The following is a 144179-nucleotide window of genomic DNA, read 5'->3' as shown; positions in this document are numbered from 1 at the left end:
CCAGAGGACAGTTTCCTCTCCTCCGGACCGTGGGTACCATCCGCAAATGTTCTGCTTACTTTCCGCATGGTGTGCACAGCCACATGCGGGAAGTAAGCGGAACAATGCATTCCTATGGGTGCGGGATCGCCACGATTCCGCAAAATTAATGAGCATGCTGCGGTTTTTACCGCGAAGCGATTCCGCCGCGGTAAAAACCGCAGCATTAGCACAGCATTGCGGAATCCCATAGGAATGCATGGGATGCTTATTTTTCGTGTTTTCGCGGCAAAATCGCGCGGTTAAAACCGCCGCGGAAACGTGAAAAAAACGCCACGTGTGAACTCAGCCTAAGGCAATAACAGGACCAAGGATTAGTATAAAAAAATGCTAGAAGAGATATAAAAAGGTTAAAGTGGCTAAGAATAATAAATAAGGTGGTTTTCTGCATGGCCAACTCTTGGCTTTTTTAATTGTTTTTAATGCTATGGCTCTTCTGTTTTTTCAATAACAAATTTGTTATATACAATTTTTTTAGCTTATTTCATGTGGCTGATCTTAATCATCTCATATACAGTGCTGCTGATGGTGCACACAGAGGATACAATTACATTTCCTGTGGAATTTTTTTTTCACCATTGAAAGCAGCGCAAACGTGCAAAAGTGCAGCAAAAACAGTGTGTGAACTTAGCCCAAGGTGTGGAGGAGCATTTTTTGCTCTTATTTATTTTACCTGCATGAATACAATTAATTATCCTGTAAAGATTGTTTCTTAACATTTTTTCCAGTCAAATCCATTTTAAGTGCGGTTTTGTATGTTTTACTGTCACTCAGTCCATGAAAGTGGCATAATACTCTGACGAGAGTTTTCTCAGCAGCTACCTGGGATTAAGAGATGCTTCCAGGGTCTTCCCCCATGCTGTTGCCATGCCATCTCAGTGCTGTTTACATTGTTTTCAGCTATTTTTAGACCCTTTCGGACCTCTGGGGGGCCACAAGAAAAATGCTCGAGTTTCCCATTGGTTTCCATTATACGTGTTAGACCTGTTTCACATTTCCGTTTTTTCATGTCAGTCAAAATCCGCCAGAGCGATAAAAATCCGTTTCTGTCATGGCCCAAACAGATGCCACTGGATCCGTTTTTTAATACGGATCCACTGCAGCCGGCAAGTGGCTGAAATTAAAAGCAACCACGGTCTGGAAAAGGCGAGAGAGAGAGCCCGGGAGACGCTACAATTCTAACGGATCCGTCAAAAAACGGATGCGATGGATGGCCATCAGTCAAAATCTGCCGCTAATGCAAGTCTATGGAGGAAAAAAATGGATCTGCAAAAAAAGGGGCGGATCCATTTTTTTCTCAAAGTGGCGGATTTTGACTAACGTCAAAAAACGGAAATGTGAAACAGGCCTTACTCGGTTTGAGTACCCCAGCATTAAGAATTGCTATACTCAAGTAACAAGCACCAGAGCATTTTAGTGCTCACTCAACACTAGTGCAGAGTACAAACAGCGGCTTAACCCCTTAATGATCAGGCCAAATTTTTTAATTCTGACCTGTGTCAATTTATGAGGCAATAACTCTGGAACGCTTCAGTGATTCTGAGATTGTTTTTTCATGACATATTGTACTTCATGATAGTGTTAAAAATTTTTCAATAAGACTTGTGTTTATTCGTGAAAATATTGGGAATTTGGTGATTTTAGGCCCTTAAACCAGAAAGTTATGTCACACAAAATACTTAATAGATAACATTTACCACATGTCTACTTTACATCTGCATCATTTTTTAAACAGAATTTTTTTTGTCAGTAAGTTAGAAGGGTTAAAAGTTGATCAGCAATTTCTCTTATTTTTCCAGCAAAATTTACAAAACCATTTTTTAGGGACCACATCACATTTGAAGTGACTTTTGGGAGCCTATATGACATAAAATACCCAATAGTGGCAGCATTATAAAAATTGCACCCCTCAAAGTCTTCAAAACATTCAAGAAGTTTATTAACCCTTCAGGTGCTTTACAGGAAGTAAAGCAATGTGGAAGGAAAAAATGAATATTTTACTTTTTGCACAAAAATGATACCTTTTTGCAATTACTATTTAAACTCAAACACGCATTTGGAGAGCCCCTGATGTACATAAACAGTGGCAAACCCCTCACAAGTGACCCCATTTTGGAAACTGGACCCCTCAAGGAATGTATTTAGATGTGTGGTGAACACCTTGAACCTCCAAGTACTTCACAGATGTTTATAACCTAGAACCGTGAAAATAAAAAAATCACATTTTCCCCACAAAAATGTAGTTTAGCGCCAAAATTTTATTTTAACAATTACCCGAAAGTTTGTTCTGCAATTTCTCCTGAGTACACCAATTCCCCAAAAGGGGAGGAAAACTATTGTATGGGCTCATGGTATGGCTCAGAAGGGAATGAGCACCATTTGAATTTTTGAACACAAAAATGGCTGGAATCGAGAGCAGACACCAGTTCGCGTTTGGATATTTCGCTGATGAATCTACATGTGAGGTGAACACATTGAACACCAAGGTGCTTCGCAAAAGTTTACAATGTAGAGCCATGAAAATAAAAAATCTAATTTTTTCCACAAAAATGTACTTTTTGCCCCCATTTTTTAATTTTCACAAGGGTAACAGCAGGGGATACGGACTGATGGAATGGTCTTTCGGTGTCATGTTGCATTTGGAGAACCCCTGATGGGCCTAAATAGTGGAAACCCTTCACAAATGACCCCATTATGGATACTACACCACTTAAATATTTTAACCCACAGGTGTTCAGAATTTGATAACATTATGTCATCATATAAAACATTTAAATTTTTTTAACGAAAATTTTGCTTTAGTCCCAAATTCGTAATTTTCACAATGAATAATAGGTAAAAATGGACCCATTCATTTGTTATGCAATTCCTGATGAATGTGACGATACCCCATTTGTGGTCAAAAACTTCTGTTTGGGCACATAGCAGGGCTAGGAAAAAGCACTATTCATCTGGAATAGACTGTGAATATCATGTCGCATTGGAGAGCACCTGACATGCGAAAACAGCAGAAACCCCCCACAAATGAACCCATTTTGGAAACTGGACCTCTCAAGAAATTCATCTAGGGGTGTACTGAGCATTTTTAACTTAGAGTTGATTCACAAAACTTTATTTTAGATATGAGAACAAAAAATATTTTTTTTCCACTAAAATACTATTTTAGCGACAGAAATAATTTACACTAGAGTTAATGGGAGAAATTGAACCCCACAAGGGTTTGTTATGCAATTTCTCCAGAATGTGGCAGTACCCCATATGTGGTTGTACACTACAGTTTGAGCACACAGCAAAAATCGGATGGGAAGGAGCACTACATGGCTTTTAGAACACAGATTCCATTTGAATAGATTGTGGGCTCCATAAGCTGAGCCCCTGAAGTGCCAGCCACACGTCAGGGATGAGAAGGAAGGAGCGCTATTTGGCTTTTGGAGCACAGATTTTGGTAAAATAGAATATCAGAAAAAAAGCAAAAGTGACACCATTGTAGAAATTGCACCTATCAATGAATTAATCTGCATGTGCAGTAACTATTTTGTAACATCTGTAAGGGGGACGACCAGACCGCGGGTACCTGCATGCCGGGTCCGAAACTGAGAAGGCTGCATCCTCTGTTCCCGGGGTGATGTTTGAGTGAGGCGGACCTTCCCCTGTTCCTGGTGTAACAGGCCAGATTAACCCCCCGCCAAGAATATACCCGGGGTTAAAGTGGCCTAGGCCAGATTATACCCCGGGTATATTCTGGCCTAGGCCAAACTATACCCCGGGGTATAAATTAGCCTAAGCCAGATTATACCCCTCCAGGTCAGAATATACCCCAGCTGCTGTAGATCAGATTTTTCACGCTTTTGAGAACCATCAAAAATGGAGCCCCAGGCAGTGCACGGGGCCCCAAGGCAGCACACAGGGGCAGAGAAAGCAAACGGGTTCCCAGGCAGCACACGGGGGCCCCGGGCACCGCACAGGGCCCCAGGCAGCACATGGGGCCCCAGGCAGCACAAGGAGCCCCAGGCAGAGCACAGGGGCCACAGGCAGCACACGGGGGCCCCAGGCAGCACACAGGGGCTGTAGGCAGCACACAGGGCCCCAGGCAGAGCACAGGGGCCACAGATAGCAAACGGGGCCCCAGGCAACACACGGAGCCCCAGGCAGTACACAGGGCCCCCGGCAGCACACGGGGGGCCCCAGGCAGAGTACAGGGGCCACAGGCAGCACACGGGGCCCCAGGCAGCACACAGGGCCCCAGGCATAGCACAGGAGCCACAGGCAGCACACGGGGGACCCGAGCAGCGCAGAGTGCCCCTCGCAGCACACGGAGCCCCAGACAGAGCACAGGGGCCCCAGGCAACACACGGGGCCCCAGGCCGTGCACAGGGCCCCTGGCAGAGTACAGGGGCCCCAGGCAGCACACAGGGGTCCCAGGCAGCACACGAGGCCCCAGGTAGCACATGGGGCCCCAGGCAGCACATGGGGGCCCCAGGCAGCGCACAGGGCCTCCCGCAGCACACAGAGCCCCAGGCAGATCACAGGGGCCACAGGCAGCACACGGGGCCACAGGCAGCAAATGGGGCCCCAGGCAACACATGGAACCCCAAGCAGCGCACAGTGCCCCGGGCAGCACACGGGGGCCCAAGGCAGACTACAGGGCCACAGGCAGCACATGGGCCCCAGGCAAAGTACAGGGGTCCCAGGCAGCACACAAGGGGTAGAGACAGCACACAGGGCCCCAAGCAGCACACAGGGGCCCCAGGCAGCACACAAGGAGCAGAGACAGCACACAAGGCCCCAGGCATCACACAGGGCCCCAGGCAGAGCACAGGAGCCACATGCAGCACATGCGGGCCCCAGGCAGTGCACAGGGCCCCCTGCAGCACACGGGGCCCCAGACAGAGCACAGGGGCCCCAGGCAGCACACAAGGGGCAGAGACAGCACACAGGGCCCCAGACAGCATACAGGGCCCCAGGCTGCACACAGGGGCCCCAGGCAGCACACGGGCCCCAGGCAGCACACAAGGAGCAGAGACAGCATACAAGGCCCCAGGCATCACACAGGGCCCCAGGCAGAGCAGAGGAGCCACATGCAGCACATGCGGGCCCCAGGCAGCGCACAGTGCCCCCCGCAGAACACGGAGCCCCAGACAGAGCACAGGGGCCACAGGCAGCATACGGGGCCACAGGCAGCATGCGGGGCCACAGGCAGCAAACGGGGCCCCATGCAACACCTGGATCCCCAGGCAGCGCACAGGGCCTCGGGCAGCACACAGGGGTCACAGGCAGAACATGGGGCCCCAGGCAGAGTACAGGGGTCCCAAGCAGCACACAAAGGGCAGAGACAGCACACAGGGACCCAGGCAGCATACAGGGCCCCAGGGTGTACACAGGGGCCCCAGGCAGCACACGAGCCCCAGGCAGCACACATGGCCCCAGGCAGAGCACAGGAGCCACATGCAGCACATGCGGGCCCCAGGCAGCGCACAGGGCCCCCCGCAGCACACGGGGCCCCAGACAGAGCACAGGGGCCCCAGGCAGCACACAAGGGGCAGAGACAGCACACAGGGCCCCAGGCAGCATACAGGGCCCCATGCTGCACACAGGGGCCCCAGGCAGCACACGGGCTCCAGGCAGCACACAGGGCCCCAGGCAGAGCACAGGAGCCACATGCAGCACATGCGGGCCCCAGGCAGCGCACAGTACCCCCCCACAGAACATGGAGCCCCAGACAGAGGACAGGAGCCCCAGACAGAGGACAGGGGCCCCAGGCAACACACGGGGCCCCAAGCAGTGCACAGGGCCCCTGGCAGAGTACAGGGGCCCCAGGCAGCACACAGGGGTCCCTGGCAGCACCCAAGGGGCAGAGACAGCACAAGAGGCCTCAGGTAGCACATGGGGCCCCAGGCAGCACATGGGGGCCCAAGGCAGCGCACAGGGGCCCCAGACAGCGTACAGGGCCTCCCGCAGCACACAGAGCCCCAGGCAGAGCACAGGGGCCACATGAAGCACACAAGGGGCAGAGACAGCACACGGGGCCCCAGGCAGCACACAAGGGCCCCAGGCAGCACACAAGGGGCAGAGACAGCACACAGGGCCCCAGGCAGCATACAGGGCCCCACGGTGTACACAGGGGCCTCAGGCAGCACACGAGCCCCAGGCAGAGCACAGGAGCCACATGCAGCACATGCAGGCCCCAGGCAGCTCACATGGCCCCCCGCAGAACACGGAGCCCCAGACAGAGCACAGGGGCCCCAGGCAACACACAGGGCCCCACGGAGTGCACAGGGCCCCAGGCAGCACACAAGGCCCCAGGCAGCACACGGGAGCCCCAGGAAGCACACAGGGGCAGAGACAGTGAACGGGGTCCCAGGCAGCACACAGGGGGGCAGAGACAGAGCGCAAGGGGGGAAGAAACTATCTCTGCCCCATGTGCGCTGTTTCTGCCCCCTGTGTGCCTGGGGCCCATGTGCTCTCTCTGGGGCTCTGTGTGCTGCGGGGGGGGCCCTGTGTGCTGCCTGGGGCCCCGTGTGCTGCCTGGGGCCCTGTGCGCTGCCTGGGGCTTGGTGTGTTGACTGGGGCCCCGTTTGCTGCCTGTGGCCCCTGTGCGCTGCCTGGGGCCCAGTGTGCTGCCTGTGGCCCCTTTGCTTTGCCTGGGGTTGCGTGTGCTGCGGGGGCTCTATGTGCTGCCTGGGGCCCCCATGTGCAGCCTGGGGCCCCGTCTGCTGCCTGGGGCCCTGTGTGCTGTCTCTGCCCCTTGTGTGCTGCCTGAGGCCCCTGTGTGCTGCCTGGGGCACCTGTACTCTGCCTGGGGCCCCTGTGCGCTGTCTGGGGCCCCCGTATGCTACCTGAGGCCCTGTGTGCTGTCTCTGCCCCTTGTGTGCTGCCTGTACTCTGTCAGGGGCCTCGTGTGCTGCCGGTGGCCCCTGTGCTCTGCCTAGGGCCCCCATGTGCTGCCGGGGGCCCTGTGTGCTGCCTGTGGCCCCTGTACTCTGCCTGGGACCCCCGTGTGCTGCTGGGGGCCCTGTGTGCTGCCTGGGGCTCTGTGTGCTGCGGGGGGCCCTGTGTGCTGCCTGTGGCCCCTGTGTGCAGCCTATGGCCTCTTTGCTTTGCCTGGGGTTGCGTGCGCTGCCTGGGGACCCCGTGTGCTGCTTGGGGCCCCTGTGCTCTGCCTGGGGCCCCTGTGTGCTGCTTGGGGCCCCCGTGCAGTGCCTGAAGTCCCCATGTGCTGCCTGGGAACCCGTTTGCTGTCTCTGCCCTTGTGTGCTGCCTTGGGGCCCCATGTGCTGCCTGCCTAGAGCCCCATTTTTGATGGTTCTCAAATGCATGAAAAATCTGATCTACAGCAGCTGGGGTATATTCTGACCCGGAGGGGTATAATCTAGCCTAGGCCAATTTATACCCCGGGTATAGTTTGGCCTAGGCCAGAATACACCCGGGGTATAATCTGGCCTAGGCCACTTTAACCCCGGGTATATTCTGGGCGGGAGGGGTTAATCTGACCTGTTACATCGGGGGGAAGCCTAAGTGAGCCAGACCAACCTCTTGACCCAGGAGGGCAGGAAGAGACAGGATAAAAACATGTGCTGCAGCGGGGGGATAAAAGGGAAAAGCAAGTGCAACAGGTCAGTTTGGCGCAAACGCAGAGCAGCGCACAGAGCGGCGGGTGGCGCGCTCTGCTTCCCCTTCCCCCACCACAGAGTACCGGCGCTGTGGCAGGGCCTGACCATCCAGAGAGGGAGCACTGCCAGAAAAGGAGCCCAGCGTTCTGCAGCATTCCAGAGAGGGACCATTGCCAGGGAAGCAGCAGCAGCCAGACAGAGGAGTGCTCCGTCCGGGTAGCACCAGCATTGTGCAGGCCAGCGTCCGCCATCTCCCGCCGCAATCAGTGGGGACCAGAGAGGGACAGGAACATGCAGTGTGTGCCCGTTGACTACAGAGAGAAAGGCGATGTACGTTAAGTGTCCGTGAGTACTGCGCGTGTGCCGCCTGAGAGACCGAGTGCTTGACCGTTATCTACACCCTGACATTGCCAGAGAATATTTGCCCAGACACTTACACCCTGACTTTGCCAGAGTATATTAGCCGAGCCACGTTGGGCTCGTACAGGACTATGGCCCTCACCCTTGTCATCTACTTCAGCATATGGACCAGGGGCAGCGGAAGGTACCACAGACCGACCACTGCCATCAGAAGACCGGGTATTGTTGTTTACCGGACCCCAATGGAAAGGACATCACATCAGACGTTGTTGGCGCTATTCACTTCATGGACATAGGAACCAGTGACTTTCATTGGAAACACCATGATCTGTACCGTTGTTCTTCAATTCACCATATCTTTTTGCCATTTATATTGTTTACCCCCTGTTTAACTCTTTGCCTCCCTGCGTGGAGTATTCCATGTTTAATTAAAACTGTTATCCCTTGCTCTACCTCCTGCCCGTCACTGCATCCCGCAACCTGCTCACACTTGGCGTAGTCGGCAGGATGCAGTCTGCGGTTGCAGTGGTAGCAGACCAAGCAGTCAGAAGTGCCCCAAGGGCAAGTGTACCACTGGGGACAATATTGAGTAACCTCCCTAAGGTTACAGGGAACAACATTCTGCTAAGGAACTGGACTGAGCGGGTCAGGGGTATGTTGAAGATTCACCCCATGACCTCCGTAATGGAGGCGGAGGTTTCCATGATGGCCATAGATGGATAGGCCAGGGATTCCATCATGCTATGACCCCCTAGGGAATGGAACACTTTTGACAAGGTGTTAAAGATACTAGAGGAGACACACGGAGACCCCATAGACGTAGGGGAGCTGCGTATGCGCTTTGTCCGCCGTGTCCAAAGGGAGGGGGAGTCCATGACCCAATACAAGAACGCGCTGCAGGAAATCCACACTCTGATTGTTAAGCGGGATGGCATAGTCATAGGACCCCCTGACATAGTGGTGCAAGACCAGCTAGTGACAGGTTTTAGAGATGCGCTGCTTATGCAAGCCCTGCGTGAGTGCCTGAGAGCTAACTCACGCAAGACTCATTCCAAAGTGGGAGCAGAAACACGCAAAAGAGAGCAGGAGCAGGGGGGCTGCAGCCTTGGCAGGGATGGTATGGAGCTGCGAGGTATCTACCCCAAAGAAGGAAGAGCCAAAGTGGTCCCGTGAACTACAGCAGGGAATGCAGAAAATATGGGAAAAGGTCGAGAGCCTGAGGGAACTCCTTCTGCCGTCTTGAAGTCCAGCGCCATGCCCCGAGGTGGCTCGCTGCAAGGGATGAGAGAAGTTAGAGGAGAGGTGCAGAGCATGTAGAAAATTTCAGAGGCAGATCCAGAATTTAGCCCAATATCGTGGCGTGGAGAGAGTGAATGCAGAGGGGTTATGCTTCCTATAGAGGATGGAGATCCAGATGGAAACAACCACCAGATAGGCGCAGAAGTGAGTGCTGGATGTGTGGAAGAATGGGACATCTGTCCAGAAGTTGCCCTACCAAAGACAGCAGATGGCGAAGATCCGCTCACCCCTCTGAAGGTCCTGCTAATTGGAGAGAATGCCGCCCCTGGAAGAAAAGGTACGGTGAGAAGAGAGGAGCCGCATCCAGAGCCAGACAAGGCTACGACGTTGGATGTCGAGAAGAGATGGAGAAGGTGTCGACTGTCTACGGTGAGATGACTGCGCTGCTCAGGAGTGTGGAGGCGAATCTGGTAAAACGCCAAATTGGATCCGAAGGTCCCATCTGCAAGGTTCAACCTGAAGGGGAAGAAGGGACATCTACCCAAGTAGTCCAGCAAGGTGTCCCACCACCTTGCCTGCCACAAGTTCACGACGGAGGGGAGAAAGTGATAAGTGTTCCTGAAACGTCCGCTCCCAAGGTTCCAGATTGTGATGAGGAAGAATCACCTTGCCTTGTTCTATGAACTGGATAACTTACTGCCCGTCAACCCAATGGATCCTGTCCAAATGGAAGAGATGCAAAGTGTACCTGAGACATTTACTCCTGCAGCTGTTGAGTATAAAGAGGAAGAATTTCTCGACCAGCCAGATGTTGACCCAGAAGAGGAACAGGCTCCTGAGTTGACTGCTTCATCAAATTTTGGCTTTTTTTGCCATCCTCGCTCAATCAACTTGAAGTTCAGAGTACTCTTGTCGAGCCAATCCAAGGGAAGCCTCAAGGTGCACAGGACTAGTTCTTTTGGCAGAATGTGGTGCAAGAGTGGCAGAACTGGACCATAGAGGAGCATGGAGAACTCTCGCCTGTGGAATGGGTAGTTTAAGGAGAGGAGGAGTGTAAGGGGGATCCTCGGACCGTGAGTACCTGCATGGCGGGTCCGGAACTGAGAAGGCTGCATCCCCTGTTCCCGGGGAGATGCTTGAGTGAGGCGGACCTTCCCCTGTTCCCCGGGGGAAGCCTGAGTAAGCCGGACAAACCTCTTGACCCAGGAGGGCGGGGAAAGACAGGAGAAAAGCGCATGCAGCAGTGGGGAGATAAAAGGGAAAAGCGTGCACAACAGGTCAGTTTGGCGCGAACACAAAGCAGTGCACAGAGCAGCGAACGGCGTGCTCTGTTTCCCCTTCCCCCACCACAGACTACTGATGCTGCGGCAGGGCCTTACCATCCAGAGAGGGAGCACTGCCAGAAAAGAAGCCCAGCGTTCTGCAGCATTCCACAGAGGGACCACTGCCAGGGAAGCAGCAGCAACCAGACACTTACTCCCTGACTTTGCCAGAGTATAATAGCCAAGCCACATTGGGCTCATACAGGACTATGGCCCTCACCCTTGTCAGCTACTTCAGCATATGGACTAGGGGCAGCTGCCACCAGAAGACGGGGTATTGTTCTTTACTGGACCCCATTGAAAAGGACACCACCCCAGCCATTGGCGCTATTCACTTCATGGACTTAGGAACCAGTGACTTTCATTGGAACCGTGGTGATTTGTACCGTTGTTCTTCAACTCACCATATCCTTTTACCATTCATATTGTTTACCCCCTTGTTTAACTCATTGCCTCTCTGTGTGGAATATTCTCTGTTAATTAAAAACTGTTAACCCTTGTGTAGGGCAGTGGACTGACCTATGGACCTGTCTGAAGAGGAACAGTAAATGTAAGATGTGCAGTAAATATACTTGATGTGAACTGGTGTAAATGTATGAGGGAACAGCTAGAATTAGGAAGAGATGGTGCAGGACCAGGTTTTGGCCAATAGGGGGAGACAAATAGCAGGAGAAGGAGACAGTGCAGTATTGAGGTTTGGCCACGAGCGGGAGACAAAAGAAAGCAGGGAAAGGACTTAACAGCAGCTAATGCTAAAGAAACCGCATAGTCATGGTGGGCGGAGTTATAGGGGCTAATGAGGGGAATTCCCAGGCAGGGGAATAAAAATGGAGAGAGAGAGCACCAGGGAAGCCAGTCCAGGAGGAGGAGTTCAGCGCAAGAAGAGACGGAAGAAGGAAGAGCTCCGGAAGGGACTGGAAGGAGAGACAGTCAGGGGGTGGCCCTGACAGGATAGCCGCAGGACAGAGGATGCCTGGGGGTACCAGACAGACGGACTCGGTCAGGGGAAGCACTGTGGTGGTGGGCCTAAGGCAGCTACAGTGAAAGAACCTCGAGGGACATCTCTTTAAGGGAAAGCATGAGGTGAAAAGGTATCCGGGCCTGTGCTTAGAAGCTGTCGTGCTGCTGTGGTCGTCGGGAGGACGGCCAATAAAGAGGACCTGTTTGAAAGCACGCTGGTTTCTGTCTCCAGTCTGTTCACGGCGAAAAGGGACCACCCCCCAGTCGGCACACATACTACAATTGGCATAGTCGGCAGGATCATCACCGCCTAATCCACCAACGCCAGCGGTGAGACCGCGCCGAAGATTAAAAGGACCTGAGCTGAACAGGTTGAAGACTGTGCCTGGAGTGAATTACAAATTGGGACTGTGCCTGGAAATTGCCGGATCGGATTAAAAGGAACCCTGAAAGTGACTTTTGCGAACCAGCGAAATGGCGGCTGTCGAAGTAGAGGACTACAGCACCAAAAGAGACTGCCAGGGTGAGCTATGCCAAGCCCGCCCCTGGGAGTAGCAGTGTACATCCAGTGACAGCCGCCCGTTCCCCCTGAACGCTGGAAAATGGGTGGAGAGGCCGGCCCATGCCCCACCCTGGAACGGGAGTGACTCTGGTGAAAAGGCTGGGTCTGGCTGCCTTGCACCATCAAGCAGCTGCCGTGGCCTTGGACAACTGGAGTGGCAATGGCGACGGGAGGTCGAGTCACTGCCGGTGTACCGGACACTCACCCTGGAGGAAGACCGACCTGGGACCCCACTGCAGCTGCCGACTCTCCCTGCAGAACCATCGGGCCTGGAGGCTGGTCCTGCCGGACGGCGGGATGAAGAGCAGTGGTGCACTCCAGTTGACAGGAGCGGGAGCAACGGAAGAGCGACAGAGACCAGCGACACTTCAGACCCTCCGGTCGCATGGATGCACCGACTCCTGGGAGAGCTGTGGGACGGCCTGAAGGGAGCCATAGTGCCAGGGAAGGTGAGTGTTCCCCCAGCCCAGCAGGCGGCACCGCAGGCAGTTCCCGCCCCCACGCTCCGTACACGAGACAGGCCCCAGGGCCCCAACACCGGCCCTCAGCCTCCCCGCTCGGCATCCCCTCGACCAGCTTCTCCGGCTCCCAATGGATCTGAGGCCCATGCAGGGCCGACCAATGTCCACGTCATCGACCCCAAGCTGCTCCGCCCGGCGGCGCCCCGTCCCGTGCCTCCGGTGCAGAGCGAATCCGTGGCCTGCTCACCGAGGCCAGCGGTCACCTTTTCCACACTCCATACCGCGGCAGCGGCCTATCCATCGAGGCCCGCTGCCACTTCGGCCCCGCTCCAGACCACAGCTGCGGCTGGGTCGCCAGGCTCTGCGACCTACCCACCGGTACCCGCGGCCGCCTCTACACGGCTCTCGCCTCCGGCTGCGGCCTATTCGCCAGGCTCCGTGGCCTATACCGGGCCCTCTGTCTGGATTGCGGATGACATCTGGCAGAAGAAGGCCAAAGTGCGGGAGGTCTGGGCACTGCTGCATGAGAAGGGGGAGACGGCCATGAATTAATAAAGGTATAGCTGGACCTATTCAGAGGTCCAGAGGAAGAAGTAACGAAATGTGCGTTGGGGTGGGGGAAACGCTGCCAGAACTATCAGCACACTCGTGGACCTCTATGACCCGCCACAAATATAGGTAATTTCATAATGTGTTTTTCATCTAATCTTGATATATTTATATTATTGGGTAGTTGGTAATCCTATGGGTTTATGTTTTGAGGCACTTTTACCTTTTTTACTATGAATACCTGTTGTATTACATGATGAGCTCTGAATAGGTCCAGCTATATCTTTATTAATTCAGTTGCATTTCATATTGTCGTATCTATAGGCTACTTTTGCCCTGGTTGTCAATTGTTTGATTGATATTGGCCCATGGTATGTGCAATTACTTATTATTAATATTCGTATTACACTCCTTAGTGCTTTGGCTGCAATTCCCTTTTAATTGAGGCACCTTGTTTTTGATTTGCTCAATTGGTTCATTAATTTTAATAGTAATAAATAAAAATATATATTTTTAACGAACTGAATTGTTGGAATGGTTCTTAATGTGCATTCTGGATGCCTGTGATTTCTTCCAGTCTACACTGATTGATTTTTTCTGTTCAGTATTGAACCATAATAATTTGGGATTTTCTGATATTGATATTTTCCTGGAGAACTGCAAATATGCCAGTTTTGTGTACATAAACTGTAAAGCCCCAGATTGTGATTCTGGTAACACGCACCCTATACATTGTTAAATGCTCTGTACCCACTACAATAATACCAAAGATGTGGTGGCTTACTGTGGCTTAGGCTCAGTGGGGCTTGGAAGGAGGGAAGCATTTGGATTTGGGATCACAGAATTAACAGGATTTTATCTAAGGGGGCAGAAGCCATGTCACTTTTCTTTGTTCTGACAGTTATGTGGGAACCCCCTATAGTTCCAGTGACAGATAACGGACCTGAATGGGGGCTGGTTTTGTTTGGGCAGGGGCGTACATAGAAATCATGGGGCCCCATCGGGCATCTCCACAGCCTCAGTTCCTCACGCTCCGCCTCCAACAGCCGGCAGCCGCCCTCACATGTGCAAATACTTCTGGCCGGGGCCAGCATGCACTGCTCCCTCTGGCTGGAAAGCTACGTCAGCCAGGAGGTGTGGCATCCTTATTCAAATCCAGCCAGAGAGGTCAGCCGGGAGCAGTACAGGACTAGAAAGGAGGAGTTAGGAGGAGCCAGGTACAGAGTGACCGTGGCGTGCACATTTAATTTAAGGCACATGGCACAGCACAGCCCAGGGGTGGACACTGACAGCTTGTGGCCCCTGTGCAAAAAATGTGTCTGAGCCCATTCCTTTTATGGCGACAAAACTACGTATATATAAATATATACAGTATACACTACCGTTTGAAAGTTTGGGGTCACCCAGACAATTTTGTGTTTCCATGAAAACTCATACTTTTGTTTAACAAATGAGTTGCCAAATGAATTTAAAATCTAGTCCAGACATTGACAAGGTTCGAAAAAAAGATTTTTATTTGAAATAATAATTTTCTCCTTCAAACTTTGCTTTCGTCAAAGAATGCTCCCTTTGCAGCCATTACAGCATTGCAGACCTTTGGCATTCTAGCAGTTAATTTGCTGAGGTAATCTGGAGAAATTTCACCCCATGCTTCTAGATGCCCCTCCCACAAGTTGGTTTGGCTTGATGGGCACTTCAACATCTCAATGGGGTTGAGATCTGGTGACTGCACTGGCCACTCCATTACAGATAGAATACCACCTGCCTGCTTCTTCACTAAATAGTTCTTGCATAATTTGGAGGTGTGCTTTGGGTCATTGTCCTGTTATAGTTTGAAATTGTCTCCAATCAAGCGCTGTCCACAGGGTATGGCATGGCATTGCAAAATGGAGTGCTAGCCTTCCTTATTCAAACTCCCTTTTACCTTGTACAAATCTCCCACTTTACCAGCACCAAAGCAACCCCAGACCATCACATGACCTCCACCATGCTTGACAGATGGCATCAGGCACTCTTCCAGCATCTTTTCAGCTGCTCTGCGTCTCACAAATATTCTTCTGTGTGATCCAAACACCTCAAACTTGAATTTGTCTATCCATAACACTTTTTACCAATCTTCCTCTGTCTAATGTCTGTGTTCTTTTGCCCATATTAATCTTTTCCTTTTATTAGCCAGTCTCAGGTATGGCTTTTTCTTTGCCACTCTGCCCTGAAGGCCAGCATCCCAGAGTCGCCTCTTCATTGTAGACGTTGACACTGACGTTTTGCTTGTACTATTTAATGAAGCTGCCAGTTGAGGACCTTGTCTTGTTGCTCAGTTGCACAGAGCCACAGCATCACCGTTGCCAGCAGCTTCCTCTCACTGGCACAGTGGCCACAGCGCTAATTGATAATGTCATCCAGCCACGCCGCTGACTGGTGTGTGAGACAGGAAGCGTGGGCAGGAAGCAAGACGGATCGCTGCAGCTCCACTTCCATTTTCTCTTGTAGGCCGTGGAGCTGCAGGGATCTCTCCCTGCCTGCCGCACATGAGGGCAATCTGGCCAGGGCCCCCCCCCGGAGCCTCGAGGCTGGATAAACAGGCCAGATTGCCCTCATTATTAGCTGCCCTGCAGGGGCCTCCCAGAGCCTCTGAGCCCCAGTGCAGCTACACCGGCTGCACAAATCGGTATGTCCGCCCCTGGCACAGCCATTGCAGTTTGACTCCGGCAGGCCAACCCCCCCCCCCCCCCTGGGGTCCCATACAAGTCGCATGGCCTGCTGCCACTATGCACGGGATAAATTACATTTTTTATTGGTAACATTTTGGGGTACATAATATTTTTAGATAACTTCCAGAATAAGGCTGGATCACATTCTTGTGTTCTATACTGAGCACTTAAGTCAGGGTTTACATGTAAATCCCACAAAAATGGGATTCAGATGAAACCCCAACAAAACTACCCACCATAAAGAGGCAGATGGAGACAACTTGAAGTCCATTTGACGCTTGCTCCGATAGTATCCATATTTTTAGGTGTGCACAGATCTTTGGTCTCCCATTTGTGTGAGCTTTGAAAAGAAAAGGGGGAGACAGGGCACTTCCAATGCGTAGGTCTGTATGGAAAGTAGATGAGTGCACAGCAAGTGTTAGGCTCACCTGATAGGGTTGTGAGAGTCACAACACCTATAATCGCATAAAACAGCTGCAGCAGTCTGCACGAGGTCCAAGGACTTGGTACAAAGAGAAGGCTGGTAGTGCAATAAGAGACTGCGCTGCTGTGGTAGAATTCAAGGTATCTTTATTGCCAATGCGTTTCCTGAGCCAGTCCCAGCTCGCTTCACCAGGGCCAGGCCCTGATGCCAGTTTTATAGATTGGGTCGTTCCAGATGCAGCGACACCTTATGCTTACCTTTTTATTTTTTTTATCACAAACGCTGAGTTTTGAGTGACGAAACTGCTTTGTGTGATTTGTGTGTACATTTCTTTCTTTTTTTTACTTTCTTACATATTTTATTGAACTTGTTTTCACTTTTTCACTTGGGACATGTATACTTTTTATTTTCATCTCTGGTTTCATACACTGCAGTACTCATTTACTGCAGTGCATGAGACTGTTATTGACTCACTAACTGTGCCTGGATCCAGCTTATAGCTGGATCTCACAATCCACTGTACCGTGGGGTCATCGCATGACCTTAGGGTACCATGGTAGCCATTGCCACTTGCGATTCTCATTGCGAAGGTCCGATGGCTACAAAGGGGGTCTTGTAACCAACTTGTAACCAATTAAATACTGCTGCCGCGATTGACAGTGGTATTTCAGAGGTTAATCGGTCCCATTTGGCTTCAAACTGGCCTAGGCCGATACTGCAGGGTGTCAGCTGTCATGTACAGCTGACAATCAAGGGAATTGGCACTGCCGGACAATAGTATTTCTTTATTCCTATCTCCATTTTAAAATGGCAATGAGGGAACAAGGCCCCTTAACAACAGCCATTTTAATGCATATTGGCGGCCGTTAAGTGGTTAAAGGACACTACTCTCACAGACGGGGGGTGCAGAGTACACACAGTGGCTTAAAGGACAATACTCCTACAGATATTGGTGTAAGTACTCACATTTTCATTTTTGCAGAGTGCACAGCCACAATCTGTCCATCACTCCAGCTTCATCCTATCTCTATACTAATGAGAGCATAATGGCAGTGGCACTCGTGATCAAGCATTTTTACATGCCGGGTCATAAGCTGCGCCGGCCAATCACAGCCATGCCAATAATTTTCATGGCTGTAAAGGTTCCGGAAGTGCCCACAGTTTTAAAGCATGTTGATTGGCTGTACTGCAGCCTTTCAACAAGCTTTATTTGTCTGGTGAGCCCGAACAGGAAATTGGACATACAGTAAAATGTCTGTGTTCAGGGTTCAGTAATAGAAACTAGGGTTTCAGTAATGTAAGGAATAACGAGAGCCGGGGGAATACGGATATCCCACCACCATCACCAATCTGTGACGGAACTTATACAGTCACAGCTCTCTGATGCCCCTCTTACACTCAGGTCAGTCAGGGAACTACACATAGGATAAGTAGTCGATGGAGAAGCTGCCCTGTCACATACTGGTTATCGGGGTACTCTGCAGTGAGGGCAAGATATATCCTCAGTCCCAGGCCTGAAATATATCTAAAAAACTCAGGTCCATCACTGCCAGGATCCCCCAATAACACTAGAATAATATGCTGCCACGAGTTCCTCATTGGATATAAGCCCGGTCCGTTAACAAGCTTACATCGGGTCAGAAACCAACCCCAGGGAGCGTATAAGTACTAGACGGACTCACGGACGTGGGGAATCGGGTTTTGAGATAATAGAGCAGCCCAAAATTAATTGCTATTTTAGTTGCCGAGATGCACACTAGATAACACAAATATATACACAGTAATATACAGATATTACAGCGAGAAGTACATATAAAGGAGGAGTACAGGTATAGGATAGCAGTTAGTTGTATGTGTCAAGTTACCGTTTCTTATAGCTTGTGGATGAAGGGAAGCTCTCGAATCCACAAGTACTTTCTTTTTTCTGGTCCGTCTCCGCTTCCATGGCAGAACAATGACACTGGCTAAAGGTGTGTAGCTAGCTTTTAACCCCTAGCTCGCCCTCTCCCATATTTGCCACCACTCCTCTGGGTTGGACTGAACTCTCCTCCCTTGACCTCGTAGCTAGAATAATTCACAATATCTAGGATGGGTCATAACTTCCTAGTGGGAGGTCCAAACGGGATGACTGACATCTCAACGGGTTCGTTGGGGCTGGACCGATACGGAGAGTCCAAACTTGGGTCAGCTACGTGGTTCTGGAGAGCCAGTCTTGATAGCTCGGCATCTGGGGCAGCTAGAGAAAGATGAGATACAGGAGTGGGTGCGGAGGGCTCCCAGGATTCTGCTGGTATATTGCACTTAACCCTGAGATTCACAGTACTCTCATAATTCCTTTCTAGGTGTTGGTGACGCTCCATCTAGAGCTTCCATTGATAGCTAATTGATGTTGGCCGCCTTGCATAAAAGACAGTCTAAGCTCTGGTCCTCCTCACCATAATTAACACCTGGCCTCTAATTCACTGGCCATATAGCAAGGTCCTGTTCTTTTTGGAATTTGTGTACTTATCCGAAGGATGGGGGCCACAATTTGGGAGGGAAAGGAGATCTATGGATAATATATTGGGCCTGAATTAATAAATCCAAAATGGAGTCTCCCTCATCCCTCCCAGGTATGGATCCTGAACTTTCCTGTTTGGGTTCGCTCATTCCTTTTCCCAACCTGGGAAAGTGCTGTGCAGAGTGAGGATTTAGGGAAGTGGAGTGACCTATGGACCTGTCTGCAGCAAGAACGTAAATGCAAAATGTAAAAGTACTTGACATGGACTGCTGTATATGTATATGGGGAGACAGCTAGAGACAATGGAGGATGGTAAAGTACTGGGTTTGGCCACTAGGGGAAGACCAAGGACAGCAGACAAAGGAGACGGTGCAGTACTAAAGTTTGGCAACAAGATGGAGGCAGGGAGAAGTGAGGAAAGGACTAACAACAGCTAATGCTTAAGAAACCACAAAGTCATGGTGGGCGGAGTTACAGGAACTCTAGAGGGGAATTCCCAGGGAGGGGAATATAAGGAGGCAGAGAGAGAGTTCCAGGAGCCAGCCAGTCCAGGAGGAGGTGCTCAGGAGAAGAGGGGATGAGAAGGGAGAGACGGACAGAGAAGAAGTTCCAGGAGGGAATGAGTAGAGAGACGGTCAGGGGGTGGCCCTGACAGGAGAGCCGCAGGACAGAGGAAGCCCGGGGGTACCAGACGGATGGGCTCGGACAGGGGAAGCGCTGTGGCCGTGGGCCTAATGGCAACCACAATGAAAGAACCTCGAGGGACGTCACTGTAGAGGAAAGAGAAGAAGGTGAAAGGTACCCGGGCCTGTGCGTAGAAGCTGTTTTGTTACTGTGGTCGTCGGGAGGATGGCCAATAATGAGGACCTGTTGAACACACATCAGTTTCTGTCTCCAATCTGTTTCCGGCGAAAAAGGGACCACCCCCCAGTCAGCACACGCACCTACAAGGACATCAGCACAAGGGGGAGGGATCCACATCACTGCAACAGACAGGGAGAGGCATTGAGGTGGTCAGAGGGAGAAGGTGTGCAACTTTTCCCAGAGCACTCACAAGCGGCAAGTTCCCAGGCCGAGGGTTAGGTGTTTCCCAGTTTGACGCTTTTTTTTAAAGAAAGTGCAGATGATAAAAGAAAAGTCATTTGTAACCTGTGGCCCTACTAATATCAGCAGAAGCCTGACAACTAGTGTTGAGCATTCCGATACCGCAAGTATCGGGTATCGGCCGATACTTGCTGTATCGGAATTCCGATACCGACTTCCGATATTTTTTCAATATCGGAATTCGGCATCGGAATCGGAAGTTCAAAGTTGATTGACAGCCTGACGTCATCATGATGCGCGGTGTGTGCGCATCATGATGCGCCGTCATTTCGGGACTTCCGGGGGTCTCTGCCGGCCTGCCGGGGGGCTGTGTGGACTGCCCGGGGTCTGTACCGGCCTGCCGGGGGGCTGTGCCGGCCTGCCGGTGGTCTGTGCACCCTGTGGGGGTCTGTAGCGGCCTGCCGGGGGGCTGTGCCGGCCTGCCGGTGGTCTGTGCACCCTGTGGGGGTCTGTACCGGCCTGCCGGGGGGCTGTGCCGGCCTGCCGGGGGGCTGTGCTGATGTCCGGGGGTCTGTGCAAGCATCGTCCGATGGGACTACAAGTCCCATCTGGCGATGCCTGCTACCATGACAGTGATTGACACATTAGCCAATGATGGGACAGTAGTAGTCCCATCATCCGGCTAATGTGTTAAATGTTAAAAAAAAAAAAAAAAAAAATACTACATACATACTACATACATACTACATGCATGCTACATACATACTACATGCTACATACATACTACATATATACTACATACATACAACATACATGCTACATACATGCTACATACATACTGCATGCTACATACATACTACATACATACTACATACATACTACATACATACTACATGCATGCTACATGCATGCTACATACATACTACATACATACTACATGCATGCTACATACATACTACATGCATGCTACATGCATGCTACATACATACTACATGCTACATACATACCACATACATACTACATACATACTACATACATACTACATGCTACATACATACTACATATATACTACATGCATGCTACATACATACTACATGCTACATACATACCACATACATGCTACATGCTACATACATACTACATATATACTACATACATACTACATACATACTACATGCATGCTACATACATACTACATACATACTACATGCATGCTACATACATACTACATGCATGCTACATGCATGCTACATACATACTACATACATACTACATACATACTACATGCTACATACATACATACTACATATATACTACATGCATGCTACATACATACTACATGCTACATACATACCACATACATACTACATACATGCTACATGCTACATACATACTACATATATACTACATGCATGCTACATACATACTACATATTGATAGGAACTGAAGGAGTTAAATTGAGTTCTGTCTATGTTGCATTCTCTTGTTTAAAACCTTATCTTTTCTTCGAGGAGATGTCTCAGACATCTCCCTTGTGAACCAAGGTCAAATACCTCTGCTTTTTCGCCTAAATGACTTTCTTTGTCGAAAACAAGTTGTAAAATCATTTGTACTGCGCATGTCTGTAAAATGTTTAAATTCTTTACTATAAAAGACGGAAGCCTAACTGATAAGCCAGAGGCGTCTTGGAGGCATCCTGAGTTGTACCATACAGCTGGTGTCTGTGTAGTTCTTCTCGACGGAGCTGATTTAATTAGAGACATATGATGCTTCACACCCAAGAACATCGGTCCTTCAGATGAAAGAGTAATCTGAGGGATCCCGACAGTTTCCTGGCGCCCGAAACAGGGACCTGATATAGGCACCTCTCCAAGACTACCCGATCTACAGACCACTCCAGTTACTGATGAAATTGTGAACAGCAGACCTAAACACCTGGCCAGGTAAGAGATCAATTTTTCTCTTCTCTGCTCTTCATAATCTATCATTATAACTAAGGTCCGTATAAAGGGGAATCTAGTAGAGGAGGGGGCCGTAAAATCAGGTCCATATAAGAACTCTGAGGAAATCGGGTGTGACACGCATATGTAATTTCTGCTCGAATGAGAGGTTACTGTAGGTTCTGTCTGTGCACAGCTATTTTTAGAAAAAGAGCTGATGCAAATCAAAATGGGAGAGGTCTGACATTACGGAATATAAGGCTGGGTGAACAGTTCATACTGCGCAGCCCGGACGGACAAGTTTTTCACAATAGACGATTCCGCACTAGAAATAGAGGAGGTTGTTGAATGGCTACTTTGATTTGAAAGGCTGTGGAAAGTAGAAAAATAAGCTGCACAGTAGGTATTCGTTCAAAGAGTGGTGATATTGCCTAACTGGGCCATGTGACAGCGTCCTTTCGGGGAGGTCACCGCCTAAGCTTAAATCAACACCCTTTACGAATAAACCTTGTGACAGATAAGAGTGTGACCGAATGAGCACAGGACCGTGAAATGAGCCTGTGACAGGATATGACTGAAGAACCCCAGTAGATGGACACTTTATTTACAATCCTGTGTGTTGTGGGAGTATTTCTGTTCGGATGCTACATAGCATATAAGTACACGAAACACGTAGTACACCGAGGAACAGACACTCCATTTAGCCTGTTAGCACCTTAGGAAGAAGGTAACGAGGTATAGTAGAGCCTAGTCTTGAGCTTACCCAATACACCACCTAAGGCAGGGGACTAACAGGAAGACAACAAGAGAGACAGGATAAGAATAAAAGATAAGATGGGGAACAGTCAGGGAAAGACACCTGAAGAAGGAAATCGGTTATGTGATATAATTGAGGATAGATATGGAAGTAGTGCAGCAAAGAACCTGGAAAAAGTATTAATCAAATCCAAAGTGCAAGATAGGCAGGCTGTGTGAATCCTTGTATATATGTCTATGAGAACCTCTGAATAAGATGAGAGATGAGTAATTGAGTAAAAAAAAAAAAAAAAAAAAATCAGTGAATGAGCACGTATGAATGAATCATCACACATCATTTTTGTGTCAAGAGATTTGTGACCTTTCTAGTTGTGGTGGAATCCCGGACAGATGCGTTATAGATATTTCAAATCTACATCTGAGACTGAATGAATTGAGTAATGATATAGTTCGTGTTATATGTGGCATTACATTGTAAAGTTTCCTGAATGCATTTGGCCAGAAAAAGGGCAAGGCATGGTTAATCTCATTATACAGTTATCTGCCCTTACAGTGAAATCCCGTGATTTTGAGTTTCTTTGTAGAAATTGATTTTGATAAGTCTAAAGAACTACAGAATTCTGTGAAGGACGACGCTGCATTCTGACGGGAGGGGTGAAGGATGGAGCTGCGTAGTTTCTTCTCCCTTCGCTCTTATCTCTGCTGAGTGTGAGCTGTGCTCAAAATTCTCTGTAATTCTATCCGTAAGGTACACGCTGAAAGATTTGTGCATTTTAAAGCAACAGTACTTAATTGAAGATTGGAAGTTAAAAGTAAGATATGGTGCCTAATTTAGAAGGGAATTGTAAGTGATTGCTTGGTCATTAATGTGTTTGAACCTGCTTCTAGTTGTGTGATTGATTTGTATAGCAAATTGTGTCAAATTACAAAAGACAGAGAAGGAAGGAAGCAGTAAAACAAGTGGGACAAATATTGAAAAAGGCAAAAATACCAGAGTGTGAATGTTTGGATGTACAAAAAGGCACAGACAAGTGAAGAAAATAGCAAGTGAATAAATGATGCTTGAGAATGTGCAGCAGTGTGGAAGGTGTATTATGAATGTTTGATTGACAAAGTGTAACCAGAGACCCAGACAAAACAGATGGACTTGTAAACACTGTGGTCAGACTCAGACAAACCCAGACTGAATAGCTACTTGTGTGACCTGTGCTACTGACCTAAGAGAATTGCACTAAATCTTATCCAGACAAGATCATAAGAAGCTGACATAATAGTGTGGATAGTGGGGACATTGGCCCTTGAGGAGTAAGCTGACAGTAGACATCAGACGGCCAACCCCATCAGGACCTAGAAGTGTGACTAGAATAAGAAAGATGCAGGTGTATTATCCCTGGAGCCCCTCTGACCAGCTAGCTTTGCTGAAGCAGCTGCCTGCCCCTGAAGACCAACCATTCCCGTTTTACAGACACATAAAGGAAGTACAGCAGACATATAAGTGTACCTGGGCAGACCTAGAGAGGTTGGTGAGTTTAAAGGCAGGTGACGCACTAGATCATATAATTAAGACACACACAGATGTGACAAAGAATCAGGCTTGGGGCATGGATGATAAATCTGCACGATCTGGGGAGACGTGAGTCACTAAGACAATGGGCTGCAGTGGAACAATCAGAGCAGTCTGTACTCCTGACTAATGTGACACAGCAAAGAGGAGAGAGAGTAGAGATATACCTTGGACGGTTACAGCTGAAATGGGCAGACATAGGGTACATTTGCATAAACCCACTTGATGATTAGAATACTGGTGAATGCATTCATTGACGGTATGAACAAAGACTTACGAGACGCAGTACAGACAGCCAGACCTGAATGGAGACATGTAGATCCGAAAGACCTCCTTAAGGTAGCTAAAGAAATTGAGCAAACAAGGACAATAAAACGACCTGTCATGTATGCTGGAGCACAAGGAAAAAAGTGGAGACGTAATAGGGAAGGCATGTGAGATGACACTGACGTTTCTTTTGACAATCTATTCCCCACATGACATCCATGCCATACTCCTACAAGTTCAACCAAAACATCTGTCTATGGCCAGACAGCTCCGACTTGAGTGTGCTCTACTAATTCCTGAGTATGTCACTCCTCAAAAGATGTAACGTTCTGAATCCAGCCACCCTCCTGCCTGTGGATTCAGAAAAGGGGGAATTGGTGACCGTATTGGCGAGTGAGGAAGGATACTTTGACATGACGCATGAACATGTCTGCATAGAACTGATGAGTCAGGAGACAGTTGGGTTTGCACACATTCATGAAAAACCTGTTCCTAATGCAGACTTTGAGTTTCTTTTTTGTAGATGGCCCCAGATACCACCAGGATGGACGATTCTACACTGGATATGCAGTAGTATCCTCACATGAGGTAATCCGAGCGGAACCACTCTATCCTCACATGTCGGCGCAGGAGGCAGAGTTGAAGGCACACACTGAGGCGTGTAGAGCCGCTGCAGGTAAAGTCGCTAATATTTTCACAGATTCGAAGCCCATTAAAAATGCAGAGCTGGTGAAACAATTGATGGAGGCATTGATGTTACCAGTCCAGGTTGGCATTGTCAAGGTAAAAGCACACACAAAGGTGACTCCGTGGAGGTAGAGGGCAATAGAAGGGCGAACGAGGCTGCTAAAATAGCACAAGGCGGCCTAGAGAGAGCAGTGGACGGTGGCGGGGAGTCAGCGTATTCCAGCCACATTGGGTCTAGATGTCCTGAAATCCCTCCAGCAAAAGGCTGCCCAAACAGAGAAGGTACACCGAGGGAGACTGGGAGCTGAGCTGAACTCAAATGGAGTATGGGAGAATAAGGATAAAATGTGCCCACCAAAGTCCCTGTTCCCAATCATGGCGCAAGCAGCACATGGCCCCAATCACACCTCAAAAAGTCACATGTGTGCCATGGTAGATGCCTTCTGGATCGCTCCTGGCTTCAGTTGCGCAGCCGCGAAACTTGTACAATCATGCCTCATCTGTGCACAGCACAACCCAGGTAAAACAGTAAAAGTCCCTAAGAAAGCGACACCTAGGCCTCTCTACCCGTTTCAGAGACGGCAGATTGACGACATACAGCTACCAAGGTAGGAGTGTATGCAAATATCCTAGTATGTGTAGATCTCTTCTCTGGATGGCCAGAGGCCTACCCGGTGAAAACGGCTACAGCTCGAGCCACTGCAAAGAAACTGGTGATGGAACTAGTACCACGATTCGGTGTCCCTGAAACAATTGAATCAGACAGAGGTACACACTTTACTGCTGAGGTAATGCAAAATGTCATGCAAATGATAGGTGTAGAACAGGCATTTCATACACCCTACCACCCACAGAGTTCAGGGAAGGTAGAGAGAATGAACGGGACACTAAAATTGAAAATACAGAAAACCATGGAACAAACCCATAAACCATGGCCAGAGTGTCTCCCATTAACATTATTCTCAGTAAGGTACACACCCACGGGGAAAGCTAAACTGTCACCCTTCGAGATACTGTTTGGAAGACCACCGAACACAGGGTTGTACTACCCACAGGTCTTAACACTCAATGTGGATAATTTGACAAGTTATGTAATCCAGTTGCAAAAGCATTTAACTCAAATGCATTCTCTAGTTTTCTCTTCCACTCCAGATCCAGATAGTGTGGAAGGAATCACTGTCTACAACCTGGTGATTATGTATATGTCAAGAAACACTCCAGAAAGACCCTTGAACCCCGATATCAAGGACCTTACCAAGTACTCCTAACAACGCCTACTTCTGTTAAGTTGGAAGGACAACCAACCTGGATCCACGCATCGCATTGCAAACTAGCCACAGGAGTTAACAAAGCATAAGAGTGCATAATGTTTTGGTTTGGTTTTGTTGCATTATCTGTAATAATGGTAGCTGCGTGGGACAATCTAAATTCTCCAATGTCCTTGAATAATAAGTTTATACAACATCATGAAAAATTACTGAATGATTGGTCAAATCATTTGCTGGATCTGCACACATTCAGCAGTATCAGCCACTAGTATTCCGTTCCTTGTTATTCCTGTGCCACCCGAGGAATTATTTGCCTGGACCAGTTGTTCTGATACACTCGCTAATAATGCCACAAATAATGTGAAGTTATGGAACACAACTGTTGGTATACCTATTGTGGGATGGGTAGGATACCCTTGGTGGCAGGGTAATCTTTCAGGAAGTAATACATACCTTCAATATCTGGCATATAAAGGGGGGGCTTGGGTACCCAGGAATAGAACTCGATTAACCTACCTGGGGCAAATTCCAATGTATGGCCTACAAGTTAGTTTTAATGTAACTTCCCACTCTACTGATGCCTTCAAACCAATACTGCTAGAAAGAAGGTTGCATAATACGTCCTGGGAGTATTCCAATTGATTTCCCAAGGGCAATAATGAAACTTGTTTTAATATTTCAGGTAATATACCTTGCAACGAGTCATCTGGATATGAGAAAGGAACTCCCACCTGTGGAAATCCCGATGTAGGGTAGTGTAGCCCTTTAGGACAACTTTCAAATTGGTGTATGCTTCAGAATGTATCTGCGTTCATAGATTTAGTTCATAGACTGGTATTACAACATTCAGCCCTATGGGACCTACCTAGTGACATGTACTGGGTATGTGGAGACAATGCATATAAATGGTTGCCAGTAGGGGTAAAAGGTGCTTGTACCCTGGGTCGTTTGACTCCAGCTACCTTTGTTATTCCGAATGACCAGTTGAATACTCAGAGCATACCTAAACACACGTTGTACAAAAGAGCTGCTGACAATACACCTCGCCTCTCTGGGAGACCACATATAGTGCAGATGAGTGTGGCTAATAAAATTGTCAGTTCTATTTTTATTTATCCTATGATCACTCAAATGTGGGATAAATTAGTCAGGGCTACAGATTACTTAGATGACCAAATATGGGATATATTGGATATATTGAACACCACCGTTGCTGTCCAAAATCAGCTTATTATAGTCACTAATCAGCATACCATAGTATTAGATTATTTAACTGTAGCGCAAGGAGGTATGTGTCAAGTCATCGGACCAGCTTGCTGTCATTATATAGATCCCAACAGCATTATAAAGTTAAGATCAAAAATAGAGGATGTTCAAAAACTTAGAGATCAGTACGATAAAGACAATGATCGTACTAAGGATAGTTGGTGGTCAGATACATTCTCCTTTCTTAATCCAGCTAATTGGTTTAAGGGTATTGGAGGCTGGATAGCTGGGATTATACTAAGTCTATTACGTATTGTTGTTTGTATCTTCGTAATATATGTGCTATTGAAACTTGTTTTTTGGTGTATCTCTGTATGCAAGAAAAGATGTAGAAATAGATAAGGAAGTTTGACTGTAAACAACAAGAATTTAACTATTATTCCTTTGAGTCCTAGATTGACATCTCATTTCTGGCATGAAGGAGCGTACTCTTGCAATGATGGACGTGGCTTCAGTATCTGGGGGATGGAGAAGGTAGAAGACCTGTCTCCCTTGGGCAACCCGTCGGCCTGGGATAGTACCTGGTGAACGAGCCACTATCCGCTGTTGTTGCAGGATCCAGTGTTCCAGATTGTGGAAAATGAAGATGTCAAAGGGGGGAATGATAGGAACTGAAGGAGTTAAATTGAGTTCTGTCTATGTTGCATTCTCTTGTTTAAAACCTTATCTTTTCTTCGAGGAGATGTCTCAGACATCTCCCTTGTGAACCAAGGTCAAATACCTCTGCTTTTTCGCCTAAATGACTTTCTTTGTCGAAAACAAGTTGTAAAATCATTTGTACTGCGCATGTCTGTAAAATGTTTAAATTCTTTACTATAAAAGACGGAAGCCTAACTGATAAGCCAGAGGCGTCTTGGAGGCATCCTGAGTTGTACCATACAGCTGGTGTCTGTGTAGTTCTTCTCGACGGAGCTGATTTAATTAGAGACATATGATGCTTCACACCCAAGAACATCGGTCCTTCAGATGAAAGAGTAATCTGAGGGATCCCGACAATATATACTACATGCATGCTACATACATACATATATATGAATTTCCCACGCAGCAATGGCATAAAGTGAGACTAGGGACTTTTTTTTTTTTAAGTGGCGGAGGAATACAGTGCGGAAGGATACCTACCTTCCGTCATTGGATTCCTGCAGCCCGTAGAGAACGGCAGCATCATCTGATGCTGCAGTTCTCTACCCAAGATCGTCGTGGGACACACTCGTGGACTGCTTCGGATAGTGGGTGAGTATTTTTGTGGTTTGTTATGTTAATATTTATTCCGGAAAAGACAATGGCTTCGGGGAACAATGTGACAAGTATTGGTAAGTATGTTACTCTATGTTATATGTACTGTATGTCTATGTATGTATTGTATGAATGTATTGTATGTATGTAGTATATATGTGGTATGTATGTAGCATGTAGTATGTATGTAGTATGTATGTAGCATGCATGTAGCATGCAGTATGTATGTAGCATGCATGTAGTATATATGTAGTATGTATGTGGTATGTATGTAGCATGTAGTATGTATGTAGCATGCATGTAGTATGTATGTAGCATGCATGTAGTATATATGTAGTATGTATGTAGCATGTAGTATGTATGTAGCATGCATGTAGTATATATGTAGTATGTATGTAGCATGTAGTATGTATGTAGCATGCATGTAGTATATATGTAGTATGTATGTAGCATGTAGTATGTATGTAGCATGTAGTATGTATGTAGCATGCATGTAGTATGTATGTAGCATGCATGTAGTATGTATGTGGTATGTATGTAGCATGTAGTATGTATGTAGCATGCATGTAGTATATATGTGTTATGTATGTAACATGTAGCATGCATGTAGTATGTATGTAGTATGTATGTAGTATGTATGTGGTATGTATGTAGCATGCATGTAGTATGTATGTAGTATATATGTGGTAGGTATGTAGCATGTAGTATGTATGTAGCATGCAGTATGTATGTAGCATGCATGTAGTATATATGTAGTATGTATGTAGTATATATGTAGTATGTATGTTGCATGTAGTATTTATGTAGTATGAATGTAGCATGTATGTAGTATGTAGTATGAATGTAGCATGTATGTAGTATGCATGTTGTATGTATGTAGCATGTATGTAGCATGTAATTTTTTTTTTTTTTTTTTTTTTTTACATTCAACACATTAGCCGGATGATGGGACTACTACTGTCCCATCATTGGCTAATGTGTCAATCACTGTCATGGTAGCAGGCATCGCCCGATGGGACTTGTAGTCCCATCGGACGATGCCTGCACAGACCCCCGAAGCCTGCACAGACCACCGGCAGGCCGGCACAGCCCCCCGGCAGGCCGGCACAGCCCCCCGGAGCCTGCACAGACCACCGGCAGGCAGGCACAGCCCCCCGGCAGGCCGGCACAGCCCCCCGGAGCCTGCACAGCCCCCCGGCAGGCCGGCACAGCCCACCGGAGCCTGCACAGACCACCGGCAGGCCGGCACAGCCCCCCGGCAGGCCGGCACAGACCACCGGAGCCTGCACAGACCCCCTGGCAGGCCGGCACAGCCCCCCGAAAGGCCCGTACAGACCCCAGAGAGGCTGTACAAGGCAAAAACAGGGTTTTTCTTATTCCGATACCGGAAGTCCCATAGACTTGAATGGGACTTCCGGTATCGGAATCGGCGATACCGATACTTTTTTTAAAGATCGGCCGATCCATTCTGATCCGATACTTTGAAGTATCGGACGGTATCGCTCAACTCTACTGACAACTCCCAGCCTGAGCACTACCAGTGTGCTCAGACACGTCATCAAAACCACTCAACTAAGTGGGCTGAACACCTAGGTCCACAATAAGTTTCTTCGAGTGACACCACTACCTCTTCCCCTGTGTTACGTGCTTGCCAATCTCCTGTGAAGGACCCAGGCGCGGATGTCTCCAGCCCTTCAACTGTCATTGCATATTCATAAGTACCATCAGCAACCATGCCCAATTCATTGTCCCAGTGCAGTGTTCAGCTGATCCTGACCCAAACCTTGGAACACAAAAGAAAATACCCAGCCACCCACTCACAGGCCCAAACACTAAACTGTCACATTTCCAGACTACTTGCCCTGGAAATGTTGCCATTTAGGCTTGTGGACACTGAGTCTTATCGCAACCTCTTGGCGCCTGCTGTCACTCAGTCCCCAGCCGTCACTATTTTTCCAGGTTTGCCATCTACATCTTACACCAGTACGTGTCCCCCATCATCACCTGTGACTTGCCCTGGGAAAGTTGACTTAACGACCGACACGTTGACAAATGCTTATGACTAGGCACACTATATTTCCCTGACAGCCTTGTGGAGAAGAGGACCGAGTCAGACACTGGGACAGCACACATGCAACCTACGCCACGGATTACAGACCCTAATTCCATTAGGGCTTGCTTCAACTCCTATAACCATTTCTGCATCCACTCCTCCTCATCCTCCATCTTTGAATTGTCACCTCGGAAAACGTCATCCATATCATTCGCTATAGGGAAGCCATGCAGCACTGCCTTGGTGAATTGGCAACAGGCTCTGCTGAAACTAATTTATTCAGATGACAAACAGCGCACCATAACAGAGTTGTGGAAAGGTATAACAGACCTGACAGATCGCTGGTTCTCACCACTGAACCTAGAAACAACCATGGTCGTGTGTGATAAGGGCTGTAATGTGGAGGCCCGCTGCCACTTCGGCCCCGCTCCAGACCACAGCTGCGGCCGGGTCGCCAGGCTCTGCGACCTACCCACCGGTACCCGCGGCCGCCTCTACACGGCTCTCGCCTCTGGCTGCGGCCTATTCGCCAGGCTCCGTGGCCTATACCGGGCCCTCTGTCTGGATTGCGGATGACATCTGGCAGAAGAAGGCCAAAGTGCGGGAGGTCTGGGCACTGCTGCATGAGAAGGGGGAGACGGCCATGAATTAATAAAGGTATAGCTGGACCTATTCAGAGGTCCAGAGGAAGAAGTAACAAAATGTGCGTTGGGGTGGGGGAAACGCTGCCAGCACTATCAGCACACTCGTGGACCTCTATGACCCGCCACAAATATAGGTAATTTCATAATGTGTTTTTCATCTAATCTTGATATATTTATATTATTGGGTAGTTGGTAATCCTATGGGTTTATGTTTTGAGGCACTTTTACCTTTTTTACTATGAATACCTGTTGTATTACATGATGAGCTCTGAATAGGTCCAGCTATATCTTTATTAATTCAGTTGCATTTCATATTGTCGTATCTATAGGCTACTTTTGCCCTGGTTGTCAATTGTTTGATGGATATTGGCCCATGGTATGTGCAATTACTTATTATTAATATTCGTATTACACTCCTTAGTGCTTTGGCTGCAATTCCCTTTTAATTGAGGCACCTTGTTTTTGATTTGTTCAATTGGTTCATTAATTTTAATAGTAATAAATAGAGTTGAGCGATACCGTCCGATACTTCAAAGTATCGTATCGGATGGTATCGGCCGATCTTTAAAAAAAGTATCGGTATCGCCGATTCCGATACCGGAAGTCCCATTCAAGTCTATGGGACTTCCGGTATCGGAATAAGAAAAACCCTTTCCTGCCCTTGTACAGCCTCTCTGGGGTCTGTACGGGCCTTTCGGGGGGCTGTGCCGGCCTGCCAGGGGGTCTGTGCAGGCTCCGGTGGTCTGTGCCGGCCTGCCGGTGGTCTGTGCAGGCTCCGGGGGGCTGTGCCGGCCTGCCGGGGGGCTGTGCCGGCCTGCCGGGGGGCTGTGCAGGCTCCGGGGGGCTGTGCCGGCCTGCCGGGGGGCTGTGCCGGCCTGCCGGTGGTCTGTGCAGGCTCCGGGGGTCTGTGCAGGCATCGTCCGATGGGACTACAAGTCCCATCGGGCGATGCCTGCTACCATGACAGTGATTGACACATTAGCCAATGATGGGACAGTAGTAGTCCCATCATCCGGCTAATGTGTTAAATGTAAAAAAAAAAAAAAAAAATTACATGCTACATACATACAACATGCATACTACATACATACTACATTCATACTACATACTACATACATGCTACATTCATACTACATAAATACTACATGCAACATACATACTACATATATACTACATGCATGCTACATACATACTACATGCTACATACATACTACATATATACTACATGCATGCTACATACATACTACATGCTACATACATACTACATATATACTACATGCATGCTACATACTACATGCTACATACATACTACATACATACTACATGCATGCTACATACATACCACATACATAACACATATATACTACATGCATGCTACATACATACTACATGCTACATACATACCATATACATACTACATGCATGCTACATACATACTACATGCATGCTACATACATACTACATGCTACATACATACTACATATATACTACATGCATGCTACATACATACTACATGCTACATACATACTACATATATACTACATGCATGCTACATACTACATGCTACATACATACTACATACATACTACATGCTACATACATACCACATATATACTACATACATACAATACATTCATACAATACATACATAGACATACAGTACATATAACATAGAGTAACATACTTACCAATACTTGTCACATTGTTCCCCGAAGCCATTGTCTTTTCCGGGATAAATATTAACATAACAAACCACAAAAATACTCACCCACGATCCGAAGCAGTCCACGAGTGTGTCCCATGACGATCTTGGGTAGAGAACTGCAGCATCAGCTGTTGCTGCCGTTCTCTACGGGCTGCAGGAATCCAATGACGGAAGGTAGGTATCCTTCCGCACTGTATTCCTCCGCCACTTAAAAAAAAAAAAAGTCCCTAGTCTCACTTTATGCCATTGCTGTGTGGGAAATTCCCACGCAGCAATGGCATAAAGTGAGACTAGGGACTTTTTTTTTTTTAAGTGGCGGAGGAATACAGTGCGGAAGGATACCTACCTTCCGTCATTGGATTCCTGCAGCCCGTAGAGAACGGCAGCATCATCTGATGCTGCAGTTCTCTACCCAAGATCGTCGTGGGACACACTCGTGGATTGCTTCGGATCGTGGGTGAGTATTTTTGTGGTTTGTTATGTTAATATTTATCCCGGAAAAGACAATGGCTTCGGGGAACAATGTGACAAGTATTGGTAAGTATGTTACTCTATGTTATATGTACTGTATGTCTATGTATGTATTGTATGAATGTATTGTATGTATGTAGTATATATGTGGTATGTATGTAGCATGTAGTATGTATGTAGTATGTATGTAGCATGCATGTAGCATGTAGTATGTATGTAGCATGCATGTAGTATATATGTAGTATGTATGTAGCATGCATGTAGTATATATGTAGCATGTATGTAGTATGTATGTGGTATGTATGTAGCATGTAGTATGTATGTAGCATGCATGTAGTATATATGTAGTATGTATGTAGCATGTAGTATGTATGTAGTATGTATGTAGTATGTATGTGGTATGTATGTAGCATGTAGTATGTATGTAGCATGCATGTAGTATATATGTAGTATGTATGTAGCATGTAGTATGTATGTAGTATGTATGTAGTATGTATGTGGTATGTATGTAGCATGTAGTATGTATGTAGCATGCATGTAGTATATATGTAGTATGTATGTAGCATGTAGTATGTATGTAGTATGTATGTAGTATGTATGTGGTATGTATGTAGCATGTAGTATGTATGTAGCATGCATGTAGTATATATGTAGTATGTAGTATGTATGTAGTATGTATGTGGTATGTATGTAGCATGTAGTATGTATGTAGCATGCATGTAGTATGTATGTAGCATGCATGTAGTATGTATGTAGCATGCATGTAGTATGTATGTAGTATGTATGTAGTATGTATGTAGCATGCAGTATGTATGTAGCATGTATGTAGTATGTATGTAGTATATATGTAGTATGTATGTAGCATGTAGTATGTATGTAGCATGCATGTAGTATATATGTAGTATGTATGTAGTATGTATGTAGTATGTATGTAGTATGTATGTAGTATGTATGTAGCATGCAGTATGTATGTAGCATGTATGTAGTATGTATGTAGCATGTAGTATGTATGTAGCATGCATGTAGCATGTATGTAGTATGTATGTAGTATGTATGTAGCATGTAGTATGTATGTAGCATGCATGTAGTATGTATGTAGTATTTTTTTTTTTTTTTTAACATTTAACACATTAGCCGGATGATGGGACTACTACTGTCCCATCATTGGCTAATGTGTCAATCACTGTCATGGTAGCAGGCATCGCCCGATGGGACTTGTAGTCCCATCGGACGATGCTTGCACAGACCCCCGGACATCAGCACAGCCCCCCGGCAGGCCGGCACAGCCCCCCGGCAGGCCGGCACAGCCCCCCGGCAGGCCGGTACAGACCCCCACAGGGTGCACAGACCACCGGCAGGCCGGCACAGCCCCCCGGCAGGCCGGTACAGACCCCGGGCAGTCCACACAGCCCCCCGGCAGGCCGGCACAGCCCCCCGGCAGGCCGGCACAGCCCCCCGGCAGGCCGGCAGAGACCCCCGGAAGGCCCGAAATGACGGCGCATCATGATGCGCACACACCGCGCATCATGATGACGTCAGGCCGTCAATCAACTGAACTTCCGATTCCGATGCCGAATTCCGATATTGAAAAAATATCGGAAGTCGGTATCGGAATTCCGATACAGCAAGTATCGGCCGATACCCGATACTTGCGGTATCGGAATGCTCAACACTAGTAATAAATAAAAATATATTTTTAACAAACTGAATTGTTGGAATGGTTCTTAATGTGCATTCTGGATGCCTGTGATTTCTTCCAGTCTACACTGATTGATTTTTTCTGTTCAGTATTGAACCATAATAATTTGGGATTTTCTGATATTGATATTTTCCTGGAGAACTGCAAATATGCCAGTTTTGTGTACATAAACTGTAAAGCCCCAGATTGTGATTCTGGTAACACGCACCCTATACATTGTTAAATGCTCTGTACCCACTACAATAATACCAAAGATGTGGTGGCTTACTGTGGCTTAGGCTCAGTGGGGCTTGGAAGGAGGGAAGCATTTGGATTTGGGATCACAGAATTAACAGGATTTTATCTAAGGGGGCAGAAGCCATGTCACTTTTCTTTGTTCTGACAGTTATGTGGGAACCCCCTATAGTTCCAGTGACAGATAACGGACCTGAATGGGGGCTGGTTTTGTTTGGGCAGGGGCGTACATAGAAATCATGGGGCCCCATCGGGCATCTCCACAGCCTCAGTTCCTCACGCTCCGCCTCCAACAGCCGGCAGCCGCCCTCACATGTGCAAATACTTCTGGCCGGGGCCAGCATGCACTGCTCCCTCTGGCTGGAAAGCTACGTCAGCCAGGAGGTGTGGCATCCTTATTCAAATCCAGCCAGAGAGGTCAGCCGGGAGCAGTACAGGACTAGAAAGGAGGAGTTAGGAGGAGCCAGGTACAGAGTGACCGTGGCGTGCACATTTAATTTAAGGCACATGGCACAGCACAGCCCAGGGGTGGACACTGACAGCTTGTGGCCCTTGTGCAAAAAATGTGTCTTAGGCTGGTTTCACATTTGCGTTTTTTAGCGCTGGAAAAAAACGCATATATGCGCATGCGTTTTTTCCCCTATATTTAACATGGGTGCGCATACCTGTGCGCTTGTAAGCGCATGTATGCGATTTTCATGCGCTGCGTTTTTTTGGGGTGTGCGTTTGTATTTTCCAGACGCAGCATGTTGCATTTTTTGGCCCTGCAAAAAAGCGCATGCGCACATATGCGCACGTTTTGCGCTAAAAATGGCCATTATAGCCTATGGATGCACATATGTGCGCACTGGCATGCTCATGTATGCGTTTTTTTGCATATGCGTTTTTTTTTTTTAACCATGGAATTTAGGGGTTTGGGTTAGAGTTAGGGTTAGTTAAGGGGGTTTAGGGTTAGGGTTAGGGTCAGGGTCAGGGTTAGGGTTGGGGTTTGGGTCAGGGTTAGGGTTAAGTATGGTTTGGTTAAGGGTTAGGGTCAGGGTTAGGGTCAGGATTAGGGTTAAGTATGGTTTGGTTAAGGGTTAGGGTCAGGGTTAGGGTTAGGGTTAGGGTTAGGGTCAGGGTTAGGGTTAGGGTTAGGGTCAGGGTTAGGGTTAGGGTCAGGGTCAGGGTTAGGGTTAGGGTCAGGGTTAGGGTTAGGGTCAGGGTTAGGGTTAAGTATGGTTTTGTTAAGGGTTAGGGTCAGGGTTAGGGTCAGGATTAGGGTTAAGTATGGCTTGGTTAAGGGTTAGGGTCAGGGTTAGGGTTAGGGTTAGGGTTAGGGTCAGGGTTAGGGTTAGGGTTAGGGTCAGGGTTAGGGTTAGGGTCAGGGTTAGGGTTAAGTATGGTTTTGTTAAGGGTTAGGGTCAGGGTTAGGGTCAGGATTAGGGTTAAGTATGGTTTGGTTAAGGGTTAGGGTCAGGGTTAGGGTTAGGGTTAGGGTTAGGGTCAGGGTTAGGGTTAGGGTCAGGGTTAGGGTTAGGGTTAGGGTCAGGGTTAGGGTTAGGGTTAGTTAGGGTTTAGGGTTTGGGTTAGGGTTAAGTATGATTTGGTTAAGGGTTAGGGTCAGGGTTAGGGTTAGGGTTAGGGTCAGGGTTAGGGTTAGGGTTAGGGTCAGGGTTAGGGTTAGTAAAGTCATGGTTTGGGTTAGTGTGAGGGGCCACCTAATGTTGGAAAAAAACGCAAACGCGGTAAAAACGCACTAAAAACGCATACAAACACATAAAAACGCTGCGTTTTTTTATGCATGCTCATAAAAATGCTTGAAAAAAACGCAGCAGTTGTATGCTTTTGTATGCATTTTTTCAATGCGTTTTTTTGCGGGAAAAACGCGCTGCAAAAAAAAGCAAGTGTGAAACTAGCCTGAGCCCATTCCTTTTATGGCGACAAAACTACGTATATATAAATATATACAGTATACACTACCGTTTGAAAGTTTGGGGTCACCCAGACAATTTTGTGTTTCCATGAAAACTCATACTTTTGTTTAACAAATGAGTTGCCAAATGAATTTAAAATCTAGTCCAGACATTGACAAGGTTCGAAAAAAAGATTTTTATTTGAAATAATAATTTTCTCCTTCAAACTTTGCTTTCGTCAAAGAATGCTCCCTTTGCAGCCATTACAGCATTGCAGACCTTTGGCATTCTAGCAGTTAATTTGCTGAGGTAATCTGGAGAAATTTCACCCCATGCTTCTAGATGCCCCTCCCACAAGTTGGTTTGGCTTGATGGGCACTTCAACATCTCAATGGGGTTGAGATCTGGTGACTGCGCTGGTCACTCCATTACAGATAGAATACCACCTGCCTGCTTCTTCACTAAATAGTTCTTGCATAATTTGGAGGTGTGCTTTGGGTCATTGTCCTGTTATAGTTTGAAATTGTCTCCAATCAAGCGCTGTCCACAGGGTATGGCATGGCATTGCAAAATGGAGTGCTAGCCTTCCTTATTCAAACTCCCTTTTACCTTGTACAAATCTCCCACTTTACCAGCACCAAAGCAACCCCAGACCATCACATGACCTCCACCATGCTTGACAGATGGCATCAGGCACTCTTCCAGCATCTTTTCAGCTGCTCTGCGTCTCACAAATATTCTTCTGTGTGATCCAAACACCTCAAACTTGAATTTGTCTATCCATAACACTTTTTACCAATCTTCCTCTGTCTAATGTCTGTGTTCTTTTGCCCATATTAATCTTTTCCTTTTATTAGCCAGTCTCAGGTATGGCTTTTTCTTTGCCACTCTGCCCTGAAGGCCAGCATCCCAGAGTCGCCTCTTCATTGTAGACGTTGACACTGACGTTTTGCTTGTACTATTTAATGAAGCTGCCAGTTGAGGACCTTGTCTTGTTGCTCAGTTGCACAGAGCCACAGCATCACCGTTTCCAGCAGCTTCCTCTCACTGGCACAGTGGCCACAGCGCTAATTGATAATGTCATCCAGCCACGCCGCTGACTGGTGTGTGAGACAGGAAGCGTGGGCAGGAAGCAAGACGGATCGCTGCAGCTCCACTTCCATTTTCTCTTGTAGGCCGTGGAGCTGCAGGGATCTCTCCCTGCCTGCCGCACATGAGGGCAATCTGGCCAGGGCCCCCCCCCGGAGCCTCGAGGCTGGATAAACAGGCCAGATTGCCCTCATTATTAGCTGCCCTGCAGGGGCCTCCCAGAGCCTCTGAGCCCCAGTGCAGCTACACCGGCTGCACAAATCGGTATGTCCGCCCCTGGCACAGCCATTGCAGTTTGACTCCGGCAGGCCAACCCCCCCCCCCCCCCCCGGGGTCCCATACAAGTCGCATGGCCTGCTGCCACACGGGATAAATTACATTTTTTATTGGTAACATTTTGGGGTACATAATATTTTTAGATAACTTCCAGAATAAGGCTGGATCACATTCTTGTGTTCTATACTGAGCACTTAAGTCAGGGTTTACATGTAAATCCCACAAAAATGGGATTCAGATGAAACCCCAACAAAACTACCCACCATAAAGAGGCAGATGGAGACAACTTGAAGTCCATTTGACGCTTGCTCCGATAGTATCCATATTTTTAGGTGTGCACAGATCTTTGGTCTCCCATTTGTGTGAGCTTTGAAAAGAAAAGGGGGAGACAGGGCACTTCCAATGCGTAGGTCTGTATGGAAAGTAGATGAGTGCACAGCAAGTGTTAGGCTCACCTGATAGGGTTGTGAGAGTCACAACACCTATAATCGCATAAAACAGCTGCAGCAGTCTGCACGAGGTCCAAGGACTTGGTACAAAGAGAAGGCTGGTAGTGCAATAAGAGACTGCGCTGCTGTGGTAGAATTCAAGGTATCTTTATTGGAAATTCCCACACAGCAATGGCATAAAGTGAGACTAGGGACTTTTTTTTTCTTTTAAGTGGCGGAGGAATACAGTGCGGAAGGATACCTACCTTCCGTCATTGGATTCCTGCAGCCCGTAGAGAACGGCAGCATCAGCTGATGCTGCAGTTCTCTACCCAAGATCGTCGTGGGACACACTCGTGGACTGCTTCGGATCGTGGGTGAGTATTTTTGTGGTTTGTTATGTTAATATTTATTCCGGAAAAGACAATGGCTTCGGGGAACAATGTGACAAGTATTGGTAAGTATGTTACTCTATGTTATATGTACTGTATGTCTATGTATGTATTGTATGAATGTATTGTATGTATGTAGTATATATGTGGTATGTATGTAGCATGTAGTATGTATGTAGTATGTATGTAGCATGCATGTAGCATGCAGTATGTATGTAGCATGCATGTAGTATATATGTAGTATGTATGTGGTATGTATGTAGCATGTAGTATGTATGTAGCATGCATGTAGTATGTATGTAGCATGCATGTAGTATATATGTAGTATGTATGTAGCATGTAGTATGTAGCATGCATGTAGTATATATGTAGTATGTATGTAGCATGTAGTATGTATGTAGCATGCATGTAGTATATATGTAGTATGTATGTAGCATGTAGTATGTATGTAGCATGCATGTAGTATATATGTAGTATGTATGTAGCATGTAGTATGTATGTAGCATGCATGTAGTATATATGTAGTATGTATGTAGCATGTAGTATGTATGTAGCATGTAGTATGTATGTAGCATGCATGTAGTATGTATGTAGCATGCATGTAGTATGTATGTGGTATGTATGTAGCATGTAGTATGTATGTAGCATGCATGTAGTATATATGTGTTATGTATGTAACATGTAGCATGCATGTAGTATGTATGTAGAATGTATGTAGTATGTATGTGGTATGTATGTAGCATGCATGTAGTATGTATGTAGTATATATGTGGTATGTATGTAGCATGTAGTATGTATGTAGCATGCAGTATGTATGTAGCATGCATGTAGTATATATGTAGTATGTATGTAGTATATATGTAGTATGTATGTTGCATGTAGTATTTATGTAGTATGAATGTAGCATGTATGTAGTATGTAGTATGAATGTAGCATGTATGTAGTATGCATGTTGTATGTATGTAGCATGTATGTAGCATGTAATTTTTTTTTTTTTTTTTTTTTTTTTACATTCAACACATTAGCCGGATGATGGGACTACTACTGTCCCATCATTGGCTAATGTGTCAATCACTGTCATGGTAGCAGGCATCGCCCGATGGGACTTGTAGTCCCATCGGATGATGCCTGCACAGACCCCCGAAGCCTGCACAGACCACCGGCAGGCCGGCACAGCCCCCCGGCAGGCCGGCACAGCCCCCCGGAGCCTGCACAGACCACCGGCAGGCAGGCACAGCCCCCCGGCAGGCCGGCACAGCCCCCCGGAGCCTGCACAGCCCCCCGGCAGGCCGGCACAGCCCACCGGAGCCTGCACAGACCACCGGCAGGCCGGCACAGCCCCCCGGCAGGCCGGCACAGACCACCGGAGCCTGCACAGACCCCCTGGCAGGCCGGCACAGCCCCCCGAAAGGCCCGTACAGACCCCAGAGAGGCTGTACAAGGCAAAAACAGGGTTTTTCTTATTCCGATACCGGAAGTCCCATAGACTTGAATGGGACTTCCGGTATCGGAATCGGCGATACCGATACTTTTTTTAAAGATCGGCCGATCCATTCTGATCCGATACTTTGAAGTATCGGACGGTATCGCTCAACTCTACTGACAACTCCCAGCCTGAGCACTACCAGTGTGCTCAGACACGTCATCAAAACCACTCAACTAAGTGGGCTGAACACCTAGGTCCACAATAAGTTTCTTCGAGTGACACCACTACCTCTTCCCCTGTGTTACGTGCTTGCCAATCTCCTGTGAAGGACCCAGGCGCGGATGTCTCCAGCCCTTCAACTGTCATTGCATATTCATAAGTACCATCAGCAACCATGCCCAATTCATTGTCCCAGTGCAGTGTTCAGCTGATCCTGACCCAAACCTTGGAACACAAAAGAAAATACCCAGCCACCCACTCACAGGCCCAAACACTAAACTGTCACATTTCCAGACTACTTGCCCTGGAAATGTTGCCATTTAGGCTTGTGGACACTGAGTCTTATCGCAACCTCTTGGCGCCTGCTGTCACTCAGTCCCCAGCCGTCACTATTTTTCCAGGTTTGCCATCTACATCTTACACCAGTACGTGTCCCCCATCATCACCTGTGACTTGCCCTGGGAAAGTTGACTTAACGACCGACACGTTGACAAATGCTTATGACTAGGCACACTATATTTCCCTGACAGCCTTGTGGAGAAGAGGACCGAGTCAGACACTGGGACAGCACACATGCAACCTACGCCACGGATTACAGACCCTAATTCCATTAGGGCTTGCTTCAACTCCTATAACCATTTCTGCATCCACTCCTCCTCATCCTCCATCTTTGAATTGTCACCTCGGAAAACGTCATCCATATCATTCGCTATAGGGAAGCCATGCAGCACTGCCTTGGTGAATTGGCAACAGGCTCTGCTGAAACTAATTTATTCAGATGACAAACAGCGCACCATAACAGAGTTGTGGAAAGGTATAACAGACCTGACAGATCGCTGGTTCTCACCACTGAACCTAGAAACAACCATGGTCGTGTGTGATAAGGGCTGTAATGTGGAGGCGGCTCTCAATCTTGGCAAGCTTAACACGTACCATGCCTGCTTTGCATATGGACCAGGTGGAGCTGGAGGAAGAAATAACACAGTGATACTTTCCAGCCCAGCCTCATCTCATCTTCTCAGTGCGCATTGGGTGATAATGAGGAGAAAGAGGCTTGAGAAGGAACCACACCAGTTTTATCCCATCTGTTCAGTGTGGATGAGCTGAAGAGGAGGGGGGGAGGACAGGGAAGAGGAAAAGAAGGAAATGGAGAGTCGTCCTACAAGTGGAGACAGAAAAGTCTTGCCTGTCTGACACACATGGCTGACTATGTCCTGCTGCCTCTCCTGTGACCCTCGCATTATACACATTTTGGCCAACACTGATTACTGGTTATTCACCCTTCTCGACCCATGCTACAAGGAGAACTTTCCATCTGTCCTTCTTGTGGCAAAGAGGGCTAGTAAATTGGTGCAATACCAGAAGACCCTAGTTGAACAATTAGTGCAAAAATTCCATTTGACAAGACTGAAGCCACAACTTGCACAGTTTTAGGTGCTCCCTCAAAACACATTTGTTCAGTGCAGCCTATCACATTCCCTAATCAGTCATTTTATGTGTAAGTGGCATGTGTAGCCCATTCACTATCCCCATCTATCCCCCACTCCCTCAAGATGGCTGGACTATATATATTGTAAGGTAGCGCCTATTGTTCATGTTGGGAGACACTCACTTGGCAGTAGATTAATCACTTCAGGCACGGGTTGTTCACATAAATCAGTCCATCTGGTTTATTGTGCAGCATAAACCATATAGCAGCAACAGTCTTACATCAGACAAAATAAAGATTCATAGTGGAGCACCGCTCCCTTAGCCCTGTGGTCACACAGGCTGTGCTTTGTCCAGCAACCAGGCTTTACAGTCTCAGTTAATTCCCCCTGACCGGGTTACCTCTTAGCTGCTTCTCTGTCCTGATGTCCCTTTCCTCCTGGGGACTGTCCAGTACTCACAGGCTATTACACACAGGCCACACATGGTGAGCGGCGTCCACATGTGCGCTTCAGGAAGGTAGCCCACCTTCCAGCATGACAGCCTTCCGGGACCTTTCCACATGGACCAATCAGATCCAGGCACTCACTCATGTGACCTACCCTGGTCACCTTATATGGCCCATAGCCACACCCACAGTATCACATGGCTATGACCTCATTGCAGGTCCTTCAGACTCACAGCCACACATATAGGCTTTACTTCATACACACGCCCCTGGGTGGGTTTGTAGGTGACTGATCCCACCCATCTCACCAGCCACCTGAAAGCTCTCCCTGATAGATTGTAGCAAAAACCTCAGCAGTACCTCTGCTGATCAACACTCGTTCAAGCTTCCATCCCAGGGCCACCCCCCCGGGATACATAACAGTCATTTAGCTTCCTGCCATTCATCCTATCTCTATTACCACAATGGATATGCGTGTGTGCATGACCCATACAGCGCCCCCTAGCTGTCACAGTGGTCACTGCACCACATACCTCCCCCTTTGTTCAAACTTGTGGGGTTGAATACATGACATCACCCAGGGATCTCGAGACCGGGCACCCATGTCAGCTTGCCCTACCAGTCGTCTGTGAGCGTCAGCTCCCGAGATGTAGTCCCTCTCTGTGAGCAATACATTATCGGACCTGGTCCTTTCCTGTTTCAGGGTTAAACTGGTAGGCCTCCCCTACCCCCAGCGGTTCTTATGTTGGCATTGAGCTTTGGGCCTTAAGTCACCGTCCAACTGTGTCACTAGACCCGGCTTTGTCTCCACATTTCTGCAGTGCGCTCCGTCACCCGACCTTTCTCTCACTGGCTGGCTCTCCTGGTAGGTACAGTCAGAAGTCTCACTTCCAGTCACGTCAACTGTCTGGCCTGAGTCTGACCCATTTAGTATGTCACCGGAGCTAAGGTCTCAGTTTCGTACTGCCAGTCGAACGGCCACTTGCAGATTTTTGACGTTCTTGCCTTGCTAACAGTCTTCGGATACCTGCTATTTCACTATTTGGAGGAACCCTTCGGGTCTTTATATCTTGGGTTGAAGGCGGCCGCCACCTGATGTTCCACACCTCTTTATTAATCCGCAGTCGGTCCAGTCTCAACTGCTCCATCTCCTGCAGGTATGTCACTCAATACTCCAGGAGCATCCGAAAGTTCCTAAGGCTTTCCATGGAGCCAACCACAATGATGGGAATCATGCCCTCTTCACCAGATACCTGGACTTCACCAACAGGAGGGATCCTCACCCTCACCACACCGGAGATATCCACAAGGTTTTGCATTAACTTCCCGAGCCTTCCAACGACTCTCCCCAACAGATATTTGGGTACCGGAATTACGTCTTCCCCTAATCCTTGCCGATTCTTAGCTTCCCTCGCAAGCTCTAGACGACGAGCAGCTTTCACATTACTCCGCATGGTCATCTGTTTAGCGTGGAGACATTGCAAATGCATATCCGTTAGGACAGCTACCCGCTTTGCTGCGTCGGGCCCGGCCGCTATTAGCCTTCGTCCACCAACTTCTTCTCCCGCAGAAGACCTCTTACAGTTTCTTTGAGCACTTCCACATCTTCTCTTAGGGTGCTGTTCACGCTTTGCCACGTTGACAGGTGACCTCTGAGCTCCAAGACTTCTTTCTCGAGCTCCTCCACTCTGTGCTCGGCCGTTTGTCTCAGGGCCTTGACTGCCGAGAGCTCGGACTCTAGGTGGCGCAGCCGCTCCAACTGCGCGGAGTTGGCAACTTCCATACTCGACACCTTTAGACATTCCTTCGCCAGCTGTTGACACATCTCTTTGCGCCCTTGCTCCAAGTCTCGTAGGTACGCTTTTACCTGGTGAAAACTGTCAACTCGCTCTTTCCACATGCAATCTTCCTGGGTCAGGTTGTCAACTTGACCCTCTAGCTGTCGGGTGATAGCGGTCAAATTGGAGTCACCACTCACCCTGTCATCCAGGAACAGCAAGCCCCCATTCACACAGGTGTTGGACCCCTTTTCTGGAGGTACCCCATTTCCCACGGTCACACGTTTGGTCACCCCAGCCAAATCCCCGAGTTTGCCAGACCCACACTTTCTCTCACTCACCCTGAGCTCTGGACTATCAACCTTAGGTGGTGCTACCTCCTCCTTTGACCCACCCCACACTTCATCAACTTCCCATGCATCTTCAAACAAGACAAAAGGGATACACTAAGTTTGGTGGTATACTGCCAGCTTGGCACTCAACCCTTTTGGACCCCTCAATCATTACTCTGTCCCTTATAGTCCACAGTGACCCCATGGTGGCAGCGAACCTTGACCTTTTTCTCAGTCAGACAGAAAACGAGAGGAGTTCCTGTCAGAGTCACCTGACTCTTTGAGTCCAGCCGTCCAGAGACTCCTTCACGGTATAGCATCACGATACACACCTGCGGCCCGTCGTCATCTGGAAAGAATGTGCCGCACTCAGAAAAAGTCATACACAATCACCGCTCTTCCCCAGACATGTCCACTGAGGTAACCAGTGCTGCCCTTTTTGAAAACTCCGCCCTTTTTGGACTTCACCTCCCCCTGGGACTCCACCCCTTTTTGGGTCACCACCCCGATTTGGGCAACCGCCACCCTCTGAGACTCCACCCCAATTTGGGCCACCGCCCCCTTTCGGGATTTCCCCATGTCCCCTCTACAGGCCTTCTTAGGCCAGAGTTCACACGGTACCATTTGTATTTTGGGCTTAAGAAAACAAATATTCTGATGTCCTCTTACGATACCACACCAGCTCCTGCTGGCACTGCCACAGCTCCTGCTGTAGCCGCAAAGCATCGGCACCTCCGGCTGCTGCTCACTAACAGCTGCTGGCATTACTGCAGCTCCTGCTGCACTGTATTCGTGGACCCACCGATCCACAGCAACCTTTGTAACCCCGCCGAGTTACAGCCAGCCGCTTGTCACCTTCGTCACCCTGCCAAGTTACAGCAAGTCGCTTGTCACCTTCGTGACCTCACTGAGCCACCGCAAGCTGACTTGAGAGGGAGAAGAAAAAAAAAACACACGTGGCCTCACCAGGTCCAGGGTCGCAGCATGTGCTCCAGGGATCCGATACTTCTCCCAGAATTTCCCAACACTGACCCTCCAGGACCTGGCACTCTGAACCATTCAGGTGCACAGTCTTTCTCACTGTCCCCAGTCAGTACAACACGGACACCTGTCCGTTACATGCTGGTGCCGGCCACACAGGTTTCCGGATGCCTCTTCTCCTCAGTGGTATCCCACAAATTATCAACAGTCTCTTTTTTCTGACCTCGGTCAGCATAAATCATGGTTTTCACGACCGTTTGCTCCCCTGGCTCAGAGTCGCCAGCACTGCAACATGTGCTTCCTGGAACTGTTGCGCTTAGCAACCGAGATTTGCAGACCTTGTCCGTTGCCCCGAGCAACAAGTCTACAACAGTGCCCTTAGCATTCTCCACCAATTGTAAGGTAGCCCTATTGTTCATGTTGGGAGACACTCACTCGGCAGCTGATTAATCACGTCAGGCATGGGTTGTTCACATAAATCTGTCCATCTGGTTTATTGTGCAGCATAAACCATATAGCAGCAACAGTCTTACATCAGACCAGATGAAGATTCATAATGGAGCACCGCTCCCTTAGCCCTGTGGTCACACAGGCTGTGCTTTGTCTAGCAACCAGGCTTTACAGTCTCAATTAATTCCCCCTGACCGGGATACCTCTTAGCTGCTTCTCAGTCCTGACATCCCTTTCCTCCTGTAGACTGTCCAGTACTCACAGGCTATTACACACAGGCCACACACGGTCAGCGCATCCACATGTACGCTTCAGGAAGGTAGCCCACCTTCCAGCACGACAGCCTTCGGGACCTTTCCACACAGACCAATCAGATCCAGGCATTAACTCATGTGACCTACCCTGGTCACCTTATATGGTCCGTAGCCACACCCACAGCATCACATGGCTATTACCTCATAGCAGGTCCTTCGGCCTCACAACCACACATATAGGCTTTACTTCATACACATGCCTCTGGGTGGATTTGTAGGTGACTGGTCCCACCCATCTCACCAGCCACCTGAAAGCTCTCCCGGATACATTGTAGCAAAAGCCTCAGCAGTACCTCTGCTGATCAACACTCGTTCAAGCTTCCATCCCAGGGCCACCCCCCCGGGATACATAATGGTCATTTAGCATCCTGCCGTTCATCCTATCTCCATTACCACAATGGATATGCATGTGTGCATGACCCATACAGCGTCCCTATCTGTCACAGTATTACAATATATATATATATATATATATATACTAGCTGAAGAGCCCGGCGCTGACCGGGCATAGTAACTAACTGTGGCTAGTTATAGCAAATTATAATTATCCTCCATCCCATAGTCCCGTGCCAAAATACCCATCATACATATCCATGATCCCATAGGCCTGTGCCCACATACCCATCATACATATCCTCCATCCCATAGTCGAGTGCCCATATACCCATCACACATCCTCCATCCCATAGTCCCATGCCCATATACCCATCACACATCCTTAATCCCATAGTCCCATGCCCATATACCCATCATACATATTCGCCATCCCATAGTCGAGTGCCCATATACCCATCACACATCCTTCATCTCATAGTCCCATGCCCACATACCATCATACATATCCTCCATCCCATATTCCCGTGCCTATATACCCATCATACATATCTGCCATCCCATAGTCCCATGCCCATACACCCGTCAAACATATCCTCCATCCCATAGTCCCATGCCCATACACCCGTCAAACGTATCCTCCATCCCATAGTCCCATGCCCATATACCCATCATACATATCCGCCATCCCATAGTCCCATGCCCATATACCTGTCATACATATCCTCCATCCCATAGTCCAGTGCCCATATACCCATCACACATCCTCCATCCCATAGTCAACCATTATGACATCATAATGAGTCGCGGGGCTTGCAACCTATGATGACATCAGCATCGCCATGGCAACCATTATGACATCATAATGAGGGGCGGGGCTTGATACACACACACTGTTTCCCCATTATGTAGATAGGGGCATTATGACATCATAATGAGGGGCGGGGCTTGACACGCACACACTTTTTCCCCATTATGTAGACTGGGCAAAATTGTTTGGTGAATTGGAACACGCGGGGTTAAAATTTCGCCTCACAACATAGCCTAGGACGCTCTCGGGGTCCAGACGTGTGACTGTGCCAAATTTTGTGGCTGTAGCTGCGACGGTGCGGATGCCTATCCCGGACATACACACACACATACACACATGCATACATACATACATACACACTTTGAGCTTTATATATTAGATATATATACCTTCCCTTACCAGCCCTTGTACTTAGTAAATAGGCATTAACAGTCTACAAGTGCCTCTCCTTAAAAATAGGGAAAAAAATTTTTGGTAACCCTTGCACTTAGTGCATAGGCTTCAGGGCAGGCTCCAGATTTTCCTATGCCCTGGGCAAAAAAGTCTCAGTGGGAATCTTTAACACATACCAAAGATTTCACTTACTTCTTACAATACATGAGTGATATCTACCAAAGATCAGAAAGCGGCGAATCCTCACAGTGCATAGTGCATGCCCTGGGGGGATTCAAAAGTTTTCATTTTATACCGAACAGTATAGTCCTCCATACAGTATAATGAACCCCATATATTGCTCCATTCAGTATAATGGGCCTCATATAGTGCTCCTTTCAGTATAATGGACCCCTTATAATGCTCTATACCATATAATGATCCCCATATATTGCTCTATACAGAATAATGGACCCCAGATAATGCTCCATACAGAATAATGGGCCACATACATTGTAATGAACCCCATACAATGCTCCATACAGAATAATGCACACCATATAATGCTCCAAACAGAATAATGGACTCCATGCAATGCTCTATACAGAATGGCCACTATATAATGCTCCATAGAGAATGGGCCCAATATAATGCGCCATACAGAATGGGCCCCATACAATTCTGCATACAGAATAATGGGCCCCATATATTGCTCAACACAGAATAATAGGCACCATATAATGCTCCATAAAGAATAATGGACCCCATATAATGCACCATATAATGCTCCTTAAAGAATAATGGACCCCATATAATGCTCCATACAGAATAATGTGGACATCATATAATGCTCCATACCAAATAATGGGCCCCATATATTGCTCCATACAGAATAATGGGCTCCATATATTGTTCCATACAGAATAATGGGCACCATATAATGCTCCATAAAGAATAATTGACCTCATATAATGCTCCATAGAGTATAATGGGCCCCATATAATGCTCCATACAGAAAAATGATCACCATATAATGCTCCATACAGTATAATGGGCCCATATAATGCTCGATACAGAATGGCCCCCATATAATGCTCGATAGAGAATGGTCCCCATATAATGCTCCATACAGAATGGGCCCCATATAATGCTCCATACAGAATGGTCCCTATGTAATGCTCCATATGGAATGGGCCCCATATAATGTTCCATATAGAATGGGCCCCATGTAATGCTCCATGGAGAATGGGCCCCATATAATGCTTCATATAGAATGGGCACCATAAAATGCTGCATAGAGGATGGACCCTATATAATGCCCCATAAAGAATAATGGACCCCATATAATACTCCATACAGAAAAATGTGCACCATATAATGCTCCATACTGTATAATGGGCCCATGTAATGCTCCATACAGAATGGACCCCAAATAATATTACATAGAGAATGGGCCCCATATAATACTCCATATAGAATGGGCCCCACATAATGTTCCATAGAGAATGGGATCCATATAGTGTTCTATACATAAAAAATAAATCAAAAACTTACCTCTCCTCGGTCTTTGCTGGCTGCAGCTGTCTCCTCATCAACTTCTTCTGAATCATAGCACTGCTCAGGGCAGAGGGCGCGCTGTTGTGACATTACCGTGCCCTCTGCCCTAAGACGTCAGTCAGAAGACGCAGAAGAGACAGGACCTGCGGCTATAGGTAAGTATTTCAAACAACTAATAATATTAGTGTGCGCTTGGAACACTCAAAGAAGAGGGAAATCTAAATTGGGTGGTTATAGAAAAAAAAACAAAAAAAAAACAAACCTCTTATAAGTGCTCTTTATGTAGCTGGATAATAGCAAGAAAATAGCAATTAGTAATAGTCAATTGTAAGACCTCAGAAGAAGTGCTTAAGGGAAAAAGAATATATATAGATGCTGGTGGCAATCTTGGTTCCAACCGGAACAATCACAAACTAAAAAGGCATGAGTGAGGGTAAAAACCTGAAATCACTGAACAGGTTATATACTGCAGGGTAATTCTCCCTGATAGTAGCTTAAAAAAAAAAAAAAAAAAAGTCAAAGTCAAATTGCAGGCTGTGAACGGCTGTGCAGAGTAGCCGCAATAGTAAAGGCACAAGTCAGAGAGCGGTACCTGTAAAGATAATGCGATGCGAAGTCCTCACTCCAGTAAGCGGTGCAAGTTAAAATAGCGCTTTTTGCTCCAGCGCTTGAAAAAGGAGGGGGGTTTGTACACTGGGGTATAGACGAGTTACAGGGGCTGCCCCGGCCGGTGGCAGCCTCCTGTCAGTGTACCTCCAGCTGTGGAGCAGACGTGAGCGGCCTCTCGTGCTCCCGGCGTCTGTGAGCTGCTCCAGGTATACAGGACCTTCGTGATGTGAGTCAACACATGACCACGTCAGTTTCACTTGCTGGTGGTTGCGACGGGGACCAATGGACTTTCCAACATGTTTCAAAGACTAACTGTCTTCTTCCTCAGTTAGCTGCTCCATAGCTGGAGGTACACTGACAGGAGGCTGCCACCGGCCGGGGCAGCCCCTGTAACTCGTCTATACCCCAGTGTACAAACTCCCCCCTCCTTTTTCAAGCGCTGGAGCAAAAAGCGCTATTTTAACTTGCACCGCTTACTGGAGTGAGGACTTCGCATCGCATTATCTTTACAGGTACCGCTCTCTGACTTGTGCATTTACTATTGCGGCTACTCTGCACAGCCGTTCACAGGCTGCAATTTGAATTTTTTCTTTTTTTAAGCTACTATCAGGGAGAATTACCCTGCAGTATATAACCTGTTCAGTGATTTCAGGTTTTTACCCTCACTCATGCCTTTTTAGTTTGTGATTGTTCAGGTTGGAACTAAGATTGCCACCAGCATCTATATATATTCTTTTTCCCTTAAGCACTTCTTCTGAGGTCTTACAATTGACTATTACTAATTGCTATTTTCTTGCTATTATCCAGCTACATAAAGAGCACTTATAAGAGGTTTTTTTTTTTTTTTTCTATAACCACCCAATTTAGATTTCCCTCTTCTTTGAGTGTTCCAAGCGCACACTAATATTATTAGTTATTTATTCGGTCGTCCATGACAGCACCACCTGAGAGAGGGGATCCGCCCTTTAGGAACAGGAAACCTACAGATACAAAAGGGTGGCACCTCTCCCACGCATCAGTTGGTTTCCTGTTCCTAGAGGACAGGACTCTCTACAGATCGTCCGTCATGGAATCTTCATTGAATACCCAGGCCGGCTGACCGACCCAGGTAGCGAGGGGGTCTCCTACCTCAGTCAGTGCGGGGTCCCTGGAAGCGCCACGGTGGGGCCGGGTAGGTCACCACGGCAGTGGACGAAGCAGGTGGAGCAGGGGTCCGGTGGATGCCGTCTCCAAAGCCAGCGCCTGGTATGTATGCCCCGGTGCGCTTCCCCAGGCCCGGTCCTTCCGGTCGGTGCTGTCCCCTGGCCGGGCTCATGGCGGCGGGCGCGGGGGGGACTGGCACTCCGGGCAGGGCTGCGCGGCTCCTTCGCGCGCGCTCCCGCAGGGCTCTGTGAGCGGCGGAAGTGACGCGGTGGAAGGGGCGGAGCGATAGCGCCGATACCGGAAGTCGGGTGCCGGCCGACCTCCGGCGCGCGCCGCGGGTGCATGCCGGTCCGGGGGTCGCGCGGCGACCCGGCGCAAGGGGGGCCGGAGCATGGGGGAGGGAACGCAAAGCCGGGTGGGTGGTGCTATGGCAGGTTGCCTGCTGACCCGGACAGGAGGCCATATAAGGCAGATGGGGACACCGCTGGGGTGCTTCTGAAGGCCCCAGCAATGGATACGTCGGAAGCCCCCTTAGTCCAGCAGGACGAAGCGCAGGAGCGGCCGCAGAAACTGGCCAATACGAGTAGCCAGCAGAAGAAACAGAGACGAACTAGCGACCAGAGCCGCGAAAGTTCCTCCAGAAAGGACCCCCCTGCCTCCCTCCGTGATCCGGTACCTGCCTCATCTGCATGGGTAAGAGATCTCCGTGAATGTACCCTGATGCAGTGTCCCCTTATGTTCTTTTTCAGGGGAAGAAGGTTACGGGAAAACAGAAACACAGGGAATGTGCCCTCTGTAGTTCCCCCCTACCGGATGGCCACCCTAAAAAGTTATGCCAGCCATGCATACGGCAGACGGTAGGAGTTATTAAGGACAGGGAGTCCAGGGGTAGATTGTCAGGCCCTTATACTCTCCCCCGTTTATGCAGGTAGCGGAAGAGACACCTGACTTCACTTCAAACCTGAGAGACATGATCAGGGCAGAAATGAAAGCTTTACCTCAAAGAGAACCTTCTAGGAGAAGAGAGGCTAGTGGTTCAGGCTCGGAGGCCTCAGTCGCCCCTGGGAAGGGGGACAATTCCTCGGACTCCTCGGCCTCCTCGTCGTCTTCCTCGGATGAAGACTCTAGCCGGTTCTGCTTCCCCTTAGACCAGATGGACAGATTAGTGAAAGCTATACGGTCCACCATGGGGGTAGCGGAAAAAAAACGGGAACGCTCAGCACAGGACATAATGTTCGGTGGGTTGGACCCCAAAAAACGTAAAGCTTTTCCATTGAACGAAAAGGTTCAGAGCCTAATTGATAGAGAATGGAAGAGACCGGAGAAAAGGGGCTCCATGCCACCAGCCTTTAAGCGGAGATACCCCTTTGATAACCCGGTAGTAAACAGATGGGATAAAGCCCCGAAACTAGATGCAGCAGTAGCCAAAGCATCTAAAAAATCCGCCATACCGTTTGACGATATGGCCTCCCTGAAGGATCCGTTAGATAAAAAAGCGGATTCTTTCCTTAAAGGGACATGGGAGATGTCAGCAGGCGCGTTAAGACCAGCGGTAGCTGCCACCTGTACAGCCAGATCTATGATGGTCTGGCTAGATCAGCTAGATTCCGAACTAAGAGATGGAGCTTCAAGATCATCTATTCGGAAAAATTTGCCCATCATTCAAAATGCCACGGCGTTTTTAGCCGATGCCTCTGCAGACTCTGCAAGAATGGCGGCTAAAGCCGTAGGTCTGTCTAATGCAGCGCGAAGAGCGCTCTGGTTAAAATGCTGGCCAGGAGATATTCAAGCCCGGTCCCGTCTCTGTTCCATTCCCTGCGAGGGGGAGTACCTATTCGGCCCCGTCTTGGACGAATTGTTGGAGAAAGCTGGAGATGACAAAAAGAAATTTCCCAGTCTCCCGAACCCCTCTTACAGACGTCCCTTTGCCAGGAAAGGGTTTTTCCGGAGAAGGCCGTCCAGAGATCAGGGCAGATGGGATGACAAAGAAAGGAAAGGTACAGGATTCATGTTTGGGGGAGGGCGCCAGGAAGGTCCAGCTCGGGATACGAAGAAGCCGCCCCAATGACTAGTTGCCCCAGTAGGAGGGAGACTAGCTGCCTTCTACCCATCCTGGTCTCTGATCTCCAATAGCAGCTGGATATTGGGGATAATAGCCGTGGGACTACGACTAGAGTTTTCTAGGGTTCCCCTTGATCAATTTAAAATCACCCCACTCAGGTCGTCTGCTGCAGAACAAGCTGCCTTGGAAGCCGAGGTTCATAACCTGTGCGCTAAGAAAGTCCTGATAGAGGTTCCAGAGGAAGAATGGGGGAAGGGATTCTACTCCCCTCTGTTCCTGGTCCGCAAACCGGACAGCTCCTTTAGGACAATAATTAACCTTAAGGCCCTCAACAAGTTTTTGGTCATACGTCCCTTTAAAATGGAAACGATTAAGTCTGCAATAAAATTGCTGTTCCAAAACTGCTTCATGGTGGTGTTAGATCTAAAAGACGCATACTACCATATACCCATCCATGCAGGCCATCAGCGGTTCCTCAGAGTGGCGGTTCAGTTGGATGGGTCAATTCGACATTTCCAATATGCGGCCCTCCCTTTTGGAGTGGCAGTCGCTCCTCGAGTATTTACTAAAGTAATAGCGGAGGTCATGGCCCATCTACGTGAATCGAACATTCTGATGATTCCCTACCTGGACGATTTTCTTATTGTAGGTAAAACGGCGAACCATTGTTTACAACAGCTACAAAAGGCAATGTCTGCCCTAGAACGGTTAGGATGGTTGCTGAACGTCAAAAAGTCCCGGTTGCAGCCAATGAAAGTCCAACAATTTTTGGGCCTAACCCTGGATTCTGAAGAACAGGAATGCCGTCTGCCTCCGGACAAGCTTGTTCGCCTCCATTATCAGATCCTGAACGCCTCCAATAACCCCACCATGTCCCTCAGAAAAGCCATGTCCCTTCTAGGCTCTCTTTCAGCCTGTATCCCGGCAGTCCAGTGGGCACAGTTTCATGCAAGGAAACTACAGAGCGAGGTCTTATTACATCAAAAAGTCCTTGGAGGTTACTTGGAGGGTCAGCTAACCTTATCCCGTAACACAAGGGAGTCCCTAGAGTGGTGGTTAGACAAAGATAACTTATCAAAAGGGGTACCCTGGGAGTATAACGTAACCTGCATAGTCACCACGGATGCTAGTCCTTACGGTTGGGGAGCTCATATGGGTGAAATTTTAGTCCAGGACCAATGGCAACATCATCAGTTAAGAATGTCATCTAACCTAAAAGAATTGACAGCGGTAGAACAGGCGGCTAAAAAGCTCCTTGTGTACCTACAGGGCCATCACGTGCGAGTGTTCTCCGACAATCGGGTCACCGTGGCATACATCAATCACCAAGGCGGTACCCGTTCCAGACCCCTGATGTTTGTAGCAGAGCGGTTGTTCCAGCTAGCAGAACAATACTTCCTATCTTTAACAGCATTGCATATAAAAGGAAAAGACAACATCATGGCAGACTTTTTAAGCCGCAATCCGCTAAAGCAAGGGGAATGGTCTTTAAACACCTCCATATTCAATCTGATTGTTCAAAAGTGGGGATATCCAGAGGTAGACCTATTCGCCACCAGAGACAACACGCAATTGAAACAATTCTGCTCCCTGAATCCCAGAGAAAATCCTCTGGCGGTAGATGCCTTCCTGATAAACTGGGACTTCAAACTAGCCTACGCCTTCCCTCCCCTATCTCTTCTACCCCTGGTGATGAGGAAAATCAGGAAAGACAGAGCGAGGGTTATAGTCATCGCTCCATTTTGGCCCAGGAGAGCATGGTTCTCATACCTCAGGACCATGTCGGTGTCCGATCCTTGGGTTCTGCCGGACATCCCGGATCTCCTGTCCCAGGGCCCAGTCTTCCATCCTCAGGTGGCTGGCCTTCATCTGACGGCGTGGAGTTTGAACGGTCATTATTAGAAGAGAAGGGTTTCTCCGCAGACCTAATTAACACCCTACTTAAGAGTAGGAAAATCATTACCACCAAAATTTACGTTAGAATTTGGAAAAAATTCCTTCAAAACTCAGAAGTAATCGCTGGGGATTCAGCACCTATAATGCAGATATTAGAGTTCCTACAAAAAGGTCTAGACATGGGACTCTCTACCAGTACCCTTAAAGTACAAGTGTCAGCCTTGGGGGCTCTGTTTAGCTGTAACATTGCTGGTAATTATTGGATAAGCAGATTCATTAAGGCAGCAGGTAGATCCAGGCCAATAATGAAGGATAGGTTTATGCCGTGGGACTTGAACCTAGTCCTCACTGCTATGACAGAGACTCCATTCGAACCTATCTCGTCGGCTTCCCTAAAAAACCTGTCCTTCAAGGTAGCCTTCCTGGTAGCTCTAACATCAGCTTGCAGAATAAGCGATATTCAGGCCTTATCTAGGTGTCCTCCTTATTTACAGTTTAAAGAGGATAGGGTAATACTTAGACCTGATCCAGCGTACTTGCCAAAGGTAGTTTCTAGTTTCCATAGGACACAGGAGATAGTTCTGCCATCCTTCCTCCCTAATCCAACTAACGAAAAAGAAAGGAAACTACACACCCTGGATCTCAGGAGAGGCCTCATAGAATATCTGTCAGTCACCGATCCCTGGAAGAAAGATAATGCCCTATTTATCTCTCATCAAGGCCCCAGGAAAGGTTGTAGAGCATCAAAAAATACACTGGCCAGATGGATTAGAGAGGCGATTGCAATAGCATACACATCAAAGGGCAGGTCGCCACCCGGAAAGCTGAGGGCGCATTCCACCAGGGCAATGGCAACCTCATGGGCCGAAAGATCAGAAGTCTCCATCGACCAGATATGTAAGGCGGCCACTTGGTCCTCTCCGAGCACCTTTTATAGTCATTATAGGCTAGACCTGGGGGGTGCTTCCACAGACCTCTCTTTTGGTATAAGGGTGCTGCAGGCTGTAGTCCCTCCCTAAAGCTGATATTACTCTCTGTAAATCTCTCAGGTGGTGCTGTCATGGACGACCGAATAAAGTCTTAGTTACTCACCGGTTAACGGTATTTTTCGGAGTCCATGACAGCACCCGTATATTCCCTCCCTTATAGTTTAATTGGGGTGTGCACGTCTTTTTTCTTGCATATGCTCACTGGTGATAAAAGTTATAATTGTAAAGAATACTGTACATAAATCATGCATTAACCTTGGAAGTCCTCTTGTGCTCTGTAATCCAACTGATGCGTGGGAGAGGTGCCACCCTTTTGTATCTGTAGGTTTCCTGTTCCTAAAGGGCGGATCCCCTCTCTCAGGTGGTGCTGTCATGGACTCCGAAAAATACCGTTAACCGGTGAGTAACTAAGACTTTTACCTTATTTCTTTGACACCCTTGTCACAGGTGTCTTAGTGTTTGCTGCTGGAATTACACTCGTACACAAGCGCCACTGAATCTCCATAAGTATTTCAAACAGTTTAAAGCACAGGGGCCCCAAAGAGACTCACAGGCTCCAAAGCCAGCCGATGGCCCAGACGACGAGCGCCCCCCTGCTTGTTTAGTTGTTTAGGACCCCGGCACTTACCCAGGTGAACCAGATGGTGAGACTAGCCTTGAAAGGTTTTACCAGTCTAGGAGTCCCACTCCTTGAAAATGGCAAAAAAATTCTGATGCCCTCGTGTACATGTCTTTCAAGGTGTATTGCAGTCCCTCCTGCTTGCACTTAGTGCATAGGCTTTAGAAGTCCAGGAGTCCCACTACCTAACAGTTTCAAAAGTGTATAAGACTCTCCTTTATGTCTAACACAGAATGTATTGGAGTCCCTCTTACTCCTAATTTTTGGCAATTCTTGCATTGTCCACATAGGCTTTGTGAGTTTCAAAGTCCCTCCTCCATAACTTTAGCAGGATGTGTCTGACCATGTCACACACACCACATGCCCAGATATGGTAGAAAAAATGTTAAAATTACATTTAGGCTGAGTGCAGACGTACTTTTTGGCCCTGCGGATTTTTCCGCGCAGAATGGAAGAAATCCGCAGGTCAAATGACCTGCATTTTTCCTGCGGATTTCTTCCATTTTTCATGCGGTTTTTGTGCGGTTTTCCATCGCGGTTTTCCCCCTGCGGATTGGGAGACAGGGGAGATGGAAAACCGCACAAAAGAAGTAACATGCTGCGGATTTTGTACCGCGGGAAAACCGCACGGAAAAATCCGCAGCGTCTGCACAGCGGGTTTTTTTTTCCATTGATTTTAAGGCTACTGTACATCACAATGCGGATATGCTACGTTTCTGCGCGGTAAAATCCGCTGCGGAACCGCTGCAAATCTGCATCGTGTGCACACAGCCTTAACGGTGGCTACTGGTTGGTACAGTTTTATTTCACTATCTACTACGTCATCTACTGTAGTCATAGGAGATGGGGAAATACAGTGAGAAATGGCCCTGGGGTGAAGGTGTTGTTTTTTTCCTCTTTTTAATTTTGCATTATTAACAAGTCATGATATAGGAAAGAATGTTTCCTAACATTTTTTCCTCTAAAATCCATTTTATATTTGGTTTTGTATGTTTTATTGCCAGTCCATGAAAGTGGCGTAATATTCTGACAACATTGTTCCAAGTAATGACCTGGGAGTCATGGATGCATCCAGGAGTCTTCGTCGTGCTGTTCTCATTCCATTTGAGCTCTGTTTCCATCCATATCAGTGATTTTCTTTTCACCCCAGCCCTCCTGGGAGGGTCTTCCAGAAAAATGTTGAGTTTCCCATCGATTTCCATTATACTCGATACTCGAGTCGTGCCTGTCCCTGCTCCATACGAGGACCAAGCATTTTAGTGCTTGATCATCACTACTTATTACATCATTATTCATTTTATTCCCTGGTGCTAGACCTTACATTTATCTACATTAATATTCAATTGATATTTCTCTGCCCAAGCCTCCAGCTTACTTGAATCAATTTATAATATTAAATTATCCTCCTGTATTTTGATTACCTTGCAGAGTTTAGTATTATCTGCAAAGTTTTGAAATTTTTCCCTGTATGCCCTCTACAAGGTCATGCATACACTTCCTGCTAGGATAGGGAGGTGACATTTAATAGAGAATTGTTGGTATCCCCGACAATGTCATCAGTTAGGAGATTTTCTTCTATAAACACTGTAGAAAATGATGTGTTTAATAGTTTGGCCTTTCCCACATCCCACCATTTCACCCAGACTATTTTTGTGAAGGACAACACCATTATTTTTGAGCCTCTTACTATTTATGCAGTCGAAGAACATTTTTGGATTATTTTTAATTTCTTTGGCAATGAGTCTCTTTGTCTCAATGTTTGCTTCCTTGATTTAGTTTTAAACACAATTTATTTTTCTCGCTATAATTTTTAATTCCACAGCGATATTCTCCTTTTTTTTTTTTTTACTTTTTTTGCACCCCCTCCATCTCTATATAGCAATAGAGGCTTACTCCTATTTTTTCTTGTTTATTCTCATAGGGTATAAAGTATATTGTACAAAGATCCTATTCATGCTGCTTATAAAAGTTTTCCATTTGTTTTATATATTTTGCACTGTCTCAGTTTCTGGCATTAGGATCATTAAGGAAATTAGCCTTCTTGAAGTTTATTGTCCTTGGAGCTCCTGTATTTTCATCTTCTGAATGGATTGGTGAAAATGTATTATTTTGTGATCACTATTACCCAAATGATCCCCAGTTAATACATTTCATACACAGCATGTCCTATTGGTTAAAATTAGGTAGAGAATAAACCTCGCCTCTTGTTGAGTTTTGCATCAGTTGTGAAAGATGATTGTCTTTAATTGTTGTAAAAAAAACCTGTCCACATGAGCATAGTTGAATTACCCCATAATAATTAATCTTCCTGATTTGCTGTCTCATCTATTTTTTCAAACAAACAAGGCAGCACTCTGTAGCAATGCAGCGATTTAGCATGCAAATATGAAATATGAAAATTGAATTGCATTACTGAAGTAGAAATATGACAAATTGAGAATTCTTAGTGCACAAATTGGCCAATTCATGTGTACCTGGAAGCCACATTAAGGCGATTCTCGTTTCCAGTACCTAACTTAATGCCATTCCTCCCTTAGACAGTCTACAACTCTATGAGAACCTAACGTTAATTCTCTCCTAGACTAAAGTCTATATCTCTGTGAAGGCAGGGCTGGCATTAGGGTCAGTCAGACCAGGCAGCTACCTAGAGCCCCCGCTCCCCCAGGGGCCCCCAGCTAGCAGCACATCACACAGCTGCTATGGGGCCCTGCTGCCAGCGCCAACTCCCCCCACCACAGCGGCATTGAACTAAATTGGCGTCTGCCGGTACAGTTCAAAGCAATGATGGAGGAGAGGGCGTCAGCTGACGTGCCCTTTCCCATGATTCCCTGCTCTGCTTCTGATACTGAAGGTGTGCGATGACATCTGCTCGGGCTGTGTTATATACTTTGACACTGTGCTATATACTGTGCAGGCTGTGCTATATACTATGCGGGTTGTGTTATATACTATGTGGGCTGTGTTATATACTATGCAGGCTATGTTATATACTATGCGGGCTGTGCTATATACTATGCAGGCTGTGAAATTTACTATGCAAGCTGTGCTATATACTATGTGGGCTGTGGGATATGCTATGCGGGCTGTGCTATATACTATGCTGGCTGTGCGATATACTATGCGGGCTGTGCGATATACTATGCAGGCTGTGCGATATACTATGCAGGATGTGAGATATATTATGCGTTCTGTGCTATATACTATCTGGGCTGTGTTATATACTATGCAGACTCTGTTATATACTATGCAGGCTGTGTGATATACTATGCGGGCAATGCGATATACTATGCGGGCTGTGTGATATACTACACGGGCTGTGTAATATACAATGCGGGCTGTGTTATATACTATGCGGGCTGTTTATATACTATGTGGGCTGTGTTATATACTATTGGGGGTATATTATGTTCTATGGGAGAGGCTGTGTTATATACTATGGGGGCTGCATGTATTCTATGGGGGCTACATTGTATTCTATGGGGAGGTGGGCTGTATTATATTCTATGGGGGCTGTATTATATTTATTATATTCTATGAGGGGTGATTGCATAATACTCTATGAGGGGACTACATTATACTATATAAGGGGGGCTGCATTATATTCTATGGGGGTTACATTATACTCTGTGGGGTGATAGCATTATTCTCTGTGGGGTGACTGCATTATACTCTGTGGGGTGGCTGCATTATGATCTATGGGGTGGCTGCATTATACTATATGTGGGCTGCATTATACTGTATCGAGGACTATGTGGAATACATTATACTATATGAAGAACTATGGGGTGCATTATACTATGGGAAGTGAATTGTACTACATGGATGACTATGGCAGTGCATTATACTATATGGAGCACTATGAGGAGTGTATTATACTATGTGGAGGACTTAGCAGTGTTCTTTAATATATGGAGGACTATGGGAAGTGTATAATACTATATGGAGGACTGAGGAGTGTATTATACTATATGGAGGACTATGGGTCATATTATATATATATTAGTGGAGAAACTAAGGACTCAGGTAGCTAACCGGAGGTTGTAGTATCTGCATGTGCTGCAGCCACATGCAACACATTCGCTGAAAAGGAAGCCGGATAGGATCCAGGGGACCTAGAGCACGTCGCCAAACAAGATCCGAGGCTGTTAGCTTGAGACACTGTATGTGAAGGAGCAGGGCAGGAAAGGAGGGAGCCAGCACAGTGAGACGGCCAGGAAAGAAACATCTGAAGGGGGTTCTGACACGGTGTTCCCCAAATTACCTGAGAGTTCGCTGGACCACCGACCCTGAGGAAACAGCACCCCGGCTGGGGATTGTAACATCAGAACTGTGAGTAAAACTTGTGAAGATTGCACATTGCTGTGTCCTCCAATTTATTTACTGCACCACTTGTCTTGCACTACAACCATCATCATTACCATCATATCACACTACAACTGCCCTGGGGTTTAGCTCTACCTGTGGAGAGCCATAACAACTCTGCTGCATCACCATCAGCAACAGGGGTCTCCTCAAGCAGAGTCGGCTAACATCTTCTATTTGTCAATATAAAAACTAAGGAAAAAGGAAAAGCGCAATAGGGTCTTATCTGGGTGGAAAATGGAATAAAAGCTGATGAAATTTACTCACCCTTTCCAAGAAGGATATAGGCATAAAAACCAATGTCAGCTTGCTGCACGCCCAAAGGTCCACACCGTGACCAGCAATATAAGTCCTTTTTGGATAAGTATCAATCTCAGGCTTACTGTGCGCTGCTTGACCAAGATAAAATTACTACCACATGAGAAGTTTAACTGTTTATTCCCAACGCGTTTCAAAGTGTAAAACCACATGTGATGCATCCCCTGAAGAAGTGGTTTTACACTTTGAAACGCGTTGGGAATAAACGGTTAAACTTCTCATGTGGTAGTAATTTTATCTTGGTCAAGCAGCGCACAGTAAGCCTGAGATTGATACTTATCCAAAAAGATCTTCTATTTGTCGACTACCACAGGAGGCGTTACGAATAATCTCTTATAAACTTTATTTTCCCTTAAATCATCATTTTTCATTGGACGCCAGGGCCACGGACCGGATCACTGCTGCTGTGACACATCCCCTTAAGAACCGGCCCGGTACCAAGTATCCCCATGGCCCTTGACGGCTCCACATTTTTTTGTTATTTTGACCATTCCTCATTTTGTGAAAATACATACAAAATTTAGTGCTTAAAAATTCGAAGCCATGTTGTCAGTAGTTTATAGAATAAAAGAGCAATTTACATTTTACTCAAAAATATACCTATAAAGAGAAAAATGAGACAAACTGAAAATTTTGCATTGGTGTCTTAATTTTTGCCAGAGCTGTATATATACCAGGATTGGGAATATTAGTACAGAATTGACCACATTTTTTACTTCCATTTTTTTTCTATTTTCCTCCTATAAAGCCTAGGTGTGTCATAAAACCAGTGAGTACGTGGTGGCCATAATACTGTCGAACTGCATTATATTCTATGGGGGGCTGCATCATAGTCTATGAGGGGGGCTGCATTACACTATATGAGGGCTGCATTAATTCTATTATGGGGTACATTATATTGTATGAGGGAGTCTACCCCAAGCCCTGCAATATCATTAAGACATGTACTACCTTATATTATACCCTGATATTAGCATGTTTTACCGCACAATTGATGGTCTTTTATTTATTTCTAAGTAGCTACATAGTGAGGCCCAAGAATGTTTTTCTCTGGTGGGTTCAAGATTGCGCCAGTTTGACGATGTTTCTGTGTGTCCTCCTTTCTGTATTAACTGTTCTAACCCCTCCCCATTCCACGTCACTTTAATCACTTTGGCCAAGGTCACTATCTACACTATCTTCCCTTATTATAGGGTAAGTAATTTCCCTCCTCAGATGCTAGGTTAAACACTCCTCCAACCTTGTAGGGCTATGGTCACACTATTAGTATTTGGTCAGTATTTCACATCAGTAATTGCAAGCCAAAACCAGGAATAAGTAAAAAATGCAGAATTGGTGCACTTGTTTCTATAAAACTTTTTCTCTGATTGTTCGTCACCTGGCTTTGGTTTACAAATACTGATGTAAAAAACTGATAGTGTGACTGTAGCCTAACCATTCTATTACCTAAACTTAGCTGCACCCTCCCCATTGAGCAGCAGCCTATCCTAAGCATAAAGCCTGCAGCCAAAAGAAAAGTTGTCATAGTTCACAAGGAACCTGATACCCTCCTTTTTACACCAACCCCTGAGGCACTTTATAATCCCTTTTCATCCCCCTGCCTTTCTGGTGTGGCTAGTGGTACAGGTAGAATTTTATAATAATGATAATTTTATTTATATAGAGCCAGCAAATTCCACAGCACTTTACAATTAAGTGGGGACATGTCCAGACAATAAAAACAATACAAAGTAACACATAGTTTAACAGTTACAGTAGGTGTGAGGGTCCTGCTCACAAGCTTACAATCAATAATGTTTAAGGGCGGAGAGCTTCATCAGAGGGCTGATATACAAAGAGAAAAAAACTGACTGGCACTTCCAAACCAGCCTGTGGTGTTTTTAATTGCAGCAGGATCCCACCTGCCCAGAAATTCAGGCTTCATCCTATCAGAGGTAATAACACTAGACACATAGGTTCCCAGCAGATCGGAGACCGACTTGTTGGCTACTGGGCATGCATGAATTGGCCAAATTATATGCTAAGCGTCTCTATTTTTTCTTACTATCCAGAGCAGTAATGCTATTTATATTTTATATACTACATATTTACATTCTTTAGCCTTACAGAGTGCAACTTTATTTGTTTGTTGTAAATGGAGGTATTTGCTCCTAGTTCACACCAGTATGCACCAGTTTTCTGATTTGAAAGTGTCAATCAGGTTTTTGCCAGTTAGGCTGGAAAGAACCATTCATATCTTTGTCATTGACATTACACTGTTACTCCAGAATCTTGTCAGGCTGGTAACGGTGGAGTTCACATTTCTTGCTTTGTGCTGGACAATTTACCTGCTGGGTTGTTTTGGGGTTTCCATGGTTATGTATTTAGAATCTTGTTATTCATTAACATAGGAAGGAAATTAAGGGGAACCCCAATTGTCATAGGAAATTTCTTAGTTCTGTACAAATTTGTTCCGCTAGTCTGGAAGGTCTGCCGGGCTACCTGAAAGACTTCGGAGGTTCGCTCTCGGAAAAAGAGGCAAATATATCACCTCCTCATCATCCTTGTGATTGTGCTATTAATCTTGTCTCTAATTAGCTAAAGCTTGCCTGTACAATTTGTAGGGACCTGAACGTACCACCATGAAAAATTATATAAACAAAAGTATACAGAAGGGTCATATCCATCCTTCTTCCTCACATGTAGTGGTTTATTTGTTAAAATGAAAGACGGTGGTCTCTGTTCTTGCCTCAATTTCTGTGAATTAAACAAAATAAAGGTTAATATTTACCCACTTCCACTCATCCCTGACCTATATTACAAGCTTATAGGGTTAAATGGTTTTCTACATTTGATCTTTGAAGGGCTTATAATTTGATACGCATCCGGAAGGAAGAAGAGAAAAAAAACAGTGTTTTTAATTTCTGACAGTCTATTTGAAATTATTGTCATGCCTTTTGGGTTAACCAGTGTATCAGCAATATTTCAAAACTCTAAGACTGACATTTGTTTTATGGTATTGGAAAGTTTATTGTGGTATGCCTTGATGATATTCTAATTTTTTTGCCCGATCTAGCTTCTTACTATGAATATGTCTGTTTTGTTTTACAAAAACTTAAAGAGAATTCTTTGCTAAATTGAAAAAATGTACTTCGTCTGTTCAAGAAATATCGCTCTTGTGGTTTATTGTATCAGATGAGAAGTTTAACATGGATCCTGGGGAGGTACAGGCCATAATTGATTGGGTTCAACCTCGTGACCTTAACCCCTTAACCCCCAAGGGTGGTTTGCACATTCATGACCAGGCCAAGTTTTACAATTCTGACCACTGTCCCTTTATGAGGTAATAACTCTGAAACGCTTCCAGGTTCCTGGTGATTCTGGCATTGTTTTCTCGTGACATATTGTACTTCATGTTAGTGGTAAAATTTCATTCAAATAACTTGCGTTTATTTGTGAAAAAAACTGAAATTTGGCGAAAATTTTTAAAATTTCGCAATTTTCCAACTTTGAATTTTTATGCCCTTAAATCACAGAAATACGGAACACAAAAAACTTAATAAGTAACATTTCCCACATGTTTACTTTACATCAGCACAATTTTGGAACCAAAATTTTTTTTTGTTAGGAAGTTATAAGGGTTAAAAGTTGACCAGCGATTTCACATTTTTGCAACACCATTTTATTTTTACGGACCACATCACATTTGAAGCCACTTTGAGGGGTCTATATAATAGAAAATACCCAAAAGTGACACCATTCTAACAACTGCACCCCTTAAGGTGCTCAAAACCACATTCAATAAGTTTATTAACCCTTCAGGTGTGTCACAGGAATATTTTGAATATTTAAAAAAAAAATGAACATTTAGCTTTTTTCACAAAAAAATACTTCAGATTCAATTTTTTTTATTTTACCAAGGGTAACAGGAGAAATTGGACTGCAAAAGTTATTGTGCAGTTTGTCCTGAGTACGCTGATACCTGATATGTGGGGGGAACCACTGTTTCGGCGCATGGCAGAGCTCAGAAGGGAAGGAGCGCCGTTTGACTTTTTCAATGCAAAATTGTCTGGAATTCAGATCGGACGCCATGTCATGTTTCGAGAGCCCCTGATGTACCAAAACAGTGAAAACCTCCCACAAGTGATCCCATTTTGGAAACTAGACCCCCCAAGGAACTTGTCTAGATATGTGGTGAGAACTTTGAACCCCCAAGAGCTTCACAGAAGTTTATAATGTATAGCCGTACAATTAAAAAATCATATTTTTTCCACAAAAATGATCTTTTCACCCTCAAGTCTTATTTTTCCAAGGGTAACAGGACCCTAAAAGTTATTGTGCAATATGTCCTGAGTACGCTGATACCCGACATGTGGGGGTAAACCACTCTTTGGGCGCATGGCAGAGCTCGGAAGGGAAGCAGCGCCATTTAACGTTTTTGGCTGGAATTGAGATCGGACACCATGTCGCGTTTAGAAAGCCCCTGATGTACCAAAACAGTGAAAACCCCCAACAAATGACACCATTTTGGAAACTAGACCCCCCAAGGAACTTATCTAGATGTGTGGTGAGCACTTTGAACCCCCCGTGCTTCACAGAAGTTTATAACGTCCGGGCGTGAAAATAAAATCGTATTTTTACTCTTCGCCACGACAGCACCCACTGGAGGTATCGGATCCGCCCATTTGGAACAGGAAACCCTACAGGAAAGATAAAAGGGGCGGTCCGCCTTTCCTCCTCAGTTTTGGTTTCCTGTTCCAAATGGAGCAGGATCCTGCAGGATCTTACCTGGGCCATGCATCCGCCTGTGCGGTCTCTTCGGGAACGGCAGGGGCTGCGGTCCGGAAGCAGCGTCGGGGGAGACTCCGTTTGACGGCTCCCCCCTCGTCTGGTGGCATAGTGGTAATGGCCGGGTCTGGGGAGGGCCGCCCGGTCCTACCAGGGAGCGGGGCCGGTCTGGCATCCGGGAGATTCCCCCCCCCCATCCCCATCGGTGGGGGTATAACGTGGATGGTGAGGCCATAAGCGCGCGAGCCGCGCGTGTCAATAGCGGTGGCGCGGGAGCAGGCCGGCGCCCGACGCTCCTATACCCCGGAAGTAATGGTTGAACTTCCGGGGTAAGATGGCGATGACGCGGCGCATGCGCCCTGTGACAGGGCAACTTCCGGGGGTACAGATAAAACAGCGCTGCAGCGCTGCAACGTTGGAACATGTCGTCCCCCGCAGAGTCGCAGACCACAGCAGGGGATTCAACTGGGGGCAACTCCACCAGGGACCGCAGCGCCAGGACAGAGACTGCCCGCAGGAGCGAGGCAGCAGAAACCCGATCCAAACCGTCTCAGCCATCCGAACCGGTATTAAGCTTCACTGGGTGAGTGTGCAAAGCATATGCTCTACCTATTAAGCTAACCTCCTCTCCCCCCCTCCCCCCTCTCTTTACCTTTGACCTCCCACTTCAGTCAAAGAAAAAAGGAAAAACAAAACATAAAGAATGCGCATTATGTTCAGAGCCTCTCCCTGACTCCTACCCCAAAAAACTCTGCAAACAATGCATTAAAGAGACCAGGCAGGGGTCGACGATATCTTCTAAGGATATCCGAGCCATAATTAGGGAGGAAATACAAGCCATCAACCGCGCCAGCACTCCCGCAGAGTCCAGTCATAGAAAACAGGTCATTGTTAGTTCAGAGTCAGAGGAAGAACAGGAGTTAATCTCAGGCTCCGCATCCACGTCCTCATCATCATCCTCGGAGGTGGAAGGACGCGCATGTTTTCCACTGGACAGCGTAGATAACCTGGTAAAAGCGGTTAGAAATACTATGGCGTGTGAAGAGGAAAGGGGAGCCCAGACCGCGCAGGACATTATGTTTGCGGGATTGGCAGAGAAAAAGAGGAGATCATTTCCAGTGATACCGGCAATTAAAGATCTCATCAAAAGAGAGTGGGAAAAACACGACCAGAGGGGTTTTCTCCCATCCGCTTCAAAACGGAAGTATCCGTTCACTGATGAAGATCTATTAAAATGGACTAAAATACCAAAGGTGGACGCTGTCATATCCTCCACTTCCAAACAAACCTCGATCCCGGTCGAGGACGCAGGATTGTTAGCAGACCCATTGGACCGAAAGGCTGAATCTTCGCTCAAAAGGTCCTGGGAATCCACCACCGGGGTATTCAAACCCGCAATAGCCAGCACATGTACTGCTAGGTCAATGCTGGTATGGCTAGATCAATTAGACCAGCAGATTGAGCAAAGAGTGTCAAGGGAGAAACTGCGTGCAGCCATCCCGTTGATAAGAGGGGCAGCTGCCTTTATGGCAGACGCTTCAGCGGACACCCTAAGACTGGCAGCAAGGTCGGCAGCCCTGGTGAATAACGCCAGACGCGCGCTGTGGATAAAGAGCTGGAAAGGGGATGCACAGTCAAAATCCAAAATTAGTGCAACCCCATGCGAGGGTGAGTTCCTCTTCGGAAAAGCCTTAGACGAAATTCTCGCCAAGGCAAAAGAAAGGAAAAAGGCCTTCAGTGATTCTTCCATTCCGTTTTATAGGAAAACCTTTAAAAGACGGCCATTCGGGAGAAGAAGGCAATCGGACAGAACGAACAGATGGGCCACGAAAGACGAAAAGCAGAAGGGTACCATCTTTAGAGGGCCAACATATAGGAGAGAAAAGAATTAAAAGTTTAGACCCACCAGTTGGGGGTAGATTAAAATTTTTTTTTACCAAGTGGGAACAGATTACGTTAAACCCATGGATTTTGAATATAATCAAGGAAGGAATAAAGATTGAATTCCTTCGGATCCCCTATGAGTTCTTTGTTATAACTCGCCTTAATTCCTCACTTCAGCAAAAGGCTCTCGAAGACGAGATTCGAGTCCTGCTAGCTAAAAAAGTTTTAGTTGATGTCCCTGAGGAACAACAGGGTAGAGGCTTTTACTCTCCCCTGTTTTTGGTGTCTAAACCAGACGGTACATTTAGAACCATTATTAATTTAAAGAAGCTAAATTCATTTATAAAAAATTATAAGTTCAAAATGGAATCAATCAGATCCACTTTAAAGCTTCTTTTCCCAAATTGCGTAATGGCAGGGATTGATTTAAAAGATGCTTATTATCATCTCCCTATACACAACAGATTCCAGAAATACCTAAGAGTCGCAGTGGAAGTCGAGGGAAGGATTCATCATTTCCAATACGCGGCCATGCCCTTCGGGCTTTCCACGGCACCAAGAATATTTACCAAGGTGATGGCAGAAGTGATGGCCTACCTTCGCCAAAAGGACACACTAATTGTGCCATATCTAGACGACTTCCTAGTAATTGGGAATTCAGTCAAACAATGTACTGAACGCGTGACTGACGCAATCTCCTCTTTTCAGAGCCTTGGCTGGATCATCAATATCCAAAAGTCCAGACTCGATCCGCAATCTCTCCAGACATTTCTAGGATTTCAACTAGATTCTTTGACCCAGAGATGTTTTCTACCCCAGGTAAAAATCATCCTCACAAAACAAAAAATACAAGCAGCTATAGATAAACCACGTGTATCCTTAAGAGGAGCAATGTCACTATTAGGATCACTAAATTCTTGCACCCCGGCAGTCCGGTGGGCCCAGTACCATGTCCGTACGCTACAACACCAGATCCTCCAGGAGGATAAGCGACATAGTGGTCATTTACAGAGCAAAATAACCCTGTCACAAGAAGTCTTGACTTCCCTAGAGTGGTGGTTAGACGATGATCATTTATGTTCAGGAGTTCCATGGGTTATAGTTCCATCCTGTATCGTAACCACCGATGCCAGTCCCCAGGGCTGGGGAGCCCACATGGAGAATGGGTTTTATCAGGGAAGGTGGAGTAAAGAGGAATGTGATTACTCATCTAATTTAAAAGAACTGACTGCAGTGTTCTATGCTCTATACAACTTCCTTCCACAGCTCCAACAGAAGCATGTAAGGATCCTGTCGGACAATACCACCACAGTGGCATATATAAACAGACAAGGAGGAACTCGATCAGAGACTCTGATGTCTTCAGCGGCAAGAATTTTAAACTTAGCAGAAAACTATTTTTTGTCCCTCTCGGCCCTTCATATCAGAGGCGAGAGCAATCAAAAGGCAGACTTCCTAAGCCGTCACACTCTACGACAAGGAGAGTGGTGCCTCAATCGGAAGGTCTTCAGGGACATAGTAGCCGCATGGGGACAACCCGAGGTGGATCTTTTCGCCACAAGAGAGAACAGGCAGATAAAAACTTTTGCCTCCCTATCTCCGTCAGATCACCCAAACATACTGGACGCCTTTCTAGTTCCATGGAATTTCAACCTAGCGTATGCGTTCCCTCCATTGATCCTCCTACCTCAAGTAATTCGGAAGATCAGAGACGACAGAGCAAGAATAATCTTAATAGCACCGTTCTGGCCAAAAAGACCGTGGTTTTCGTGGCTGCAGATTATGTCGATAACAGATCCTTGGGTCCTTCCGACTGCCAATCTACTCTCCCAAGGCCCCTTTTTCCACCCTCAAGTGCTCAGCTTGCACTTGACGGCGTGGAATTTGAGAGGCAGTTATTGAGGACAAGAGGATTCTCGGAGTCCTTAATTACTACACTACTACAAAGTAGAAAACAGTCCACAACCCAAATTTACACTAGAATATGGAAAAAATTTCTTCAATTCCATACAGTACCTCATACAACAGAAGTTCCGATAATCCCAATCTTGGAATTTCTGCAGAAGGGGAAAGACTTAGGCTTAGCAGTAAACACACTGAGAGTACAAATATCAGCATTAGGAGCACTATATGGCCATAATATAGCAGGCAACAAGTGGATAACTCGTTTTATTACAGCATGTGAACGAATAGCTCCAATCCACATACCCTCCGTCCCTACATGGGATCTAAATCTGGTCTTAGACGCCCTAACGGTAGACCCCTTTGAGCCGATCGACACAATACCCTTCAAATACTTAGCACTTAAAATGGCCCTCTTAGTATCACTGACCTCAGCTAGAAGAGTGGGTGATATTCAGGCCTTGTCAATAGATCCACCTTTTTTCCAAGAATACCAAGACAGATTAGTATTAAAACCAGACCCTGCCTACCTGCCAAAAGTGGCAACAAAATACCATAGATCTCAGGAGATACTCCTCCCAACCTTCTATAAAAATCCCTCTACTCCAGAAGAGCAGAAGTTCCATACTCTGGACGTCAAAAGAACTGTCCTAAAATGTATTGAGAGGTCCAACAGTTGGAGGCAGAGCAGGGCCCTATTTGTTTCATTTCAGGGCTGTAAGAAGGGGTATGGAGTCACGAAGAGCACCATTTCCCGGTGGATCAGAGAGGCCATTCGTTTAGCCTACTCCGCAAAAAACGAAGATCCTCCAGGGAACATCAGGGCGCATTCCACCAGGGCAATGGCAACCTCTTGGGCGGAAAAGGGAGATGTTCCGATTGAAACTATATGTAAGGCGGCAGTTTGGTCATCCCCTTCTACCTTCTATAAGCACTACAGACTTGATCTTTCATCCACCTCTGACTTAAGCTTTGGCAGGACTATCCTTGGCACGGTGGTCCCACCCAGGTGATGGTCTCTGGAATCTCTCCAGTGGGTGCTGTCGTGGCGAAGAGTAAAAAGCAGGATTACTTACCGGTAATGCTCTTTTAATGAGTCCACGACAGCACCCGCTCACTTCCCCCCCTAAGGATATCAATAGTTAAAGTATATTAACCAAATAATGGATAAGAAAGATGTTAAAATAAGAGAACATTGCCTAATCCTTGGCGGTCCTTCTGGTACTCTGAAACGTAAAACTGAGGAGGAAAGGCGGACCGCCCCTTTTATCTTTCCTGTAGGGTTTCCTGTTCCAAATGGGCGGATCCGATACCTCCAGTGGGTGCTGTCGTGGACTCATTAAAAGAGCATTACCGGTAAGTAATCCGGCTTTTTTCCACAAACATGATCTTTTAGTCACCAATTTTTTTATTTTCCCAAGGGTACCAGGAGAAATTGGACCCTAAAAGTTGTTGTCCAATTTGTCCTGAGTACGCTGATACCCCATATGTGGGAGAAAACTACTGTATGGGCACACGTCGGGTTTTGGAATGCAGACTTTGATGGAATGGACTGCGGCTGTCATGTGCGTTTGGAGAGCCCCTGATGTACCTAAACTATTGAAACTCCCCACAAGTGACCCCATTTTGGAAACTAGACCCCCCACGGAACTTATCTAGATGTGTGGTGAGCACTTTGAACCCCCAAGTGCTTCACAGAAGTTTATAAAGCCCAGGAGTGAAAATAAAAAAATCAGATTTTTTTCCACAAAAATGATATTTTTGCCCCCAATTTTTTATTTTCCTAAGGGTAACAGGAGAAATTGGACCCCAAAAGTTGTTTTGCAATTTGTCCTGAATAGGCCGATACCCCATATGTGGGGGTAAAACACTGTTTGGGCGCATGGCAGAGCTTGGAAGGGAAGGAGCGCCGTTTGACTTTTTCAACACAGAAATGGCTGGAATTGAGATCAGATGCCATGTTGCGTTTGGAGAGCACCAGATGTGCCCAAACAGTGGAAACCCCCCAATTATAACTCCAACCCTAACCCCAACACACCCCTAACCCTAATCTCAGCCCTAACTCTAGCCCTAACCCTAGCCCTAACCCTTGCCCTAGCCCGGTAAAATTGATAAAGCCCTTTTATTCTTCGGGTCAGTACGGTTACAGCGATACCTCATTTAGGTCTTTTTTATGTTTTGGCGCTTTTGCGCAATGGAAACAATTTTATATAAAAAATAATTATTTTTGCATCGCTTTATTCTGCGAGCTATAACTTTTTTATTTTTTTGCTGATGATGTTGTATGGCAGCTCGTTTTTTGCGGGACAAGATGATGTTTTCAGCGGTACCATGGATATTTATATGTGTCTTTTTGATCGCGCGTTATTGCACTTTTTGTTTGGCGGTATGATAATAAATCATTATTTTTTGCTTAGTTTTTTATTTTTATTTTTTAAGGGGTTCGCTAAAGGGGTTAACTAGTGGGACAGTTTTATAAGGCGGGTCGTTACGGATGCGGCGATACCAAATATGCGTACTTTTATTGTTTTGGTTTTTTTTATTTCCAAAAAATGAATTTATTAGGTAATATATATATATATATATATATATATATATATATTAATTTATTTAGCGATTTTTTTAAAATTATTATTACAACTTTTTTTTTTAACTTTATTACATTGTCCCGGGGGGACATACCTGTCATGTGACAGATCGCTGATAAAGTCTGCCCAAGTTTTAAACTACTCCAATCTCCAGAACAGTTCATTATGGAAACGGATGCTTCAGAGTTTGGGGTAAAGGCTGAATTATCTCAAGTTTCCCGAGATTTCAGTGCCGAGATCTCCATCTGCGCTTGCGCGGCGGCCATTTTCCAGGAAGCAAGCCACCGCCTCACAGGCATGGATGGAAAGGCAGAGCCCCCCACGCAGCACAGGACAGAGCCCGGCGGCGGCAGGCACCGGGGGACACAGCGTGGCAGCGGCAGCACTCGAGGGACCCAGCGCAGTGGCGGCAGCACCCGGAGGACCCAGCGCGGTGGCGGCAAGTAACGGACACCAGCAGCGGCAGCACAATAAAAGTTATGTTTTCATTGTAAGATGCACCCCTATTTTCCCCCCAAATTTGGGGGAAAAGAAGTGCATCTTACAAAGCGAAAAATACGGTATATGAAATTGCTTGTTGCTATTCTTTAGCTTAGCTGTGTCGCATATTTATATCCTTCTGTGGGATGAGTGTCTTTGACATGCCCCCCTCAAATCTGTATACTTATTGTGGCCATTTTCGCCTTAACAGATTAATCAAGATTGACGTTCATGTGAACTTGTTTCAGCGTTCATTTCATATACACTTAGGTCCATATATATTTGGACCGAGACAACATTTTTCTAATTTTGGTTCTAGACATTACCACAATGAATTTTAAACAAAACAATTCAGATGCAGTTGAACTTCAGACTTTCAGCTTTCATTTGAGGGTATCCACATTAAAATTGGATGAAGGGTTTAGTAATTTCAGCTCCTTAACATGTGCCACCCTGTTCTAAAAGGGACCAAAAGTAATTGGACAGATTAATTGTAAATAAAATGTTCATTTCTAGTACTTGGTTGAAAACCCTTTGTTGGCAATGACTGCCTGAAGTCTTGAACTCATGGACATCACCAGATGCTGTGTTTCCTCCTTTTTGATGCTCTGCCAAGCCTTCACTGCAGTGGTTTTCAGTTGCTGTTTGTTTGTGGGCCTTTCTGTCTGAAGTTTAGTCTTTAACAAGTGAAATGCATGCTCAATTGGGTTGAGATCAGGTGACTGACTTGGCCTTTCAAGAATATTCCACTTCTTTGCTTTAATAAACTCCTGGGTTGCTTTGGCTTTATGTTTTGGGTCATTGTCCATCTGTAGTATGAAACGACGACCAATCAGTTTGGCTGCATTTGGCTGGATCTGAGCACATAGTATGGCTCTGAATACCTTAGAATTCATTCAGCTGCTTCTGTCCTGTGTCATATCATCAATAAACACTTGTGACCCAGTGCCACTGGCAGCCATGCATGCCCAAACCATCACACTGCCTCCGCCGTGTTTTACAGATGATGTGGTATGCTTTGGATCATGAGCTGTACCACGCCTTCGCCATACTTTTCTCTTTCCATCATTCTGGTAGAGGTTGATCTTGGTTTCATCTGTCCAAAGAATGTTCTTCCAGAACTGTGCTGGCTTTTTTAGATGTTTTTTAGCAAAGTCCAGTCTAGCCTTTTTATTCTTGATGCTTATGAGTGGCTTGCACCGTGCAGTGAACCCTCTGTATTTACTTTCATGCAGTCTTCTCTTTATGGTAGATTTGGATATTGATACGCCTACCTCCTGGAGAGTGTTGTTCACTTGGTTGGCTGTTGTGAAGGGGTTTCTCTTCACCATGGAGACTATTCTGCGATCATCCACCACTGTTGTCTTCCGTGGGCGCCCAGGTCTTTTTGCATTGATGAGTTCACCAGTGCTTTCTTTCTCAGGATATACCAAACTGTAGATTTTGTCACTCCTAATGTTGTATGTTATGATTGAGTCACCGTAGGAGGCAAAAATAGAAATGCTAGCTATGTCCAGAAAACCAGAGAAGTTGGCAGCTATCGGATTGCAGACCCCTGAACCTATCAACACAACTAGCAGTAGCCGTGGGGGGCTCCTACGATGCCCTAGGCCCCTCGATCACAGCCGGAGGACTACATAGCCTAAAGACAGAAAGGGAAATCTAAACTGCCCCAGAGCAGACCCCAAAGCAAAAGGCAGCCCCCAACATATAATGACGGTGAAGCAAGAAGAAAGAACAAAACACAGACAGAAAGATAGACTGATCAAAGATGGGGCCCACGCTAGCTTAGATAGGAAAGGACAGGAAGGCTGCTGTCTGCAATCCGAGAAAAACCCTATGAAAATAAGAGCCAACAACTGACAGTAAAAAAGGCCCTGAAGATGCTAGGCTTCAAAAAAGCTATGTCAGTACTCAGGAATATTCTGAAGACAGAGCAACAGGCAAAAGGAGATTCAGCTCACCCCAGCAGGGAATGGCAGAATCCAGAAAAGCAAGGAAAACAAAACACTAATGCAAAAAGGCAAAGCAGAAATCTTAGCTTTAGATGAGCAGGAATCAGACTGGTTTCCTAGAAGTCCACAGGGAAATCACCCGCAGGCCAGAAGGGCGTCGGCAGCCTTATATCCAGTCATTAACTCCACTCAGCCAGTCATCATCATCAGCCCCAGGTGTTTGACAATCAGGCTCACTACCTTTCTTCACCAGAAGAGGGAGTTCCTCGGGCCTCAGTAGTGAAGGGGAAAATGAACTCACAACAGTACCTCTCCCTTGAGGAGGGGTCACCGAACCCTCAACCACGCCACCAGGGCGATCAGGGTGAGCCCGATGAAAGGCACGCACCAATCTTTTGGCATGAATATCAGAGGCAGAGACCCAGGAATTATCCTCCTGACCATAACCCTTCCACTTAACCAAATACTGGAGTCTCCGTCTAGCCAGACGGGAATCCAGTACTTTCTCTACCTCATATTCCATGTTACCTTCAACCAATACAGGGTCTGGAGGTGCAACCCCCGGAACAACAGGTTCAACAAACTTCTTCAACAAGGATTTATGGAACACATTATGGATTTTAAATGTGACAGGAAGAGCCAAACGAAAAGAGACCGGATTAATAATCTCCAAAATCTTGTAAGGTCCAATAAATCTAGGCTTATACTTAGGAGAAGCCACCTTCATAGCAATATTTTTTGATGATAACCACATCATATCACCAACCTTAAACTGGGGACCAATGGTCCTATGTCGGTTGGAAAACCGCTGGGCCTTTTCCTGGGAGAGAGATAACTTATCCACCACTTGGTCCCAGATCTGGTGCATTCTCTCCACCACAGTGTCAACACCTGGGGAGGCAGAGGGCTCCACCTGCCCTGAAGAAAATCGAGGATGAAACCCAAAGTTACAAAAAAAAGGTGACATCAAAGTGGCAGAACTAGCTCTATTATTTAAAGCAAATTCGGCCAAGGGCAAAAATGAAACCCAATCATCCTGATCAGCAGAAATAAAACATCTCAAATATGACTCAAAGGTCTGGTTTGTTCTCTCTGTCTGCCCATTGGTCTGAGGGTGAAAAGCAGAGGAGAAGGACAACTGAATTCCCAGCTTGGAACAGAAAGTTCTCCAAAATCTAGACACAAACTGGACTCCTCTGTCAGATACAATGTTCTCAGAAGCAAAATAAATGATAGAATCTCCATCGCTGGACTTCAGTTAAAAATTCATCATTTATTGGAAATTCTTAAAATCGGACAGAAAAAAGTATGAATAAGGACATACAGGCAGATGGGGTCTCTGATGGTCTCCAACCAACGCGTCTTACTCATGGAACCATGAGTAAGACCTTCTAGGTCGAAACGCGTTGGTTGGAGACCATCGGAGACCCCATCTGCCTGTATGTCCTTATTCATACTTTTTTCTGTCCGATTTTAAGAATTTCCAATAAATGATGAATTTTTAACTGAAGTCCAGCGCTGGAGATTCTATCCTTTATTTTGCTTCAGTCAACGCCCCTGATCAAGGTGACTCCGTGCGCAGGAGGATTATGGATCGTAACTGAGACTGGTGAGCTGACCTCCCCTTATTTTCCCTACCCTTCTACAACTATACAATGTTCTCAGGAATCCCGTGCAAGCGAACCACCTGTTGTAAAAACAGGGGCACCAATTCAGAGGAAGACGGCAACTTAGGGAGTGGTACAAGATGAACCATCTTAGAGAACCTATCAAAAATCACCCAAATAACAGTCATCCTTTGAGAGACAGGCATATCAGAGATGAAATCCATTGAAATATGGGTCCATGGCCTCTTGGGGACAGGCAAAGGCATCAACAACCCACTAGAGCGAGAATACGATTTAGACCGGGAGCACGTCCCACAGGACTGCACAAAATTCCTGACATCACGAGACAAGGAGGGCCACCAAAAAGACCGACTCACCAGATCTCTAGTACCAAAAATACCTGGATGACCAGCCAAAGCAGAGCAATGAACTTCAGACATCACTCTCTTCTTCCACTGGTCAGGAACATACAACTTTCCACTGGGACAACGCTCAGGTTTGTCCTCCTGGAACTCTTCCAGAGCACGTCTCAAATCGGGCGAGATGGCAGAAAGAACTACCCCTTCGCCTAAGATGGTAGCAGGCTTGGTCACCACAGGAGAATCAGCAAAGAAGCTCCTAGAGAGGGCGTCAGCCTTGACATTCTTACTCCCAGGAAGAAAAGAAACCACAAAATCAAAATGTGTAAAAAACAAGGCCCACCTAGCCTGTCTAGGGTTCAAGCGCTTAGCCGACTCTAGGTAAATCAAATTCTTGTGGTCAGTGAGGACCATGACTTGATGCTTAGCTCCCTCCAACCAATGTCTCCACTCCTCAAATGCCCATTTCATGGCTAACAGTTCCCGATTCCCCACATCATAGTTACGTTCAGATGGAGAGAACTTTTGGGAAAAGAAAGCACAGGGATTCATTTTAGATGTTACAGGATCCTTTTGGGACAAAACAGCTCCTGCACCAATCTCAGAAGCATCCACCTCTACCTGGAACGGAAGTGAGACATCAGGTTGCCGCAAAACCGGGGCGGAGGTGAATCTTCGCTTCAGCTCCTGAAAGGAAGAAACAGCCTCCGGAGACCAATTTAACACATTAGCACCCTTCTTAGTCAAATCAGTCAATGACTTGGCAATACTAGAAAATTTTGCTATAAATTTCCGATAAAAATTAGCAAAACCCAAAAACTTCTGGAGGGCCTTCAAAGAAGTGGGCTGAACCCAATCGTAAATGGCCTGTACCTTGGCCGGGTCCATTTCAATGGTTGACGGGGACAAAATAAATCCCAAAAAAGAAATCCTCTGTACTCCAAAAAGGCATTTAGATCCTTTGACATACAGGGAATTCTCCCTCAAGATCCGGAACACAGTCCGAATATGTTCCACATGAGAATCCCAATCCTTGGAGAAGATCAAAATATCATCCAGATAGATAATCAAAAATTTATCGACAAAATCTCGGAAAATATCGTTCATGAAGCACTGGAAGACAGAAGGGGCATTAGTGAGCCCAAAAGGCATCACCAGGTACTCAAAATGTCCCTCCGGAGTATTAAACGCCGTCTTCCATTCATCCCCATGCTTAATGCGAATAAGATTATACGCCCCCCTGAGGTCAAGCTTGGTAAACCAGCAAGCACCTTTAACTCTGGAGAATAGATCAGAAATCAGGGGTAACGGATACTGATATTTAACAGTAATTTTGTTGAGAGCACGATAATCAATACAAGGTCTTAATGATCCATCCTTTTTGGCTACAAAAAAAAAACCGGCACCTAAGGGTGACGAGGATGGTCTAATATGATCCTTCTCCAAAGCCTCCTTAATATAGGATCGCATAGCCTCGTGCTCGGGTACAGATAAATTGAAGAGCCGACCCTTGGGAAATTTACACCCCGGGCTCAGTTCAATTGCACAGTCATAACTCCTATGAGGAGGCAGAGACGCAGACTCATTCTCACTAAATACATCATAAAAGTCCGCCAAATAATCAGGAACATCATGCGACTGAGGAGCGGTGGAAAACACCGGAGCCTCACTAAAGGCACACCGACAACCCCAACTCACCACAGACACAGATTTCCAGTCCAAAACTGGATTATGAATTTGTAACCAGGGAAACAAAACACTAATGCAAAAAGGCAAAGCAGAAATCTTAGCTTTAGATGAGCAGGAATCAGACTGGTTTCCTAGAAGTCCACAGAGAAATCACCCGCAGGCCAGAAGGGCGTCGGCAGCCTTATATCCAGTTATTAACTCCACTCAGCCAGTCATCATCATCAGCCCCAGGTGTTTGATAATCAGGCTCACCACCTTTCTTCACCAGAAGAGGGAGTTCCTCGGGCCTCAGTAGTGAAGGGGAAAATGAACTCTGAACTCACAACAGTTGTAGCAATTTCTCGGATGGGTTTTTTCTGTTTTTGCAGCTTAAGGATGGCTTGTTTCACCTGCATGGAGAGCTCCTTTGACCGCTTGTTTCCAACACAGCAAAACCTTCCAAATGCAAGCACCACACCTCAAATCAACTCCAGGCCTTTTATCTGCTTAATTGAGAATGACATAACGAAGGGATTGCCCACACCTGTCCATGAAATAGCCTTGGAGTCAATTGTCCAATTACTTTTGGTCCCTTTAAAAACAGGGTGGCACATGTTAAGGAGCTGAAACTCCTAAACCCTTCATACAAATTTAATGTGGATTCCCTCAAATGAAAGCTGAAAGTCTGAACTTCAACTGCATCTGAATTGTTTTGTTAAAAATTCATTGTGGTAATGTCTAGAACCAAAATTAGAAAAATGTTGTCTCTGTCCAAATATTTATGGACCTAACTGTATATGCCTGCTTTCTTTATTATATTCTGTTCCACTATTATATTGCGTCCTTTGAGGGCTGAAATCATTCATATGCCCATAAGTAAGATGGCCACCACAACTTTCAAGCGCATGCACCGTCTGTAGCATTCCCAGCCTCCTTCATCCCTGCCCACTGTCTGACGTGCGGTCACATGGGGCCCCTGTGTACTGATGTCAGCGGATGTGACTGCTTTGTATGGATGCATGGTGAATCGCACCTGTGAGCATTCAGTAGGGCTTATGGTGACTATAAATAGCCACCCTCTCTGAAACATGGCACACCCCCTAAGGAAGGAAAGTGCCAAAATGCGCATCGGGGTTGACAGGAGACTGCAGGATGTCCCCTATACTCACACCTTGTATGCTTATCATCTACCTTTCTCCACTATGGTTGTAATATTAACATCCGGCTCTATGGATATCCATGTAGTGCATATGTAATGGAAATAATTGAAATACTGTGCTTATTTATGCTGATTGTGCATATATATATGCCTTATAGGATGTCCTGCAGCATTATGCTATGAATTCACATACTTATTTATTGGGATGCACCTGATGTCTTCTCCTGCTTAGTATATGCGGTTTTGTACCTGTTACTTTTTAAGTCTACCCCTCATTCCAGTGTCTTTGTCGCTTATTGTAATTTTTGTATTAATAAAATTTTCTAGCATTTATATGGACAGTTTCACTGTGTTTTTTTCCAAGGTTTTCTATTCAGAAGTGTAGTGTGTCCTACACTGTCCCTTTACACAAGCTATTAATATGCCTAATTGAGGTTGAACCATTTTGGAATAATTATGATACATCCTATTAGCTTGAAGTGTTTTCCTTATGTATATATACAGGGTCTTTCACACCAACCCGACGCTTCACTCTGTATGGCCTACTCTCCCAACGATTCTCTAGCTTGTCACGGGGATGCTTGTCCTGCACCATCACTCGATCACCCACCTGAAGATCTGTCCCCGGAGAGGAAGTTTCTCAACATGTTCCAGCTCCCAGAGCCGGGTCAGCACTAGACGATGTAAGGTCTGCAGGAGGTGATGATGTTCTCGGACCCAGGTGGACACCCTCGTCTGTGGGTAGTCCTCCCCTGGATCCAGTTCCTGCACCGTGACGCTCTTCCCTGCTCAGCTGAACAAGAAATAAGGCGTGTGATCGGTGGTTCGATGAACTCGCTTGTTATAGATCCATACGAGATCAGAGACGTATTCTGGCCACCTGGCCTTTCGATCATCTTCCAGAGTTCATAGCATGTGAATCAGGGTACAGTTGAATCGTTTGCTGGCCCCGTCTCCCTGAGGATGATGTATGATGTGGTGTGGTATGTGTCCTGTCAAATCGGTAGATCCGCTGCAAGTCATCCATCACTTTGCCTAAGAAACATGCTCCCTGATCTGAATGGATCCGCTGTAGACATCTATATACTTGAATAAAATGTTTGCAGATAGCATACGCAGCAGTTTCAGCTGTCTGATCTCAGGTGGGCATCACCACTGCAAATTTTGTGAAATGGTCTACCATCACTAGGCAGTGATCCTATCCCTGATGGGCTGGCCCAATCATTAAATTAAAGCTCCGAGTTCTCCCCAGAGTTGTACCTTCCGCTATAGCAGTCCATTTCTCATCTGCAGCCGCTCCCACTGCTGGAAGATCTTCAGTGCTTCTGGGGTCAAAAACACTTTGCTGCTCTGAACTAGGCAGCTCTCACACCATCACCCAGTGCCTGAACAAAGCGGGTTCATGGTCCCCCTGCTTTAATTCGACCCACTCATCTCGAGATCTTCCCAATACTCCTTCATGGTGGAGGGTTTGTATCTGGTCCAGCATTGCTGCCGCTGTCTCAGTGGTCCTTCGAACTCAGGGAACCTCTTCCCCCTCCAGCAATTCATCTCTACTCTGGTGGTGCATGTCTTGCTCTAGACAGGGTGTCAGCGTGCGTGTCTCTGCCCCTCTCCTGTAGGCGATCCGGTACCGGAACTTTGCCATCCTGGCCACCCAACTTTGTTCTAAGGCACCTAGCTTAGCGTTCTCCAGGTGCGCCAATGGATTATTATTGGTACGTACCAGCACCTCCGAGCCAGACAGGTATTCTGCGAATCTCTCCGTCATAGCCCACACCAACGCCAGCAACTCAAGCTTGAAGGAGCTGTAATTGTCCGGGTTGCGCTCAGAATCATGGAGTGACCGAATAGCATAGGCAATCACCCTCTCTTTCCCATCCTGCACCTGTGACAATACTGCTCCAAGCCTGTGCAAGCTGCCGTCAGTGTGGAGAATGAACAGTAAAGAGAAGTCCTCACAAGCCAGTACCGGGGCCTCGGTTAGTGCTTTTTTTAGCTCACAGAACGCCTTCTCCTACCTTTCTTCCCAGCGAATGGGCCGACCCCTGGCATTTGGGGGTACCCCCTTCAGGAGTTCGTGCAACGGTTGAACCACCCGAGTAAAGTTCTTCATGAAGCGACGGTAGTATCCCGTTAGCCCCAGGAAGGCACGTACATCCTTTACGCTCTCTGGGGTCGGCCAATCCCTGATCACTGCAATCTTCTCTTGTGACGGTCTGACCCAAGTACTCGATCTGAGTCCGGAACAGGTGACATCTTTTGGGGTTTCACTTTTAGTCCATATATCTGTAGGCAGCTCAGCACCTGCTCAAGTGTTGTGAACTCATTTTCTGGTTTACCTCTGGCTTCTGGTGAGGGTGGTGGAGCTGGATGTGTTGACAGAGGAGTCGTGAGTTCTCCATCCAGGCTCCCTCTAGTGGTAACAATAGGCAATGAAGCTGATCTAAATGGCAGAGATCTGCCACCTGAGGAGGAGGACTGTGAGTGGACATCAGGAGTCTCTGACTGGATTTAAGACAGCCGACTCCCTAATTTTGTGCTGGTGATTTTTTCCTGCCCTGAGGTTCTGGTTTCCAGTTCTGTTCCTGCCTTCTCAAGCTAAGTGTGCTCTGATATTTTTTTCATATGAGATTTGGTCTTGTTTACTCAGTTTTTGTGGTCAGCCAGCCCCTGCTGGGGCTGTGCTGAATTTCCATTCTTATGTCTCTATTTATGCCAGTTTGCTTTTTGTCCCTGATCAGATTGGTCTCTTTGGTCTTCAGAATATACCAGAGTGCTGATATCGGGAATTGAAGTCTAGTGACTTCAGAGTTTTTGTTATCAGAAAGTGTTGGACATTTTTTGGCAGGGTTTTGTGCGTGATTGCAGACAGCATCTTTCCTTTCCTGTCCTTTCTAGTTAGTGTGGGCCCCATCGTTTGCTCAGCCTATTTTTCTATCTGTGTTTGTGTTTTCATCTTGTCTCACTGACAATACATGTTTGGGGGCTGTCTATTGCTTTGAGGTCTGCTCTGGGGCAGTTTAGATTTCCCCTTTTCTTGCTTTAGGTTTATTTAGTTCTCTGGCTGTGACAAGGCGTCTAGGATCATCGTAGATACGCTCCACGGCTACTGCTAGTTGTGTGGATAGGATCAGGGGTCTGCAATCCGCTTAGTTACCAACCTCTCTGGTTTTCTGTGGCTTAGCTTGTTTTTGTTTTTCCTCCTCGGTGACTCATTCATAACACTCAAGTCTCCGTAGATGGTCTTCAAACAAGGCAGCATACACAATGATGTTATCCAAGTAGATAAGGGTTGCCTCAAATTTCAAGTCACTTAGACACCTCTCCATCAGCCGCTGGAACGTACCGGGGCATTGGCCAAGCCGAACGGCATTCGGTTGAATTCAAAGAGGCCCATGGAAAGTATGAAGGCCATCTTCGCCTGATCCTTTTCAGACATGGGCACTTACCAGTAGCCACTGGCGAGATCCAGCATGGAAAAGAATTTGGCCTTTCCCAATGCAGACAGGGACTCCTCAATCCGGGGCAGAGGGTATGAATCCCTTACAGTACAGGCATTAAGCTTATGGTAGTCTACACAGAACCTCAAGGTTCCATCCTTTTTTCGGACTAGTACAATAGGGGCCACCCATGGACTCTGGCTTACTCTAATGACACCTGCCTGCAGCATCTGACCAAGCATCTCTTTTACTTCTTGGTACAACTGAGGGGGAATCTGTCGGTAGCGTTCTCGTATAGGCGCTGTCTCCCCCATGGGAATTTCATGGGTAATTGCCGTGGTGCAGCCGAAGTCATCTTCATGCCTCGAAAAAACGGATTGGTATCGCCCCAGCAAAGCCTCCACTTTATGCACTTGGGTGGGGGTGAGCTCCGGCAGTTCAGCATCTGTTCTAAGATGCGCTGACCCTCTTGGACGTACTGCGGTTCAGCCGTCTGAAAGGTAGTGACTTTCATCGACCATTGGTCTTCCGGATTCACCGCTAGCTGTTTGTCCTGGGGCGGTACGACTTCCTCAGGCATGCCCACTACTCGAGCTACTTCACATCTGCGTGGGATGACAATCTCCTGATCGGTGAGGTTCACTCAACTCATCAGTACTGTTCCCTCTCGTACCACAGCCAGTGTTCGGGCCACCAGCAATCCCGCAGGCAGTTGTTGCACTACCGGAGGTTCCAATTGCACTTCCACCCCCTCCAGTGGGGCATGGGCTTGGACGGGTAGAGTTAACACAGTCTGTCCCGGTGGTAGGGTGAGTTGCATGGATGCGGGTACCACCACTTTTCCCAGTGTTTCCCCCTGACTCCTGGGCAATACGGATCAACTGTTGGAACACCCACCGCTGGGGGGTGTGCAAACTCCACTGACTTAAAAACAGATGTGAAAGCTCATCACTCAGTAACTTTCCAAACTCTTTCAGGATATTCATACCTAATGTCACAGCATGGCCGTGGCCAGCGTCTCCTTGGGTCAATACGATACCTCTCCGTTTCGGATCTTTCCCACACAGGGACACCTGCATCCATACCACCCCTGCGACCAGGATGGGCAGGTGATTTGCAGCTGTCAACTTCACTACTGGGCCCCATTCAGGTCTGAGGGTTTCTGGGAAGTGCCGACGGAAGTATGCTTCCAGTATTGTGGTCACTTGCAACCCGGGATCCACCAAGCAATGCACGGCCCGACCATCGAATTTGGCCCATACCAGTGGAAATGTAGAAACTAGATTTGTGGGACTTTCACTACTCCTTCCTTTCAATTCTGGCTCCAGGTGACGTCCCTCAAGCTCGGAGCCCTTTAGTTTAACGGGCGGCGTGGACGGGGCCTGGCCCATCATGGACATTCCCTAGCCAGATGTCCTATTTCTCGGCAATTATAGCATGAAAAAGACCTTGGCCGACGGGCTCTTTGGTCCTTATTATGGGCATTCGTCCCGCCTTGGCTTCCGGTGGTACACTGGCTAGTCTCAACTTTTTCTTTCTTTGGGCGAGCTCTCCTTGAATATTCACCAGTTCTCGTCTCATCTCTTCTACCCATTGGGGTTCAACTATCGATTGCACTGTGACTTCACCACTTTGGACCTTCCCTACTGGGACTGTCACCCCTGCTCCTGTTCACGTGACAGGGCCTCTCTCCCTATGTCAGCAAAAGTGATGCGAGGATCTACCCTTACCCACTCTCTCAGGGTCTGTTTGGTCAAGACGTCCCGTAGACTGGTCACCAACAAGTCACGTAGCATGACATCCATCAGCCCTAATCCCATCCCATCTTTTCTAACAATGGCGGTGTGAAGTTCTTGTAGGGCATTCATGTATTGTGTGACCGTTTCGCCTTCTCTTTGCATACGGCTAAACAAGGGTGTCTTAAGTTCCCCTACATCAGTGGGGTCCCTATGAGTTGCCTCTAAGATTTGGAGTACTTTAGCAACTGTGTCTCGGTTCCGGGGGGTGCACAACATCACGCAATCTCGAGCCTCTCCGTCTAGAGCCATAATGGCCACCTCAGCCATGATTGCTGGGGTCATCGGGTGCATCCTCATCATACCCCTCATACGCTCTGTCCAATTCCACAACATAGTGTTGGACCCCATAAACTTTGGTAAATTGCTCAACATGGCCCCCAAAGAGATACTGGTTCTGGGCCCCACCGTCTGTTCTGCTGTCTCCACGCTACCAGACTGCATCCTGCCGACTATGCAAAAATGTAAAGGAGACTGCAGTTCGTTTAATGCAGTGAGTAACCGGAGACAGAGAAAGGGTTAACAAGTATTTAAAAAACAATCGATAACAGTAATACTCCTCGCAGTGAGGTAATGGCAAAAGAGTATACATGATAAACGGAACATTTATCGGCTGAAGTTCTGACAGGGGGGAAGGCTGGAATATCTCCCGGCGGAGACTCAAATGGTACATAAAGTCTCTGGCTCTGCTACGAAGAAATGAGTAACACTGCCGCCCGACAGTGACGAAGGATTCAGTCCTCTGTCTTTGGTATGCTGGAAAGTGAAAACAGTCCTTTGCAGGAACAAGTGCCGGAAAAAAAATCTTTACACTTGCGCAGCAAAAAAAAACTTTACATATAAAATCCACATCATAATTTCACTTTTTAAAAGTGTACACAATGGGGGAGATAATAAAAAACTGTCTAATATTAAAGCTGGCTTTGTTGCAAATATCAACCAATCAACACTCAGTTTTCACTTCTCTGGTAAAGTGAAAGCTGCACTCTGATTGGTTGTTATGTGCAGCTCAGCCAGTTTTGCTATTAGGCGATCTTTTATTATCTCCCTCAGTTTTTTATTATCTCCCACAATGGGTCGAAACAAGCTTAAAATGGAAGAGAAATCCCGTGCCTTGACTCTGCTCGAGAAGGGGGATTCGGTGATTGCTGTAGCTAGAGATCTGGGAGTGTCAAGAGAAGCAATTTATCAACTGAAGCGGTCGGCAGCATCATTGCCTCCTGGGATGGTACCGCAGAGGAAGTCAGGCTCTGGCGCACCTAAGAAGACTTCACCAAGGACTGATAAGCTTCTGAAGCGTGAAGTGATGTCACATCCTTCTATAACTGCTGTTGAACTAAAAAACAAGTACCCTATGCTCCTCCAGAACATCGCAACTACGACAATTCGTCACCGCCTGCAGAAGGACCTGGGTCTACCAAGTTGCCGTGCCGCAAAGAAGCCCCTGCTCACAGCAGCAATGAAGAAGAAAAAGCTTGCCTTTTGTAAGAAATATCAAGATTGGACATCTGAAGAGTGGAAGAAAGTGATGTTTAGTGATGAGAGCACTTTCAGGCTGGTCAGGGGAGGCTCAAAGGTTGTGCGTCATCCGAGTACCGTGTCACTGTATGACCCAAAATATACAGTTAAGACTGTTAAACACCCTGACAGTGTGATGGTGTGGGGTGCATTCAGTGGAAGCATGGGCAGGGCAGGTTTGTACTTCCTTCCCAAGAATGTAACTATGAAAGCAAGCAATTATATTACTGCTTTGGAAGAACAATTGCTTACTTTTTGGGTCATACATCAGTATTATTACTTTATGCATGATGGAGCCCCTGTCCACAAAGCCAAGGCCGTGAGAAAGTTTCTCAGTGACCATAACATTAACATTTTAGAGTGGCCAGGTAATTCCCCTGACCTTAACCCCATAGAAAATGCCTGGAATTTAATGAAAAACAAGGTTCAAGAGGCACGACCCAGCAACATCAACAATCTAAAGGAGGTGCTGAAGACACTGTGGGTAAACATGGACTCCACATACTTAGCCAGCCTTGCTGAATCCATGCCTAAACGACTGCAGATGGTGATAAAATGTAAGGGTGACATGACAAAATACTAATTGTAATAAAATATCCACAATAAAACACTTGAATCCACTTGAATATTAAGATTTTGTGGTTTCATTGAACTTGTAAAGATTTTTTTGCAGGCACTGAATGCCCCAAAAATGGCGCCGGGCACGGGTCGCGAGCACGTGCATTAGCCGCAACAATCCGCGGTCTTTCGGAGTCGTCCTTAAGCTGTTGCTCACGTATCTTGGGTGAAAAAGGGGTATTCTGCGGTACGCATACAGACAGTAACTCAATAGCGTCAAGAGTATTCTCAAAGTCAGCACGCGGAGGTCTGAGAACAGAGGAGTCGTCAGTAGGAGCTGCGAAGAGGGAGTCAACCATCTCCTGTCGCCTTCCCGCCCAGTATGACCCGTTCCCGTGCTCAGGCTCCCTTAAGTACCCCGCACCCCTGCTGTCTGACCGGATGGTCTCTCCCTCTCAGAGGAAATCCCCCACTAGCAGTGGTGACAGCTGCGATAGTTCCAGTCTTAAAGGGCACCGCACACCGCTAACTCCATCTTGGCTCACCTTCTTACAGTAACACACTGGTATGATCACACTACAGACTGGTAATTTTTGCCTCTTTTATTTTTTATTTTAGCTTTATGTATATATTAATGCTTTTTTTTTTCAACATATTGTGTAATTTCAAGATATGTACTATCTAGAGCATTATTTTTTTTTTAATGCAATTACAGTATGTGTTACTTTAGTTGTATAGACTATATTCTGACTCGCTAAGTCAACAAAAAGGGTCACGACTTGACAAACCACCAAAAACAGGGGTCCTATTGGAAAGCAACCCGCATGCAGTTCCCAGGGAGGGCTACAGGTACTAAACAGACCCCTCAGGGAACTGATCTAAACATGTGCTGAGCACATTGAACCCTCAGGTGCTTCACAGAAGTTTATAAAGTTGAGCCGTAAAAATAAAAAAAATCAAATTTTCCCCACTAGAGTTGAGCAAAACGAAACCCGACCATAGCGTGAGGTCGGCGACCAGAGCGCCAAAGTCGCGTTTCAAATGATGCTTCCAGCACCCTTTTTCAGCCAATGATGGAGGACGCACACTGTGGGCAACACGATGACATGGGCAGCCATCTTTCAGAAGGGCATGCAAGTGGTTGGCTTGCTTTGTGTGGCGTCACAGGGGCTATAAAAGGGCGTGCACGCCGACCGCCATCTTACTTCTGCCGATCTTACCATAGGGAGGGAGAGGTTGCTGCTGCTGATTCTGAATAAGGGAGAGCGTTAGGCAGGGAAGAAGAAAAAAAAAACTGCTTCTGCTGGTAGCGATTTTCACTGTACAACACAACAGTTTGTGTGCAGTGACAGGGGAGGATATATTTGTGTGCATCAGCTATGTTGGTTATTAGGCTGCCTTTTAAGGCTCCCTGATAGCTGCATTGCTGTTTGCACACTGCTGTGCAAACTGCTTTTTTAAAAGCAAAAATACTTTTCTTCCTCTTTTCTGCACAGTTACCAAGCGTTCATTTTTCCACACTTTTGTGTGCAGCAGTCCTGCTTAGACTGAGAGCATCATTGTCAGCCTCCTAAAATCTCTAGGGAGATTCAAATTCTCCCCAATACTATATACACCTTGTACCTTGTCATATACCAGTCAATTTCAGCCTGTTAAATTGAGGTGTAATCTATAGTGGGCCTGGAGTCATAGTTCAGCCTCCTAAAATCTCTAGGGAGATTCAAATTCTCCCCAATACTATATACACCTTGTACCTTGTCATACACCAGCCTATTTCAGCCTGTTAAATTGAGGTGTAATCTATAGTGGGCCTGAGATAATAGTTCAGCCTCCTAAAATCTCTAGGGAGATTCAAATTCTCCCCAATACTATATACACCTTGCACCTTGACATACACCAGCCTACTTCAGCCTGTTAAATTGAGGTGTAATCTATAGTGGGCCTGAGATAATTGTTCAGCCTCCTAAGTTCAAATTCGAGCTGTTTTGGGTGGTGTTCGAGCTGTTCGTCGAACTCAAACACTTTGCTTAAAATTCGGCTGTTCGAGGTTCCGTTCAAGAACGGTTGGTTCAACAAAAGCGCAACTTTATTTTCACATTAATAATGGTTTTCAATGTTAATTGACAGTTTCATGGCATAGTAGCAGTCTCTGGTAGCCAGCGGTGTAGTACACCTGTCATGGAGCTACACCGTGTGTGTTTCTAATAATTTTTTTACCGCATCTTGTCCAGAAAATCCTTTTGGCCCTTGTAGCACTGTCTGCTACTCAGCAGAGGAGCCCACCCGTGTACCTAGCTATGCCGCCTGTTTATGAAAGAACCAGTTTTTGACTGCATTTAGCCCAGTTAATACTTTGGGCCTAGTAACTGTGTCTACTACTCAGCAGAGGAGCCCACCCGTGAACCAAGCTGTGCCGCCTGTTTATGTAAGAACCATTTTTTAACTCCATTTAGCCCAGTGAATACTTTGGGCCTAGTACCTGTGTCTCCTGCTCAGCAGAGGAGCCCAACCGTGAACCTAGCTATGCCACCTGTTTATGTAAGCACTGTCTGCTACTCAGCAAAGTTGCCCACCCGTGAACCAAGCTATGCCGCCTGTTTATGTAAGAACTGTGTGCTACTCAGCAGAGGAGCCCAGCTGTTAAGCAAGCGCACCTGTGGTTTGGACACTTAATTTTTTCACATTCTTTCTGGAATGCCGGTTAGGCCTAATTCCGGAATTCCGGTTGACCTGCACTTACTGGGAAATCCTCGTTCGCGGGGAAGAATTGGAATCCCAGATCCCCATCACTAACGGGGTTCAGCAGGTTATCCGCACCTGTAAGCGACACACGCTGGTCCTTTCAGTGTAGTGCGCGTACAGCCCCGGACATGTAAGGGCATGACAGACCTGTTATTGCTCGATCTCACGTGCCAGAGCCTCGCATGTCCCTCTAGTAAGCTGGACGCGGACCATGGGGGCATGCCAGAGTCTCGTTCATTAACGGAATTAAGCTGACAAATCGCTAGCACAACTAAAAACGGCCATGCACCACCACCCACAGAATCGAGAAAGCTTGCAATCTGTCCATCCTTCCCGTGGCTGGCATGGTTGAGGTTGCCCATGTGGAGTCCAGTTAAGCTGCAGGCTACATTCCTGGTGGTGCCCTTCTGGACATTCCTTTAAGGTTCAGCTTTGCAACCATACTGCCCCCGGAAACCAAACACTCTGCCTTCATGGACGCTGTTCGGAGGGTCGTGGCAATAACGCCGCCCGATCGGCAGTTGGCATAATTTATGGTGGGAAGTCCGACGGTATATGATCGTCTTCGATTTTAGAATTTTTTTTATTTTAGATTTTTATTCCAGCCTTTCTTGACTTTATAAGGGCATGACATGCCTATATCTGTGTCTCCTCCTCCTCCTTTTACTCCTCCACCTCTTTTCTCTATGTAGTTGCCCTTTTCCATATGTTATTTGTGTCTGCTGAGCATTTTGTCTGCTTTGGGACACCTTTTAAGGTGTTTTGTATGTGTTTTCTTTGAGTTTGTATGTGTTTGTATGTGTTTGTGTTTGCCTGCCATTGTTTTCAATGGGGTTCGACGAACATTCGACGAACCGAACCAAACTCGAACACTAGCGGGGTGGCTCAACACTACTCCTGATATATAGATGTACATTTTTAATGTTTAAACTATGCTACATATACCTGGTATCTGGTGATACTGTACCCTTTCTGCCAGAAAGTCCCCCTCCACCCACCAGTCTAAGTGTATCATTGACACCTGGAACATTGGCCCACATGTGTGATTATTTCTTGCGGATCTTCTTTTTATATTGTGGTGTGATCCATCCTGAGCGTGTGAGAGTCTGTGGGTTATTCCTGCAATTTATATGTAGATTTAAAAATTACCCCAACACTGTATACAGCTCTACGCTTGTGATACATTACTCATTTACTGCTTTTTATATTCTGGTCTAATCCCAACTGACCAAGTGAGAGTCTGTTTCTGACTCTGGAAATAAATACTGAGATTGACAATGACCCCTACACTGTATACAGCTGTACGCTTCAGATCCATTACTGTTTTACGGCTTTTTATATTGTGTTGTAATCCATACTGAGCCTGAGAGCGTCTATGTCTGCCTCCTGAAATATATACGGAGATTTAGAATGTTTAAACTATACTATATATACCTGCTATCTGATGATACTGTACCCTTTTTCTACTTTTTATATTTTTGTCTAATCCATACTGAGCCTGTGAGTGTCTCTGTGTGACTCATGAAATATATACGGAGATTTACAATTATCCTTTGACTCTATACAGCTGTACGCTTCTGATACAGTACCATTTATCTGATGTTATCTTGGGTACATTGTCTCCAAAATTTGGAAGTATGGTGGAAGAGGCCGCAGATGTGGGCGTGGGGGGGCCAGCTGGTACTGATGGTGGTGGTGCATCTGCTGGTAGTGGCAAAAGCACAATAGCAGCTAAGGCAGGATGTGTTAAGCCTGCGTCATGGTCTGGCTCCGGAAAGCCTGGAAGGCTACTTTTTCTGGGAGTAGGTTAACCGCTTTTAAAGCCGGAGCATCAGGAACTGGTTTTGGCTTACATTGCCGAAACAGACTCCAGCTAATATGCCCTCCTCTTCTGAAGTTTCAAAAAAATGCAAGCACTGAGTCATCAAGTGCTGGCTCCTGGTTAGGAAGAACCACTATCCTTGTGTCCTTCACTCCCACCAAAAGTGAATGATGCAGCAGGCCACACTTCACATTAGTCCATGTAGCTCTATATCACATACCATGCCTGGGTTATCAAGTCAAATCGTGAATTCCCCAGTCCAAGATGAATCTGACATGGAGTGTGGGTCGCCAGCTAGGGCAGTGGTTTTAATCTGTACCGGGCCGGTGTCTCAGATGGATGTGTCACGAAGGTTTTGACCCGGTCCGTCCATGCAAAGGGGTGAATAACGTTTATAGGTGAATGATACGTGACGCCACCTGTGATTTTTGATCAGATTGACCAGCGCTGCAGTGTCGCTTCTCTGGGACAGATGTTGTGGTGCAGTTAAGATATAGAAGCCCTGCACAGGTAGGGCCATAGTCGCAGGGCAGACGAAAGAGTTGGTAGATGGTGTGCAGTGCAGGATGTCGCAGAGCCGTGCGCAGGAGAAAGATGACAGGCACAGTCTTGCAGTTCCTTTACCTATACTTGGTAAGTGCCGTCCAGGACCCAGAGTACAGATGGAGAAGGAGTTGGTCAGCCTGGAAGCAAATTAGGAATTCTCTCTCTGCAGATAGGTAGTGTGGCCTCCGTTCTATCACTTATCTGAGGTACTCGCAGTTCTGAGTTTACTGAAGCTCCCCCTGTTGACTCTTTTGGAACTTTCTCATATGGCAGGCAGCCATAGCCTTTTCCTTCTGGCTCACACACGTCGCTGCTGGGGCCTCCGAGCCTTAGTTGGGAACAATAGCATTTATAGCTGCTACTTTCTCCGGTTTCTGCTGCAGGACCATCAGTGTTCCTATAAACTCGGAGACCGGAATCCCGACAATGCGCTCCAGCTAGGAGTGAGCTTTAACTCTGCTCATCCTCCAGCTCCCCTTCTCACGTCCACACACTTCCCCTTCCCAGACTGCCCTAACTTCCCTCCTCCCGACCACAGCTCTCCCTGCTGGCCTGGAGTGGGAACTGTGTTGGTTTAACTGCTAGAGAGATCCTTCGTTGCTCCCAAGCATGACATCACACTCCCTAGGAGGAAGGTAATGCCACTGTGGCGACCGTACTCCTGGGGCACCACAAGTGCACTGATGCCAGCCACTGCTAGATGATTATGCTGGTACATTGACCCAGACCACTACATTCCCCTCGCACTCTACACAGCCAGAATCTGACCCTGATGATACTCAGGTTCCCCTTCCCACATACTATACAACCTTACACGTGACAAAGAGTAAGGTGCAGATGAAAGTGCAGGTTCCTTGAGCAGGTGGGGGGGCATACTCATGGGCGACGGCACTGGCACAGGGCCCCTCATAGCACGAAAAGTGTCTCTGCCGGTGGGAGGGCCCACCTGCCTTCAGACACACCGCCGTACTATGAGGGGCCCTGTGCCAGTGCCGTCGCCAACGAGTGGGCCCCCCCCCCCTGCTTGCTCAGGATCATGGCACTTGCAAAGTTTAAATACTTACCTCTCCCTGCTCCACAGCCGTGACGTCTTCCGCGTTTCCTGACAGTGACATTCTGGTCAGAGAGCGCGATGACATCACGTCTGCACGCCCTCTGCCTAAACAGTCCAAGGGCAGAGAGATGGAAGATGGGGACGACGTGGAGTCCCGAGTACAGGGATTCCCTAGCGAGGAGACTTATTTAATTGTTTTAAAGGTTGGGAGCAATTTTTAGGGCCCACCATACACTGGAGCATTCCAAAGGTGGACATCAGACACTGGAGCAGCATTTACAGGGCCCATAAGACACTGGAGCATTGTAAATGGGGCAGATTGTATATGGAGCATTATTTGGACCAATTGTACACTAGAGCATCATCCGTGAGGCCCATCATATGCTGGAGCTTTCCAAATGGGGGACATCAGTGTCACGACTAGCGACCGCGTTCGCGGCCGAGCCGGTGCCTCCACATCGACCGACCACGCCGACGTGGGGCGAGCATCCCAGGTGGGAACGGAATGTGGACCCCCTGGACCACAGGGGGGACCCTGGCATACCCAGACTAGGGAAGAGTAGTGACCGGGGTCTGTGGCAGCTGAGCATGTGGACGAGGAGGCAGAACGACACCGCACAACTTCAGGTATAGACAAAGTTTACTTGAACAAGACATGGTACAGAAACGAAACAGTTATGCAAGGCTCCCGGTTCCGCACATCAGGGAAGGGTACACGTTTCAGGATAACAGACAAAGGCAGGAGGACATCACGGGTTGATGCAGTCCAAGGTTGTCTGGCACGGGCATACTAGGGTGGCCTCTTCCTCAGGCCTAAGGCGTAGCACAGGCTCAGCAGGAGAACATCAGACACCGACCTCAGACTGACTTCAGACGATGGCAGGGGTCCTCACGTGTTGATACAGTCCAGCGTCGCCTGGCACGGGCATATCAGGACGGCCTCTCTCTCAGGCATAGCACTGGCTCAGCAGGAGAACATCAGACACATACCCAGGACAGACGTCAGACGATGGCAGGAGTCATCACGGGTTGATGCAGTCCAGGATCCTCTGGCACGGGCATACTAGGATGGCCTCTCTCTCAGGCGTAGCACAGGCTCAGCAGGAGAACATCAGACACCGATCCCAGAAGGACATCATCACTGGGTGGACCTCAGGGCATTGGCGGAACATCGGGACACAGGCAGGACACCAGGAACACGGACATCAGGAACACGGACATCAGATAGAGCATCAGCACACTGGCATCGGACATCTGGCAGCGATCGACGGGATCCGGACATCAGGCTGCGTTCATCAGCTCCGGACATCAGGCCACAGTCATCAGGCTCCGGACCACTGGCAGCGATCGGCAGGCTCCGTATATTGGGTAGGGAAGCATAGGATCCGGACATCTGGCAGAGGACCTCAGGCACAGCACATCTGGAAGGGGTCGTCAGACACCGGACATCAGGCCGTGGTCATCAGGCTCCGGATGAGAGGCCACGGTCATCAGGCGGCGACCTAGAAAGGAACCCCAGCGGTCTGGTGCAAACCCTGCTGGGTTGGACTGGAACCGGCAGGGAATTGCACCGAATCCCCAGCTGAGCACAGAGTGGCAGAAACTCAGCAGACACACCGGACTCCTACTTCCAAGATGAACCCAGGTTAAATCACAGAAAGTCAGGTAGCAAAGAATCAGTCACTGGGCACAGGGTTCAAGACACGGAGGGACCTCAGGAACATCCCACAGAGGACACAGTTCAGACAGGGTCAGGTAAAGAAGCAGGTCCAGAATTCAGGGAACAAGACACAACATAGACAGGCCTGGATATGCAGCCTCCAGGAAGGGCAATCCGGGCATTACTGCCCCCAGAGCAGGCGAAGAAACAAGACAATTCAGACAGGGTCGGGTGCAGGAACAAATCCAGGAAATGAGACACAGGTGCAAGGCAAGACTCCACACATAAACACAGGGACCAGGATATTCTGCCTCCTGGGAGGGCGGACAAGGGCCAGGATATTCTGCCTCATGGCAGGCAGCAAAACACAGTTCACACAGCAACAGCTCCCCCAGAACTGATCACAATCAGAGCAGGAGCTGAACACACATACTCACATCCCTAGGTTCAGGAACTCAATGCGAAGCTCTGGCGACGCCCCAAAGGGGGAGGGAACTTTATATAGCAGCTGCCTCACAGTGATAGGCTGGAGCAGCAATTGTAGCACACACCCATTCTTCACAAAAGCAGGGGAGGTGTGGCCGCGCGCACCCTAAGCAAGGCCAAACAAATCAGCATTGCAGAGGACACCTGGCGAGAGCTGCAAGCCTGAACAAACGTGGTAAGCCATACACAATGTAGAGGACCTATTAACCCACAGATAGCTTTCCACAGCAGCAGCCAGGGATCGCACCAGCGGGTGGTCTTGCAAAGCAGCGGAGCCACGCACGCATGTACGGCTACGCAGCGGGGCAGGGACTTGAGCAGCATCCATAACGATAACAGGCAACAGTATCCCTGCTAGTTAGGAGGAGAGGAGCAAAGGGTTAATGCAGACATGCAGAGTAACGCCGGGGAAGCAAAATACAAACACACCGGCGTTACAATCAGACACTGGAGCAGCATTTGCAGGGTCCATTATACACTGGAGCATTAGAAATGGGGCCCATTATATATGGAGCATTATTTGGGCCCATAAGACAGTGGAGCTTCATCCATGGGGACCAACATATACTGTAGCATTATGTGGAGCTCATCATATACTGTGTCGAACATTATATGGGACCAATGATTCTGTATGGAGAAATATGTGGGCCTCATTACTCTGTATGGCACACTATGCAGTGGCCATAATACTGTATGGAGTAATATACTGTCTGTTTTTGGAGCTGTTGGAGAATTTAAAATGGATATCAGTCATGTGATGTAAGAAGTGAAGTATTTTTCATTGTACTCAAAGAAAAAAGAAACATCCGGCACTGTCCCTGAGAAAGAAATACCTGCAAAGCTACTTATAACCGCTATCAGTGTGACACCTATAACCCTTGCTGAACGGGTGCGCTATCCATGTGAAGAAAAAACATGAAATATCATAGTAGGAAAAGACAGCAGGATGGCACTCACCGTTCTCTTGAAATGATTCACTTTATTTCATATTAATAAAGCACAGGCAATGGCACGGGAGAAATGCAAAAAGACGGACGACAGCCGTTTCGTGCACAATGCACAGGTCCCATACTCAGGTTCAAGGAAACACTAATTTATACCACAGGTGTGAACAAAAGAAACTCCGCCCTTTACCTGAACGTGTCTTAAAAAAAACCCAAAATAAAAGCAAGCAATTTACATACACCATATGCAATAAAACTAGCAATCATTACCGCTTCAGAGAAATACGGACATATCCACTTTTTCATTTAGACCCAAAGGACCTGTGGCTTTTGTACGGAGGATCCATTTAGCCTCTATTGTAAAAGATGTTTTTTATGACTCCCTCCATACTGCGGTGCAGACACCCTTTCAATGCCAGTAAACCGTAATGCTTCCGCATTCCCTCCATGTACCTTCCTCATGTGTTCTATGAGTCTAGGGACACCCTTTCCTGTGCTGATGGAATTGAAATGTTGCCTAAATCTTACACAGAGGGGCCGGATCGTTTTCCCAATGTAGAAAAAACCACATGGGCAAAACAATGCATACACTACAAAGGAGGTCCTGCAAGTAATGAATTCCGTGAAATACAGGTCCCATTTTTACAGTTTTGCCACTTAATTTAAATGGACACCAAGAACAGTTTTTACATATATAATTTCCCTTTTGGGCACTAGATTCCAACCAATTATTTTGTTTGTTTTGAAATCTGTTCTTGACTAATAAATCTCGAAGGTTAGTACTTCTTTTACTCGCAAATAAAGGACCCCTACTGACCACATCTGTGGGGTCTCTGTCACTTTCGAGTAGGTGCCAATTCTGTCTGATGACTTTTCTAATGTGTCTATCCATAGAATTATATGTAAAACTAAAAACAAACCGTTTCTCTTTTCCTTTTTTGATCTGCCTAGTAATATCTGGTTCACTATTAACCCTCTGTAAGGCGGAATCTAGAACAGAATCAGGATACCCTCTTTTTTTGAATCTGCTACGCAATTCATTCGCTTGTCTCTGAAAACCTTCATTATGACTATTAAATTTCTTTAATCTCAAAAATTGGCCATAAGGCAAGGAATTCTTTACATAATGGGGGTGTGCACTATTATAATGTAAGAGGGAGTTTGTGGATGAAGATTTGCGAAAAATTTCTGTATACAAAACTCCATTGGTTAACTTTAATCTGACATCCAAAAAATCTATTTCTGAGCCTCCAAATTGTGAAGTAAACTTCATATTCATATTATGTGAATTAAGAAACTCCACAAATAAATTGAAATCCTCTTTTGACCCGTCCCACACAATGAAAATGTCATCCACATAGCGAATAAATAATTTTATATACCGTATATACTCGTGTATAAGTCGACCCCCCTAATTTTACCTCAAAAAACTGGGAAAAATGTATTGACTCGCATATAAGTCGAGGGTGCACAGTGAGTGGCCTCAGTTATCTGCATAGTATGTGGCCCCAGTTATCTGCACAGTGAGTGGCCCCAGTTATGATGCACAGTGAGTGGCCCCAGCTTTTCTGCACAGTGAGTGGCCCCAGTTATTTGCACAGTGAGTGGCCCCAGTTATTTGCACAGTGAGTGGCCCCAGTTATTTGCACAGTGAGTGGCCCCAGTTATTTGCACAGTGAGTGGCCCCAGCTATTTGCACAGTGAGTGGCCCCAGCTATTTGCACAGTGAGTGGCCCCAGCTTTTCTGCACAGTGAGTGGCCCCAGCTTTTCTGCACAGTGAGTGGCCCCATCATGTTGCTGCTGCTGCCTCCCTTACAAAAAAAAAAAAACCTGTATGCTCACCTCAGTCGCTGCCCCCTGCTCATCAGCGTTGCGCTCTGCAGTGACTGTGCAGGCAGAGAGCGATAGCGCTCTCTGACCCGAATGTCACTGCAGAGGACGCAAGACAGCAGAATACAGGGACAGGTGACTATGCCTCCCAACCCCCCGTTCATACTCACCGGGTCCTGGCGCTTGTCTCTGCAGCTCCCCAGCTTCTTCCATGTTGTCGGCGCTGCTCTCTTCCTGGTTCAGCGGTCACGTGGTACCCGCTCATTAAATATGTGCATATTTAATGAGCGGGTACCGTTTGACAACTGAAGCAGGAAGAGAGCAGCGCCGACAACATGTAACAAGCAGGGGAGCTGCAGAGAAGGGTGAGTATGATCTGACACCCCCGCTCCCCCTCCCCCGCTGATCCCCCCCGGTATATGACTCGTGTATAAGTCGAGAGGGGGACTTTCAGCCCAAAAAAATGGGCTGAAAATCTCAACTTATACACGAGTATATACGGTACTTCAAAAAGGGATTGGTGACCGCATAAACTACTTTCTCCTCCAAAACTGCCAAAAACAGGTTAGTGAGGGTGCAAGCGACGGGCGTACCTATCGCTGTACCCTCTGTTTGCCTATACCAGACACTGTCAAATTGGAACGCGTTATGCGTAAGAATAAAATCAAGACCATCTATGATGAAATTGATGGTTCCCAGATCTCTATCAGAACTCAAAGCACTTGTCTAATTGTGTCTACTCCACCCTCATGTGGAATTCTGGTGTATAGATTTTCCACATCTATGGCTGTCATCTGGAATTTATCCTGCCAATCAATTTCTTTTAGAACTGTCACAAAATCTTTCGAATCTTTTATGTACGAAGGAATCTCCTTGAGGAGGGGACGCAGAAGCCAGTCTATGTACTGGGATAGGGGCTCCGTGAGAGACCCTATCCCAGACACTATAGGGCGGCCTGGAGGAGTATTAATGGACTTGTGTATTTTAGGTATATGAAACCAATGAGGCTTTCTCGGAAATTCTGGAAACAATTTCTCAGCTTTACATTTTGAAAGTACATTATTCTGGACTTGTTGTCTTAAAACAGACAGCAATTCTTCTTTGTATCTATTGGTGGGATCACTTTTTAAGACACAGTAAGTTGAAGAAACGGATAACTGCCTATTCGCCTCAGCAACATAGCTGTCTTTATTTAGTAGAACTACGTTACCTCCTTTATCTGCTGAATGCAGGATTACATCTGACCAGCCCTGAATTTCTTTCATGGCCTGTCTTTCCTCCAAAGTTAGATTTGCGGTCTGTTTTGAATATATCAATGCCTCTAAATCCTTCACTACCTTTGTTCCAAACACATCTACCACATTTCCAGGGGAAATGGGAGGCATGTATGAGGAACTACAACCTCCCAAAAAAGGAACATAATTATGTGCGGTGGTTACATTAGACTGAGTTACAGGATCAATATCCATCAGAATTAATGCGTCATCTCTAATATCCGTTAGCGATCCATGTCCAGCCATAAACCCCAAAGGGCCAATGGTGCATGGAATCTCTCCAGGGTAACTACTGATTTCAGAGGAAGCATTATTAGATACAAAGGATTTATGCAAATGGATTTTTTTCTCAGTGCTTTGAAAAGATCTATTTGGAAATAAACCATATTAAAGTCCTGAGGAATGCAATAATTTTGACCCTTGGACAATACATCTAAATGTCTCTTTTACAGGACACGGTCTGTTAAATTGATGACCAAATTTTGCATGGAATCAGTCTCCTCTATGATTTCCAAGACACCTGTTTCCTTTTTCGTAAATTGCCGCTTGGGCCTCCTCTTTCCTCTGCGGATTCTATGTCTAAAGGGAATGACGTAGACTCTGCGATATTCTTCCTATCACCTGGACATGCAGACGGAATAATGTCCTCATTAGCGCTAGAGTCTGAATCAGTAGTCAAATAATCCCTTTTATTGTGTCATGATTTTGTGTTCTCCCTTTTGAAATTTCTTCTCTTAAAACGAGGGTTTGACTGTAAATTTTTATTTTTGTTCCATGAAAAAATTTGATTAGTGTTAAAATCATGTTTGTCCCGGATAAATTTGTCTTTTTTTCTTTGCTTGATCTCCGTCTGTAAAACCACCAGTTTGCTATCCAATTTCTTATTTAAGGTTAACCATTGCTGTTCTGTGAGTCTTGTTTTTAACTCTTCTTTTGTTTTATTAAGATTCATTTTCACTTGCTCATAATTAAGCACATTCTGTTGTAAAACCAAATTCAAAAGATCCTGTGAACATTTTCGCAGGATTTTATTCCATTCCTCAGAAAATCTTGCATTATCCTGGAACTGTGCCATCAGTTTGAACACTCTTAACCCACGAGGTACTCTGCCACAGTCCTTATATGATTGCAAATAGCTATTTGTCCAAAAAAGGTTTATTTCTCTTTCTGCCGCTTCTTGCAGTTTAAATTCCAGTGTCTTGGTGCTGTATGATAAAATGCTGTCTGACTTCTCACAATCTGTGAAATAGGAGTCTACATTCTCCCGGCCTGCCAATATGCTATTAGATAAAGGGAAGGTGCTCGTCTCCATTATTGCGGAGAAAAAAACTGCATACACCATGCAGATTTTTTTGCTGCTGGGTAAATCACAGGACGTGCTCCGGAATAAAGCAGTGTTCAACAATAGTCAGTCAAAGAAAAAAGAATCATCCGGCACGGTCTCTGAGGAAGAAATACCCGCAAAGTCACTTATAACCGCTATCAGTGTGACACCTGTAACCCTTGCTGAACGGGTGCTCTATCTATGTGAAGAATAAACATGAACTATCATAGTAGAAAAAGACAGCAGGATGGCACTCACCGTTCTCTTGAAATGATTCACTTTATTTCATGTTAATAAAGCATAGGCACCGGCATGGGAGAAATGTAAAAAGACAGACAACAGCCGTTTCGTGCACAATGCACTTCAACAGGTCCCATGCTCAGGCTCAAGGAAACGCTAATTTATACCACATGTGTGAACAAAAGAAACTCCACCCTTTACCTGAACGTGTCTTAAAAAAAAAACCAAAATAAAAATAAAAACAAGCAATTTACATACACCATATGCAATAAAACTAGCAATCATAACCGCTTCAGAGAAATACGGACATATCCACTTTTTCATTTATACCCAAAGGACCTGTGGCTTTTGTACGGAGGATCCATTTAGCCTCTATTGTAAAAGATGTTTTTCATGACTCCCTCCATACTGCGGTGCAGACACCCTTTCAATGCCAGTAAACCGTAATGCTTTTTAGTTTTATTTTTTTATTTTGGGGGTTTTTTAAGACACGTTCAGGTAAAGGGTGGATCTTAATAAAACAAAAGAAGAGTTAAAAACAAGACTCACAGAACAGCAATGGTTAACCTTAAATAAGAAATTGGATAGCAAACTGGTGGTTTTACAGACGGAGATCAAGCAAAGAAAAAAAGACAAATTTATCCGGGACAAACATGATTTTGACACTAATCAAATTTTTTCATGGAACAAAAATAAAAATTTACAGTCAAACCCTCGTTTTAAGAGAAGAAATTTCAAAAGGGAGAACACAAAATCACGACACAATAAAAGGGATTATTTGACTACTGATTCAGACTCTAGCGCTAATGAGGACATTATTCCGTCTGCATGTCCAGGTGATAGGAAGAATATCGCAGAGTCTACGTCATTCCCTTTAGACATAGAATCAGCAGAGGAAAGAGGAGGCCCAAGCGGCAATTTACGAAAAAGGAAACAGGTGTCTTGGAAAACATAGAGGAGACTGATTCCATGCAAAATTTGGTCATCAATTTAACAGACCGTGTCCTGTAAAAGAGACATTTAGATGTTTTGTCCAAGGGTCTTAATTATTGCATTCCTCAGGACTTTAATATGGTTGATTTCCAAATAGATCTTTTCAAAGCACTGAGAAAAAATTCCATTTGCATAAATCCTTTGTATCTAATAATGCTTCCTCTGAAATCAGTAGTTACCCTGGAGAGATTCCATGCACCATTGGCCCTTTGGGGTTTATGGCTGGACATGGATCGCTAATGGATATTAGAGATGACGCATTAATTCTGATGGATATTGATCCTGTAACTCAGTCTGAGGCAGGGGTCACACTAACCGACGCAAAATATGGTCCGTAGTTTACATGCGTAAAACGGATGAATGGCCCCTAAATAGTGCTCCATATGTCATCCGCAAGCAAGGTGTGGTTGCGTATTTTGCGCATGTCTGCATCCGTTTGTAATCCGTATGGCATCCGTATGCAATCCGTATGGCGAGATTTTCTTGCTGCCTTGCAAAATGGACATATAATGGAGCCCTATGACAGGGTTTATAACAGAAATGAAATAATAGATGTAGACACATAGAATGCATATATATATATATATACACACAAGTCATTGAGATAAACATATATATATATTTCACAGAGTTCTTCATAGCAGAATAGCCGCTAATTAAATTGCCGGCTTCTATCAAATCCTTCCCCAACCCGACATGAAATGACACATGGTTTACATTCAGTAAAGCATTTCATTTCATGTTTTTTTTATATGTCCCTGACTAATAATTAGATGAGCGCTTGTGTGCAAAATTTGGGAGTTGTAGTTGTTATTTTAAGGGGTTAATTCGTTGTTAAAAAATGCGTGGGCTTCCCATTGCCCTATAGTGGTGGCGAATGGGTTAATCTAACAAAGGGTTAATGTCACCGTACAATCGAATGGTGACATTAACCCTTTGTTAGATTAACCCACTCGCCTCCACTATAGGGCAATGGGAAGCCCACGCATTTTTTAACAACGAACTAACCCCTTAAAATAACAACTACAACTCCCAAATTTTGCACACAAACGCTCATCTAATTATTAGTCAGGGACATATAAAAAGAACATGAAATGAAATGCTTTACTGAATGTAAACCATGTGTCATTTCATGTCGGGTTGGGGAATGATTTGATAGAAGCCGGCAATTTAATTAGCGGCTATTCTGCTATGAAGAACTCTGTGAAATATAAATATATATATATATATTTGTCACAATGACATGTACAGTCATATGTAAAAGTTTGGGCACCCCTATTAATGTTAACCTTTTTTCTTTATAACAATTTTGGTTTTTGCAACAGCTATTTCAGTTTCATATATCTAATAACTGATGGACTCAGTTATATTTCTGGATTCAAATGAGGTTTATTGTACTAACAGAAAATGTGCAATCTGCATTTAAACAAAATTTGACCGGTGCAAAAGTATGGGCACCCTTATCATTTTCTTGATTTGAACACTCCTAACTACTTTTTACTGACTTCCTGAAGCACTAAATTGGTTTTGTAACCTCATTGAGCTTTGAACTTCATAGCCAGGTGTATCAAATCATGAGAAAAGGTATTTCAAGTGACCACTTGCAAGTAGTTCTCCTATTTGATTCTCCTATGAAGAGTGGCATCATGGGCTCCTCAAAACAACTCTCAAATGATCTGAAAACAAAGATTATTCAACATAGCTTTTCAGGGGAAGGATACAAAAAGTTGTCTCAGAGATTTAACCTGTCAGTTTCCACTGTGAGGAACATAGTAAGGAAATGGAAGAACACAGGTACAGTTCTTGTTAAGCCCAGAAGTGGCAGGCCAAGAAAAATATCAGAAAGGCAGAGAAGAAGAATGGTGAGAACAGTCAAGGACAATCCACAGACCATCTCCAAAGACCTGCAGCATCATCTTGCTGCAGATGGTGTCACTGTGCATCGGTCAACAATACAGAGCACTTTGCACAAGGAGAAGCTGTATGGGAGAGTAAAGTATAATAATTTACTTTATTATAAAGTAAATTAAGGTTGACAAGCTTAAGTAATAAGAATTGATGTTTTTGGCATTAAAATGGGCGGCACTGTATGTGTGTTTCCTGTCCTCCACTCACTGCTGACTTTTCTTCCCCATTGACTTGCATTGGGTTTTGTGTTTCAGTCGGCCTCCGACTTTTCACGATAATCGGCCGATTGCGTTCGACTCGACTTTTGTGAAAGTCGAGTGGTCCGAACCCGACTCGACCCAAAAAAAGGGAAAGTCGCTCATCTCTATTCCCCACAAATATGTTTTCAGCTAAAAATATTATTGCATTTTCATTAGGGTTTATGTATACATATTAGTCCTTGAACATAGTAAAAACACACTCCAAAATCACACTCTTATGACCAACCCTCTAAAATAACGGAAGGAAAAAGAATGTATAAAATAATCATTAGTTTTATTCAATTTTCAAAAAATTCCCCAAAAATACAAACAAAAATAACAAAATTACTATACAGGATGCCTCATGTCATAGAGACATGCAATCTCACTGACCACTGTTGGTTAATTGATATTAGCCCAAATCTAAATGGTAAAATAGCTTGCTAGATTTTACTATAACTTAAAGGAAATCTGTCACCCCTTTTTTGAGATATCATATAATGATATCATTCAATTGTGTGTCACATAAGGATTCTCTTAGTACTTTTGCTTCCCCCTGACCCCGCACCTTTCATGCATAAATACCTTTTTCATATCGGTTCAGATGTATGCAAACTGCCGCTGTCCGGTCTGCTGGGCGGGGCTTATTCACCTGCTCCCACCCCCTCCCTGTCTTGCTCTACGCATTTCTTCTTGTGTAGAGCAAGACAGGGAGGAGGGAGCAGTTGAATGAACCCCGCCCATCGGACCGGACCGTGGCAGTTTACATACATCTGAACCGATATAAAAAAGGTATTTATGCATGAAAGGTGCGGGGTCAGGGGGAAGCAAAAGTACTAAGAGAATCCTTATGTGACACACAGTTGAATTATATCATTATATGATATCTCAAAAAAGGGGTGACAGATTTCCTTTAACCTTTGCTTAGTTGTTTACAACATGCAACAGAAGTATACCTTGCTAACAATGTATAAAAAATCCTTAGCAAAGTGCTTTAGTACAAAATGGTATACAAAAGGTAAACATACAGATGTAAACATTGGCTACTGGATACAACCCAGAAAGTGCCTTCGTGCATGTAAACAATATTGCAGGTTTAAATAAGCATAATACCAAAAGAAGAAAGGTGCATATAGTTTTGCTTACCTTAGTGGGGAGTCAAACTGCCCTGTCTCCCAGCCCAACGCGCATTTCGACGTTGTCTTCTTCCGGGGGGGTGTCTAGATGAGGAAGCAGATGGTAATTTATTACACCCGCTGTCCTATTGTGGTAGGGGGCCGGATTGGGGTTGGACCACTGCTTACCCTGTCGGGATGACACAAACACTAGGCGATGCAAGGACGAGGCGGAGACAGATTTTAATAGTAACAGTTCCAGATTTATTCATCGTCCTCCTGACAACCTTAGCCATGCACCACAGTTCCTTTACAGTTCTCTGTCTCCAGGCCCGGGTACCTGCACCTTTGCTCCAGTTGAAGTAATGTCCCTCGTGGATCTTTCGCTGGGGCTGTCCTAGACAATCTACCGCCAGCGCTTCACCTGCCCGAGGTCGTCGTCCAGTCGGTACCCCCGGGGCCTCTTCTGTCCTGCGGTCCGTCGGGTCAGGGCCACCCCCCTTACTGTCTCTTTGCTGTCTGTCCCCTGGTCGAGCTCTTCTCTCTTCACTGTCTTCTACCGAGCTCCTCCCGGGACTAGCCTGCCTGGAACCCTACCCTGTCCTATTTATCCCCTCTCTCACCGGGAATTCCCCTCCTGGGTTCCTATCTCCCTGCCCCCCATGACTAAGTGTTTCTCAAGCCATAAGCTGATGTTAAGTCCTAAGCTACTCCCCCTGCCATCTTGTGGTCATTTCTAGGTACTCCACTCTCCTATCCACCTTTCCCAGCTGTCACCCTTCTATCCTGTCAATCTCCGTCTCTGGTGCACAAACCGTCCCCTCCTACTACCAGTCACATCTGTCCGTCAAGTCACCTTCCCCACACTATGAATGCCTATTTTTACCCTCATGTGACCCTCTTTACATATGTGTGGCCAATCCCCGTATGTGTCGTCACAAAACAAATCCCTAGTTGCTGATATGGGTATCAGCGCTTATTGGTAACATTTGACCATCGCGTCAGCACGATTAATTGTCCAACGAACTGTGACCTCTGCCATCAGCGTTTTCAGATGGGAATTTTTTTAATAATTCCACAACAAAGGCCTTCTGGTACTTCCCCATTTTAGTAGACCTGTCAACCTCAGGAATTAGAGATAGAAAGTTTTCTTTGTAGCATGTGTCTAGAAGTGTCACCAACCAGTAATGACTCTCACCAAAATTTTGAGAACACGAGGACATCTCGAGCAGTGAGATGCTCGGGCGAGTACCGAGTAGTGGCGATCATGCTCGCTCATCACTAATAGTGACCAGTACGTTGAAGTGACCAGTAGGTCGCAGTCACCAGTACATTATGCCCAGCCCATGCTACTGTAGACATGCATCCATCAGTTAGGTGGGCTCTCATCGCTTCAGAAATGGCAAATGTGGACGCAATATGTGGTTTAGCTACAATGTGGGGCTTAGAAGGGAGGGGGCATTTAGATTTGAGAGCACAGAATTTGTTGAATTTTATTTTGGCGCGTGAGGAGCCATTTAGCTTTCCAGAGCCTTTGCACTGCCAGTAACATGGAAGCCCCCTATATTTCCGTTAACAGATGACAGATCTGAGTGGGGACTTGTTTTTTTTTTTGTGGTTTGAGTTGAAGCTTTTATTGGAAACATTTTACATAGTGTTTGGGATCACATTCATCCAGCGCTCTACGCTGACCACTTACTTTGGGGTTTCCATCTAAATCTCTGAGTGACTTGATTCAGCTGAAACCTCTGAGGGATCCATTCACTATAATGAGGCAGCAGGGCTACTCCGGACTCCGTCTGGCCTCTATTCAGCGGTGTCCTTCTTTTCAGAAGTGCACAAAACTGTGACCGACGGCACTTTTATGCAATCCTAAAAAGATGGACACTGCCGGATCACAGGTCAGACGGCATCCACAGTGCCTCCATCTGCCTCATTATAGGGAATCTTCCACCAGAGGTTCCATCTGAATCACGGATTTCAGAGATTTACATGGAAACCCTGATTCAAACTCTCAGCGCAGAAAACAGGGTACATTTGTGCCAAGCCTTACTGCGATCTTTGGGAGGCAGAATAAAAAAATTAACAGCAGGTGAAGAATTGGTTTTATTTTTTTTTTTATGCCATTCCTCGTGCAGTGGTTAGATGACTTTATTCTCTGGTCGGTGCAATTACAGCGATACCAGATTTATATCAGGCTTTTATGTTTGGCTGCTGTCACACACTAAAAGATGCTTTTTATTGCAAAAAATTGTTTTTGCATCATCATATTTTGAGAGCTATAATTCTTGCATATTTTGTCCCGCAGAGTCATGTTATGGCTTGTATTTTTGCGGAACGAGTTGACGTTTTTATTGGTACCATTTTCGGGCACATGACATTTTTTGATCCCTTTCTATTCAGATTTTTGGGGGGCAGAAGGAACAAAAACCAGCAATTCAGGATTTTTTTTTGTGGGGAGGGGGTTTATACCGTTCCATGTGTGGTAAAATTGATAAGGTAGTTTTATTCTTCAGGTTAGTACGATAAGGTGATACCTCATTTATATCTTTATTTATGTTTTGGCGCTTTTACACAATAAAAACTATTTTATAGACAAAATAATTATTTTTGCATTGCTTTATTCCGAAAGCTATAACCTTTTTATTTTTTCGCTGATACCAGCATGACAGCCCAAAGGACTGGCTACTTTTTTTTCAATAAAAGGCCATTCACTGTAAAGACGGCTACAAATCCTGGAGACCAGCCTTTTGCCATAAGTGCCTGGAAATACATCAAAGGGTCTCTATTCCTCTATATTCTGCCCTTCTATATACTCTCCTGGAACCAAGTAACCCCATGATTAAGACCCGGGAGGGTCGAAAAGTTGAGTTTTCGGTTTCAAAAAATGTTTTTCATGGCATTCATCATGGCTAATTGTTGAACTTTGAATAAATTTGTTTCTTCTTCTTGCAAAAATTCCCTATTATAGTGTGCGGTGATTTTCATTAGTTGATGGAGCTGTATGGCAGCTTGATTTATTGCAGGACAAGATGACATTTTCAGCTGTACCATGTTTATTTAAATCCGTCTTTTTGATTGCATTTTAGAAACTGTCAGCTCTGCACTGTCAGGGAAAGTTGCTGATCATGCAGTGCGCATGTTTTTTGCGCTAACGCTAACGTACGGGCACCACAATGGCAGTTTGCAACATCTACTGCTGCTTGTTTCTGGAAAACACCCATGAAGTCAAAACCGTCACTACCTGTAGATAAATTCCCAAAGGTGTATAATTTTCAAAATGGGGTCACTTGAGGGGGGATTCTGCTCATCTAGCACTCAAGTGCTCTGTATATGGAGTCAGCAAACTATTCTAGCAAAATCTGCGCTCCAGGAGGCAAATAGCGCTATCTCGCTTCTGAGTCTTGCCGTATGGCTAAGCAGTACTGTATAGCCAAAAATGGGGTATTTCCACACTCAGCAGAAATTATGGGACAATTTCGCCTTGTGAAAATGTAAAATCTGGGGCTTATGGTGTAATGACCACTGTGTCCACTAGGGGGCGCTGTGTAGATGTCCCAAGAGAGCGGATGAGTGGCAGAATCCTGAAGGATAGTTATGTATCTCAAAGTGGGTGGCTTTGAGATGGAGACTTGTGTATGTGTGATCAGCAATATCATTGCTGAGGTGTTGTTTCTAAGTGTAAGGGACAAGTCTTCAGGTAACTAGAGAGATGGGCGGGTTCTGGTTACCTACAAATCCACCCAGGGGTGTGTCTGAAAACGCCTATAGTAAAAGGCTTTGTAAGTGTGTGAAGGACCTGTGATGAGGTCATAGCCATGTGACCCAGTGGGCGTGGCTACGGACCATATAAGGTGGCCAGGGTAGGTCACAAAGTGTGAATGCTGGGACCTGATTGATCCAGTTTGGAAGGTCTCCTGAGGAGAAGGATCTCCTCATTAACAGCCTGTGGAGCAGCTGTGTGTGTAATGGCGGCCAGTGTCTGAGAGTCCCTGTGGAGTGAGTGGATGTCTGCAGCCTGGAGAAACAGCCATATGGGAACCCTGACGTGGGTGAGATAACCCTGGGGCTAAATAGCCTGTTTAATGGATGCTATGCTGTAATGTGAAGCTATATAATGGACGCTACGCTGTTGTATATTGCTACTGTGGTTTATGATGGGGAATAAACCTCATGGACTGATATGGTTTTATGGAAAACCCGTACCGGATGTGATTTATTTGCTGCCAAGCGAGGGTCCCCCAACCTTGAATGACAGCGCTACCTCACAATTGGTGGAGAAGCTATGGCCAGTGGTGTAGCCTTGTTGCTGGGAGCAACGGATAAGGACTGCAAAATTTGGTGGCAAAGAGCAACGCTGAGCCAGGAGGGCTGACTGTTGTGAAAGCCGTGTGATGTGCTGCTGACCGGCCACGTGTGAGCAGAGCCTGTGACGGCCTGTAAGTGGGGAAGCCACTGTCTGTCTGTGGTTCTGGAAACCGTGGGGCGGCCTAGTGAGTAAGGCACTGTCTGGATCGGTGAGCCCAGTGCGGCCGCTTCCCCAGGAGAAAATGACTGGTGATCGCTAGGGTGCCTCTGCGGAGAAGAGGTACCCGAGGATCTGTGTGGGCAACACAGGAGTGACGGACTGGTGTTCGTGTGGTACTGGTGTTCGTGTGGTACTGACCTTGGTCAATGAGTAAAACGGTGACCCGTGTGGCCGACACAGGTATCGGACAGATGTTCGTGTGGTACTGACCTGGGTCAGTGAGAAGACAGTGTACCTGGAGGGTTCAGTGAGGAAAGGTCCTGGAGGGTCAGCCCTGGGAGAAGAGTCGGATCCCAGGAGCACGTGGTGTGACCATGGACCTGGTGAGGCACGAGTGTTGGGCAGTCTCAGGTGGAGACAGATGTCCTGAAGAGCACCCGCTGAGCCCCTGGACCTGGTGAGGCCGGTGTGTGGAGAGACCCTGGTAGGAGGATCGCTCCCTGAATGACACCCGGTGCGCCCTGTGTGTTGGACGGTCTCAGGTGGAGACAGGAGCATCCTGAATAGCACACAGTCAGGACAAGTGAGTTTTTTGTGGTGTGTTTTTTTTCTTCTTTTTTCTCGACTCAGCCTGCGGTGGCTCAGTGGGAGTCAAGAAGGTGACAAGCGGCTTGATGTGGCTCAGTGGGGTCATGAAGGTGACAAGCAGCTTCCGGTAACTCGGCGGGGTTACGAAGGTGACAAGCGGCTTCCGGTGGATCGGCGGGTCCACGAAGATGACGCCGCAGGAGCTGCAGTGACACCAGCCACTGTGTGTGAACAACAGCCGGTGGTGCCGGTGATCGGTGACAGCAGGAGCTGTGGTGGTGCCAGCAAGGACTTGTGTGGTATCGTAAGAGACATAGGAGGTGCCAGCAAGGACTTGTCTGGTATCGCGAGAGACATAAACTGTGTGGTGTGAACTGTGGTCTGAGAAGACCGGTATAACGGACATGGAGAGATCCCGAAAAGGGGTGGAGTCCCAAAAGGGGGCGGTAACCCAAATCGGGGTAGTAGCCCAAAAGGGGGTGGAGTCTCAAAAGGGGGCGGTGACCCAAATCGGGGTAGTAGCCCAAAAACGGGCGGAGTCCCAGAGGGGAGTGGTGACCCAAATTGGGGTGGTGGTCCAGAAAGGGGCCGAGTGTGAACAAATGGCAGCACTGGTTGGCTCAGTGGGTATGTCTGGGAAACCGCAGTGTGCGTGTATGTCGTTTCCAGAATGTGGGTTATACTTTCCGGAGCATGACGTACCGCAAGTGTGTACTGTGATGTTAAACCACAATAGCAATGGTATAGCATTGCATCCTGTATGTCATAAGTTGACACATAGGTTCAGTAGAAACCGGACCATTAAGGATCAATCGCTAAAACTTATAATGTAAGGGATGTGGAAAACCACAGAAAAAATGCGACCATAGATCCATAATATTAAAGTACAAAACGTCTTTATTAGATAATGGACAGAAAAGGACAACTGGAGGACATGTGTAAATAGCAACCAAAGTGCAAATAGTGCAAAAATGCAAAACGAGCAGTCCAGCCACAGTCAAACCCAGTTACAAAATAAACCATTACTTATATTCAAAATTTCAAAAAAATAAGGAGGTAAATGGCACGCCTAAAAGGACTTTATCAATGATTAGGGGGTAAAAATAGGCTGTCCTATATATTGGACTTACTGCGCAAGTTAAATCCATTTGTAATAATAACTATGATGGAAAAAATAGTGCCCATATCTATTCCCCATATGTGCTCTATAGATCAAGCAATCAGATCCCATTCAAATACTGCCACAAAGCAGAATCAACTGCTGGAGCACACCTATGGGAATAGAGGGAAGATTCCCAGCACAGAACATGCGCACAACCTACCCTGAAAGGGTTACTTCCCCACAATAGTATTACCTCACTGAAAGGTTCAGGATGACCGGGCGGGCTGCTCGTCTCCCCGACGCGCGTTTCGGAGCTCTAGGGCTCCTTCCTCAGGGGGCGTAATCAGTAAATGCATGGTGCACATTTTTATGTGTGCCCACCGGAAGTGCCGCGGACACGCCACTTTGCCGCTACACTGCAGAGGTACCTCCCACCACTGACGCGGCCGGAAACACGCGGGCCCACGTGATCCGGAGCCCGACACTGGCTGGGCACGTCACACAGAAGGAGCAGTAGGCGCGCATGCGCGGCACTTGTGAACCCCGGCGGCCATGTTACAATAGGGCAAGTGAAAAAAACACCCACAACGGGGCAAATACAAACAAACAGAACCACATAATAAATTAAAATAGGGAAGGGAATAGGGGGGAATCAGGTAACAAAGGGCAAAGTTAAAGTTAAAATGCTCCGCACATGCCAATAAATGAAATTATACATATACTGGAAAATATTGATTTATCATAGCTCTCTCCTCGTAATATTATATCTACAAATAATCCTCCATCAGAGGATCTTCCTGATATTGCCCTAATAAAGGGAAGAGAAAGGGGAGGGGGGGAGGGGAGAAGAAGGGAGGAAAGACATAGAGAAACCATGGTGCTACATATATAGGTATCTTATGTCACCATGTATAATATAATAACTGGCCATGATTACAATTATTAATATATATTCATATTACCATTATAGATATATATACTGGCCACAATATGATATTATAATCTTATTGAATGTATATATTGCCCTTATAGATATACTGGCCACAATATGATGTTAGATAAAACTTTATAGGATCCATGTGAACATATAATACCACAAAAAATGGCCAAAATTGAGTCACTTAGTTGGCTCAATATATTCCACATGTGTATATATGTGGCAAATAACCCCGAGGACAAGGTCTGGAAGGGAAAGGGGGGGGGGAAGGAACAAGGAAAGGGGGGGAAAGGAGAGACAAGGAAAACCATCTCAAAGATGAATATAAAGAAAGAACAAACTTCATGTATAAAAGTCCATATCATTAACAATCCACACGGAGTCTTCAAAAAAGGAGAGTCAACGAACACATCATCCATCTCCTGGACGTCTATGGGTCACAACCAATGTCGAAACTCTTCTCCGAATTCTTCCGTGGGTACCATTAGAATCCTTCTTTATAACCAGGAGCAATAAATTTGTGTCCCAAAACGACCCCGTACCTGATTCCCCCCTATTCCCTTCCCTATTTTAATTTATTATGTGGGTCTGTTTGTTTGTATTTGCCCCGTTGTGGGTGTTTTTTTCACTTGCCCTATTGTAACATGGCCGCCGGGGTTCACAAGTGCCGCGCATGCGCGCCTACTGCTCCTTCTGTGTGACGTGCCCAGCCAGTGTCGGGCGCCGGATCACGTGGGCCCGCGTGTTTCCGGCCACGTCAGTGGTGGGAGGTACCTCTGCAGTGTAGCGGCAAAGTGGCGTGTCCGCGGCACTTCCGGTGGGCACACATAAAAATGTGCACCATGCATTTACTGATTACGCCCCCTGAGGAAGGAGCCCTAGAGCTCGGGGAGACGAGCAGCCCGCCCGGTCATCCTGAACCTTTCAGTGAGGTAATACTATTGTGGGGAAGTAACCCTTTCAGGGTAGGTTGTGCGCATGTTCTGTGCTGGGCAAAACAGAAGCCGTGGAGACACCATCACATGTTTCTCAACGCAAGCAATGACCAGCCAGGTCTTTCCCCGGGAAGGAACAACCACGGGAAGGGCAGTCTCCAATGAAGGAAACCACCTATGCCAAAACATGGTATCCATCCACAGACAGCTGTTTCGGGGTATTGCCCCTCATCAGTGTGGAAACCAGTTCATTCATCCTCATTTTCACAGTCTTTTACTAGGCATTGCTCCTACCAGCCAGTTTCCTACTCCACACTGATGAGGGGCAATACCCCGAAACAGCTGTCTGTGGATGGATACCATGTTTTGGCATAGGTGGTTTCCTTCATTGGAGACTGCCCTTCCCGTGGTTGTTCCTTCCCGGGGAAAGACCTGGCTGGTCATTGCTTGCGTTGAGAAACATGTGATGGTGTCTCCGCGGCTTCTGTTTTGCATGTTTTGCATATTTCCCATAAGGGATGGGGGCAGTGCTCTAGAATCACTGCGTTGAGAAACACGTGATGGTGTCTCCGCAGTGTTGGATGTTGATCTCCATGAGTTCATTCATCCTCATTTTCACAGTCTTTTACTAGGCATTGCTCCTACCAGCCAGTTTCCTACTCCACACTGATGAGGGGCAATACCCCGAAACAGCTGTCTGTGGATGGATACCATGTTTTGGCATAGGTAGTTTTCTTCATTGGAGACTGCCCTTCCCGTGGTTGTTCCTTCCCAGGGAAAGACCTGGCTGGTCATTGCTTGCGTTGAGAAACATGTGATGGTGTCTCCGCGGCTTCTGTTTTGCATGTTTTGCATATTTCCCATAAGGGATGGGGGCAGTGCTCTAGAATCACTGCATTGTGAACACGTGATGGTGTCTCCGCAGTGTTGGATGTTGATCTCCATGAGTTCATTCATCCTCATTTTCACTGTTCTGTGCTGGGAATCTTCCCTCTATTCCCATAGGTGTGCTCCAGCAATATAGTTGATTCTGCTTTGTGGCAGTATTTGAATGGGATCTGATTGCTTGATCTATAGAGCACATATGGGGAATAGATATGGGCACTATTTTTTCCATCATAGTTATTATTACATACGGATTTAACTTGCGCAGTCAGTCCAATATATAGGACAGCCTATTTTTACCCCCTAATCATTGATAAAGTCCTTTTAGGCGTGCCATTTACCTCCTTATTTTTTTGAAATTTTGAATATAAGTAATGGTTTATTTTGTAACTGGGTTTGACTGTGGCTGGACTGCTCGTTTTGCATTTTTGCACTATTTGCACTTTGGTTGCTATTTGCACATGTCCTCCAGTTGTCCTTTTCTGTCCATTATCTAATAAAGACGTTTTGTACTTTAATATTATGGATCTATGGTCGCATTTTTTCTGTGGTTTTCCACATCCCTTACACTGTACTGTGATGTTGCAACCGGGAAGGAATCTCGGAACAGTTGGACTCCAAGAGTCAGGTGACTCTGGTAGGAACTCCTCTCACTTTCTGTCTGACTGAGAAAACGGGCCAGGTTCGCTGTAAACTTGGGGTTACAGTGAACTATGTGCTAGACAGAGTGGTGTTTGAGGGGCCCGGAGGCAGTGAGTGCCAAGGTGGCGGGATACCACCAGACTTAGTGTATACCTTGGAGGGGGGCCGGGATTTTGTCATGTTGGATGACCTATGGTACGAGGATGGAGACGTTCCTACTGTTGGACTAACCAATACAAAGACGCTGACGCCTCCTAACGTGGACAGGCCAGACGTAGGGGCGACCAGAGAAGGAATTTTGTCATGTTGGATGACCTATGGTACGAGGATGGAGACGTTCCTACTGTTGGACTAACCAATACAAAGACGCTGACGCTGACGCCTCCTAACGTGGACAGGCCAGACGTAGGGGCGACCAGAGAAGGAATTGCGTCAGATGAATTTACTGACCTGACGTCACCTGAAGGGTACCACAGTGTGAATGAGAATGGTGTGGTAAACAAAAAGAGTGGAGCTGACACACAGATAAACAGTGTCTTGGGGATTCACCGTACGATGTGGTGTAACTGTGACGTGTTGTTGCCAGTAGCCACCACTAGGACAGAATCTAGTGCCGTGCAGACTGAAACTCGTGACAAAACTGACGCTGACCTGGTGGATAAGACGGCGGAAGTAGTCACACAGTTAGTGAGTAACTGGAGGGATGACTTAATCTCTGGGGGTGACTGTGGCTCTGAGAAAGAAAGGGATCACAGAATAGAAGGGCTAGAGAAAGAAGTCTCTGAGCTCAAAGGCCACATGGTAATGTGGCAAGGACTGAATAAGGCCCTCAGAGAGGAGGTGGATGAATGTGTCAAATGAGAAAGAGTCCTGAGACAAACGGCTGAGCACAGGGTCGAGGAGCTCAAGAAAGAGATCTTGGAGCTCAGAGGTCACCTGTCCACCTGGCAAAGTGTGAACAAGAACCTCAAGGAAGAGATGGAGGAACTCAGAGGAGTAGTTAACAGTCTTCTGCGGGAGAAATTGGATGAAGACTTACCGCGGGTGAGAGTGAGTGATAATAAGACAGAACTGCCAGTAGCCATAGTGGCCAAGGGTCATGAAGTGATCCAATCGTGTGAAGTTGATGAGTTAAGAACTGAAGAAGACAGTCACCCAGTCGCGTCAGCTGTAGTGAGGGAAGTGTCCGTGGTAAAGCCAGAGCCTCCTGGCCTGGAAGAGAGCAACACCACGTCCTTCAAGACTGTGATTGACGTTCCAGAAGACATGCAAGACGCCTGTGCGGTGGAAGGTGTACATGAGGCTTTCAAAGAGGCGGTCAAGGCGTGTGAGGTGCACTGGGCACCTGAGACTCAGCAGTTAGTGATAATATCCACCAGAGAAGATACAGCAAACTGGGTAGCTGTCCTGAAAGAGATGCATTTGCAGTGTCTCCACATCAAACAGTTGGTCAGGCAGAGTAATGTGAAAACTTGCTCGAGGCCTGGAGTTAGCCAGGGAGGCTATGGATCGGCTGGGTTTGCGGAAAGATGTGGTTCCAGTACCCAAAGCTCTGATTGGGAGAATCATTGGAAGATCCGGGAAGGTGATGCAAGACCTCGTGAATATCTCCGGTGTGGTGAGGGTGAGGATCCCTCCTGATAATGAAGACCCGATATACAGTGAAGTGGGTAGAATTCCCATCATCGTGGTTGGCTCCATGGAGAGCCTGAGAGACTTTCGGATGCTCCTGGAGTATCGAGTGGGCTACCTGCAAGAATTTGAGCAGTTGAGGCTGGACCGTCAGCGAATTAATAAAGAAGTACGGAATACCAGGTGGCGGCCTCCTCCAACCCAAGATGTAAGGACCCGAAGGGTTCCTCCAAGTAGTGACATGGCAGATGGCGAAGAATGTCAGCAAGTGCAGTTCGACGGGCCGTGCGAGGGTGAGAGACCGCAGTTCCTGTGAGACGCTGAATGAGTCAGACTCAGGCCAAACAGTAGGACTGATTAAGACTGATGACCGTACCAACCGGGAGAGCCGGTCAGTGGGAGAACGGTCAGGTGACGAAGCGCACTCTAGGAGGATGGTGACTAAACAGTGTCTGATGACGCAGACAGACTGCAACTGGAGGGTCAAAGACAATGACCGATATTTTGACTGCTGGGGGTGGTGGAGACCTATCGCAGAGATGAGGCCGTGTGACAGATGGAGACGGTTCTCTCGACCTGGGGGGCAAGGTGTAATGAGTGCCCGGTCTCGAGATCTTGGTGTAAGATTGTGTGTTCAACCCCACAAGTTTGAACAGAGGGGCGGGGTATGTGGTGTAATGACCACTGTGCCCACTAGGGGGCGCTGTGTGGATGTCCCAAGAAAACAGATGAGTGGCAGAATCCTGAAGGATAGTTATGTATCTCAAAGTGGGTGGCTTTGAGATGGAGACTTGTGTATGTGTGATCAGCAATATCATTGTTGAGGTGTTGTTTCTAAGTGTAAGGGAGAAGTTTTCAGGTAACTAGAGAGATGGGTGGGTTCTGGTTACCTACAAATTCACCCAGGGGTGTGTCTGAAAACGCCTATAGTAAAAGGCTTTGTAAGTGTGTGAAGGATCTGTGATGAGGTCATAGCCATGTGACCAAGTGGGCGTGGCTACGGACCATATAAGGTGGCCAGGGTAGGTCACAAGGTGTGAATGCTGGGACCTGATTGGTCCAGTTTGGAAGGTCCTGTGAGGAGAAGGATATCCTCACTAACAGCCTGTGGAGCGGCTGTGTGTGTAATGGTGGCCAGCGTCTGAGAGTCCCTGTGGAGTGAGTGGATGTCTGCAGCCTGGAGAAACAGCCATATGGGAACCCTGACGTGGGTGAGATAACCCTGGGGCTAAGTAGCCTGTTTAATGGACGCTATGCTGTAATGTGAAGCTATATAATGGACGCTACGCTGATGTATATTGCTACTGTGGTTTATGATGGGGAATAAACCTCACGGACTGATATGGTTTTATGGAAACCCGTACCGGATGAGATTTATTTGCTGCCAAGCGAGTGTCCCCCAACCTCACAGGCTAAACAAAATTCTGGTGGTAAAAATTTAATTATTTTTTCTTCACTGCCCAATGGTATAAAATTCTGTGACACACCTGTGTTGTCAATATGATCATTGCACCCCTTGATGAATTCATTTAGAGGTGTAGTTTATAAAATGGGATCAATTATGGGGGTTTCTGCTATTCTGGCACTTCAGAGGCTCTGCCATGTGACATGGCACCCTCAAACCAGTCCAGCAAAATCTGAATGCCAATATGACGCTTCTGACCTTCTGAACTTTGCACTGTGCCTCAAAAGTACCGTATATACTCGTGTATAAGCCGATATTTTCAGCACATTTTTGTGCTGAAATCACCCCTCTCGACTTATACACGAGTCATTGCTGACAGGGGAGGGGGAGCGACAGGAGTCGGCAGCGGCTGTGGCACACTGACAGCTGCAGTTGCAGCTGCTGGCTAACAGAAGATGTCATACTCACCCTCCTGGCATCGTTGGTGTAGCAGAGTGTACCTTTTGAGAATCCACCGGAACACAGGAGAATTTCACTGAGCAAGTTACCTTGAGTAAACAGCATTTACTTCTTATGGGTAAACGTGAGATAAGAATTCAGAAGCACACAGCCCGTGCTGCTGGTATAATACAGTCAAAAGCGAAAGTAAAAATAACAATATCAAGAGAGATTCCCTCCCCACAATACACCAAACATTTAACTTTACACTATCACCATCTGCTGTCAGGCTAGTGTAAAGTCCTCCTTTACATAAGCAATAAGTCCATTTCTGTTGCATATGCCAACACCCTTTCTCAACAGTAAGGACTTATTCAGTCAAACCCAACTTTTTTATTAGTCTCTGGTGTTTATCAGCATTCAACGCCTTCGTGAAGATGTCTGCTGTGATTTCTTCAGTAGGATAATCCTTCAAGAAATTATACTTCACATTTCCCAAGTCTTTAATTTCAAAATGTCGCTTCAGGATTTTTAGAATGTTTTCTTTATCCCTTTATTGTTCAGAACAAATCAGAATGTCGTCTACATAAGAGTACATAAATCCAACTATTCATCAGCCTTTTGTGTACAAGCATGGATCAGCTTTGCTTCTTTGAAATTTTTCATTTGTAATCACTTCTGTGATTTTGTCATTCCACGCTTTAGCTGCTTGCTTTAAACCATATATGCTTTTCTGTAATTTGCAAACTTTGTTTGGGTTTCTTTCATCTTTGAATCCTAGAGATTGTTCCATGTAAATGTCTTCTGTTAAATCTCCATTCAAAAATGCTGTCTTTACATCCAGATGTATCAGTTCCATCTGTTTCATTGCTGCAACTGTAAGTAAAGTTCTTATTGTAGTATATTTGACAACTGGAGCAAATGTCTCATCATACTCTTCTCCATATTTTTGAGAATACCCTTTAGCTACGAGTCTTGCTTGGTATCTTTCAGGTGTGCCATCTGTTTGGTATTTTACTTTAAAAATCCATTTACATCCTATGGCTTTTCTTCCTTCTGGTAAATCTGTCAGTGTCCATGTATTTGAGTCATTCAAGGATTTCATTTCTGTTTCTGTTGCTTCTATCTATTTATTAGCTTCTTCTTAAGGCTGTGTGCACACAATGCAGATTTACAGCGTTTCCGCAACAGATTTTACCACGCAGAAACATTGCATTTCTGCATTGTGATGTACAGTAGCCTTAAAATCAATGTAAAAAAAACCCGCTGTGCAGACGCTGCGGATTTTTCCGCGGTACAAAATCCGCAGCATGTTACTTCTTTTGTGCGGTTTTCCATCTCCCCTGTCACCAAATCCGTAGGGGGAAAACCGTGATGGAAAACCGCACAAAAACTGCATGAAAACCGCATGAAAAATGGAAGAAATCCGCAGGAAAAATGCAGGTCATTTGACCTGTGGATTTCTTCCATTCTGCGCGGAAAAATCCGCAGGGCCAAAAACTCCGTCTGCACTCAGCCTTAGGGAGTTTAGATATGTCTTCTCAAGAGGTAGGTTCATAAATTTTACTTCTGCTTGTCTTGTATGAGAGACGTTTTAGTGGTTTACCCTTGTTTTCTCTCATTGAACGTCTTGGTTCTGTGTCTGTTTGTAGTTGTATTTCTTCATTTTCAGTATTCTGTTCTTCATCAATTTCAACTACTTTCTCATCAGATATCTCTTCAGCTATGTCACTGCTGTTTTTCTCATTTTTTGCTTCCATTGAAATCATAGTGTCTTCATTTAGATCCTCAATGAATGTCACACTTTTACTCACCATGACTCTGTCTGTTTTGGGATCTAGGATTCTGTATCCCTTGCAATTTTCACTATATCCAACAAATATTCCCTCCATGGATCTGTTTTGAAGTTTGGAATGTTTTTCTGTTGGAATGAATATAAAAACTTTACATCCAAAAACTTTTAAATGATTGACACTTGGTTTCATACCTTGCCACAGTTCATATGGAGTTTTCTTCAGTTTTCTGGAAAAAGTTTGTTCTGTAGATATGTAGCTGTCATTGCAGCCTCACCCCAATATTTCTCTGGTAGTTTGGAATCTATCAGCATACATCTCATAATTTCTGTTGGAGTTCTGTTTTTCCTTTCTGCTACTCCATTTTGTTCAGGTGTGTACAGAACAGTTTTCTTGTATTCTATACCATTTTGTCTTAAGCAGTTTTCTATTTTGTGACCTGTAAATTCACCTCCATTATCACTTCTGATGACAATTGGCTTCCTTTGAAATATGTTACTCGACCTTGTTATGTAGTCTACAAGTTTATCAAAAACTTCACTTTTGTTCTTAATTGTGACGTTTTTAGGTAAAAAAGCTACGTCGGAGAGTGGACCCTCTGGATCGCGGATCCGGAGCCCCTGGGCCGAGCACTCCAGGTGAAGACCGACCCCTATACAGGGATCGTTTGGGGCAGGACCACAGGGGACGGAAGCGCAACAGCCGGAACCAAGAGGGACGGCTCCACGGACAAAAAGGACTAGGGAGAAGGACGGCTTAGATACGGGCCCAGGACTGACGGACAGAGGAATGTAACACAGGGCACGGCAGGGAGGCAGAGCACGGACAAGAGGAACTTCAGAGGCATGTAACACAGGCAAGGCAGGGAGAGAGCATGGACAAGAGGAACTACTGAGGCAAGGAACACTGGCAAGGCAGGAAGGCAGTGAGACAGGGAGTGGACAATAGGAACTACAGAGGACTGTAACACTGGGCAAGGCAGGGAGGCAGAGAGACAGGGAGTGGACAATAGAAACTACAGAGGACTGTAGCGGCCAGAGGGTGCAGGAGACTACACGATCATCAGGCGTCCTCCTTACAGCGAGGACGCCTGAAGTATCCTAACACGCGGAAGTGCGTCCCCCTGTCCTGCCCCTCAGCGCCGCCCACCGCTGGAGGGAGAGAGCGGGAGGGGGCGTACGCGCAACAGGGAGCGGGTGCCAGGAGCCGCTGTGAGGAGGATCGCAGGACGGGCGCGCAGGTAAGAGGAAGCTGCGGCGTGCGCTGCTGCGCGAGGGACATCGGCGGGCATAGCCGCCGATGTCACAGTACCCCCCCTCCTTACGTCCTCCCCTACTGAGATTGGCCAAGAACTTTTTCGGAATCCGGGGGGCATTGATATTCTCTCGAGGCTCCCAGGACCTTTCCTCGGGACCAAAACCCTTCCAATAGATAAGAAAAAGGGTCTTTCCCTTGACTCTTTTCATAGCCAAGATGTCTTTGACCTCAAAGACGTTGTCCGAGGCAACTGGTAAAGGAGGGGCGATGGAAACCGGTTGGAACCGATTCAGGACTACGGGTTTCAAGAGCGAGACATGGAAAGCGTTGGGAACCCGGAGCGAAGCAGGCAACCTCAGCTTATAAGCCACTTCATTAATGCGTCCGATCACTTCAAACGGTCCAATGTACCGAGGGCTCAACTTGTAAGAGGGAACTCTCAGACGGATATGTCGAGTTGAAAGCCAGACTTTGTCACCTGGATGGTACGGAGGCACGTCCTTTCGTCTTTTGTCCGCATGTTTCTTGATCCAGTTATTGGCACTCTTGAGCGCTTCCCTGGTCTCCCTCCAAATCTGCGAGAATTCCAATGCGAGTGAATCAGCTGCGGGCACTCCCGTAGGCGTGGAAAAGGGTAGCGGAATACCTGGATGACCGGTTACCACAAAGAATGGTGACTTGGCGGTAGATTTGCTGGGATGGTTATTGTGCGAGAATTCAGCCCAAGGTAGGAGCGCGACCCAATTGTCCTGATGGGCGTTGGAGAAGTGACGTAAGAAGGTAGTTAACACCTGATTAATTCGCTCCACTTGCCCGTTGGTCTGAGGATGGTATGCAGAGGAGAAGTCGAGAGACTTACCCATGAGCCGGCAGAGAGCCCTCCAGAAGCGAGAGGTGAACTGGACCCCCCGACACAATCCGCTGAGGAAGACCATGTAGCCTGAAGATCTGGTGGATGAAGATCTCGGCCAACTTCGGGGCGGATGGCAGTCCCGGTAAGGGAACAAAGTGGGCCATCTTGGAAAAACGATCAGCTACGACTAAGATGGTGGTACATCCAGCTGAGCGGGGTAAATCGGTCACAAAATCCATAGCGATTTGCTGCCAGGGAGCCTCTGGAACTGGTAATGGGTGAAGAAGACCGGAGGGCAAAGCCCTAGCCACCTTGTTCTGGGCACAGGTTGTGCACGAAGCTACATAGTCCATCACATCCTGGCGAAGCGTGGGCCACCAGTAATACCGGAAAAGCAGCAAGAGAGTCTTCTTAGTCCCAACGTGTCCAGCAACTTTGGAGGAATGCCCCCAGCGTAGCACCTCTGAACGTCTGCCTTGAGGAACGAAAGTTTTGCCAGGCGGAGGAGTGGAAAAATTCACAGGAGCCACGGTGATCATCTTAGTAGGCTCGATCTTATGGGATGGGTCTGGTGACTGTAATGACCTGGAAAGGGCATCGGCCTTGATGTTCCTATTACCAGGTCGAAAGTGAAGTTGAAAGTCAAAGCGGGAGAAATACAGGGCCCACCTGGCTTGCCGGGCATTGAGTCTTTGGGCAGACTGCAGGCAAGCCAGATTCTTGTGGTCCGTAAAGATGGTGAAGGGATGTACAGCCCCCTCGAGTAAATATCGCCATTCAGCCAAGGCCATCTTAATGGCAAGTAATTCCCGGTCTCCAATGGAGTAGTTGCACTCCGCAGGCGAAAAGGTTTTAGAAAAGAAGCCGCAAGGGACCAGGCGCCCGGATGAAGCCTGCTGGGACAGGACCGCCCCCGCTCCAGTGGAGGAGGCGTCCACCTCTAGGACGAAGGGCCTGCTGGTCACTGGCCGATGCAAGATGGGTGCCGATGAAAAAGAACGTTTCAGAGCCAGGAAGGCATTTTCAGCTTCGGGGGACCAGCTGTTGGGTTTCGTTCCCTTACGGGTCAAGGCCGTGATGGGTCTAGTAACCGTAGAAAAATGAGGCATGAATTGACGGTAATAGTTTGCGAAGACAAGGAACCGCTGGATGGCCTTTATCCCCACTGGACGGGGCCACTTGAGTACCGCACTGAGTTTTTCGGGATCCATCTTCAGACCAGAATCAGTGACGATATATCCCAAGAAGGGCAATGACGTTTGCTCAAAAAGGCATTTCTCAATCTTGGCATAGAGTCGATTCTCTCGAAGGCGATGCAAGACCAAGCGTACGCTCTTGCGATGGGAGGACAGATCGGGCGAGAAAACGAGAATGTCGTCTAAATACACCACCACACAGGAATAGAGCAGATCCCGGAACACCTCGTTGATAAATTCTTGAAACACAGCTGGTGCATTGCAAAGGCCGAATGGCATGACTAAGTAGTCATAATGCCCGTCACGGGAATTGAAGGCCGTTTTCCACTCATCCCCTGCGCGGATCCGGATCAAATTGTAAGCTCCCCGCAGATCTAACTTCGTGAAGATCCGAGCTCCTCTCAGCCGGTCAAAGAGCTCAGGAATCAACGGAAGGGGATATCGGTTTTTAACGGTGATATTGTTTAGGCCCCGGTAATCTATACAAGGCCGCAGTGATCCGTCCTTCTTCCGGACGAAGAAAAAACCCGCGCCCGCAGGAGAAGAGGACTTCCGGATGAACCCCTTGGTCAGGTTTTCCTGAATGTATTCCGTCATGGCAGAGGTCTCGGCTGGAGAAAGAGGGTACATTCTTCCTCTGGGAGGGACAGCTCCGGGAATCAGGTCGATAGGGCAGTCATAGGACCAATGTGGAGGCAGGGAATCCGCTTCCTTCTTGCAGAAAACATCAGCGTAGGCGTGGTAAGGAACAGGAAGGCCCGGAAGATCGGTTGGCTTAGGCAAAGAATGGGGATGAACAAGGGTCCGCAAACAGCGTGCATGGCAGGCGTGCCCCCAGCGCAAGATCTCCCCGGAGCGCCAGTCGACAACTGGCTCATGCCGCCTGAGCCAAGGTAACCCTAAGAGAATGGCATGGGATAGTTGAGGCAGGACATAAAAGGCAATCTTCTCGGAGTGAAGTGCACCAATTTGTAGCTCAACTTCGGTGGTAACCGTGGTGATGAGTCCAGGCAGAGGTTTGCCATCGACGGAGGTGATAGCTCGCGGATTTCTTAAGACGACCACGGGAATCTGGAGTTTGTCCACCTCTTCCTGGCGGATGAAGTTGCCTGCTGCGCCCGAGTCCACATACGCCTCCACAGAGCCACGCCCCCAACCTGTAATAAGCAGAGCTGAAAGAGTAAGTGGAAGAGAGGGGGTCTGATCACCTAGGGGGCCCTCTCCTACCTGGCCTAGGCGGATGCATTTCCCGGTCTCTCAGGACAAGTGCGTACGAAGTGATTGGCCCCTCCACAATATAAACAGAGTCCATTAGTCATCCTCTCCTTGCGCCGTTGTTCTGACAGCTTGACGCGATCCACCTGCATAGGCTCAGGAGCGGAGTTACTAGAGGGAGCAACAGCAAGCGGAATGGGGGCTTGGCATAACCTAAAGGGCCTCCTCTCCCTGGCTGACTCTGTAGCGCGTTCCTGAAAACGCAGATCAATACGAGTAGCTAGAGAGATGAGATCTTCCAGGGTGGTTGGGGAGTCACGCCCGGCCAACTCATCCTTGATCTTACTAGAAAGACCTCTCCAAAAGGCACCTACAAGGGCTTCATTATTCCACCCCAGCTCCGAGGACAGGGTCCGGAAACGGATGGCGTATTGCCCTACCGTCAGGGATCCCTGGCGAAGGTTAAAGAGGGCCTCTGTAGTGGAAGCAAGGCGCCCGGGTTCATCAAATACCTTGCGAAATGTCTCCAAAAAACTCTGGATACTGGTGACCACCAGGTCATCCCTCTCCCATAAGGGATTCACCCAAGCCAGCGCCTCTCCCTCAAGATGGGACACTATAAAGGCCACCTTAGCGCGGTCCGTGGGATATTGTTGGGGCAGGAGTTCAAAGTGCAGTCTGCACTGGTTTAAAAATCCCCTACACAACTTCGGGTCCCCACTATACCTGGGCGGTTTTCCAAGGCGGGGAGGAGGAGCTGAGACAGCGTCCCGCGGTTGGGTAGAGACGGCCGCAGAGGACTGTGGAGCAAGCAGTCGATCATCCACGGACGCCATGTACCCCAGAATGTGAGATTGAGCGTCGCGCTGCTGCGCGAGCTCCTGCTGGAGACTGGCTAAGAGGGGGGCGTGCCCAGGGTCAGTGGTTTGCAGGGCGGAAAGCCGGGTGTCCATGGATTTCATGAAGGACATAATCCGGGTCTGATTTTCCCTTAAAAACAGCAGTTCCTTTTGAGTGGCAGCCGCGGCACCGGCGGGGTCCATGGCCTGATGATACTGTGACATTTTTAGGTAAAAAAGCTACGTCGGAGAGTGGACCCTCTGGATCGTGGATCCGGAGCCCCCGGGCCGAGCACTCCAGGTGAAGACCGACCCCTATACAGGGATTGTTTGGGGCAGGACCACAGGGGACGGAAGCGCAACAGCCGGAACCAAGAGGGATGGCTCCACGGACAAAAAGGGCTAGGGAGAAGGATGGCTTAGATACGGGCCCAGGACTGATGGACAGAGGAATGTAACACAGGGCACGGCAGGGAGGCAGAGCACGGACAAGAGGAACTACAGAGGCATGTAACACAGGCAAGGCAGGGAGAGAGCATGGACAAGAGGAACTACTGAGGCAAGGAACACTGGCAAGGCAGGAAGGCAGTGAGACAGGGAGTGGACAATAGGAACTACAGAGGACTGTAACACTGGGCAAGGCAGGGAGGCAGAGAGACAGGGAGTGGACAATAGAAACTACAGAGGACTGTAGCGGCCAGAGGGTGCAGGAGACTACACGATCATCAGGCGTCCTCCTTACAGCGAGGACGCCTGAAGTATCCTAACACCCGGAAGTGCGTCCCCCTGTCCTGCCCCTCAGTGCCGCCCACCGCTGGAGGGAGAGAGCGGAGGGGGCGTGCGCACGACAGGGAGCGGGTGCCAGGAGCCGCTGTGAGGAGGATCGCAGGACGGGCGTGCGCCTGGACGGGGGCATGCAGGTAAGAGGAAGCTGCGGCGTGCGCTGCTGCGCGAGGGACATCGGCGGGCATAGCCGCCGATGTCACAGTAATTAAGTATGTGATTGTGTATCTTGAGTAGTCATCTATGAAAGTCATCATGTATCTATTTCCTCCTGATGTAGTCACTTGCATGGGTCCACATACGTCAGTATGCACCAAATCAAGTGGTCTTTTGCTTTTCATCTCACTTTCTGTTGGAATAGATATTCTTGTGGCTTTAGATTTTATACAACATTCACATCTTACGGTAATTGAGCAATCTGAAATCCTTAGATATTTTGTCAATTCTTTTTTTTGTAGTTCCCTTATACTATCAGGGTGTCTGTGTGCTAGATGTCTATGCCACACGTGAATACAGTTCTTGTGATCATGTGTACATACCTTCATCTGTTCCTTTGGTGTGTGTCAAGATGATATAATTGTTCCTCTGCCTTGACATTGGTTATCACCTTGTTTCCTGCTAGAATTGCACACTCATTGTCTTTGAATTTTACAGAGTCCTTTGGCTGTTAAACGCTTCACAGATAACAATCCGCCTTCCAGTTTTGGAGCATACAACACATCCTGTACAAGTATCTTTGAATCTTGTCTGAACTTGTTTGAACAGTTTAGCATACCTTGGCCTATACCTTCTGTGGTTATTTTGCTTCCATCTGCAAGATAAATGGCTTCTTTCATATCTAAATCAAGATCAGTGAAGAAATTCTTGTCACTTGTCATATGACTCGTTGCTCCTGAATCAATAAACCAACCACATGATGATTTCTTGTCTGTTACTTTAAATGTGCCATTCCAATTATTCTCACATGAATCGGAAATTGTGTTTTTCACTTTCTGTGTATGCTCTTTATGTTGTAATTTTTGTTGTTCTGCTTTCCATATGGTACAGTCTTTCTTTAAATGACCTTTTTTTTGTTACATCTGAAACATTCTCTTGTCTCTTTATTATAGGGTTTTTAAATTCTATAGCTTTAAGAGCGTTTCCACTGTCCTTTTCAGTAGAAGAATCATTTGTCTGTTTTTTTTTCTTCTCTGATGTTCATCTAATAGTCTGGTTTTCACAAAATCTAATGTGATGTCTTTTTCTGGTCTTGTCTCTAGGGCATTTATCAAGGCTGTATATGAATCTGGTAAACTGCACAATAATATTGCTGCAACATGACTTTCTTTAATGTCTTTGCCAATAGACCTTAGCTGTGATATTACTTTCATCATTGAGAATATGTGCTTCTGCATATTGTCATTTGCACTCAATCTCATACTGTAAAGCTTTCTTAATAGAAATCACTTGTGATTTAAACTAGATCTGTCATGTAATTTTCTTAATGCATCCCACATTCCTTTTGCTGCATCCTCATTCCTTATGTGTATTAATTGAGCATCATCCACTAAAAAGCTAATGGTGGCTCTAGCTTCTCTATTCTTTCTATCCCATGTCTGATTATCTTTATCAGGTCTATCTGTAGTAATTACTTCCCATAAACCATCTTTAGATAACAACATCTCTACTTTGAATTTCCATAGCTGATCATTTTCACTGTTCAGCTTAGCTACCATGAGTTTCAGCTCAGTGCTGCACATCATTTTTAAATAATCTTACTTGTTTTATGAAGATATTCTTCTTTCTTCTTTCGAGTTCCTGTATATCCTGTGTGTGGTGATTCTCTGTAATGATCTCCAGTGTGCGGTCATCCAGTTCCTGGGTCATAAATTCCTTTGTCCCTCTGTATCTGGATTTTTTTTTCAGTCTCCGTTCACTGGGTTTTATCTCCTTCTGTTAACAGAGATTATCTGCTTCTCCGGTGTCTGGATTTATTGCTTGGAGTTATCTTCTGGGTGTCTCTGTCCTGGGTGTCTGGGGCTATCTCCTGTTCTGGGCCCATAACCTGTAGCAGAGTGTACCTTTTGATAATCCACTGGAACACAGGAGAACTTCATTGAGCAAGTTATCTTGAGTAAACAGCATTTACTTCTTATGGGTAAACGTGAGATAAGAATTCAGAAGCACACAGCCCGTGCTGCTGGTATAATACAGTCAAAAGCGAAAGTAAAACTAACAATAACAAGAGAGCTTCCCTCCCCACAATACAGCAAACATTTAACTTCACACTATCGCCTCTGCTGTCAGTCTAGTGTAAAGTCCTCCTTTACATTAACAATAAGTCCATTTCTGTTGTATATGCCAACAGTTGGATCTATCCCTGCATCTTCCTCGTCCCGGGCCTGGCAGCTTGTTCCTGTGCAGAGCGGTCATGTGGTACTGCTCATGAAGGTAATTAATATGCACGCGTCTCCACTCCCAAAAGCATGGAATGCATATTCATTACCTTAATGAGAGGTACTATGTGACCGCTCTGCACAGGAACAAGCTGCCAGCCCCGAGACAAGGAAGATGCAGGGATGAATCCAGCAATGGTGCCAGGAGGGTGAGTAGTACGGGGGGGCTGAGCCATGCACGATGGGACGGGGGGGCGAGCCACACGCAATGGAATGGGGGGCTGAGCCATAAAGGAATTGACGGGACGCTGAGCCATGCATGATGGGACAGGGGAGCTGAGGAAAGCGACGCAGGGGGAGCCACGCATACCAGGACAGAACGGGGGGAGCCACAGACTGTACAAGACAGGGGGAGCCACACATAGCAGGACAGGATGGGGGAGCCACATACCAGGACAGGAAAGGTGACTCACATACCAGGACAGGATGGGGGGCACATACCAGAACAGGAGCCATATACAGGACAGGGGGAGCCACACATAACAGGACAGGATGGGGGGAGCCACATACCAGGACAGGACAGGGGGAGCCACATACCAGGACAGGGGGAGCCACACATAGCAGGACAGCATGGGGGAGCCACATACAGGACAGGATGGGGGGAGCCACATACCAGGACAGGATGAGGGGACAATGCATACCTGGCTGATACTCGAGTCAATAAGATTACCCAGTTTTCTGTGGAAAAATTAGGTGCCCCGGCTTATACTCGGATCGGCTTATACTCAAGTATAAATGGTAGTTTTCGTATACATATGGGGTATTGGTTTACTCAAAAGAAATTACACTACAAATTTTGGGGTCCATTTTCTCCTTTTAATCTTGTGACAATAAAAAAATGGGGCTAAAATAATAATTCTATGTGAAAAATTAGATTTGTTTTATTTTAAACGCTCAACATTCTAAATTTCTATGAAGCACCTGGGAATTTAAGAAACCCCCCACGCATCTAGATAAGGACCATGAGGGGTATAGTTTCAAAAAGGACATCAACTATGGAGGGGTTCCACTCCTTAGACACATTAGGGGTCTCCAAACTTGACATTGCGTTCGCTAATGATTCCAGTACATTTCGCATTCAAAAAGTCAAATGTTGTTTTTTCCATTCCAAGCCTTGCTGTATGCACAAACACAAAAGTTTTCATCCACATTTTGGGTATGGGCGTACTCAGGAGAAATTGCACAATAAATTTTATCATGCAATTTCTCCTGCCACCATCGTGAAAATGTAATGAAAAGTGTGTTTTTTTTATTTTTATGGCTGAACGTTATAAACATTGGTGAAGCACCTTGGGGTTCATGGTGCTCAGCACAAATCTAGATAAGTTCCCTGAGGGGTCTAGTTTCCAAAACGGGGTCACTTATGAGCTGTTTCTACTGTTTAGGCACATCATGGGCTCTCCAAATGCAATATGGCATCCGCAAACCAGCAAATTTTACATTCAAAAAGTCAAATGGCGCTCGCTCCCTTTTAAGCTCTGCCGTGTGCCCAAATAGTGATTTTTTTTTTCCCACATATCTGGTATTGGCATGTTCAGAAGAAATTGCTCAACAAAGGTCGGGGTTCCTGGAGCAGCATATGGGGCATATTCTATGGAGCATCTTATGGGGTAATAACCTTTATGGGGCAGCATATGGGGCATATTATTCTATGGAGCATCTTATGGGGTAATAACCTTTATGGGGCAGCATATGGGGCATATTATTCTATGGAGCATCTTATGGGGTAATAACCTTTATGGAGCAGCATATGGGGTATATTATTCTATGGAGCATCTTATGGGGCCATTATTAACCTTTGTGCAGCATTATATGAGGCATATTATTCTATGGAGCATCATGAACTGTACGGAGCATTATATGGGGCTCCTGATTCAATATGGATATTCAACAAAACATTTAACCTACTGATGTCTCAATTAATTTTACTTTTATTGGTATCCATTTTTATTTTTGAAATTTACCAGTAGCTGCTGCATTTTCCACCCTAGGCTTATACGTGAGTCAATAAGATTCCCCAGTTTTTTGTGGCAAAATTAGGGGGCTCGGCTTATACACGGGTCGGCTTGCACACGAGTATATACAGTACCTTGAGGGGTGCAGTTTTTTTAATGGTGTCACTTTTGCTTTCTTTTCTGTCATATATAGGTCCCTTGAAGTCACTTCAAATGTGATGTGGTCTCTACAAAAAATGCTTTCGTAAATCTTGTTGGAAAAATTAGAAATTGCTTGTCAATTTTAAACATATAACTACCTAACAAAAAAAAATTATGGTTACAAAATGATGCTGATATAAAGTAGACATGTAGGAAATGTTATTTATTAACTTTTTTTGTGTGACATGACTCTATGATTATAGGGCATAAATATTAAAAGTTCGAAAATTGCTAAATTTTAAACATTTTCACCATTTTCCAAAGTAAGCGCAAGACATATTGAATAAATTTTACCACTATCATGAAGTACAATATATTACGAGTAAACTTTCTCAGAATAAGTGGGATCCGTTGATATGCAAATTGCCTCTTCAGAGAGAAAGAGGACTTGAACTCCACCTGTTTGAATTAGCGATCCAGAGCTGGTGTGTCACTCTCCACAAGGAGAAACCTTACCCCTTAGACCTGAGATCCGTTGAAGGGTTCCACAGTTATTACCACATAACATGACACTGACCAGAATTGTAAAAATTAGCCTGGCCAGGAAGGTGAAATCAGGCTTTGTGGTGATAAGGTCGAAAAGCATAAAGAGGCCAACAATCCTTTAGAGCAGGTTTAGATGACAAATTGGTCCAGTCATGTCCACAAATTGAGGACTTGACTGTCTAAGTGTGCAGCTTCGTGTGCACATCCACATGCCTTCTATTGCTTTAACTAGTCTGGTAAATTATTTTTTTTTTTACACAAGGACAAATGATTTTGTGCACTGACACATAGACTTATTTGTTGATCTTCACTCGGTAGCACACAGACAGCACATACACCAAATTTACTTACATTGGAATGAGTTTTTAATAAAGGGATTACTGTGAGAACATAGTAGTCAGAGAGGAGATTTACAAAAAGCCTTGGATAATAGAGAAGGAACTGATTATGCTGAAGTTTAGTTTCCAAAAGGCAGGGCGAGGTTCAGTGACACAGCAGGGCTGGGTTGGTTTTTGTGTGGGAATCTTCTTCACTCACAAGAAGAGGCATGTTTCTGAGAAGGATAAAAGCTGCTGATTCCTTATAAATGTATTGTAATAAGAGATAAATTTGTTGGTTTTAATTAACTCAATTAATTGGATCTAGATTACCAAATCGAGGACATTTTCAAGGGTTTAGTGCATTGCATTCTCAGAATCATAAGGCAGACCACTAGTTAAAGAACGCATAGACCATTGATGCTATGGCACATTTTATATTTTGCATTAGAATAAAAGTACGTTGAGACGAGTGTAAGAACTCTTGTTTTTGGTTATGATGAGCCCATGTAAGTTTGCAAGCGATTACCCAATGTACAAGCAAAATAGCCGTTTGTTGGGTGACTAGATAGTTTAGGATAGCACAAAAATCATAGTTATTGGCAGCAGATCACCGTTGTAAACAGGGAATATGGTTTTCTAATAACATGATGCTTTTTTGAGGCATTTATTTAACTGAATTAGGTTATACAGAGATGGTTAGGGAGGGAGTTTACTCTCACATAGCTGAATGCTGCTGGATTGGAGGCCACGGGGACTGACAGGTTCCCTTTAATGTGTTACTGCCAAGAATAGCGCATGCTGCAATATTTTTCCCATATCGTCTATCAGCCCATGTTGAAAAACGTTGATGTGAAGGAGTTAATTGATTAACAGCATAAGTACGGACTATTCGTCTATGGTCTGTTGTGCACATGGACGTAGCTCTCATCCGGACATCCGTGCGAATTGGTCCGAGCACGGACAGTTAATACACACGATTATAAAAGGATATCAAGAATTACATAGAGAAGACAAAATCAACATAGAAAGAGTATATCAACAAGATACAGAAAAATACAGCTTTTATACTAAAGGCCAACTGTCAATCAAGCTGTGACAGTGTAGGGCTTTACACTAGCAATGAAAGAGAGGAGCTATATTGGTCCTGAATAAGGACTCAGTCAAACATCAGTGTTTTCCAGGTATGAGAAAATAGACCAATTATTCTGATCAGACTCTGATCAGAGTGTGATCCAAGCGTCATCCATTTTTCTTGGTGGAGAAAAGAAAAAAAATTCTCCACCTTTTCCTTTCTGACAGCCAGTGAAAGTCAGACTGCAATTGGATGTCATCTGAGTGCCATCTGATTTTTTTCACAGAACCATTGATTTGTATTGCAGCATTTGCTCCAACCTCAGTTCAAAATTGGACATGTCTCCAATATTGTCAGTGGACCACTCAGCCTGAGGAAAGAAAACGGACATGTGCACAGACCAATAATGTCAGCCCAATGGCTGACATGTGACATTGCATCCCTATATTCCTCAATTCCTCACAGTTTGGCTCTTATGGCTTTAAGAGACCAACTTGACAAATATTCTTGCTATACCCCAGATCACCAGGATTTTATCATCAGTGTTACAAATTTTCTTTTGAAAAATAATTATTTTATGTTTCATAAGAAATTTTATTTAGAGATTCAAGGTTGTGCAATGGGGGCCAAATTTAGCCCCTCCCTGGCTATTATTTTTATGAATTGGTTTGAACAACAGTATATATATATATATAGTGATTTAAATCCTTTTTTGGATAGCATCTATATTTATACACGTTATATTGATGATGTCCTGGTGATCTGGAGGGGTGACAAAATTGAAATTAGTGCATTTATTGCATATCTCAATTACAATCCCTGCAATATGACTTTCAGCTTTGAACAGAATCCACACACTATTTCCTTTTTGGATCTTCAACTCACTGGTAATTCCCATGAGAAAAATATCAGCTGTGGTCTATATAGGAAACCAGTGTGTGGAAATTCCCTCTTAGGCCGGGGTTACACTAACCAACGTAAAATACGGTCCGTAGTTTACAGGCGTAATACAGATGAATGACCCCTAAATAGTGCTTCGTAGGTCATCCGTAAGCAAGGTGCGGTCACGTATTTTGCGCATGTAAGCATCCGTATGTAATCCGTATGCCATCCGTATGGCGAGATTTTCTTGCAGCCTTGCAAAATGGACAATTAACGGTTTTGAGGCCTGCAAACTATTTAAATCATTAGCCTGGACCCTATTTATTGCCTCAGGAACAGGTGGCTGCCTCCATTCTGTCCATTTGTGATGTTGCCTTCACTAGGTGTGTTGGTGTTGTATGTGCAACATGGCAGAGGGTCTGAGTTTCAACACAACTGAGCAGGTTCTCTTCAACTGGCTTTTGTCACGCCGCTTTGGCCAACCATACCCAGTTATAGTGGATCCGCGGAGGAGGAGACGCATGTGGGTCCATCCACTTTTGAGGCAACGACTCACAAGAGGTCATTTTCACCGCCTCTATTCTCCTCTGCGGGAGAATCCTGCAAAATTCTACCAATACTGTCGCATGAGCCTTGCAACATTTGATCGACTCTTGGAGACAGTGCTCCCTGGGATAACCTTTCAGGATACAAGGATGCGCAAAGCTATATCTGCAGAGGAGCGACTTCTACTCACATTACGGTATGTACTACACAACCACATTCTCTATGTTCATGATGTGTTGCTCAAAGTATGTATTTATTGCTTCATGGACTAATTTTAATGCCCTCATCTTATTCCAGATATGTTGAAACTTACAGACCAGAATGTTATGTGTAATATGTACTGAATATCACTTAGTCATTGTGCGACCAAATATGTGTGTGTTAGTAGATCTGAAATCCTAACAAGTTTGGTATGTATGTACCTGTTTTTTGGTTAATTTGTGCATTCTACACTGTTCCTTTTCTGTTGTTCTTCAGCTTCCTGTCCACTGGCCTGTCTTATGCCGCCCTCCACCATGAGTTTCTGATTGGAAGATCTACCATTTCTGGCATAGTCAGGTCGACATGTTGTGAAATATGGTCAAGACTACATCAAGTCGTTATGCCCGAGCCCAGGATGGAAGACTAGTTGAGGATATCAAGGGACTTTGAGGAGGAATGCCAGTTTCTTAATTGTATTGGGGCCCTTGATGGCAAATATATCCGGGTGCGTAAGCTGCCGAACTCTGGCTCCCAATTCTTCAATTATAAACAATACTTTTCTGTTGTATTGTTGGCTCTGGTCGACCCTGAATACAAGTTTATAATTGTTGACACTGGGGCCTATGGAAGGACGGGAGACTCTCGAGTCTTCAATACTTCCATTATGGCTCGGCGGCTACACACCAACCAGTTGGATCTACCACCACCACGCCAGCTACCAGGCTCCATTCAAGAATCTGTCCCTTATGTAATTGTGGCAGATGAGGCGTTTCAGATAACGCGCAATGTCATGAGGCCATATCCCCGGCGCAACCTTGACCACCGGCGCAGAATTTTTAACTTGCGCCTATCACGTGCTCAGCGACTGGTGGAGTGTTCCTTTGGCATTCTTTGTGCAAAATGGCGGGTACTCCAGTCTGCCATTCAGCTGAGTGAACAAAATGTTAATTAAGTAGTTAAAGCCTGTGCGGTTCTTCATAACTTCACCAGGATACATGATTGTTCCTCCTCTGCTGGTGTTGTGCGTGGGTCGGACAATGTGCGTAGGGCGACACCACCTATCAACCCTCAACGTAGACCGCTCTCTGGCCTCAAAGTGCGTGTTATTTTCACAAATTACTTTATGTCACCTGAGGGGGAAACTTCTTGGCAAGAGCATGCTGTGTCTGTTATAATATTTTGGTTTCTGTGTGTCTAAATATTTATATATTTCTTCCCCTTCTGATTCTATGACTGTTGAATTGCATTGGTAAGCATATGTTATTATGCTGACACAGTTTTTTAGAATTGAGACAGAGACGTAAAATGTAGTAGACAAATGTTTACTTTTGCCTTTTTTTGTTTTTTTTAAAGCAAAACATATTCTTGCCATATCAGAAATGTGGCAATGGGCCAAATTGGCCTTTTTGCAGATGTGAACATTGTGTGACAATAAAATTTTCACACATAGAAAACAACAAAAATAGCATTAGGCAATAACAAAATGGAAATATTATAAATTTTGGTACGTTGGGGGAGGAGAAGGCGGAAGACCAGCCTGTGTTTGCTGCTGGCTACTTTGCCCAACTTGCCCATCGCCCTGTGTGGGGGCATACTGTTGCCCATGATGTGGGTAGTGTACTGCCTCCTGGGATTGGGCTTGGTACTGGCCAGAGTGATAATGAACAGGGGCATCTTGTTGGGTCGGGTAGGCCCGTGTCTCATACCCACCAATATAGCCATGTCGTCCCCAACCAGGTTGGGACCAGCCTCCAACACTGGGTGGGAAAAAGTGGCCATATTGGTGAGGTTGGCTAGAGCCAGACATATGTGGCTGCTGTTGTAAAGGTTGGGTAGGGGGAGGAAGGGGGTGAGGTGTAGGCCCTCGTATTTGAGGATCCTCAGAGCCTGCTTGAGCAAGCATGTGTGTGGGTGGTCTAAGGCGCATTAGATTTCTTGGTGAAAGCTGCCACCTCTCCAGATATTCAAATAACTCTTATGGGGTATTGGGGTGTGTGCTTGCATCAAACAGAATCTGAAAACATCCTCGAATACGGAGCCTCACCTCACAGGAAAGGGCACAAAGATAAAGGGCCAGGCTGCGTGAGTATGCCTTCTCGCCATCATCATTATTCACTCTAGACAGATAGTTGAGGACCCCTGTGTCCACACTGGTACGGGTATCTTGGGCAGGGATATGGCGCCTTCTTCTTCCTCGCCGGGATGGTCCAGAAGGCTGTGGGAAGCCCCGGATCTGGGCAGTTAGGCTGCTGCTCATGTTGCCCTGCTCCTCCTGTATGGCTGATGGTGCAGCAGCAGACGGTCCTGGTTGTGGATGTGGTCCTGGTGGTGGGGTTTGTGGCACAGGCACTGGGTTTTCCTGAGAGGATTCTTCACCCATGCTTCTTGTAGGGGGAGAAGATGGGCCAGCCACCTCATCCCCTACAGGATCAATGATGGGCTCTGTATCTGAGCCAGTTCCTCTCTCTGTAAGGTTGGACTGAGTTCTGTTATGAAATCGAAAAGAGCCAAAAATAAATCAAGATTTTTGGTCGTGTAAAGTATCTGTGTAATGTGGTGTGAGGTATCTACTTACTGTCTCAGATCCAGAATAGGGGCGAGGAAGGAGAGGCGGTCATAATATACGTATTTCCTCTTTATGTGGCCAGCATCACCACTCCAGCTGCTGACGTTCCCGCCTGTATTGGTCGCGGATGCTGCACCAGCGTCTCATCACATCTTCCACTGCAATGTGACAGGAAATATTCTCAATTTCACATATTTGATAGGTCAAATTTGCTACCAGTAGCCTAGGCATGTGGTCTTCTGGGGTGTGCTTTCTACCCAGGGTGGCATATATAATTGGGGCATCCAGGCCAGATACACAGGGTCACAGTAGTTCATGTATCAAGTAACTACACTTACTAACTTGGTTGGCTAGGAGGATGAGGAGCTTGTGGCCTGGGCCAAATGATGGCAGTGTAAAACCATGGGTCACATCAAAATCTACCTGCCTCATGAGGAAAAAAGTACAAGCACAGGAAGGAGGGGGGCTGATTCTATATGCATTTTTTGATGTGAGGTAATTTTAAACAGTTTTTGGGTTGTACTTACTCAGTTTCTGCTGCTCCTCACGTGGCCGATCACCAAAATCGTGGAACATCTGGCGACTAGTGCTGAGCGATACCATCCGATATCCAGAAATATCGGATAGGATTGGACCGATACACAAAAAGTATTGGGTACCGCCGATTCCGTTACCGGAAGTCCCATTCAAGTCAATGGGACAGAAATATCGGATTTAAAAAAAACCCCTTTCTTTCCTTGTACATCCAGTTCGGGAGGGGGGGAAGAGTGTGGGCGGACACTGTGGGTGTCTGTGTGTGCGGGCGGGCTCTGTGCGGGCCTCTCGGGGGTCTGTACGAGCCTAACGGGGGTCTGTGCTGGCTGCCGGCGGTCTGTACGGGCCTGCCGGGGGTCTGTGCCACCTGCCGGGGGGTCTGCACGGGCCTGCCGGGGGTCTGTGCCGGCTGCCGGCAGTCTGTACGGGCCTGCTGGGGTCTGTGCGGGCTGCTGGGGGTCTGTACGGGCCTGCTGGGGGTCTGTACGGGCCTGCTGGGGGTCTGTACGGGCCTGCTGGGGGTCTGTATGGGCCTGCTGGTGGGTCTGTGCCGGCTGCCGGCGGTCTGTACGGGCCTGCCGGGGGTCTGTGCCGGCTGCCGGCGGTCTGTACGGGCCTGCCGGGGGTCTGTATCCGCTGCCGGGAGGTCTGTGTGTGTGTGCAGGCACCGTCCGATGGGACTACAAGTCCCATCGGGCGATGCCTGCTACAATGACAGTGATTGACACATTAGCCAATGATGGGACAGCAGTAGTCCCATCATCTGGCTAATGTGTTGAATGTTAAAAAAAAACAAAAAACATACATACTACATACATACAACATTCATACAACATACATACTACATACATACTTCATATATACTACATTCATATAACAAACATACATACTACATATATACTACATTCATACATACTACATAAATACAACATTCATACAACATGCATACATACTACATGCATACTACATATATACTACATTCATACAACATACATACATACTACATACATACTACATATATACAACATTCATACAACATACATACTACACACATACTACATTCATACAACATACATACATGCTACATACATACTACATATATACTACATTTATACAGCATACATACTACATACATACTACATATATACTACATTCATACAACATACATATATACTACATATATACAACATTCATACAACATACATACTACATATATACTACATTCATACAGCATACATACATACTACATACATAAAACATGCTACAGATATACTACATACATGCTACATACATACTACATACAATACATTCATACAGTACATATAACATAGAGTACATACTCACCATCACTTGTCACTTTGATCCCCGAAGCCAGTGTCATCTATGAAAAATATGAAAAAAACAAACCACCAAATACTCCCTGTTCCGCAGAACTCCACGAGTGAGTGTTCCACAACGATCTCCCGTGGAGAACAGCAGCATCAGCTGATGCGACCGTTCTCTAAGGGCTCCAGGAATCCAATGACGGAAGGTAAGCATCCTTCCGTACTGTATTCCTCCGCCACTGTAAAAAAAATAGTCCCTAGTCTTACTTTTGGCATTGCTGTGTGAGAAAGTATTGACACCCCTGCAATTCTGTCAGATAATACTCAGTTTCTTCCTGAAAATTATTGCAAACACAAATTATTTGGTATTATTATCTTCATTTAATTTGTCTTAAATGAAAAAACACCAAAGAGAATGAAGCAAAACATTGATCATTTCACACAAAACTCCAAAAATGGACCAGACAAAAGTATTGGCACCCTTCCGCTTCCGGTAACCATCAATGAGTTTCTTACAATGCTCTGCTGGAATGTTAGACCATTCTTCTTTGGCAAACTGCTCCAGGTCCCTGATATTTGAAGGGTGCCTTCTCCAAACTGCCATTTTTAGATCTCTCCACAGGTGTTCTATGGGATTGAGGTCTGGACTCACTGCTGGCCACCTTAGAAGTCTCCAGTGCTTTCTCTCAAACCATTTTCTAGTGCTTTTTGAAGTGTGTTTTGAGTCATTGTAATTCTGGAAGACCCATGACCTCTGAGGGAGACCCAGCTTTCTCACACTGGGCCCTACATTATGCTGCAAAATTTGTTGGTAGTCTTCAGACTTCATAATGCCATGCACACGGTCAAGTAGTCCAGTGCCAGAGGCAGCAAAGCAACCCAAAACATCAGGGAACCTCCACCATGTTTGACTGTAGGGACTGTGTTCTTTTCTTTGAATTGCCTCTTTTTTTCTCCTGTAAACTCTATGTTGATGCCTTTGCCCAAAAAGCTCTACTTTTGTCTCATCTGACCAGAGAACATTCTTCTAAAACGTTTTAGGCTTTTTCAGGAAAGTTTTGGCAAACTCCAGCCTGGCTTTTTTATGTCTCATGGTAAGAAGTGGGGTCTTCCTGGGTCTCCTACCATACAGTCCCTTTTCATTCAGACGCCGACGGATAGTATGGGTTGACACTGTTGTACCCTCGGACTGCAGGGCAGCTTTATCCAACATCCACACAATCTTGCGTTGAAATCTCTTGTCAATTTTTCTTTTCCGTCCACATCTAGGGAGATTAGCCACAGTGCCATGGGCTTTAAACTTCTTGATGACACTGCGCACGGTAGACACAGGAACATTCAGGTCTTTGGAGATGGACTTGTTGCCTTGAGATTGCTCATGCTTCCTCACAATTTGGTTTCTCAAGTCCTCAGACAGTTCTTTGATCTTCTTTCTTTTCTCCATGCTCAATGTGGTACACAAAAGGACACAGGACAGAGGTTGAGTCCACTTTAATCCATGTCAACTGGCTGCAAGTGTGATTTAGTTATTGCCAACACCTGTTAGGTGCCACAGGTAAGTTACAGGTGCTGTTAATTACACAAATTAGAGAAGCATCACATGATTTTTCGAACAGTGCCAATACTTTTGTCCACCCTCTTTTTTTTTTGTTTGGTGTGGAATTATATCCAATTTGGCTTTAGGACAATTCTTTTTGTGTTTTTTCATTTAAGACAAATTAAATGAAGATAATAATAACAAAGAATTTGTGTTTGCAATCATTTTCAGGAAGAAGCTGAGTATTATCTGACAGAATTGCAGGGGTGTCAATACTTTTGGCCACAACTGTAGATCTAGTGTGTTTTATCTTCACTACATCTTGTGGTAGCTTTTATTCTATCTTATTAAAAGTTATGTTTTATGATTTTCTCAATTGCTGATTAATCTAATTATTCGTGAGATTTGTGGTTCTATTCACCACTAGAGTTGAGCGAAACGGGTCGAAAAATTTCAAAAGTCGCCGACTTTTGTCAAAGTCGGGTTTCATGAAACGAAACCCAACCCTAGGATGAGGTCGGCCACGAGGTCGGCGACTTACGCGCCAAAGTCGCGTTTCAAAAGTTTGTTTTGCGCTCTTTTTCAGCCAATCAGGATCCACGGACACTGTGGGCAACGTGATGACATAGGCAGGGGTCACCACCATCTTTCAGAAGGGCATGCAAGTGATTGGCTTGCTTTGGTGGGCGTCACAGGGGTTATAAAAGGGCGTGCACGCCGACCGCCATCTTACTTCTGCCGATCTCAGTATAGGGAGAGGTTGCTGCTGATTCTGTAGGGAGAGCGTTAGGCAGGGAAGAAGACAAAAAAACTGCTTCTGCTGCTAGCGATTTGGCCTGCACAACACACAAGTCACTGTGTGTGCAGTGCAAGGGGAGGCTATATTGTGGTGTATCAGTGGTGTTGGTTGTTGGGCTGCCTTTTAAGGCTTCCTGACAGGCTGGCATTGCTGTTTACCCACTGCTCCGCAAACTGCTTTTTTAAAAGCAATCCAATCTCCCTTATCCTGTAGTCACTTTGGTCACAGCTGTGCCATCGAGCCTGTCACATAGCGCTCAGATATTCATTGGGCCTCACACAATCCACAAGTGTCCAGTGTCCAAAAGTGTGCGCAGAGATTCAAAATCTCCCTTATCCTCTCGTCACTTTGGTCACAGCTGTGCCATCGAGCCTGTCACATAGCGCTCAGATATTCATTGGGCCTCACACAATCCACAAGTGTCCAGTGTCCAAAAGTGTGCGCAGAGATTCAAAATCTCCCTTATCCTCTCATCACTTTGGTCACAGCTGTGCCATCGAGCCTGTCACATAGCGCTCAGATATTCATTGGGCCTCACACAATCCACAAGTGTCCAGTGTCCAAAAGTGTGCTCAGAGATTCAAAATCTCCCTTATCCTCTCGTCACTTTGGTCACAGCTGTGCCATCGAGCCTGTCACATAGCGCTCAGATATTCATTGGGCCTCACACAATCCACAAGTGTCCAGTGTCCAAAAGTGTGCGCAGAGATTCAAAATCTCCCTTATCCTCTCGTCACTTTGGTCACAGCTGTGCCATCGAGCCTGTCACATAGCGCTCAGATATTCATTGGGCCTCACACAATCCACAAGTGTCCAGTGTCCAAAAGTGTGCGCAGAGATTCAAAATCTCCCTTATCCTCTCGTCACTTTGGTCACAGCTGTGCCATCGAGCCTGTCACATAGCGCTCAGATATTCATTGGGCCTCACACAATCCACAAGTGTCCAGTGTCCAAAAGTGTGTGCAGAGATTCAAAATCTCCCTTATCCTCTCGTCACTTTGGTCACAGCTGTGCCACCGAGCCTGTCACATAGCGCTCAGATATTCATTGGGCCTCACACAATCCACAAGTGTCCAGTGTCCAAAAGTGTGTGCAGAGATTCAAAATCTCCCTTATCCTCTCGTCACTTTGGTCACAGCTGTGCCATCGAGCCTGTCACATAGCGCTCAGATATTCATTGGGCCTCACACAATCCACAAGTGTCCAGTGCCCAAAAGTGTGCGCAGAGATTCAAAATCTCCCTTATCCTCTCGTCACTTTGGTCACAGCTGTGCCATCGAGCCTGTCACATAGCGCTCAGATATTCATTGGGCCTCACACAATCCACAAGTGTCCAGTGTCCAAAAGTGTGCGCAGAGATTCAAAATCTCCCTTATCCTCTCGTCACTTTGGTCACAGCTGTGCCATCGAGCCTGTCACATAGCGCTCAGATATTCATTGGGCCTCACACAATCCACAAGTGTCCAGTGTCCAAAAGTGTGCGCAGAGATTCAAAATCTCCCTTATCCTCTCGTCACTTTGGTCACAGCTGTGCCATCGAGCCTGTCACATAGCGCTCAGATATTCATTGGGCCTCACACAATCCACAAGTGTCCAGTGTCCAAAAGTGTGCGCAGAGATTCAAAATCTCCCTTATCCTCTCGTCACTTTGGTCACAGCTGTGCCATCGAGCCTGTCACATAGCGCTCAGATATTCATTGGGCCTCACACAATCCACAAGTGTCCAGTGTCCAAAAGTGTGTGCAGAGATTCAAAATCTCCCTTATCCTCTCATCACTTTGGTCACAGCTGTGCCATCGAGCCTGTCACATAGCGCTCAGATATTCATTGGGCCTCACACAATCCACAAGTGTCCAGTGTCCAAAAGTGTGTGCAGAGATTCAAAATCTCCCTTATCCTCTCGTCACTTTGGTCACAGCTGTGCCATCGAGCCTGTCACATAGCGCTCAGATATTCATTGGGCCTCACACAATCCAAACGTGTCCAGTGTCCACAAGTGTCTGCATAAATTCAAAATCTCCCCTGTCCTATAGGCACCTTGTACCTTGTTTTACATTACTATACAGTTTGTTGGATTTTGTCTACATTTCTACAAAAAATGAGGAAGGCTGGTGGAAGAGGCCGTGGAATTAGGCGGGGGTTGGCAGCTGGTAATGATGGTGTTGGTGGTGGATCTGATGGTAGTGGCAAGAGCAAAATAGGACCGAATGCAGGAGGTGTTGAGCCTGCGTCATCGTCTGGCTACATAAGGCCTCGAACGCTTAGTTTTCTAGGAGTTGGCAAACCGCTTTTAAAGCCAGAGCATCAGGAAAAAGTTTTGTCTTACATTGCTGACTCAGCCTCCAGCTCTATCGCCTCCTCTTCTGAAGTTGTAAAAAGTAATAGCACTGAG

This window comes from Dendrobates tinctorius, unplaced genomic scaffold, assembly GCF_039654945.1.
Source record: "Dendrobates tinctorius isolate UK_male_01 unplaced genomic scaffold, ASM3965494v1 ptg000312l, whole genome shotgun sequence".
NCBI lineage: Eukaryota > Metazoa > Chordata > Amphibia > Anura > Dendrobatidae > Dendrobates > Dendrobates tinctorius.
This window is presented reverse-complemented; position numbering follows the sequence as displayed.